At 36.8% G+C, this 144,179-nt stretch overlaps 6 protein-coding genes and 1 pseudogene across 9 annotated transcripts in view; 1 reads left to right on the top strand and 6 right to left on the bottom strand.

Moving 5' to 3' along the window:
- Positions 1-3,326, top strand: part of LOC132119498 (myosin-7-like) — a 19,799-nt gene extending 16,473 nt beyond the window's left edge. The window contains exons 35-40 of one of the 2 annotated variants that reach the window (XM_059529530.1): positions 698-901; positions 1,003-1,128; positions 1,207-1,377; positions 2,424-2,528; positions 2,651-2,746; positions 2,828-3,326. In XM_059529530.1, the coding sequence (XP_059385513.1) occupies positions 698-901; positions 1,003-1,128; positions 1,207-1,377; positions 2,424-2,528; positions 2,651-2,746; positions 2,828-2,995 (870 nt within the window). In that variant the 3' untranslated portion in view covers positions 2,996-3,326. The remainder of the gene's footprint in view (positions 1-697; positions 902-1,002; positions 1,129-1,206; positions 1,378-2,423; positions 2,529-2,650; positions 2,747-2,827) is intronic. The other variant, XM_059529531.1, reaches the window with a different exon arrangement.
- A 1,077-nt stretch (positions 3,327-4,403) lies between these two features.
- Positions 4,404-19,074, bottom strand: LOC132119497 (short transient receptor potential channel 4-associated protein-like). Its single transcript, XM_059529529.1, has 20 exons — positions 18,899-19,074; positions 16,133-16,261; positions 15,896-16,012; positions 15,412-15,466; positions 15,155-15,210; positions 14,931-15,059; positions 12,675-12,876; positions 12,269-12,457; positions 11,495-11,637; positions 11,282-11,413; positions 11,133-11,191; positions 10,939-11,040; positions 10,760-10,843; positions 10,585-10,675; positions 10,329-10,469; positions 10,091-10,202; positions 8,798-8,910; positions 8,502-8,708; positions 6,063-6,192; positions 4,404-5,913 (listed from the first exon to the last, which is right to left on the bottom strand). The coding sequence occupies exons 1-20, from the start codon at positions 19,022-19,024 to the stop codon at positions 5,900-5,902; spliced, it is 2,331 nt and encodes a 776-aa protein (XP_059385512.1). The 5' UTR covers positions 19,025-19,074; the 3' UTR covers positions 4,404-5,899.
- A 1,885-nt stretch (positions 19,075-20,959) lies between these two features.
- Positions 20,960-23,875, bottom strand: LOC132119050 (src-like-adapter 2). The gene is made up of 8 exons (XM_059528793.1): positions 23,739-23,875; positions 23,413-23,536; positions 23,154-23,259; positions 22,979-23,065; positions 22,543-22,646; positions 22,128-22,274; positions 21,864-21,993; positions 20,960-21,749 (listed from the first exon to the last, which is right to left on the bottom strand). Exons 2-8 carry the CDS (start codon positions 23,489-23,491, stop codon positions 21,632-21,634), a joined length of 771 nt encoding a protein of 256 aa, XP_059384776.1. The 5' UTR covers positions 23,492-23,536; positions 23,739-23,875; the 3' UTR covers positions 20,960-21,631.
- Positions 23,876-25,075: 1,200 nt separating this feature from the next.
- Positions 25,076-58,110, bottom strand: LOC132119496 (protein NDRG3-like; annotated as a pseudogene).
- Positions 58,111-58,952: 842 nt separating this feature from the next.
- On the bottom strand, positions 58,953-71,614 carry LOC132119495 (PHD finger protein 20-like). The gene is made up of 17 exons (XM_059529527.1): positions 71,452-71,614; positions 68,553-68,650; positions 68,284-68,455; positions 67,267-67,351; positions 67,084-67,160; positions 66,522-66,996; positions 63,996-64,052; positions 63,754-63,897; positions 63,608-63,658; positions 63,113-63,511; positions 62,889-62,987; positions 62,451-62,632; positions 61,921-62,020; positions 61,527-61,731; positions 61,062-61,434; positions 59,743-59,896; positions 58,953-59,628 (listed from the first exon to the last, which is right to left on the bottom strand). Exons 2-17 carry the CDS (start codon positions 68,633-68,635, stop codon positions 59,486-59,488), a joined length of 2,799 nt encoding a protein of 932 aa, XP_059385510.1. The 5' UTR covers positions 68,636-68,650; positions 71,452-71,614; the 3' UTR covers positions 58,953-59,485.
- A 1,952-nt stretch (positions 71,615-73,566) lies between these two features.
- LOC132119494 (rho GTPase-activating protein 39-like) lies at positions 73,567-112,543 on the bottom strand. Its single transcript, XM_059529526.1, has 10 exons — positions 112,364-112,543; positions 99,263-99,730; positions 80,821-82,117; positions 77,814-78,438; positions 77,103-77,195; positions 75,151-75,224; positions 74,872-75,071; positions 74,257-74,348; positions 73,971-74,140; positions 73,567-73,881 (listed from the first exon to the last, which is right to left on the bottom strand). Exons 1-10 carry the CDS (start codon positions 112,375-112,377, stop codon positions 73,687-73,689), a joined length of 3,228 nt encoding a protein of 1,075 aa, XP_059385509.1. The 5' UTR covers positions 112,378-112,543; the 3' UTR covers positions 73,567-73,686.
- A 703-nt stretch (positions 112,544-113,246) lies between these two features.
- On the bottom strand, positions 113,247-143,203 carry LOC132119493 (extracellular sulfatase Sulf-2-like). 3 transcript variants are annotated; one of them, XM_059529525.1, is made up of 22 exons: positions 143,044-143,203; positions 142,206-142,311; positions 122,882-123,118; positions 122,245-122,484; positions 121,018-121,169; positions 119,923-120,092; positions 118,976-119,126; positions 118,337-118,512; positions 118,117-118,245; positions 117,861-117,926; positions 117,491-117,614; positions 117,182-117,380; positions 116,757-117,000; positions 116,524-116,620; positions 116,323-116,417; positions 116,172-116,231; positions 115,873-116,042; positions 115,609-115,751; positions 115,389-115,497; positions 115,249-115,282; positions 114,634-114,687; positions 113,247-114,270 (listed from the first exon to the last, which is right to left on the bottom strand). In XM_059529525.1, the coding sequence occupies exons 3-22, from the start codon at positions 123,060-123,062 to the stop codon at positions 114,240-114,242; spliced, it is 2,625 nt and encodes an 874-aa protein (XP_059385508.1). In that variant the 5' UTR covers positions 123,063-123,118; positions 142,206-142,311; positions 143,044-143,203; the 3' UTR covers positions 113,247-114,239. The 3 variants fall into 3 exon arrangements, with proteins under 3 accessions (XP_059385508.1, XP_059385506.1, XP_059385507.1); XM_059529523.1 differs by lacking the exon at positions 142,206-142,311; XM_059529524.1 differs by lacking the exons at positions 142,206-142,311; positions 143,044-143,203 and adding an exon at positions 124,496-124,959.
- Between the last annotated feature and the right edge of the window lie 976 nt (positions 143,204-144,179).

The following is a 144,179-nucleotide window of genomic DNA, read 5'->3' as shown; positions in this document are numbered from 1 at the left end:
TTTGTGAAATCGCTTCTATTGTCCTCATTTGTAAGTCGCTTTGGATAAAAGCATCTACTAAATAACAAAATTTAAATATAATGTAAAAGGTAAATAACAAAACTAAACTGAAATATTAAAACAAGCCCCAAAACAACCACTGCATTTTTATCATGATCTAAAGATGCTGCATTCAAGAAACATGGTCAGTTTTTAATCTAAATTAGATTGTATAATTTCAAAATTTGAAGCAAAAACAGAATGGTTTGACTTCAATTTTGTGAAACTATATGTAAAAAAATATCTGCATGAAACAGAAACAGCAGACCAGATCTGAACGAGATGCAGATTCACACTCTGACAGCAGGTGTCACTTAAAGTTTCCGCTGTAAACAAAGCAGGGCTGCACTTATGAACTTTAATATGCATTATACAGAGGCAAGATGAAAAAAAAAAAAACCATCTAAACTTTTCTAAAGTTCCCCTCAGACATACATTCATATAAACTCCTAGCCCTTAGTGTCGCGATTTGTTTAACATCTCAACCGTTTTTAATCTTCACATATTTTAATCTCGTTTCAACCCACTCGCGTTTAATCGTTACATACCTAGTGGGAAATAAAAAACAGGTTTGGAATATTTTCATGTCACGATACATGCAAAATTACTTCAGCAAAGAGTCACCAACTCATTCCTAACAAACATATAAATTATAAAGGATCTTCAGATAGAGCTGGATGAGACCATTCACCAGAATGAAGAACTGAAAGAACAGGTTGCAGTTACTGACCGCAGGAACAACCTCTTGACTGCTGAGATGGAAGAACTGAGAAGCCAACTGGAGCAGAACGATCGTGCCCGCAAACTGGCCGAGTTTGAGCTCCTGGAAACCACGGAGAGGGTCAACCTACTGCATTCCCAGGTAATGGTCAGATGTCCCATGATCAAACAGAAGGCAGCTCTTCTGTGCACCGATGACAAATAATACATTGTAATTTTCCATAATTCTTTCTTCCTCTCCAGAACACATCACTGCTCAATCAAAAGAAAAAGTTGGAGAGTGATATCTCCACGTTGTCTAGTGAGGTGGATGATGCTGTGCAGGAGTGCCGAAATGCAGAAGAAAAAGCCAAAAAGGCAATCACTGATGTGAGTTTCTTGCTTAGAGAGGATGTTTTTGCTAAATGTTGAGCATAAGAAATCTAATATGATACTTTCGATATGCAGGCTGCCATGATGGCAGAAGAGCTAAAGAAAGAGCAGGACACCAGCGCTCACCTGGAACGCATGAAGAAGAACATGGAGCAGACCATTAAAGATCTGCAGATGCGTCTGGATGAGGCTGAGCAGATCGCTCTGAAAGGAGGCAAGAAGCAAATCCAGAAACTGGAAAGCAGGGTATGCAGGATGACATTTGTAATATATAACATAAGTAAATAAAATAATGCTGCTTGAAAAACCTGACTGAATATGGCGATGCCAAAAATCCTCAATTTGCCCGTGTCAATTAACCGGCAAAATACCGGAAAGGCTGTGATTCAGTTAAATAAATATATGCGCTGCGGGTTTAGTAGGTTATGGCTCTGTTCACAATAAATGCTGCTCCACACAAACAGTTTACATGCGCCAACCATCTCAATCTCCATCTTTGTGAGTCTTAATATCTTATAACGGATGGGAACAATGTGCACCATTCTATCAGATTTATAGGGTTAATCATTTTTGAACCTACGCCAACAAAGGACAATACATCATTATCTTTCTAAATATGTTACCTGTTCATCGTGACTTCAAAATAAAAGTTGAAACCCTCGCTCAGAGTTTGCATGTTTTAAAGTCCACATGTTCTTGTAAAAAAAAAAAAAAAAAAAAATTAAAATAGACAGTGGCTATAGTATTTCTATCCTAAAGAAGTTGCCAAATATTAAAGATCTAGTGGATATTTGAATTGAATGTTTTTAAGCAATATTAAAAAAAGGATTCAATCATGCTATAATGTGTAAAAACAGTTATCAGGCCGTTGACGCCCTCAGTAGGCATTTGATATAATACATAAAGTACATATATTATGATTACAGTGGGTATAGAAAATAATCACCCCCTTTAAAATAATCACATTTTGTTGCTTTGCAGCCTAAAATGAAGACAGGCACAATTTTTGTTTTATTCAGCTGTATTTAGTCAGTGTAACTTATAACTTATAAGTAAAACCATATGATGACTTGCATTTAATATTTATTTGGACCAATAATTAGCCTCATTGCTATCTGTATTTCAAGTCATTTTTAAGTCTATTGTTTGCTTAGGTCTATTTTTATTACCAAAAGAATAAATAAATTAAATAAAGATTACTCAATTAATCATCAGGATAATCGGCCGATTACTAAATTACCAAAATAATCATTACAGCCCTAAAATGAACTTTTACATTTGCTTTCCTTAAGGTGAGAGACCTGGAAAACGAGCTGGAATCTGAACAGAAAAAAAGCAATGAATTCCAGAAGGGAGTTCGCAAATTTGAGCGAAGGATCAAGGAGCTCACCTACCAGGTAAAAAAGTCCATCAGAGAGATGTGCAAATAGTTTTGATTGTACTTTGAGAATGCTTCATTAGCTTGAGCTGCACTATTCTGGAAGAATGAAGCCTGTGGCACCACCTGCTGTTTCTGCAGACTGAGGAGGACAGAAAGAACATGGCTCGCCTACAGGAGCTCATAGACAAGCTGCAGGCCAAAGTTAAGACCTACAAGAGACAAGCAGAGGAGGCGGTGAGTTTACAAGTAAAGCTTAACATGCTACACCTCGTGTACATTTAACATCACTGATGGTTCCTGCTTATTCTATTGTAGGAGGAACAAGCTAATACCAACCTGACCAAGTACAAGAAGATTCAGCATGAGCTGGATGATGCTGAGGAACGAGCCGAGACTGCAGAGTCTCAAGTGAATAAACTACGTACCCGGACCAGAGACCCGAGTAGCAAGGCATGTAGCTTAAGTCTTGAATATTGCATTTAAACTCCTTGGACTACATTCATTTTTTGTATTTCACATCAACACTATAGTGACTAAACTTATTAATCAGCTTTGTTTTGACCCATTTTAGCTTGCAGAGTGAAGAGGAAAGCCCTCTCATAAAGGATCAGAGCCCACAGCTGCAACAGTTCTGTGTGAGACTAAAATAAACATACGCCTAAAGCTATGAGTAAGACTGAAAAAAAGACTGTTTATTTAGACCATATAAATATGTATTACATATTGCCTTTATTTTAGGGATGTCAAATCAGTTAATCATGATTAATCACATCCACAATAAAAGTTTGTTTACATTATATATGTGTACTGTATACATCTATATATAAACACACATACATGTATACATTTAAGATTTACACGTATATATATAATACATATATTTCTTAAATATATCTGACTTTTTTATTTCTTTATTTTAGATTACTTTTGACCTAACTTGTTTATCATATTGATTTAAATAGGATAATCTTATACCATATTAAATATACCAAAAAGAAAACGGATTACATTTCTTGTTATAAACATAATGGTGCCCCAAACAATATATTACATCAAGGTTTCCCAAACTGGGGCTTGTGAATGAACTACAGGGGTTTCGCGAGTTTAATGAAAAGCTAATAATTAATAATTAAAGTAAAATTAAAATAACTCATTTTAAAATAATAAAAACACTTATTAAAAAAAAAAAAGAATGTCATGTGACCATTAATCAACGTCATGTCAACCAATGTATTACTTAATTAACTTGTTACCTTAAAATCTCAGTCGGGACTTCAAATAAATATATTAGGTGAAAGAGATTCAGCTGACAAAAAAAAAAGTTTAGGAATGCCTGGATTACGTGTAAATAAGAAATAACATGAATTTGCGTATTTAAATGTGTTTGAAAGACAAGCCTTCAATAGACAGTAATACAAGGTTAAACAACCTACTGAGTGACGAATCAAATCAAAATGTATGTGTTCATCAGTCGTTGATGCAATGATGAAATATTGGGAAGATGCTTCTTAAAATGTAAAAGATTTTTGTTAAAGCCTGTGTGGCTTCTCAATTATCTGTGGGGAATGTCCACAAAACTGTAAGACTTTCTGAATGTATATAAGTGGTAAGCTATTTTAGAAAGGAACATTTATAAGATGAAAAAGAGGAATTGCAAATAATTGTGAATTGTGTCAATATGTGATCATGCAATCCATAATGCAATTGTAGTCTGATTAAGAGTATTTTAAAAAATTAATCTAATTACAAGTACTTTATTTTTGTAATCTGATTATGTAAACCAGATTACTTGTAATCAGTTGTTACCCTGCTCTATGTATATATACATATATGTGTGTGTGTGTGTGTGTGTGCGCGTGTGTGTGTTGTATATGAACCATTTTCTTGCACATTTCATATTTGTAGATACTGAATTGTGGTTTATTTAAAGCATTAAGTTAATGGGCTTCACATGGTTATCACTTATGACTAAATCCATCCAGACAGAGCTACGTAAGAAAATTGTAGGGAATTGAACCAAACCCAACCCATGCGAGACACTGAACCAAGGCCTGTGGATAATGAAGAGGCATTCAGATCCTTTTGCGTTGATGTAGCAATCATTCAATTTAGTAAAAGCAAACATTCACAATACTGCTAACATAACATATACACATTCCTAGGGTCAAAGGAAGTGTCCAAAAATCTCTGCAGCATTCATTATACCTCTTTGTATGAAATAGTTTTGCCAACACAAAGCACTGTGACACAGTATAAGGAACCGATATATAGCACATGAAAGAACTTGCGAACATCCACAGGTAAAAGCGAAGCAACTCTCGTGAAACACATTTAGTCATTTATACAGAGGAGCTTTTGCATATAGTGTGAACTCGGGTGCAACAGAATAAAAGCTGCAGCATGCTTAAACTACAGGAGTGGGTTAGAAAACAACACCAATGAAACGAGGTAGTTGATTGGAAGTGTCTAGTTTAGCGCTTCTAGTCTAGCTCAGCTACCACATCCAGCACAAACCGACCGCAGCAGAGCAGCACCTTCACAGGTTCCCGGCCGCCAAAAGCCAGAGCCTTGTGTTTGAGAGCAACACAGATTGTCAACAGCTGATGCCTGGACTGTTAGATGATGATTTAGTGGTCTGCTACGAAACAAATGACAGACGGCCGCATGGAGGTCAAGGCTAGCTGGATATTAATGACCACGGTGTTAGAGAACCTGCATAGTTTAACACCTTCAGTGCCCACAATATATGAAGTGTTTCATTGTTAGAAATAAAACAAAAGTGGCGATACTCTTATTAAAAACGAATGAATACAAAAAATACACAAACTCAAAATCTCTTATTTCATATTTGCTTGATAAAACCTAACAAAAGGAGAGAAGTAATATGAAAAGAAAACAGGTGCATGATATTGTAAGAGAGCAAAATTACAAGAGAAATATGAGAAAATAAATAAGACCCATCCAGATTCAATTTCAGTTCTCCGTCATCTAAACTATAAAAAGATTTTGACATCATTCAGTTAAGCTTGAGAGTCGCTCACCACCTGACAGCTTGGCAAGGTATCATCCAAGCCACCGTTCATCAATCCAACACTTTCTGCTTTGCCTTTGTGAACCTAGATTACAGAGAAAATCTCCTTAAACGCTGACCATGCAGAGTTCTTAGATCAGCAGATCATCGATTGCCCTCATTCGAGGATCTTTCTAATCCAAGTCAGACATTTAGCCTAAATATTTTCGTCTTTGTATATTTCTCTATAAAAAGGCCCCAAACGATTTCACCAAAACAGTTTCAGATCAGAGGGTCAGCTCCAGATTGAGCTGTCCAGGTAATGCGTTCCCTCTCAGTGAATGATGGGATGGGCAATCCTTCGCAGGAAGTCCTTTTCACCCGCGTGGACCTGGAGATGAAAAAGTTGAACATGGGCACCGAGTAGAGAATGGACAGCTGACTGAGCCGTAGCATGCAGTCGGATGAGCTGGGAGGCTGTTCCGAATCGGAAAGGAACATACAAGTCCCTCCCCAAGTCAACACACACGAGTCAATCACCTAGAAGGTTCCGGTCTAGCTCCATGTAAGGCTCATCTATGTAGCTGATAATGGCACAGGGACAAGTCCTGTCCTCTCGGAGCAGTACTGACACGGTCTCCTTCCAAAAACTGAATGGAATACAGGAGCTCTGAAAGAAAGAGATGACTGAAAGTTAAATACTATCCTAAAGCAGGGTCTCCCAAACTGAAACTGGAGTTGTGGGTTGATGAAAAGCGAATAATTACACTGGATAAAAATTTAAATAAATAAATGTGCTGCATAATTAAATCAAAATCTAACTGAAATCACAATATAGCACAGTGCAATTATCAAATTAAATGCAGTTTGAAATTGAAGAATTTAAAGATAAATATTAGTACAACCCGAATTCCGGAAAAGTTGGGACGTTTTTTAAATTTTAATAAAATGAAAACTAAAAGACTTTCAAATCACATGAGCCAATATTTTATTCACAATAGAACATAGATAACATAGCAAATGTTTAAACTGAGAAAGTTTACAATTTTATGCACAAAATGAGCTCATTTCAATTTTGATTTCTGCTACAGGTCTCAAAATAGTTGGGACGGGGCATGTTTACCATGGTGTAGCATCTCCTTTTCTTTTCAAAACAGTTTGAAGACGTCTGGACATTGAGGCTATGAGTTGCTGGAGTTTTGCTGTTGGAATTTGGTCCCATTCTTGCCTTATATAGATTTCCAGCTGTTGAAGAGTTCGTGGTCATCTTTGACGTATTTTTCGTTTAATGATGCACCAAATGTTCTCTATAGGTGAAAGATCTGGACTGCAGGCAGGCCAGGTTAGCACCCGGACTCTTCTACGACGAAGCCATGCTGTTGTTATAGCTGCAGTATGTGGTTTTGCATTGTCCTGCTGAAATAAACAAGGCCTTCCCTGAAATAAACGTTGTTTGGAGGGAAGCATATGTTGCTCTAAAACCTTTACATACCTTTCAGCATTCACAGAGCCTTCCAAAACATGCAAGCTGCCCATACCGTATGCACTTATGCACCCCCATACCATCAGAGATGCTGGCTTTTGAACTGAACGCTGATAACATGCTGGAAGGTCTCCCTCCTCTTTAGCCCGGAGGACACGGCGTCCGTGATTTCCAACAAGAATGTCAAATTTGGACTCATCTGACCATAAAACACTATTCCACTTTGAAATAGTCCATTTTAAATGAGCCTTGGCCCACAGGACATGACGGCGCTTCTGGACTATGTTCACATATGGCTTCCTTTTTGCATGATAGAGCTTTAGTTGGCATCTGCTGATGGCACGGCGGATTGTGTTTACCGACAGTGGTTTCTGAAAGTATTCCTGGGCCCATTTAGTAATGTCATTGACACAATCATGCCGATGAGTGATGCAGTGTCGTCTGAGAGCCCGAAGACCACGGGCATCCAATAAAGGTCTCCGGCCTTGTCCCTTACGCACAGAGATTTCTCCAGTTTCTCTGAATCTTTTGATGATGTTATGCACTGTAGATGATGAGATTTACAAAGCCTTTGCAATTTGACGTTGAGGAACATTGTTTTTAAAGTTTTCCACAATTTTTTTACGCAGTCTTTCACAGATTGGAGAGCCTCTGCCCATCTTTACTTCTGAGAGACTCTGCTTCTCTAAGACAAAGCTTTTATAGCTAATCATGTTACAGACCTGATATCAATTAACTTAATTAATCACTAGATGTTCTCCCAGCTGAATCTTTTCAAAACTGCTTGCTTTTTTAGCCATTTGTTGCCCCCGTGCCAACTTTTTTGAGACCTGTAGCAGGCATTAAATTTTAAATGAGCTAATTAAGTGGATAAAAGTGTAAAATTTCTCAGTTTAAACATTTGCTACGTTATCTATGTTCTATTGTGAATAAAATATTTGCTCATGTGATTTGAAATTCCTTTAGTTTTCATTTTATTAAAATTTAAAAAACGTCCCAACTTTTCCGGAATTCGGGTTGTAACTTGCAGTGTAAAATAAAATCATTTTAATTATTAAACATTTATTTTACAGGATAATTAAAATGTAATTTACACGATAAATATTTAATCTATTATAATACTAATAATTTAAAAGTAAGTTTAAGATGTTCGAAGAGATCGAAGAGATTTCTGTCCCTCCATGACAGTCTATGCAACTACCTCACTGACGCTTTAAAAAGTTCATAAAAAGTTTGTAAAACTAATCAATGAATGCAAGTCTTACAAGTTTGGAATGACATGAGGGTGAGACACGACAGAATTTTCTTTTTTGGGTCAATTATCCCTTTAAGACTTTCTGTTTTGATTCAAGACCTTTTAAGGCCTTCATATGTGGAAGGCCAAAAACCTTTTGAGACCCACAGAAACCCAGTCCTACATATGAATAATAAAAAAACAAAGTACCTACATTAAACATCCAGAAAAATTCCATTCCATACAGTGAAATATAACTCACGTTCTCCAGGCAGGTGCTGTCCTTGTCCTTGTTGAGGTAGTGCTGCTGCCAAAAGCGCAGCAAGTTGTGAAAGTTGTTAAGCAGGCAGCCGGGATACTTCTCTGCATACTCCTTTTCCCGCAGTGCATTCAGGTAAAAAGGGAGCTTGCCTCTCCTCTGGGCCAGCATCAGAATCACCAGACTGGTGTTAAGACAACTCACATTCTCCTGGGACAGCAACCAGAAAAACATAGGATTACTTATCATGGAGGATTCAAATGAGAAAAACAGAGAGGAGATCTGCACTGTGATCTTGCCTGTGTGAGGGTTTGCACGTTGATGATGTTAACCAGCCTAAAAAGGAAGGTAAGTCTGTTCTCCACTCGAGCCATGTAGGACAGCAGACAGCACTCAGACAGCACTTCAACCACTGCAGAGGCACAAACACAGGCTAAAACAGACACTGCTATGTTTTTCAGAAGTCTGTCTAATTCCGATGAAGCAAATTACATGCTCTGTGAAAGATTGTTTATCAAATCGAAAATATTTTCATCTTCCCATCAGATTTTTTCAAAGATGTGAACATCTTTTAAAGTGATCCTACACGGCATTGTTGCAGAGCGATTTTGCTTGGGCACTTTAGCATTGAGAATGGGCAATACATTTCTATTCTGGATACTATCTTGTGTCTCACTCACCTGGTTGCCCCTTGATGACATCACTGCCCAGCAACATTGCTCAAAAAGTTCCCCCGTGTATCCTCAGCCCTACACTAACTATTAAGGCAGGGCGAAATATTGAATATTTATGTGAAGTGACTGGCAGTGTAAATATTGGGATGAATTTAATACACTTTTAATTTGACTATTAGGTTCCCTAAAGGCGGTCTCAGAATAAGAAAGCGAAGACTGTATTCGCCCTGGCTAGTTCAATTTGCCTCTGTAAATCAGATTCACTTAAACTGACGAAGTCTATTTAAATACATTTTAAATAATGTTTACATAATGTTTTAGTAAAACAAGTATTGTGATAAATCCTGCTGTTTGTTACTAGATCTTGTTATTTTAGCACAAAAAAATAAATCAATCTTCCTTGGTTTCAACTGTGAAAACTAGTGTAGAAGCATACTTTTTAAAAGCAACCATATTTAGAGAGCATTTTACTTCCTGCGATAAATATAATTGATTAACCTGGCATTTTTTAATATTTACAAATACATAGAAACTACAGATAAAACATCGGAGCTCTTTAAAGTCTCTAAAGCTGAATTTGATGGAAAATCTAATTTTATATTAACTTTTTATATATTTTAAACATTTTTTATATGTAATTTATTTCCTGCGATGGCAAAGCAGCCATTATTCCAGCCTTCAGTGTCACATGATCCTTCAGGAATCATTCTAATAGGCTGTTATGGTTTATTTCTTATTATCCATGTTGAACTCATTTGGGCTGCTTAATATTTCTGTGTAAAACATTTACACCAGATTTAGCTATTTAGGATGATTTTTTTTTTCTTACCGTCGCTTTTTATCAATTTATTATGAATGGTAGTGCTTTTTTTCCCAGCAATATCGCTAACAATCCAAGAGCATAACAGTTGAATTTACCTTTCACATCCTCTGTCTGGCTCTCAAACCGATCTAGAGAGAGGACGATACATCGCACAAGCATGTTGGAGTCCACCAGAGAGCTGTTGATCTGGGTGAGGAACACCTGGAACTGAAGGAGACACATTGCTTAACCATAACCAAGCACAATGCATTTAGCAGCTTTTATTTTATCTACTACAGCCTCTACAATAAACCAGAATTGTGTACGTGACCCTCTTCATGTGGTTGCTAGTACCTTTTCCTCTGTGTTGACGTATTTGTTAAATCTCTTGAAGGCATCAATGTTGAACTTCATAAGCTCCCCAAGCAGGTCAAAGTAGCTTTGCAGAACATCTCTGGACTTGCAGCCGCTGTCGATGATGCAGAAGAGGATGTGCTACAAATCAAAGACAGAATTAGACTATGAAGAAATTCTACAAGGACGGAGGATTCCACTACTCAAGTAAACACATTTTGACCAATGAGACACAAGCATGCATTTACGTTTTTACCTCCAGCAAGCCTCTCTTCAGCAGAAACATCTGGTCTGCATATGAGGTGGCCCCTCTGAGGAAGCTCTCAACAGCTCTGGCCTGCCAGAACCTTTAGAGAGAACAAATGTCATCATGACTTACGTGGCATTTTTAAAACACATTTAACCAAATCATGAAGGACCCAGCGTCCCACCTGAAGGAAGAGTCCGGCGGTTCTTTTTTCATAACTGTGAGGAGTCGCGTGAGAAGCCCTTTTTTACCATCACACACTAAACTCCTAAAAATCACAGACAAGATGCATTCTAATATTTCTCTTCTGTAAAAAAATCAGGTATATTAACATGTAAATTATCACTTCATTCTGAGAAATACCTGTCAGTGTTTACTAGAGCCTCCACCTCAGGGATGTTTGCCTTTAGGGAGATGGCACTCAACTCATTCAGCTCCTGAGCGTTCAAAAGTAGATACTTGTTCCTGAGAACAAAAAAATTACGAAATGAATGAATGGGTTCTTCTATCAATCCACAGGTATGTGGAACGACACTGAAACTCACAATCTAACTTACTCATGGTGGTCACTAAAGCTCTGCAGAAGCCTCAAGAACTGGATTTTAAATGAGATTTCCTGTGCAATAAATAACAGCATTACATGATGAATGAGAATTATGGGAAGTAGAAAACAGTTAATAAGTGAATGTGTTATCTTGAAGCTCACCGGGCTGCAATCACAGTTTTCGTTCTGTCCATGAACCACGTGATTAGAGGCGGTGTATTTCCTCCAGATGAGCTTCTCAAAAAGGTTATTGAGTCCAGGAATCAAACGAAACTCTGCCAGCATTTTATGCACCTAACATATGATGAACAAGGATGGGAATTACTATATCAATCAGCTTGAAGTAGATCCTTGACTGACATGAACTGCTCATACCTGGTTCCGCTGTCGGCCCATGAGTAGGACACACAGCACGTAAAGCACTTCCACCTTATACATGATCTCATGGACGATCTTCATGGACTGCGGCAAACGATGCCTCAGAGGGATGGTGGCCAGTGTACTCTCATCAGATGATTCTGTGAAGAAAAAAGTAACAATAATACATTTTTTAGAAAGAAATTCATTTAGCAAGGCTGCATTAAATTGATCAACAGTGACCGTTAAGACATTTATAATATTGCTAAATATTTCAAGTGTCAAATACGCCATTCTTTTGAGCTTGCTATTCATCAAAGATCCTGAAAAAATGATCATGGTTTCCAGAAAAAAATATATAATATATTTTAATATAATAATATATTTTATTATAATTATATAAAATAGCTGGTTACAACACTGATAGTAATAATAAATGCTTTACAGCAATAAATCAGCACAGAATGGTTTCTGAAGGATCATGTGACACTGAAAACTGGAGTAATGGCTGGTGAAAATTCAGCTTTGCCATTTCAGAAATAAACAATATTTCAAAATCTACTCAAATAGAAAACTTTTACTTTATTATTTCTCAAAATTATGGTTTTCACTTAATTTTTCATCAAATAAACAGAGCCTTTGTAGGAAACCTATTTAAAAACACATTCAAAATCTCAGTAAAATAGAAAGAAATGATCGGCATAATCATAACCAATCATTAAACTTCTCAAATAACATTTAATTTCTCATTAAATATTTATTTCTATTGTTGATGCTAATATACAGTTCTACCTGTGCTACTGTGCTCGGCTTCATCAGTTGCTATCTGCATGAGAGCGTCCAGCACTAGAGTGTTGTCGAGCCATGTGTACCATTCCTCCAGTTCCTGCAGAAAGTTTGACGTTCCAGTTGACTCTGACACCTTCCGTGTGGCCAACTTGCAGAGACGCTCAATAAAGCCGGGGATGTTCAGGAGTGTGACTGGAAAATATCACATTATGTTTTCATTATTCATGCCCTATTAACCCTCACCACATACATAAATAAACCCCTGCCAGAAGCACTCAAAATACACACTGGAAAGAAGCGGTCACTTCCTTTTAGCAATAAGCTTATTCTTCACAAACCCTGTGTCACCACTTTACCGCTCTTCGTGGCATCGGCTCTATGTGAGGTCACAATTCATAGTCCGACCTACCCTGGTTGACCTCGGCACGTGAGGGGCTGGTATTGCGTTTCTGCTGTGCGTTTTTAGCCAGGAGTGTGTGTTTGTCATCGTTCCCCACATCGGGCTCAGAGATGGTGACGGAGAGGATACGACAGAAGTTGGCGAGCTGCTGCTGGTCAAAGCTCTGAACCAGTCCTGACAGGTTCTGGATCCACTCCAGCTGAATCATTTCCTGTTATGAAACATCATTAAACACTGTCAGATTTTAGTGTTTACATCAGGGTTTCTGCAGGATTTTAAAGCTCAAATTTAAGACCTTTTTAAGACCTGCACAAATAAAATTAATACCATATGAGCGGGGTTGGGCAATGTCTATAGTACTATGTTAGACCGTAAAATGCATAATTTACAGTTCAAATGCAAGTTTTCACAAACACAAAATGTTTTATAAAAGGCTCAACTTTACATTTCAGCCTTTAAACCAAATTATCGATTTTCAATTAAATAATATAAATAAAGGTTATGCGATATTGAAAAAAATGATATCTCAATCATTTTCTGAGATTTTATCGATAACGGTAATTAGATAATATTTTGATATAGAGTTTGTTATTGTGCTGATATCTTATCTCTAATTGTGCTAACAGCTGACTCCTGAATTTTTTGATATTCTTCTTCTTCTGTGTGGTAAGTTCACACCAATAATAGAAATTAATCATTTCCAACTAGTTTTATAACCATTTTTATCTTTAAGCCATTTTTTCTAAAAGTGTCAATCTTTTATGTCAAATTCTTGCATTTGGGCTTGTACCAAGCAAATGAAATCAGTATGAACAAAATTGATCTTTGCAATGCAGAGAAAAACACAGAAACGGCATTAGAAGTGTCATTTAGATGCATTTACACTAGGGTGGCCATATGCGCCGTTCATACCGGACACGTACCAGCCAGGATTTTAATAATGCCTAAAATATCCAGGTTTTGGCTATTTCCACTGTGCAGGCTGATCGTTGTGTAACATTCATGAGAGCTATAAAGAGCAGAGCAGACGGCTCCTTATGCTTTCGAATCGCTTTCACGTGTTTGTTCGTTCGTTTGACTTGAAGCATTGTGGCCCACTTTGTTTTTTTTGGGATTTGTGCACAGCAACGCTTCAAGTCAAACAACCAAACATGTGCGCATATTTGCATCGCTTTGATCGTTCCCTCTAGATCTCACCTTCTCACACTCAGCCCCACGATTGGTCGATTATGTACAATACCTGCATATTATTGGTCAAACTGCTCTGGATATTTTAGGCAATATTAAAATCCTGTCCCTTATGAACGGCGCATATGGCCACCCTAATTTACACACTTTTATTTTACACACATTTTATTTTAAAAATGAAACGGTACCTTAAATGTGAAATTAAAACGAAATGCAAAACAGCATTGTGGCTGTGTTTGGAACGATTTTTGTTGAAGAAAAAGAGCAAACAAGAAATACAGTGTCTAAAACATAAGTCTCTTAATATTAACTCCTTGTTTACTGAACTGTTGTATAATATCAATATCACATTTGAAATCATGCGACTTTTGGAGAAAAAACATAACTCTTCGTGTGATATTAACTATATGAAATGATATATGTACATTTTCTGCCCCATATCTTGAAGTATGTGCTATTTCTAAATGCATTTTAATAGACTGATTCATGCAGTGAAAGAACGCACTATAAATGCGCACGCACGCGCACTAGTCTAACCTGCTAGACTTCATTACGTAACATATGCGCGCACTCTGTAGGCGTTTTGTTAGCTTTTTCACAATATACTGGATAATATAAAATCGCACATAGTTAAAGCAACAATTGCGATATTATTGCAGCTGAACAAAAAGCAGCAAAGCTCTGAACATTGAATGTGCAGCGCTCATGTTTATTTAATGAAATCATAACGTTAGCCTTTTGAAGTTTAATCGTAGCCAAATTTAAAACCTCTTGAAATCATAATTAAGACTTTCCTGTACAATTTTAAACTTTTTAAGGCCTTAAATTTGATACAACTAAATGTAAGACTTTTTTAAAGACCCTATTACATATCCAACATGTTTAGCGCCAATAATTATTAGGTGGGGGGTTTTTATATGCAAGACAAATATCTGTAATCTTCTCAATGGATTTAAAGCCTGCCCATAGTGTCAACATGATAAATCCAGGGGTGTTAAAATTTATTAACAGCTTTATAATACAATGTAACTAAGGAAATTAAGGTTTTAGTTGCAGCCAAATAACATTAGCACTGACCTTTTTGACTCCAAGAATATCCTCAATTAATGTAGCTGTTTGCAAAAAGGTCTTTTTATTTGTCATCAACGTGAAGAGAAATAATACAAAATCGTCCCTCGATGCCAAGCTTTTTGTGACTCCTTCCGTCTGCATAAAAACAAGTGCACGTATTGAAAACATCATGCGGATATTAGTCATTCTTGTGTTCAATTCATAAATGAGAAAGAGGGTGGAATACATACACATATGCAGCAATTGTACAGCACACTAAGGCAGTCCTTCACCAAGTCATCGTTCACTACAAATTTAAAAGAAAGAATCATTTTTTAAGAAAGATTGATTTTTTTATATTTGTTGCTGCAATAGTTTTTAAATAAGTACAGATAAAATAATTATTACCGTTTTTGTCATTTTATAAAAAAACATTTATATATTCAGAAATAAATAACTTTTATATAATTATTCTTAAAACTTCCATAAAACCTTCTAGTCAACTTACTCTTGGGTTTTTGTAGAGTAGTCAGAGAGGGTCTCATCAGAAGCTCCACTAGCAGCTAAGACGACAAACAATCAGTCATCATTCTGAATTCAGCTATGACTGCAACTAACATCTATGTTGATAAATAAAGGAATAAGACAATTATATATTCACCGGATAAACAAAAGTTTATTAATTTACTGTAAAATCATTTCCCCCCATTTCCTGCCCCACATTCAAGCCGAGATAGACTGATTAAGGTGAAACATCTGCAGAATACAGTCAAATAGACACTATCCTCATACTGATAGATAAAGCACAATCATATTATAATGTTTATATACAGTTTAAAAAACACATGCATGAAGGGAGTGGGTGTAAACTTTGTGAACAACAGCTGTTCCAGTTCTTTGGAGCTCTGCACCTACAGATTCTGAGAGTGTGTAAACAGAAGTGGAATTCTTGTTTCAAAAAAGGACATTTAGGAATTATAGAATACACTCACATCTACACCTCCAAACAGGTCAAAGGTGTATGTGTTGGGAAAGGTGGACTCCTGTGCCGTCTTTCTGTCCTCTGTCACAAAAGACATGGCCTCCATAGACAGCAGGGATGACAGTTCCTGAATCAGAACACCAAAGTGAGTATATAATGAAATAAGATTATATGGTGGCTTTAAAACTGTCTGTAAGATGTAAATAAATATACCACACTGAGAAAAGAAAATAGACAGAGATTTCACCTTCAGGACAACATGTGTGCGGGTGTAGTCACTGTTTAGGTGGCTGCTCTCGTACAGCTCTTGGAGCAAGACTGGAATCCCGTGCCATTTCGCCCTCTTATCTCTCTCCTGAAGAAGAGCCTCTGGGAGCTGGAAACAGAGTAAACACTTATTAGATTTGCATTTCCTTAAGAAACACCAGTTCATACAAGTCAGCAAAAGAACAGTGCTAGACCGGTGGTTTTCAAACCGGTCCTGCAAGCACCCCTAGCACCTCACATTTTGTATATCTCCCTAAATCTGTTACACACACACATAACCGGTCAAAAGTTTGGGATCAGAATGATTTAATTTTTTTTTTTTTTTTTTTTTTTTTTTTTACAGGAGTTTCTTATGCTCAAAAAGGCTGCATTTACTTGATCAAAAATACAGGATTAAAATGTAACATTGTGAAATATTATTATAATGTAAAATATAATTTTTCTATTAGGGCTGGACGAGTAATCGAAAAGTAATCAAAACCGAAATTCATAACCTCTAACCGACGTAATTTTCCCACGTCGGTTATTTCGGTTTTTTAATCCTGTTAACACTTCCCCGCTAAAAGCATACTACCGCGTGTGTAGCCACATGACTCTGCTCTCCATTCAGTGGCATAAGAGCAAAACACGGAGGTGAACGCCGGTTCAACACATAGTGATACCGCGCGAGCGGTGAGCCTTGCGTCTTTGTCAGTTGTATTTGTTTTATAGTTTGGACATTCAAGCGATTAGATGATCGGATGTGTATATATATATTTAAAATAGAAATATATTCTAACATTATACATTACAGTTCAAAGGTTTGGGTTCAAACAAAAGTTGTATTTCTTTTTTTTTTAATTGTTAAGAAGTGATAGCAAAGATTTATATTGTTAGAAAAGATTTATAATTTGAATAAATGCTGTTCTTTTAAATGTTTTATTTATCAAAGAAGCCTGAAATAAGTATCACAGGTTCCAAAAAAATATTTGGTAGCACAACTGTTGCCAACATTGATAATTCAGCTTTGCATCACAGAAATAAATTATATTTTAAAGGATATTAAAATAAGAACCATTATTTTATATTGTAATAACATCTTGCAAGATTACGTTTTTCTTTTTTTGATCAAATAAAGTCTTGAGCATAAAAACAATACATACAAATATATATATATATATATATATATATATATATATATATATATATATATATATATATATATATAACACACAAATACAAAAATACATTGACATAATTGCATGAATAAATAAACAATTGCTATATTTAAACTAAAATATAATATACCATATTAAAGCTAAATTGGCTATTAATAGCATTCATTTTTAAAGAATAAGCTGCCTTGCAAACTCAGTAATGAAATCCATTTGCATGTTTGACAACTAATGGCAATAATAAAATGCTATTACAATGAATTTACATGTGTATTACTTTGGATGCTGCAAAGTACCCTTCACACACACAGCACTTTTAATCAAATGCAAAAGACATGTAAATACATGCTATCTTAAGAATTCAATTTGGTAAAAGCTTTACAAGTTCATGTGACTCCAAAGTGCTCTACACAGAGGCTACCTATTCATTTAGTTAATTGAGAATTTAATGTTCATTTTATCAGTATTTATTATAGGTTGGCTAATCTCAGCTTCCTCCTATGGTACTTGACATTAGACACTGTGTATTATTTTCCACACACTGCTTATAAAGTGTAAAGCTACTTTTAAACTATCTTTTCATTTATTCAAAATACAAGAAGAGGTACTCAGAGGAACTCGTAACAGGCAAATTTACAAATAAATGTACAACACAAGGACAGTCTGTCTGGTTTAGGATACACTTTCTGCATCTCTGCTAGGCTATTAGACAGCAAAGATTATTCTTATAGGTCCTAACTTTAGTAAACCGTGCCAAACGAAGAGAAAGTGAAACCTGTGAAGTTTAAACTGAGTGAAGTTCCCAGGCTCAGATCATGTCCAACTCTATGGGACATCTTATATAATTCAAGCACTTTAAACTCGAAAATATCACTGACTGGTCCAGTAACCCAAACCTAATGAGTGGAATTAGCAGTTTAGGCTTGTGATGGAAAAAAAAAATGTAAGAGAAATTATATAAAAACACGATCTGGCGTCTAAGTATAATGTCACAAAGGGACACTGCAGAAAAAGACTATATGTGGCTATCAAACTCTATCATGCTGACTACATTGTCAGCATTTTAAGGCTTCAAAAGCCCCTATAATGGTAAAAATCCTGTCTTGGGAGGTAGCTAACTAACGTTAGTCTGTGAGCGACAGCCTGTGTTTACTTGAAGAAGCTGATCGATTATAAAAATGACATGTTTACAGATTGATTTGTGTGTGATTATAAGTAATTATATTACTAATTCATAATAATATCATTCCACGTGTCGGGTTTTAAATTGGATTGTATTTGGACTGTATTTAAAGCCTCGTTTAACCCAAATTATTATCGGACAGTCCAAGCCAACAACAACTTAAGTAACGTTACTTAGGTCAGTTGTCATACGCAGTTTGCGTGGTTTATTTTTAAGATAGATTTAGCATTTGACTTAACATGTATTAAAATAACATTAACACTTCTTCCAGATCAAAGTTAAGCTCCACTCCCGTCCGATTTATTTTGTTTGTTTTAACTTAAAGCAGGTTGATCGACGGTACGGAGCATAAACGCGGATCGCTGACTTTTGGCTTTTCTGTGACAGCAACACAAACTCTCTCGTTTACCTGTGTCCCTCTGCTAAAGCCTCGTCCCGCGATCTGACTCTGCCGTATTCTGTTGACAATATTCCTGTTTCGGTTCCGTTTCTTTCCACCCATCCAAGGGGACTCGGGCCCCAGTAGCGTCGCCATTACTTCGTCTTCCTGAAACGCTCCAAACAGGAAGTTAAAGTCGCTCTGCCTCCGAGGCTCACTCGTGTGTGTTGAGCGCCCTCGTGTGGACGAGGCTTAAACTACTCAATCTTTCTTTTTCCCTCGGCAAAGAATCATGAGTTTAATAATCCCACACTTCTGGATTTTTCCTCAGAATTGACAAACTCGCAATTGAAAAAAATCCGAAGTAGGATATAAACTTGCACTTAGCTTCAAATGGCGTCTTTGACGACAGTATTATATAAAATAATTTGCATTCTGATTCTGACATCCAAGATCACAATACATTCTTCTTTTATTCCATGAATTTTACACGTTTCCATCCACTTGTTACCAGTGTTTTTCTGCCACCGCAATGCGCGCGATTTATCATTATTGTAATTTAATAAATATGAGTAATCTCGGAATTGCAAGAAAAAAGTTATAATTTTGAAATATTAACTAAAAATTACTTTTTTTTAAATTATTTTATTCCATGGCTTGCATAGACTGCTACGCAGGGCTGTGCACAGACAATCTGAGGGACAGTGGCCCAAACCAAAAAAAGGGGCACTAAGGGGGTGGGTGCTTGTTAATACAAATGATCCATTTGTTACAAATATACAATTAAAAGAGTAGATGGCACACTCTGTAATAATTAACTTTATTGTAGATGTTTTGATTAGAGTGAGCTCTCCCTAACTCTCTGAGCCTGCTTCTGCCTCATCTTTAATAAAAGTAGGGGAGAGTGGGGTAAATTGAGCCAGTGGGTAAACTGACCCACCCCCTGTATCTTGGCAACTGGACATTTTTACTGTCATGTGACCATGTATTTTGGTACCACCCATAATTTCTGCCAGACTGGGAAAAGGAGAAACCCATGGGGGGAAGATTAGTGAGGTCTGGGTGGGAAATGTGCTATAATAATCCCACTCATTATAGACACTAAACACTTTAACAGTAATAGGCCTATGTATTGCTAAATGAATAATAAACAACTGATGATATGAACAAATGATAAACCTTATGAATGTTGTTGGCACGACTGAAAATGTAACTACAATATGAAATAGCATAGACGTTACCTACTTGTTCTACAGATCTCTGTTGTGTTATATGCTACTGTTTTGATACCGTTGATAACATTTCTGACGGTTAATATCATGATGTGTTTTTTGTTTTTGCATTTGCCTTACCGAATGTGGTATCCTGTCAGCAATAACATGTCTGTGGGCTCTTTTGATTACTATCAGTTTAGCATTGCCAGATATTGCTATGAAAACAAATAAAAAAAATATATATATATCTTTCCATCAGTAGTCACTAATGGCCAACAAACTGTCTGCTTTGTTTTTAGGAAGGCTAACTTTGGTGTTCAACATATTGTTTCAGAAACAATTAAATTGGTTTGTTCTATGTTGTTAAAGATAACTTTAAGAAAATAAATATGACTGTAAAAGGAAATTATTAAATTATTATTTATTTCACATGGGTTTGAATCAGATTTAGTCTGATTACTAGTAATAATTATTGGAATGTTTTTTGTCTACATATTCTGCCAACAAAAGCAAATTTGGTGTTATCTATATAAGATCTGATCAGGCACAATAATTAGATTAATTCTAAGAACATGGATATTCTGTACAACACTTTTAGAGGTCGAGGTCCACCCCCTTGTGCAAAACCCTGCTCTATGTTAAAACCATAAAACTGGCATTTTCTGACACCACAAAAAATAAATAAATAAATAAATAAAATAAAATGTAAAATATTTTTTTATATATAAAATTAAAACGGTACAGTAAATTTTCTTTACAGTAATTTTGAACTCTTTTTTTTATACTTTCAATTTGTATTGACCTGCCTTCTAAATAATCATACAGCATTTCATATTTTCAAACTTAATGTTAAAACTTAATGTTAAATGTTGCCTGTTTAAAAGGAAAGAAGCCAGCAAACTAGCATTTGTGACAAAAAATATTTTTCATTTTGAAGGATTGTATTTTACTTCGAATACAGGGTATTTAAAATAAATGACTGTAAATAAGAGTATACTTATACCTTTTCAAATAAAAGTATAAGTCATAATACAGAGGCAGCTACCTTATTTGCTACATATTTAAAGGGATTATATAAATTATTAAAATTGTTCTCTGTCATATAAATCACGATCACAATACATAAACATTTCAGTTGTCACGTGGATAAAAAAGGTGACCCCGTTTTGACAACGTTAATGACACATTATAAAAACTGCAGATTTAAAAAATATTGTTACATTAAATGCAAAAGTAAAATAAAAGCATTTAAATAATTATATTATACTTTGTTATTTTGTTTGTATTGCTACTTTGTTTTCTGTTGGGTCCTACTGAAAACTGAGGAATTTACTCTGTAGTTTCCCAAAGTTATTCATCCAACGACAGATACAAAACTACTATTACATAAAAAAACTTGATTAAAAAAATCCTCAAATAATTAAAAAAACATCATGAATCGTGCTCGACACTAGAAATGGACTGTGTTCAAAATGCCCACCACATACCCAAAACATCTTTAACTTAACTTCATCAGTCTCTCACAGGTCTGTTCTGTGTTGGATGTCACTCAGTCCTCACAGTCTGATGACTCTGTGACATAAAAATATGCTTTCATAGTCTCTCGTAATCCTTCACTGACAAGACTCTCCTGGTTAGTTCCATTTAGCTGCCTTTGAACCATCGACCTGATGATAAACATAAAAGTTATTTCTATGGTAATACAGAACAACTAATACAAGCATCCTACTACATTTTAGTAAAAGACTAGAAAGTGTGATCCAAATAAAAACTGAACTTACCTGGACAAATCTCTCCAGTTAAGGTTGGACCTCTGGATTGTTACAGGTGTGGGTCTGTGTGTTACAGCTGTGTTGGAGTCGTGAAGTAAGCAAGGTTCAGTCAGATGAAAGTACGTACCTCTAGAAGACCCTTTAAATGAACAAAATTGAACATTTGTTGTCTCTGATTAATGTTTTTATACTCATTAAAATGCAACAGGCTGTCTTTTAAAGATGGAATAGGACTAATATTGAGTTTAAAGCACCCTTGCCATTTGAGCTTACGTGAGTAATAGTCCACCAGCTGGGTGAGAGTGGAGAAGTAGTTGCTGTGGTGGATGTAGAACCAGCCATTGTGGAGCTGATGGATTCTGTAGTGCTTTACATTGTGCACATGGCCTCCATTTTGCCGCACTGAAAGTGAGTAGGAACCTAAAGGCAATGCATTTAAAGCAACTGTAAATAGTCTGTATATCTTGGACCCCCCTACAGTTAAATGAGTGGAATTCAGTGTGGGAAATATATCACTGTGGTAAATACAGTACACGTGCATTCGGTCTATCAGAAGTCAATATACCATCACAGTGATTTTGAAAATGATATTACAAGGTCAAAAAACATACAGTTGCTTTTAGAAATAGACATATTTTTTAATACAAAAGAGAGCAATAAATAAATGACTTTTGGAGCATGAACTAACCCGGGCATGACTGGCTTTCCCGAATTAGAAAACATCCAGAGTAGTTTGGAGGCAGCATAAGAAGTTGTTCTGCATTTTTCCTTGTGATCCTTTCAAAAAGCCACCTTTATTGATATAGACAAGTTATTAAAGGACATAATTATACAATTTCCTTAAACTCTTAATCAGAAGTGATCAGATTGTATGATATGATTAATTCACAACTTAGTTATGATGATGACAACACATAGCACACCCTCTCAGCTTATGTTTTTCTTTTTTTCACCATTTTTATTGATAGATATACAATGAGAAAAGTAAAGAGAGAGAGAGAGAGGATGCAGGCCGGACTAAAACTCAGGTCTCCCAAGAGCATAAAAAGTCTAAAATGCCTTAAGCATTCACTTATTTCCTTTTGTAACTTTACTAAATGAATTAATGTTTGAACATGACTGACCGATTATGCACTTTGCAAACGTAGGCGTGGGGAATGAAAAACTCTGTGCCAGTTGATGCAGAACGAACCGTCAGCATGTCATTATCTCTGTAACAGAAACGAACAGATTACAAACCCTGCATTCACTTTGGCAAATACTTACATAATTTTATCTCTAGAAGTAATCTTTACTTACTCTGATATAATGTTCAGTCTGTCTCCTAACAATATTGAGTGTTCATCAGACCTTTGAAGTGGAAAGTTACACAAGGCTACTGCCATGTGCATGTGATTTCCTGGTGCTAAAGTAAAACAGACACAAGTGAGGGGAATTTATACACAAACTAGATTTAAATGTGTTTGTCATTTGTGATAAATAAAAAATACAGAGTAACAGCTAATTGAGTAAAAGTGTCAAATAATAAAGAAGATTAATAGCATAATCATGCCCATACCTTCATCAGACATCAAGACAGGGTCCTCCAGTCGGTGAACAGCAGATGGATGCCAGAGTCTGCTTGTTAGACAGCCCATGTTTATTTTATGACCATGTCTGATAGATTTATGCACAGAAGCCCACTTCTGAAAAAACAAAACTGTACTTAAAAGTGTGTATAAGCTTCTTTACCTTTTACATACAAGCTTAACTAAAAAAACAGCACACACCATGTCCAAAACACAAATAAACATGAAAATATAATAATATGAAATTTCATAGAAGAAAAAAGGTATCTCTTTAACATTTAACCAGACAATAGCTACATAAAAATACTTACTGTACTGTTTCAACTGTGTGCAAATATGCTGAAGTTATAAGTTGACTTTCTTTGCCAACATTAGTGGGCCATATAAAAGAGCATCCACTAAAGCGATCCCATCATGAGTGCACAACGATGTTAATGCGATCTTCATCCTCCGGTGTGGGTGTGAATTGAACTCTGTTCTCTTGAGTAGGAGTTGTGGTGAAAAAACCAATATGCTCAAGAAATTTCCTGTGCTAATAGACTATACAAATCCTTAATCTTACTATAGTCAGAAATAAACTGCTGTAAAGGACAAGTGTGCAAGATGCAGTTCCTTCAGTAACAGTAAATTTCATAAAATGGATATAGATATGTAGACTGTACATTTATGTGAAAGCATGTCACATATATGTACCATATATATATATATCAATCATAAAGACAACTTTGTGTGTTGGGATAAATTTGAGTTTCTATAATTTTCTTGGCACTGTAATATGCATCTTTTATTATTTTAAGAGGTTGTAAAAATAGTCTAACCACAACCTGAGGAAAATGGTTGCTAGATGTGAGTAAAAAAAAAAAAGTACATTTGTGGTCGGAAACTTTGTGACTTGATGATGTTCCATCTCCTATACCGTTGAGAAGTGTTTCTCGAGTGATTCTGAAAATATTACTATTTTGAAAGCAAAAGCAAAGTTACAAACATTTAGTATTTATTAAAAAATAAGCCGGAAAGTTTTCATTTTCCATGATCTAACTTTATTTAGTAATTGCGAATCAGTGGACAGTGGACAGACATTATTTCATGATCATATTCATGTCTATGAAAGCTGTCATTACATGTGTACATCAATAAATGTTTTGATTAACAATAATAATGTTAAATAATGGTTAGGGAGTAAATGTACAAAAAAAACCATGATTTTATCTCATACCAAGGCCTTGCTACGTTGGCTTTGCATATTTAAAAGAGTGTTGTCCTAATGTAACTATAGATTTAAAAAAAATAAAGGAAAATAAAGATTGGTAGATTTTAATTTAAATAAAACAAAAGTCAGTTCTTATACATTCATAAGATGAACAAGAAAGTTAACTGGGATGTCAAATTAAACAATATCACAGTGTAGAAAGAAAAGAGCACAGGAAAAGTCACAGGTCACACCATCAAAGAAAAACTAAAATTTTAATGCATGTGTATAGTGAGAGTGGTAAAAAAAAAAAAAAAGGGAACCTTTTCACTCTAACAATCAAAAATGAGATGGAATGTAATGCTAACAAATATAAAAAATTCAAAGCCTGGTGGAAGACCCTTCATGTGTAAATATATATTAGTATTTCATTTTATCTGCTTTTATGACTTCAAATTTGGCTAGCGTATATTAACATGTAAATATTTAATAAGCATACCTTCAGTATTTCATACATTTCATTCAAGCCTCCCCTGCCTCACTTTTAAAGGGTTTGGAAACATGGGAATCTAGGACACAAATAACAAGCGGTTATAGGGGGAAAGGTCAGCAGACAGCAGCTTCTGAGGGCCGGGCTGCTTTAGCAGGAGACCTCCATAGTTTGTGTCCTGCTGTGGTTGTCCAGGACTCCAGAGTTGGGCCCGTCCAGAGGGCTGTTCAGGTTACGGTTGCGTGAGCCATCGGTGGAAGTGATGCTGGACGAGGAGGATCGGGATCGAGACAGACGGGTCATGCCAGCCGCTGGTACTGTGAGATGGGAGATAATATGGTCTTCAGTATAATTGGGGTTTGCAAGCAGAACGAAAGAACAAGCATCATGCAAGAGGAAACCAAACCGAGAATGTAATAGATAATCACAAGCTGATCTCGCGTCTGCCTACACAGAATATAAATGTGTACACAGAAGCATTTCTGACAAGATTTCGACCTAGCAAATGCAAAGTAGCGACACACACAAGATAAACTAAAAACAACAACAACAACAGATACCTTTTGGAAAAAAAGAATACATTAAAAAAAATGTATTATGTCAAATAAATAAATAATAAAATCAATAGAAAAAAAATAAATCCACATACAACCAACACTAAACCATACATATGGACATATCCACATACCGTAGTGGAAAATATACCAAAGTGTGTGTGTGTGTGTATATATATATATATATATATATATATATATATATATATAAATTTACATTTATGCATTTAGCAGACGCTTTTATCCAAAGCGAATTACAGTGCATTCAGGCTATCAATTTTTACCTATCATGTGTCTTATATATATATATATATATATATATATATATATTAAAAAAATAAAGAAAGAAAGAAAATAAATAAAAAAAGAAAATAAAACAAGGTCTACACAGCTAACAAAATCTTACAAAACTTTAGTAATTGTAGTGACAGACCGATATGTTGAAAGGCCATGTAATTTTTGCCATCTGTAACAGTGGTACTGAATTACTTTAGTTTAGTTTAAAAACAGCTTTTAAAATGGAAAATAGACATTTTATGATTTTAACCGGTCTTATTGAAATTGTTTAAACATAAAATATTTTTGACAAAAAATAAAAGTGTGTATTAACCACCCTGCTTTCTAGATATGAGCTTAGGCCACTGAAAAACTCATATCGGTCCAGCACTAAATATTACCATGGCAAATATCTACATGCAAATAAGTCTAAACACAATCACAGAAGTGAACCATGCAAGCATGTAGACAGCAGTCATCAGTTAGATCACTTCCTGGGTACCTGATTCAATGCCCAGATGGCTGAGCAAAACATGAGGAACTGTTTGCAAAAGTTGAAGGGACACAGAGAGAACAAGAAGATGTCTGTTCAACACAGATTCTGGTACGAAAAAGTGAATTATTTCATGGAAAAGCTTTCAGTATTTCTGAAAACAGGCCAGATACTTTTCAGGGATTGAAGTTTGAAAATGTAACCTTGCAAGTTATGACCTCAACCCTGCAAATTGCCACTGAACATCTGGCATGTGGTTACAGCTTAAATCGCAAATCTTTTTCTACCTTGACACTTAACCACCTGAGCCTTATGCTGCATTCATGGCTCTTCACCTACAGAGGGCATCAAAAAGCAAAAAACATGCTCTTATATATCCTCAGATGATTATAAATATTTTTGGCACCTAAGCTAATTAAAGAGGTCAGATTAATTTTACTTGAGATTTGCAATGAAGTCCTTATTAAGATCTTTATAACCATTATCAAGCTTCACTCTAACTTCCAGTCATCTGTTCATTGTCTGGGACCACCCCCTAGTGGGGGTCATGATGAACTTCAATTTATTTACTTAAAAAAAAATTAGATTTCTCATGGCGTGACCCCTTTAAAAACTCTCTAGAGCTTTGATGGCTTAACTTAAAAGTCTGGGATGAATGTTACATGCAGTATGCTCTTGAAAAGCCACTGTTGGTCCCACTCCTGTCATGATGTAAAATCCTGCCTGATTGGAACAAGGAATAAACAACAGTGCAGAAATAAAACAGCAAGAATCTTTGGAGAGGGAGGTACAGGGTCAGAGAGAGGGTGACATCTTTTCACACAGAGCGCTGGCAGCACATCGAGCGCTTTACTGGAGCGGCAAAACCTGTCAACAAATATGTGAGGAGGGCTCATTCAGAGAGCATTGTGATGTGGCGCACGTCTGTAGTTTGGAAGGCAAACTAATCAAAACACAGTGTGTGGGAAGACTTGCTGAGTTGTGTGCGGTAAAAAAAGAAAGAAGAACCAAAGACAGACTCCCTGAGCCGGATTTGTCTTAATAAAAGATGTCCATTAGTCACAGTGTTGTGCTGAATTGCTAATTAGCATAGCCCAGCATCTGAGAAACGCAGATAAACAAATAGCATGCTTATAGAGAAAGCTGACCCAGATTGCGCTGCAGATTAAACAAACATCTGAAGTCAGAGTCACATGACAAAATGTCAAACGTTGAGGTAAACTGATAAAAATACTCACTGTATCCCATTCCCTGTACAAAGTATTTGAAGGCTTCGGACAGCTTTCCAGGCTGTTTGGAGATTAGAGGTCATTATTACATTATACATATGTTGGTGAAGATAATAGTTAGGGTATAGTTGTTTAATGCAATGTTTAATATCAAGAAATAATGATGGAAGAAAACTAACCTGAACAACCTGAGGCAGACCGCCACAATCAGCCATCTGACACAGAGAGAGAATAAAAATAATGTATAGGGTGAATAGAGCTACAAATAACACTGTAAAGAACGTGCAGTTCACAGTCTACCATTTCAGGAGAGCTGAAAGTTTCAAGAGTTAAATGCTGAAGTTAGGATTTAGCAAAATATCCATGTCATCTTACCTTCAGCAAAGTGGTCTTTGTTGGATTTAACCTAGAGTTGCATTCAACCTGTAAAATAAAATATTCAACAGACCAAATATAGTTAAGGGCAGAGCAACAAAGAAAAAAAAAACTGACCTCGTATTTGGAAACTTACCACAGCCTCCACAGCAGGGGACGTGTCTCCAACCACCAGCAGAGAAGGGCATCTGTACAGGACCAAGCAGTCGTTAAAAACAGTACACTATGACATGATGTGATATCAATTGAAAATAAATGAAAACAAAAATCCTTACGTCAGTGTCTTCACTGTATTCTCATTGAGACCGGCAATTGGCCTCTCAATTCCAAGGTCTTGACGCCTATTAAAAACAATCATCTAATTTAAAAGGTTTGCCAGCACAGGTAACATAACCAATATAGACTATATTTTAATGAAATGTCACTCACGCATTGTATGAGCCACAGAAGAGGGCCAGGTTGTCCTGGTTGATGTCCTGGGCAATGTGCAGGCGGTACGTCTGAATCAGTTCTTGGTTGTCAGTCAGCTCCTCCTAATTTTTCAGAATAACAAATGAAAAACATTGTGTTAAATGAGAAACAAAAGCCAACTGGCTCTCATGGTGCTCACAAAGCATTATGGTATGGACTGATATACAGTCAAAGGAGTTTACTCACAGTGCTGAAGTGATGAGCCATCACAATGTCCACGAGATTGCTAGTCCACCCAGTGAGCTAGAAGGCAATCAGAATAATATTGTTGTAGGGGTTAATATCATAAACTGTGTTTTTTTAATTATATTTATATTTTTTATTATATTATATATTATAATTACATTATATTTATTATATTAAAATACTGTATATTAAGCTATAGAATTACAGAATCATTATGTTTGTTCAAATTGTTTACTGACCTTAGAAGCAGCCCAGTCTATCCAGCCCTCAGCGCAGGGGTCCACATTGATCAAAACCAGCCCCTCCACTAGAGACGGCTGATTCAGCTGCAGACAGAGCAAAGGATTTAGTCTTTAATGAAGATGACATGTGGAGAGTGGTTTAAAAATGCATGTAGTCATGGCAGAAGAGGAGCTTTTAGCAGCAGGACTCAAAGCATCTCCCTTCAGCACCCAACTGCTGCTGCTATGACTAAACTAGAAAAGAGAAGGTATGTATTATGGGTTGTATTGCATAAAAATAAATGTTGAATATATTAGGCATGTGAATGTGTCAGGGATATTAGACTTTGATCAATAGCTTCATATGCTTGAATCTGCAGTGCATGCAGTATAATAACTGTCCTGCATCACAGCCTCTGGGGACAATGCAGTTTTGCAGCACTATTTTGACTCCGCTCTAAAAGGGCAGGTGGGGATGGTATAAAAATATGTGATACAGCTGTTTTGATATAGACCTTGCACACGCAGTTAAGCTTTTTCTGGAAAATTTTGCAGTTATTTAATTGCAATTAGATTTTAGGTAGTTGCATTATAGATGTAAGATTTGTAAAACAAACTGTTGTTTTTGTCATTTAAATCAATTATTATTATATAAACACAAATTTTACTGAAAATATTTAATAAAAAAAAAAGTATATGCAATATTTTGCAATGGACTGGTGAAGATGTTGCAGGAAAAGTACAATTTTAACTAAACATGACAGAGCAGAAAAAAATCCTTCTTGCTGAGCCATGCAGAGGTACTTAATTTGCAAATTGTAACATTACAATCCAAAGAGAGTTTAAAATACCTCTGTTGATAGAGTTTACTAATAATGTATCTCCGGTAGTTATTATTTCTTCTAAGCTAATGCCAAATGGGTTAAACTGTTGGCATCCATGTTCCTTGTTTACTGAAGACGCCAAAATGTTCCTATGGTTATGCTGATGGGTTTGGGGTGGAATTCAGGATTCTGTACACACACAGAATGCTAATTTAGGGGATTCAGTCCCGTAATAAAGAAAGGAAGAATGAGTAAGTGACAAAGAGAGTCACACAAACAGACAAGGTTTTAAGACAAAAAAAAAATCAAAGTTAAGCGAAAAGAAAAGCTGTAAACTGTCAGAGAACTCACAGCAAAGCAGGTTAAGATGTACGCTCCTGCTCCCACGCCAATGCCAATCACACTGTTCACCCTGCAAACAGACACACACACATCCTGTGTCACCTTCAACAACTGCAGTATTTCAACAGAGAAATACAGTCGTGGCCAAAAGTTTTGAGAATTACATAAATATTGGAAATTGGAAAAGTTGCTGCTTAAGTTTTTATAATAGCAATTTGCATATACTCCAGAATGTCATGAAGAGTGATCAGATGAATTGCATAGTCCTTCTTTGTCATGAAAATTAACTTAATCCCAAAAAAACCTTTCCACTGCATTTCATTGCTGTCATTAAAGGACCTGCTGAGATCATTTCAGTAATCGTCTTGTTAACTCAGGTGAGAATGTTGACGAGCACAAGGCTGGAGATCATTATGTCAGGCTGATTGGGTTAGAATGGCAGACTTGACATGTTAAAAGGAGGGTGATGCTTGAAATCATTGTTCTTCCATTGTTAACCATGGTGACCTGCAAAGAAACGGGTGCAGCCATCATTGCGTTGCATAAAAATGGCTTCACAGGCAAGGATATTGTGGCTACTAAGATAAAGAAGGCTTCAGGGTGTCTAAGAAAGTCCAGCAAGCGCCAGGATCGTGTCCTAAAGAGGATTCAGCTGCGGGATCGGAGTGCCACCAGTGCAGAGCTTGCTCAGGAATGGCAGCGGGCAGGTGTGAGCGCTTCTGCACGCACAGTGAGGCCAAGACTTTTGGAAGATGTCCTGGTGTCAAGAAGGGCAGCAAAGAAGCCACTTCTCTCCAAAAAAAACATCAGGGACAGATTGATCTTCTGCAGAAAGTATAGTGAATGGACTGCTGAGGACTGGGGCAAAGTCATATTCTCCGATGAAGCCCCTTTCCGATTGTTTGGGGCATCTGGAAAAAGGCTTGTCCGGAGAAGAAAAGGTGAGCGCTACCATCAGTCCTGTGTCATGCCAACAGTAAAGCATCCTGACACCATTCATGTGTGGGGTTGCTTCTCATCCAAGGGAGTGGGCTCACTCACAATTCTGCCCAAAACCACAGCCATGAATAAAGAATGGTACCAAAACACCCTCCAACAGCAACTTCTTCCAACAACAGTTTGGTGAAGAACAATGCATTTTCCAGCACGATGGAGCACCGTGCCATAAGGCAAAAGTGATAACTAAGTTGCTCGGGGACCAGAATGTTGAAATTTTGGGTCCATGGCCTGGAAACTCCCCAGATCTTAATCCCATTGAGAACTTGTGGTCAATCCTCAAGAGGCGGGTGGACAAACAAAAACCCACTAAATCTGACAAACTCCAAGAAGTGATTATGAAAGAATGGGTTGCTATCAGTCAGGATTTGGCCCAGAAGTTAATTGAGAGCATGCCCAGTCGAATTGCAGAGGTCCTGAAAAAGAAGGGCCAACACTGCAATGATGACTCTTTGCATAAATGTCATGTAATTGTATGAAGTGCTTGTAATTATATTTCAGTACATCACAGAAACAACTGAAACAAAGATCTAAAAGCAGTTTCGCAGCAAACTTTTTGAAAACTAATATTTATGTAATTCTCAAAACTTTTGGCCACGACTGTATTGTAATTCACTCAATCCATGACAAAATGCCATTGTGTGCAGTTCTGCCAGGATGAGTCCTACAGATACAGTGATGTCCTGCACACCACAGGTTCACACACAGATCTCACTGACTGATGTGGTAGAATGTAATTTACTACTAATGAACCGGCTTGACTTAAAGTAACTCACTTCAGCTGAGTCAGGACTGAGGGTAACATCTCTGCCAGCTCATCCATGGTGGGGTATTGGTACCTGAAGATCAACAGAAAAACTGATTGAAGGGAATTTTGACAGTGACTGCATATATATATATATAGTAAGCATTAAACAGTATGTCCAAATGCACAGTTTTCATAAAACTATAGGTGAAATGGATGACTTAATACTTTCAGTCAGATTCTAGGCACATCTAATGGACGATTATTATCCCATGAGGCCACAGGAGTGGATTTGTGAATGGCAGTGAAGCAACACAACTGACACTGGTTGGTCACATGACAATGACAACATGGTGAATGTAGTACACTGCATTTATTATACAAACATTTATACTATATAGTGCTTTTCAACAGTGGCAAATTTATAACATTCGAAAGAAGTACCTACTCAGAGTATGCAATTTCAGACTATGTTTAATGGCAATATTGCCTCATTGGCTGTGGAGATGTACTACTCACCCTGTGGGAAAGGGAGGTGCTCCCTCCTGCTGGCCAGGGGCGTCCACATGCACAACTGCAAAGTGCTGAGTGATCTCCATCATGTCCTCAAAGTTAAACAGTGTGTTGAAGCAGGACTTGTCTGAAAACCAACCAAACAACGTCATCATCCAGATCATATTCATGACGAGTATAAAATTGATCTGATTTTTTCACATACGGTTGAGGCCGATGTCATGGTAGGTCAGAATGACGGGACGGTTGCCCTTAGGGCTTCCTCTCACAGTCACATGGAGCACACCGTGGGGCGTCTCAATGTCATGCTCCTGGAACAAAGAACAAGAGTTCAAATACACAGATACAGACAATAAAATCTCTCCTTAAAACCTCCTCAAGCTGCCAGGAAATGCAACGGAGTGAGTGAAGTGTTGGGGCTGCTGCTTTCAGGAAGCATGTATTTGTGTATTAAGTGATATCTCCTATGACGAGGCTCAGGCAGACGGCTGTAGGATCAATAAAAAGATCTAGTGGGAAGGCAACTAGTTCATTTCACTCATCACCACCCAAATCTGTTCAGGAAGTAATCCAAAATCTATAATACATCCTTACAAGAGCCCAATTAGTGCAGTAATAATGTAGTTTTTTTTATCCTGCCATTAGATATAAATGCAATCATATACACTCACATACACTACCATTTAAAAGTTTGGGCTCTGTAAAGATTGGTTTTTAAAAAGAAATACTACTTTTAATAAGCAAGGATGCATTAAAATAAATTTCTATTTAAAAAATATATCATAATCAAAGTTTACAGAAAAAAATTATATCACATCACAGTTTCCACCAAAATTTGTAAGCAGCTCAACCTTTTTTATTATTATTATTATTATTATTTTTTTTTATTATTGATAATAATAAGAAATGTTACCTGAGCACCAAATCAGCACATTAAAAATGATTTCTGAAGGATCATCTGACACTGAAGACTGGAGTAATGATGCTGAAAATGTAGCCTTACCATCACAGGAATAAATGATATTTTAAAATATACATAAAAAGCAAACAGTTATCTTAAATTGTAATATCATTCATAGTCTCACTTTCACTGTATTTTAATTTTTTCAATAAATGCAGCCTTTGGTGAGCATAAGGGTCTTATTTCAAAAACATTAATCTTACTGACACCAAACTTTTAAAATGGTAACATATGTGACCAGATGACCTCTAAACAGAAACGCCTTCCTTTGATAAAATCAATAAAGCTACTGATGTGTATAACAGCCGGATGCTTATGAAGTCATCACAGGGAGCGGATGCAGAACTGTGGAGAGTTACAATACCATCATCCTGACCAAATGACTTTGCAGAACTGTAACAGACTGCAGCCCTCATGAGTTTCAACGGTCCATTCGCTGAACTTTCTGAGTCATATTTTACAAAAAAATAAAAATCTAAAAATCTAAATTGCTGAAATTACACAAGGATACTGGCTGTTTTTTTTTTTTTTTTTTTTTTTTTTTTTTTTTTAGGTAAGTAGCAAGTAAACTAGAAGATGTATATCAAAATTTGTATGGACAGAAATTCTCATTAAAGTCTAAACATTTTCTGCCATTTTTACAGTGTCGCTCTATTATTTTTAATAATATATTTATAATAACCCCACCCCTAAATGAAATGTAGAAACAATGGGTGGTCCTGGAAAAATATATATATATACACACTTAAGGGAGCACTTGTGTGTGTGTGTGTATATATGTGTGTGAGAGAGAATTGTGCACATCACAGCTTCCTCTGCACCAATAATGGAATGAGTCACAGCAGAGGGACACACAGAGATGAGATTAGAAAAAATAGCTTCTATTCTGAAGGAGCACTGGCTATTCTTTGCAAATATGATTGGGTTGATTATAATACCTTACTTGCTCATTTCTTTACTTGCATGTTACAGATCTTGTGAATGATTAATCTAAGCATATGTTTAAAAAAAAAAAAAAAAAAATTTCATAACCAGATCTTATGGTAAAAAGGGCAGACTTCTCCAATCATTAGAAGCTTGCATTCAGATCAAGTCCTGGATCTATATTTGTTTCTTTTTCAAAATCTGTTTTACAGATATATTAATCATTATATGGAAGAGAATCTCTGCCGCCACTTCTGTTTCATCACAACTTTAAACAATGACAAAATTTCACAGACACACATAAAATGAACTGTCCTTCACTTACAGGAAGGCAAACCAAAAATATTGATGACTCATCCTGCTCTACACAAATTTTGTCCAATCAGATGCTCTCTAGAGACTGTCCTTCTCTGTTCTTATTACCACCTGCAACTGTAAGTAATAAATTAAATTCATGTATTTGATATAACTAAAAGCTGGGATTTATTAAATATATCCCAATATGCTTAAATAGCAAATATGGGAAAAATAAAACAGTGTCACATGATTTAATGGGGTCTTTAATATAATACTTGCATCTCCACATGGAAAGATAAAAATGGGCATTTGTTTTTTCATTATTGAGTATTGCATCCTGTAAGGCATTCTGACTAAATGAATGTCTGGTGTTTGCCTTTAAAATCAGTTGCACTGGAACGAATCCACACATTTTTAGCTCTCGAGGACATGAACGATCAAGGCCAAAGAGTGGGTGAGTATGAAATGTAACATTTTTAAAAAAGTCTCCTGTTCACTCTGACAAACAAACTCTCAATCTTCCAGACACATACACACACAATTAAACTCTGCATGTGGGTCTAGATAGTGTGGGAGAGTCTGGAAAGAGGAGCAGAATAGAAATGAGCCCGAAAAAGAAGACTAATTCAAACAGACAAACAGTGATTGAACATTGTGATCCCTAGGCCAACAATCAGCTGTAGAAGGTGATCTTAAATCTTAAAAATGCTCATTACAAACCATAAATGCACTAAAATATGATCTGATATCAAACATGTGCATCATCTTCCTCTCTGTGCTCTTCAAAAGAGAAAATCGGACTAGGAAGCACTGACACAGCATAGTCATTCTGGTGAAAATCAAACATGATGTTGGTTGGAATAGTTAAAAAGCCTGGTGAAATTCTTGGTATTTTCACCTGGGTAAAGAGGTTTACTACTCCCAGACAGTGTTAAACCAACCACTGACATTGAAGGGGACACATGTCGCCCAATATTTATTATTATTGGACTAATATGGGTTTTTAAATTGTTGATTCTTAAATAATTCCATTTAGTACCTCTGTATCCTGAATGTGTTACATCATTGGGTGCAGACGTTCAAAAATAAGAAAAATGAAAATCAAAGCAGCTTTCTCTTGGAAAACAGAGTCTAGGCCAAGGTGAATGAATAAATGAATGAATGAATACAAGCCAACACTCTCATTCTTTGCCCCCTCCACCCTTGCTCCCTAGCCAATAGCATCAATCATACACCACAAGCTTGAAAGCCATTACACAGCACAAACTTGATGGCAGATCACTATTACACACACACACACACACACAGATCCTAATAAACACTATCCATTAAAGAAACACACACAGTAAATACTCACTACCACACCCTGCCAGTAATGCTTGTTTTTAAGTGCTCCAAATGTCCTTGTTTTGCATGACCTATCAAGACTGCTTGATGATCATTTTTCAGACAATTCCTCGACTGAAACTATATATAATTTCAGTGTATGTCATATACATTTTAAGTCCCTGAACTAGAGTTCTCTGTAACTAACAGTTTAGTCTAAGAGACCGGTTTAATCTGTGGTAGGTAAACAAGCCAAGAGGCACATGACTTGCATGACTAATGCAAGAAAACAGACATCCCTCGTTGGAAAGAATCACATATACTGGCACGCTCATCAACCACAACATGCATCCACATGCAAACCTTTCTGCAAGAATATCAATGCTAAAATATTCAGAAATCAGGATTCAGGATTCAGTCTTGGCTGTCAGCTGTAGCGGCCACACACACTCCCTTACACGCACACACACACACACACACACACACACACTCACCACTGCATCTCCAGTGCACGCATTCTGCTCGACATCCAGAACGGTTGACATGTTTCCACACACGAGACAGTGACAGCTTCAGAGAGGAGACAGGAAGAGAAGGGAGGATCCACGAGAGAAACACTGTGGCTGAGTGGCTGAAGGAGGGATGGAGGAGAATGGACAGGGAGAGCAGTAGCTAGGCAGAGATCCAAGAGGGAGGGGAGAGAGAGGGAGATAAATGAAGAGAGGAGGTATGTTTTGAGAGAGATTTGAGATGCAGAGTGAGGAGAAAGAAAGAGGTGACTGCAGTTTGTGCTGGGGAGGCAGTGCATGCTCAAAGAGCCCTGCTCTGATTGGACAAGAGGGTGTCAGGTGGGCGGGAGGTGGCAGGAGCAGGGATGAGATGGGTGGGGCAGACAGAGAGAGGACCAGGATGGAATGATGCTCTCCACTGCACTTTATTATTGGTTTTTGACACTGGTTCACTTCTCAGATTCAACAAGAGAAGAGATGCAGAGAGATTTGACCTTGCATATCAATTGTTCTGGACTAAACATATTGATTAATGATTATATTAATTATATTTATTCATGGTAGTGGTTCTCAACTGGTTTCGACCTCAGGGCAGATCTGATTTTCTGAAGTGGAGCAAACAATTAAAACAACAACAACTGATTATCATAGAACTATAGAAAATGCCCTTACAATTTATTTATATTTCTTTGACCTTTTGCATACAATCATTTTCAAGATTTTCCAGGATGTCAGTCTTGGAATGTAACACATGGTTTTCGGTTATCTTCTAACTAGCTGTATATCAAAACAACATCTAAGGAATGTCCCTGATTAGACAGCTAAGCAAATGTGTGCTAAACACACACAAACATGTGCACTATGTATTTAAATGCATATGTGCAATTCATTTACACTTGTGGCCCATTTAAACATTGTGAATCACCAGTTAAAAATCACTGATTTACAAAAGAAAAAAAAACAGGTCAAATGAGCGATCAAACCAGTGTAACAGCAAGAACTAAACCTAATATCAGTTTCCTTGCATTTAGCAATAAATACCCAAGGCTGCAGAAGAACACAGTTTGTCCTCACTGAAGGAATGATGACATGCAGCAGATCTGTGACCCAGCAGAAGTGCAGTGTGGTCTCATCTGTGCGATCTCTCTTTATGGATCTTGGTATCTGACAGGTTATTGATCTGCCTTGCCTCCATTTACCAGTAGATGAGGCTGAAACATTTGTTTTTCATACAATAAGCCTCTTTATCATTCCTCAGGGACCACCATGGCAAAAGAATTGAGCATTCGTGGACTGGAGTACAACACTGCGTTATAAAGGTAGAGTTTATTTGTGTATCAGATGTTTAGCTAAAATGCATTATTTGGTTAAGTGAGACTGCACAACACAACAGATGGCATAAAATACACACTGCTCTTGCCATCTATTTTAAACCAAAAAAATCATACATCAAATATACAGCAAAAGTACCCAAAGGTTAAGAAGTAACACGGTTTTATGACTTATTGATGTATCTGCAGCTACAGTAATAAATTAGATTGTATTAGTCACTCTTTCCATCATTGAGCAGTCTTGTGGAGTGTGTTGTACCCGAGTGACCTTCAGCCAAGTATGTGCACATCAAACGGCAAAATGGACAGACACAGCCTTTGAAGGCCCGTCAAGATTAACTACCAAGAAACTTAAAAAAAAACAGCAACATATCATTTATAACTGAAACAAAATGGACACAGTAAGGGAGAGAGGTCAATATGATTGTAGACATCTGGGCTACATTTTTACATCACTATTTGATAGCTGAGACTGATAGAAGGTCACTAAGAACTGGGGATCAGAGATTAAATAATGTTCCTTTCTCCTGGAAAGAGGTCTGTTGCTATTTCAGATTATTTTGAATATTGTCTAATAAGTTAATGACACTGTATTGGAGTCAAGGATATGACTTTGCCTACTCTGTGCTTCTGATGCCCTCTATGGGATGAAATCGTCTCTGAAAAATGATAAACCCCTCGTGATGACTTGCAGTATTCACACAGATGCTTTAGCTATAGCTTTAACCTTTAACTACTGGCTAAGAACTAAAGGAAAAAGATGTGCAATTATCACAGTTTATTTGCTATAGTTTATAAAATTGTATTGTAGTTAAACTTTGTCAGAACAAATTCATCTTGATAAAGTCAGATAACGCAAATTAAACATGCTCTGGTCAAAGTGTTTGAATGCATTTTGGTCCCACATTTATATAAATTTTACTGGTAGTCCACTGTAAGAATAATTTTGGAGTATAATATGTCACATTTTAATTTATTTTGCAATCCTCACTTACATAAATGAACTATAGTGTCCTGCACCCACTAGTAAAAAAAATATAAAAAATTATATCTGGTGTCTGAATAATGTTTGGTTTGACTATATATATATATATATATGTGCATATATAAATTACATTTATTTTAAATGTCTTAATTGTCTCTAGCCAACCAGAATAAATAAATAAAATAAGGATAAACCTATATATACAGCATAAACAAATCTAAAATACATGTATATAAATTTCAAAACCATAAAAATTCACAAAATAAATAATTTCTTACAAATTTTCCAAAAATTATTTTGTGCTTATCATAGATCATCACAGTTTTAACATATTACAATATATATTGTTTTGATTGATTCATTTTCTACAGATTTAGACTGAAAGTTTGTAACATATAAATATATAAGCTTTACAAAACAGTCATTTAAGTAACCGTAACTAAACAATGAAGGCAATGCAGTTTTAACAAAAAACCTATCAAAGAAAAAAGTTGCAATGTTGACACTTTTGACAAAATTGTAACGGTAAAAAAAAAATAATAATAAAAAAATGATTATTTGTCTCCTTTTAAATTTGTTCAATACACTGCACATAAGCAATGGCAAATCATTTATGCCATTAAAATGAGAACAGACTATTTGATTTTTATTTCCTGGCTTTTGGCACTTTAGAAGATGGATAGTGAGAGAGATAACACTGCATTTCCTCTCTTTTCACCAGCAGAGAGCAGTCACACCTAAAACGAGAGCTTCCTCACACACAGGTGCAGGTTCTGCAGCATCAGTGCTTGTGTGAGATTGGATTGGCTGGCCTGGTGTCAGACCATCACTAGACTAACACTTAATGTGTGTGAGCTCCTGTACAGAGGCTTGCTGAGTAAGGAATACTAAAGTCACTCTATAATATAGAGCAGGTCATGCCTGAGTCTCAGCATGCTCACTGCAGGCACTATATATAGCTCATCTGAGACCCCTGCACTGAAAGAGGAGGATGTGATTCACAAAGAATGCTTTTCTAATTGCTAAAGAGACATTAAAAACACATCAGATACGAACTTACAAATTATGTATATATCTTACATTTTTCCAATATGGCAACCACCTTCATATCATCCATTACATAACAGAATGGATTATGATCAATGTGGATAATCCTGATATGTTTTACAGGTAGATTCCAGTGTACCTTCTCAAATTACAACAATATCGTGATCATCTTATTTTTATTAAATGGATTGATTTCCACAAAAAAATAAAATAAAATCAGAGTCCTTGAGAGAAAAAAGGTAGAACACATAGTAGCATCAAATCACAGATTCTCAAACTGAGGTTTGTTTCAACATCGGATGTTTTTCCCAAAATAACGCCTTTGATACTCAAATTTACATAAAAATGTATATTAAAAGGTTCAACAAACTAAAATAGTCATAAATCACAAAACCTGTTTTAGCGCACACAAACCTCTAATGAACATCCAAGAATAACTCATTTTATCTCATCCACCAAAGAAATTCTTAAATGAAGTCTTATCTTACCTGACAGTCAAAGTCTTGGAAGTTTTGAGTGTTCTGTAGGAGAAAGAGGTGACATTTGATTATTCTACACTCATTAACTTACATAAAAATGTCTAACAATATTACATTTTGATCATATCATCAATTATTCTCTGTCCAGCTTCTGCTGCTCTTTATATTGACGCCACTAGGTGGAGTAAGAGGTCAGTGAGTCTCCAGTTCAATCATTTAAAGCAGGGGTGTCCAAACCAGGACCGAGTTTGGATACCCCTGATTCAAAGGAATGGTTCAACAATATATCTATCATAATTTACTTGTTGTCATGTCATATTTATTTAGTGGAAAGCAGAAAATTAAGACTTGGAGTTTTTGCATAAGATGCATGGAAGGTTTTTATTATACTTTTATGGTGCATTTTTGCTGTTTTATGGAGCTTGACAGCCGGTCATTACGAACTGCTGCTGTGTGGCAAGAACTGCATAACTCTTTTTTATTTCAAGAAAATAAATAAATACTCCGGTTTTGAAACAACATGTACATGATAAAGTCCAACATTATTTTTAAATAATTGACCCAACTGCAATTGTAATGGAATTATAATTTTGTACTAATATTGTTTGTTTTTGTCATTTTTAGTAGTTTCATATATATATATATATATATATATATATATATATATATATATATATATATGTGTGTGTGTGTGTGTGTGTGTGCATAGTTTTAAACCATTTTTCAGTTCATTTTCAGGTTTAAGTTTTAATTTCAGTTTTGTCTTTAAATTGTCTAAATATTATCTCAGAATATTATAAAACTAGAAATTACAAATACTTTCTATTAAGTCTATCCAACATTAGTTTTCTGTTAGATGTATAAACCAGAAGGAAAACATCAAATAAAATCTAAAATAAAAGAAACATTTCCAACCAGTTTTTCAAAAGAAACATTAATGTGTTTCATTCACTTCATTCATTATCATTAGTTCCAAGGGAGATGAAGCTACCCATAAAAAGTTTGTCCCTCGACTCGTGAATTATACTGGCAGTGTTACTCAACGCTAATGAGTTTATGACATTTACATTTCTATTTTTAGTTTCTGAAATGGATGTTCTGTGGCAAAGAAGGATGGCAAGATTTAAACTGACAAACCCTGCGGATGTCTTGATGCTAATTCTTGCCCTCAGGGGCTGCAGGAAGAAAAATAATTATTATGGTGAAGACAGAAATTTCTTTAAATGTGCCGAATTGTTTTGCACCTCAACCCCATTAATCCTTTTTTTTCTATTCCTGATCTTTCAATTTTGTTCTTCCACTTTTTCTCTCTGTTGAAACCATTTCACTAATATTCTACCCCATCCACCCTTTTTCCATCTCCATTTGTTTTCTCTTGCCACAGTTCATGAATTATTCAGTTTGATGAAGTGAAGACAGACACGGGGTAGATAGGAACTCTGCTTCAGTCAGAAGAAAACAGAGACCTTGAACAAGGAGACGTGTGTGGGAGTGTTTTCACGTGGTATAGATGTGTAACACGAGTCGTGAGACTTGACGTGTGCATGAGCATCACTATGGTTTATGCTGTGTAACTAATGATGAGCTCTGCCTTGTCTATAGGCTTTTTATTGTGTTAGATCCCGCTCCTCATACATTTATGTGCATAAACATCAACAATGGTCAAAGATCTAGCTGCAAATTTTGCTGATTTAAACTAAATATCTAGCTGACTTACAAGAAATATTTAAGAATTCTAACAATTGATTTTGTAAAAACTGAAGATTGGATTGGAAACTGCAAAAAAAAAAAAAATTGCAATAGAGTTACATTATAGCAGATTTCAAGCTACTGTTTATTTTATTATTTTGGTCAGCTTATTAAAAATGTGTATCAATAGTTACATTTTTTTATCTTGGTAATTATTCATGTATATACTTGGGTCAGTACTTTAAAGAATATATATTTTTAATTGTTTACATGACCAAATCTAAATTTCCATAATTTGATGTCTGTACTATTATTCAAAAATGTTTACAAAAAATAATAATAATAAAAAAAATTGTACTACTACAATAAAACGTGCTCCTTTTTACTTCCAGGGTATGTAAAAACTGGGCATTTATAAGATAAAAGAGGTGCTTGTGACACAAATTAGACCAAAATATAACTATATGACTATAGCTTGTTCATGATTGTGTATATGTAGATATTGATACTGTGTGTGTCTGCACACCAGACGGATGTTTCTGACAGGTTTATCTCACCTTGTTGGTCAGCAGAGGCTTGATCTCAGTCAGCTGAACGTCTTGTAGCTCATCCATCTCGGTGTCTGTTTGCACTAAAAAAAGAAAAATACACACATCATTTATTACTGTAAATAAAAATCAATGTGTACACTGTTTGAGTTGAATGGAATCTAGTCTAATAAAGTCTAAAATTCTCACATTGTGTCACTTTTGAAGCAGACCTCACCAAGTCAATACAGAGGCCTTGTATTGAATTTCTGCTAATAGAACACACTTTGCAACGTACTTAGCAGAGTTCTAATCATTTCCTCAAGTGTAAGTGTAGTCACCCTTTTATTTTTAATTAACCTGGAAGACCTTAGATCGGGTATTAGCCCACGACAGCCTTTAAATCACACACACACAAACACACGCACACACACACGTTTGTTTTTGTGAAAAGTGGGGACATCCCATAGGCGTAATGGTTTTTGTACTGTACAAACTGTATATTCTATGGCCCTACACCAACCCTACACCTAAACCTAACACTCACAGGAAACTTTGTGCATTTTCACTTTCTCAAAAAACTCATTCTGTATGATTTATAAGCGTTTTGAAAAATGGGGACATGGGTTATGTCCTCATAAGTCACCCTCTCCTTGTAATACCTGTGTCATACACATGTCATTACAGAGTTGTGTCCTGATAGGTCTCAAAAACAAGAGCACACACACACACACACACAGTAATAAAAGCTCAGCGCCAAAGGAAATGTCTCTACAATTAAATGTGCTCTTTTTAGTTGCCTTGGGAACAGGGATGTTTTGATGAAAGGGTACAGTCTGCTAGAAAATATATAAAGTTACATGATTCTGGTCTGCGATTAATATTCTGAAGGCCGAGAGGCAAGCGAACACGCACAATGTAATTAAAACATCAGTTTCTATTCATCATTCTTTCAGCAAAATCGCTAATTGTATTCATTATAAGGACTGAGTCAGTAATTAGCATTTAAGTGGCTAAGCAAATTAAGCCCCACTTTATATTTTTTCAATGTCTATCCAAGGAGAGACCAACAGAAATATGATGTATATGAAAATGTATTCAAATTTTCAGTTTGAATTCGAACAGGACAAAATACTGACCTGCTGAGATGCTAAAAAAATGTGTCAAACAGGCTGTTGCAACTGTTATACATTTAACAGATTGATACATGGGGATCACCATCAGACGTGATCTGATGACATGCAGTTTATGGATTTACATTTTTTTTTTATTTAAGATTCAGTCTGTAGATTTTCTTATTTTCGAAAAAATTAAAAATAGTCTCTTATGCTCACCACAGCAGCTGATGTAAAAACAGTAACATTATGAAATATTATTACACTTTTATGTCACACTTCTATGTTCTCTTCAGTGTCACACGATCCTAAAGAAATCACTCTAACACACCGATTTGGTGTTCAAGAAACATTATTATCAATGTTGAAAACGGTCTAATATTCTTATGAAAAAGGTGATACATTTTTATTAGGATTCTTTGATGAATAGAAAGCTAAAAATAACAGCATTTCAAAAATAAATCTTATAAATGTCTTTACTATCACCTGTGATCATTTAAATATGTCCTTGCTAAATTACAGTAGGCCTATTTAATAACTAAAAAAATTAGAACACAGGATCAGAACAGAAGTGTATGCAAGTATTTCCAATCTGTCAACGTTTTTCATCATCAAACACCTTTTTGCTTTCAGTACTTCATTGTAATTTGATCTTTGGTTTGACAAACGAGTTTTTAAAAGTACAAATACCCATGTTTTCAAATAAAGTGTGCTCATAAAAAGTTGCATGTACAATAATGAGCAAAGTCCAGTTCAAAGTCCTTATTCCAAAAGGTCAGTGCCTTTCATCAATAAAATACCAGAGCAGCACTGAAAACAAACTTCATTACGTAAAAAGCGAGAAAACTACTAGCACATATTAAGGGGCATTTACGCGACAACATTTTCAGCCAAAAAGGGAACCATTTATGAGTTTTGCCTGTTCGTTTACACGACAGCAATGTTTTGGGGACTGAAAATGCATATTTTTGAAAAACGTTTTCTAAGTGCACGTTTTTGAAAATGCCATCGTTATCGTTTCTGTGTAAACACCCAAAACGTGAATCTTTGAAAACAGTGATGTCATGAGTGTGCATAGTGCATGTTAGGTATGTAGACATGCACGGTACGTGTCGATTTTAAAGGCAAGCACGAACAAACATACACAGTAATGGCAGAGTACACGGTACTGTTGTTGCTATTTAAGAGTTCTTCAGCAAAGTGTGGATTTACTTCACCAATATTACAACCAACAGCGGAGAAGCATATATAACATATAATCGTCACTTCCCCACAGGTGCTGTTTACTAACAAGGTGACAGCGCCAACTACTGGCCTGGCATACATAATACAGCATTTTTGTCCGTTTTCGCTGATTTGTGTGAACGCGAATGATTTTGAAAATGTTGTTGTGTATATGTGAAACTTTTAAAAAATGCAAGGGAAAAACTTTTCAGTTTTTGACTACACCATTGTCGTGTAAACGTAGCCTAAGAAGTGAAAGCTTAGGAGTTGCAATCTCCTCCGCAATCCCAGCAGCAAATCCAGATGAAGGACATTAAATAATATCTAGACAAGCACTGACATAAAAAGAAAACAACTACTGTTCAGCATGCCTGTAAAGATTTGCCGTATTCCCCTCAACTTCCGCTCATGGTCCACAAATTTAGGCTGAGGGCAAAGGCCAAACTGCAATCATGACATCTGATTGCAATTCCAACATGGAGCTGAAAGACTTGGCTGTAATTATCAAACAGATTCATACATTTATTGAAAATACTGCCAAGATTAATGTCAAGATTTCATATCAACCAGATAGGACTTGCTTCACTAAGCCAAATTAACTTCCTCACCACACTATCAACTGCAATCAATGTCATCTTCAGTTTTCACCCACTCTAGTTGAGCATTCAGTGAAGTGTAAAACTGTTGCCATAGAGACAAAAGGACTGATGTTTATTTTCAGAGAGGGCTCCCAAAGGGACGAGAAGGAGTCATGAAGACTCAGAACAGCAGACCGAGGCATTAGCTGAGACTCAAAGATACCACAGTCCTTCATTTATTTTATTCCTCACATTACATCAGGTTTTTCCGAGTATAAATGTAAAATCTACTGTGGGAAAAACCCACAGCTAAAATCCTTTTTCACCATCTTCCCATGTGTATTGCATAACTATGCCGTCCAAAGAAATGTGACTCATGTAAAAACACTTCCCAGGGTTCCTGTCTATTATTTCACTGAGATCTACACAGCTGCCAAAAACACACACACACACACAGATAAGAGCATCCCTGAATCAATTGCATGATAAATCATCTACAAAAATCAACTTTTAGCCACGACAAGCTAAATCAAGTAATTATTTTTTATTACCTGTATTTAAATTTTCTTTGAACGTTTCACTATAATATTGCTGGAAACATGTTCACAAGTCACGCTCCACATACCCTGTTAATCAGTCACATATGGATAAGGAGGCCTGCTAACATACTTCAGCCCACACACACACAACCTTGCATACCCTTGAGGGGCTTTCCCATTCATCTCTGTTAATTCTTAAATTAATTTCATGAAGAAGTGCATCTGGATTATTTTAAATAGCCAACAGTATGCCACAAGTCAATATGAGCATTTTTCGCAACGCATATTTTCCCAAATATGTTATTTCTGAGTAAATGCATTATTTAATGATACTGATATTGTATTTTGTTTTGATACAACATTCACCAATAAATCATTCACAATAAGACCAAGAATGTGTTTTAATAAATAAACATGGCCAATTTGTATTTAATACTGATTGCATATAACCTGGAATATAAGATTTGACATTTTTATATACTAAGTATATATTATATTATAATTTTCTTTTTCCTTGTACAGATGTCTTTTCATGGTGATTTATTCGGGTCTATCCCTGGGAGGATGTCTACAAATTTTGCCCCCACATATTTGATAACCTCTTACACACACACACACACACACACCTACTAAGTGAAATAAAAGAGGAGCTGGCTCGAATGCCGTCAGCAAACACTGCTGAAAGATCGATGGCCATTACAAAGCACTCCTACTCTTGTCTGTCCATCCATCCCTCTCACTCTCTCTCCCACTCCATTTTCCACCTTGAAGCTATAAACAGCCCATGAGTCAAAAGTAACAAGTGAGGTCAGTAAGGAGTGTCCACAGATGTGGACAGATGGTCTATGTCCTGCCTGCTGCATGGGTTAAGTTCTGTCCAGTTCGTGTCACACAACTAATTTTAATAAACGTATTAATTCAAGAAACTTTGGTGAATCATTTATCGACAGGAATATCCAACATTCTGGAGAGCCACAGTATTCACACACAAAAACAATCTGTTTTGTAAAAATAATATCATTCGAGATCTGTTGAAAATCAGTGTGAAGATGGATGACAGCTGGACAGCACAGGCTTTGAGACACCGTATGGGCCTTTGGCTTTCCTTATCTTCTGTTTCTTGAGGACTTTGCACACATCATCTTCACAGATCTTAAGTGCAGGTTGAGAAGCAGTGGAAGGGAGGGAGGGGAGGCGGTCAGAGCGGGTGTGGGGTGTGAGATCAGGCTTTTCAAAACTGCAGTAAAACGCATTCAAATCATTGGCTAAAAGTTTATTCTCAACAGTGCTGGGGGATGAGGTCTTGTAGCTGGTGATGGCTATTTAACCTTTTTTTAAGTGGAAGGCATCAACCTTAGACCATTTCCATGTATGCTCACCTGTTGAATTGAAACTAGTCCAATCATGTCCTCTCAATCTCCTTGCTCTTTGCTGACAGAGTGGGAAGCTGAGGAACACAATCTATGACTAGGGTTAGAATGGAATACTAGAAATACTGAAATATTACATGATGCAATGATAAAGGTTTAAACTTACACATTGTTGAATAAGGTAGTTTCATCAAGCTGCATGTTTACTGAATTATGTCAACATTAAATTATGTCATCAACTGATAGATATTGATAGGTTCAATATATTTTAAATATTCAATTATTCATTTAATTAATTAATGTATAGATATTTTCTAGCCCTCCAATATGTCATTTTAGACACAGTAATACATTACATAGTACCTTTATTCATAACCGTTATAAGTATTACACAATAATGGTTCATAGGTGGCATCAAAAGTACATTTGAGAAATAGCTTATCTTTCCTTTGAGAACAAACCGAGATGTGAGTTGGAAAGGTTATTTTAATATAATTTTGTATAACAATATCTTTTGGCACTTAAATCAAATAATGATTCATGAAGAATTAGAAATCAGAGCTGAAATTTTTTTTAATAAAATAAGGAAAAAACTCAAACAACAAGCACCAAGCTTTTCAAATGACAACAACAAATATTAATAACATAATATAACATATATATGATTAAATAAGATGAAACTAATTTTATAATAACAATAATAAAAAAGATCAAATTAATGCATAAAATATTGATATTAAAACTTTTATTAACGTAATTGTTAAATTAATTATATGTATTATATGATGTAATACATAGAATGTAGGGCTGCAACTAACGATTATTTTGATAATCGATTAATCTGTCGATTATTTTTACGATTAATCAGTTTATGTACTTATATTTTAGTTTTTTCCATTTTTTCCCCAAGTAAATTATTAATAAATGGTCTTTATCCTTCAGCATAGATTTTTAAGAGATTTTAACCATTTTGCACTGTCATATCCTCATCAAAAATATACCTGGAGTTGTTTTATTGTGTTAGTAATCCTTTGTCGAACTCTTCTGCAATCAGAACACTGACCCATACTCTAGCAAATTACACAAGGAGATTTAAAATAATGTTTTCACCATGGCAGTCCTTAGAGCTCCTAAAGTAGTTTAACATCCCGAACAAAGCTTATTAAGGAATCTTTCAGAACATATTTTCACGAAGAATAAGGATAAAACAGAATAATATTGCAGTGCATTGTATTTTATTATTTACTGGGAAACAGCTTTATAGCTTTTGCTGTGAAATTGTAAACAATCCTTTCGAATAAAGTGCCAGTGGCATGAAACCTGAATGGAACTCACAATTTAAAGTAAAATCCATCAGAAGGTTGTCCAGAAAAAAAAATTGGACAGTCACACACAAAAAAATCTGTGTGAAAAAGAGAAATGAATACTTAGAAAAAAAGTGCATTTCAAATATCTTTAAACATTTACCTCTCTCATTCAGTCATAATTAGGCTGCACGACTGAATTTTGAACTGGTAAACGACAAACAGTTAGCTTTAAATGTTAACTGTTAAAAAGCAATGTTATCAGCTTTTACGACTAAACATTTGCAAACAACATTGTACTGGAGAATCTGCACAAATGAAAGTCTTAGGGGCCGTTCACATATCGCGCCTAAAAACGCGTGGAAAACGCTAGGCGCGCCGCTTTCTCCTTTTTTCCAAAGCGCTCGTGCAGTTGCGCCCCTGAGGCGTCTGCCTTTGCTAAGCAACCATGACGTGCTCTCTCCTTGAAGACGCGGAAATTTCAGCAAAGGATAAATGGATTTGCAGCTCAAAAAAATCGCTTGCAGTAGCTCTGCTACTAAATTTATTTCAAAATGGAAATCCATATACAACTATGATCAGCTGTTCCTTTCATCTTGACTGAGATTTTAACGTTGTTACGGGAAAGGATGAAGCTGATTGGTTAGTTCTTGTCACATGACCCGCGATGCGCTTGCAGCATTCTGAAAAGTTGAGATGTTTTTAACTCGATGCGGTGCTGGAAATAACGAACTTGAGCGCGCAAAAGACGCGATATGTGAACGTCCCCTTAAACAGTTCAGTAGTGCAGAGTTTACAGGTTACTCTTCTTTTTTGAAGGCTCAAAGTAGAGTACTCCCAGTCTCCCACATCCCGCTAAATGCTGCAGAGACGCTGTTCGGGAAGCACGTGACATAAAACGAGGCCAGCTATTGGCTATTCGCTACTTCTCCTGCTGTACTGGCTGAGTAAAACCACCGGTGGCTCATTACTGCCACACTTTGGTCACCGCAGATTTGAAATATGCACAAAATGAGCCGCTTACGGCAAATAAAAATTATTTAGCAACGAATCGATGACTAAATTAGTTGACAACTATTTTAATAATCGATTTTTATCGATTAAATCGATTCGTTGTTTCAGCTATAATAGAATGTTTCAGAAAAGTCACTGCTAAATAAATATTCCAAAGACAAGCTGCATGTTCCCATTCCCTCCTTTTTCTTTCTGCTTTGGTCTCCATCTCAGCGGCTCCCCCATCTTGAACTGAATTAAGTGAAATCCCTCAACTAAGCAGTTGTGTAAGTGATAGCGGAACGTGTACAGTCCATTATTAAAGCTTTTGTTGTGGCAGAGTGCAGCCAATTCACTAGACTTTCTGCCAAAATAAGACTTCCGTCTCTCTCTCTCTTTTCATACACTAAGGCTGAGGGACACCCTGCATGCTGATGCACACTGTCACAGACTTACAGCATCACATCCATCATAATTTGGCTTTTGCCTTATTATTGCCTTGATTATTTTATCAAAATAAGTAAACTAAAAATAGATAACGAACTAAAAAAAATTAAATGCTAAAAGTAAATTCAGGCTTTATAACATTATAAGATTAGGTTTGAAAAATTGATATTCATTTTGAAATTTTCTTTAAAAAAAACATTTAGCTTTAAAAAAAAAAACTAAGGTTGAAGGTAACCTAAATGTAAAAATTTAGGAAATGAACATTCGCAATTAAATATACAGGTGCATCTCAAAAAATTAGAATGTCATGGATGTCATGAATGTCAAATTTATTTCAGTAATTCAAACTTATGTATTAAATAAATTCAATGCACACAGACTGAAGTTGTTTAAGTCTTTGGTTTTTTTAACTGGTAAGAACCACATTATCATCTTCAGGAAATACACTGTATTTCAATGTTGTTTTTTAATCCTTTCCCCACCTAAACTAAGAGACTAAGAGAGAGTTAGAGAACATTAAAAAAACTATACAGGGGCTTAACAGGTTCTTTATACGGTTTTAGGTGCCCTTGAGCAAGGCACCGAACCCCCAACTGCTCACCGGCGCCGTAGCATAAAAATGGCTGCCCACTGCTCCGGGTGTGTGTTTACAGTGTGTGTGTGTGTTCACTGCTCTGTGTGTGTGCACTTCGGATGGGTTAAATGCAGAGCACAAATTCTGGGTATGGGTCACTATAGCACCTCAACCACCCCAAAGAACTGCTGAAGAACCCAATTTTGTGTTTGTGTACAATTTAGAAAGATAAAAATCAGTCGATAAACAATGCTACAGATAAACTGTGTAGACAAAGTCTTTGCAAGCGCCTAGACAAAAATACTTTTTTTAAAGTCTTCTTAGGCACCATGAATTCATACGGTTAGCATGTTTATTACAGTATGGTTTTTTTTATAGACAGCATGTATAGACCTACCCTAGCAAAAGATATAATTTTTTGGTATGTTTATTGTGGGGCATCATATGTGGCATCAAAACAATTCTACCACGGAACGCATCTCTGCAGACGGTCTGCTTTTGAGTTCACAAATTCATCACATAACAGAGCAGGCACGATGCAGCAGATACACAAAGGCTTTGAAGTAAAGAGATGTGGAAACTGTGGTCTCTGTTTGTGTACTGAAAGCATGAGGATTTAAAATGGGTTAAATTACAGAGTGAGACTAAATGTTAAGGTTCACAATATGTTAAGGGGCGTAACATTTCTGTCACACGCTTGAGGTATTCGGCTTATCACAATGCACTTGATAGCTGGCCAATCAGAGCACACCTCACTTTTCAGACCGCTAAAGCCTGGTTCACACGGCAGGATAATTAGGCCGATTTTAGCCCCGATTCACCCCTTCCGACAATCTTAAGGATGCTCCGATTATCGTTAAATAATCTGATCAGATATTCCTGCCGTGTGTGGTGTGTTAAGACTGCTCTCCTCTGCTCGGAAGGACGTCGGGACCGCTCCGATCTCAAATCGGGGATATCCAACATGTTGGATTAATTTGGCCCGATTTCTTCTCGTGTGTGGTGTCCCCCGAGGACAAACGATCACGCAGCCTGTGGACTGTAGCCAATCAGAAAGCGAGGTGACGAGGCGGCGAGGAAGTACCGGGAAACAAAATCAAAACAGCCGGCCGCATGGCGCACCAGAAAGTCCGGTGGACGTCGGAGATGGAGGACCAACTCGTCGACCTGTGGCAACACCTTGAATGTTTGTCTCCACTTCTTTGACCATCGCCTTTTCTTGTTTTTCTTATGTTTTTTTTTAGGTTAAAAACAAAGCACAAACTATGGCCACTGCATCCTCTTCGTCCGCCATGATTGTTTACTCTGAAGTCACGTTTGATCTCGAGGGATTTTGCAAGATTTCCCGTCTGACCTGGGAATGCTCGGGAGTCAAATCGGTTCGTTTGTGATGTGTTGATTTTGCCGTGTGGCTGCACACCACACACTGTACGACCAAAACTGTTAGACACGTGATTTTTTATCGCCGTGTGTGGGGTCTCTCAGGTTTGAAAAATCGGCCGACAATTTTAAAATCGTCCCGTGTGAACCAGGCTTAAGCCTTGTAAAAATCAGCGCGTTTCAGAAGGCGGGGCATAGAGAAACAAGAAAAAAATGTACATTATGTGGAAAATAATATGTTTTTTGAATCTTAAAGCGCATAAACATTTAACAAATAATGTTCTTTTTAGCAGCATCATATGACCCCTTTAATTTTTAATTCAGTTCTAAAATATATATTAAGCAAATATATATCTTTTACATTCTATATATTTAATTTACCTTCTTTCAAATGAAAAAAAGAAAAAAAAGACCTTCTTTCATAAAGGAAATAATAAATAATTGACAGTAACCCTTATAAGGGTGCCAGATTCCCCAAAGATGCACGAAGCAAGGCATGGGTTGTGTTAGATGGATGTCAACAAATTAATCTGCTTTGGTAAATGACAGAAACTACATTTCCCACTTGTCCAGCCAAGATGTGAGCTGACTTTCAGCAACAGCTCACAGAGCCATAAATAAAATCTAAACGTGTGGCATGTGGAGCCTGGGTTAAATGTATTTAAGAGAACCTGCATTAGCACAGTCTAAAATTAAAATCCTGTCTTCAGCAAGGCTGGGAAAATGCTCTGAGAACCAAATTAGATTTTCATCTGAACAACATTATATGACTCTTAACTTCTACTTTAAATATATCTATTAGCTCAATGAAGAATGTATTTTACTTTGGTAATTGGACATACATGTTGGAAAATTATCTGAATGTATAGTTTAGATTCTAAATATGCAAACCGATGGTAACCAAGGTAAATGTTCATATTTCATGACAATAAATGACACAAAAAAAGTAGCGTGGGATATTTGTACATCAAGAGTTGATTGGGCCATGAAAAGTGGGAGCCAGATACTAATTTGAAGGCTGATGTTTGGATAATATACACTATTGTTCAGAAGCTTGGGGTCGTAGTTTGAGGGTGTGTCATCATAGTATGTAATCAAGTAGGAGTGTTCTGAACAACTTATGTCTGTCCAACAATTACGAGATAGTTTTTTTGGTGTAAAAAACGGCATCTGGTGTTTTATTATTATTTTATTATAGACATGACTGTGTTCGGCTACAGTGCAGTGGTGCAACCTTTGATGCAATGGAAATAGTTCTAAATATAATGTTATAATAGTTATAGTAAAAACGCAGTTAAAGTTTTTGAGGCAATTCCATATGTAATGCTAATTTCATATGCAAAGCTGATAGCCAATCATAGCAGTGGGCATTTACAGCAGACATGCCCCTTCCAGCAGTGTTCAAATGAGAAAGCTAAATTCATGATGGAAAATTTATTGATAAAAAAAAATACCAGTATTGTAAGTGCACCACAGGAAGTACTACCATTTTCCCTTTAATGCGTGATTGATAAAAAAATAATGTATTCATTAATTTTAAAAAAATCTTACTGACTCTTAACTTCTGAATAGTAGTACTTATACTGTTAATCATTAATAAACCAATAAGAATTTCAGGGTAAAAAAAGCCAAAGAGACACTAAACTTTCTCATGCAGGCTCATGTAAAAAAAAAAAAATTGTAAGAGCAGAACTAGTACTGCTGTGCTTAGAAAAGGATTGTTATGTATTTTGCTTTCAAGAGCCTTAACTCCTTAGGGATCCAGTACAAACTACTTTTAAGGATTAAAATTCAAGAACAGCATGAAGGTACACTGAGCAAATAAAATAAAAAAAGACCCTCTACTGTGATCTGAAAAAGTGCTAGGTCAGTCTGAAATCTGATGATCAGTTTGATGGAATAGACTGAGACATCTCAGCAGGCCGGCCTGATATTGAGCCATCAGGCAGAAGCACAGCTGTCAAGGTGAAAATGGGAGGAGAAACAGTAGGAGACAGAAAAAACATGGCACAAAACCAAAGACACAGGTTTTAGTGGTCTGGCTACAGTCCAGAACAACCACATGAAACCCACACAGCTCATACAACAGGCCACAACAAATGATCTTTAATGCTAATAAGACAAAGAACTGGAAGAACTGGTGAAATTTATTAAAAGAGCTTAGCAATCCAACACAGGAATGATTCGTTTTTGTAGGTCAGATATTAGATGGGTGTAAGCTGATTAACAAAGTGCACATCTGAAAATATAAACGAATCAAGTGCACCACGTAGCAACAGCAGGATCTACAAATTAAGGTCACAAGGAAGTCACAAATCTTCAGACATTCATGCTAACCACAGCCACCCTATACTATACGTTTGTTTGCGAGCTGCCGTTCTCTCTTCACTAGACTTCTCTTGAAGGAATACTCCACTTAAAAAAGAGAGAGTTGAGTTTAGTTATTAGTTGAGTTATGCAATCACAGTGATCTGATCAAGCAGATCGGATCATCAGTCAATCAGAACACGGCGGGTTTACACTTGGCAACATCAACTGACTTTTCTATCTGGATAACCGATTGGATCTGCCTTTCCCACGCAATATTTAAATAAGTCTGCAGAGAATGGTCTGAAGTCAATATGAAGTAGTAGGTTTTCTTTTGGAAAACATTTTCAGTCGCAGGACATTTTACAAATCAAATATAAGTGTAAGAGTCTAACCAGCGCTCCACACGGGTGTTCTCCGTCTCTCTTCGGACAGTTCGCGAGAGAGGGGGTGGCGTTTGTGTGACGTCCATCTGTGAATGCAGACATAATGGCTGGATTTGGTTTACATTACACTGAGATCCAATCACAATGTGTCCTTGACTCTGGATCAGGACACGCTGATTGGATAACATTACGATCAGAAGTGCGTTTACACTTGTCTTTTCAATGTGTACTGTATGTGGACAACATCCGGATACAGGTCGCATGTTAATGCCAAGTGCAAACGCAGCCTTTGTGTAGTTGCAGAGTTCCTGGGACTATTTTCAGGTGCTGCGTAATATCACTTGTGCCTGCTGCACCAATGGTACGGCAGCAAAGTTCCTTGATTGATCTTAGTACATTATGTAACTACAGAAGAGTGAAGTTTTAAACAGAAAAAAATACAGAAACTATTTGGTCATTTTTGAGGGAGATGTTAATGGTCTAATCAGATTCAATGATCTATGCTAAGCTAAGCTAAAAGTGCTACCCCCAGACCTGGAGATCGGCTGAATGGATTCAAAAACAGTAAAACTCAACTGTTTAACTCTAGGGGAGCTAGAAAATTAGCCTATTTTTTTTTTTTTTTTTTAAAGTGGAGTGTTTCCTTATGGAAAGAGACTCAAATTAGAACAAACGCTCCAGAGCATTAAATTTGCCATTCACTATGCAGCAATTAGGCTACACTATGCAAACAACCAACTAGTTTTTCAGTAAACAGTCCAGTCGGTAAGGTAAAATACAATTAAAAACTGGTAACAGTATAATTTCAATGAAAACAGTACCAAAGTTTTACAATCCTATACACTACTGTTTAAATGTTTGGGGATGGTAAAAATTTTTAATCCTTTTGAAAGGAAAAGTCTTTTATACTCACCAAGGCTGCTAAGGCTGCTTTTATTTAATCAAAAATACATTAAAATAGTAACATTGTTATTACGATAAAAATTTTTTTAACTGTTTTTAATATATTTAAAAATTAAATTTTCTCATGTGAAGGCAAAGCTAAATTTTCAGCAGCTATTACTCCCATAACATTGTTGTCGAAACCGTGATATTTATTTATCTATTTATATTCACGATTCACTGTTGAATAGAAGTTTCAAACGAACAGCATTTATTTGAAATAGACATATTTTTTGGTAAAATCACAAGTGTCTTTAATGTCACTTTTGATTTTACCGCATCTTTATTCTTTACTAAATAAACATTTTTATTTATTTAAAAACAATCTTACACTTTAAACTTTTGAGCTTTAGTATAAATACCACAGTTTATGAAATAATCAGAAATCATCCTGCATCATGATATATTCAAAACTTCCATGAAACAGATATACTTCACAAAATATCTTAGATATTAGATAAACCCAGCTAAATTTAATTGGAAAAATTATGTTTGGTATCATCATCGGAATTCAAATAGCTCATTAAGGACTACAGACTGTGCTTTCGGTCTTGCACATGAAGTGAGGGACAGTCTGGAGGAGCATCTTGGAATCTGTCCACATCACACAACCAACAGCCTGGCAGTCTCCTGTGATACTGCTCCACCTGCAGCAGGTGCTTTACAGAGGATGCTATGAGGACTGCAGAGGAACATTCGTAATGTCGCAATGCACGTAATGTTTAGTTTACTTAAGAGATATTTCACTAAAAATGCAACATGTTCTTAAGATTAATAACCTTTTTTCCCATTCATCAATAGTTTTTACTGATCACAAACCCCAAAAAAGGACAAAACAGACCATTAAATGACACAATACTAGCCTTATGCATTAAATACCAAGTCTTCTAAAGCTAGATGAAGTTTGTACGGCAAAGTGCTGCATAAAGATTCTTCAAAAAGATCCATGACACATTAGAATGGCGAGTTCGAGAAAAAGTGCCTTCCCTTATCTCTGTAAAGCACAGGCCATAGACTACCCATTTGCACTCATGCTAGTCCACAGACCTGATTAGCAGGGTTATTGAGATTGTGAGCACACTCAATTGAACTGAAGCATAGCTTAATTAAAGCTCGCTGCTCCAAAGAGATCCAGGATTTCCTGACATCTCCACATGCCATCCTACAGGAACACACTAACTCTCTCTCTCGCTCTACATATAAAAGAATATTCTTCTCTATAGGGAAGTTAAAATGTTAACATCTCAGCAATAGGAAACACATCGATTACACATTTTAAAAATAAGGAAAAAGAAAAAAAAATGAATTTAAAGAGTAATTAAAGTAAAACGAGCTAATGCATTCACTGTGCCTGTTTTTGTACCAGTTTAATTGGATTTCTATCTCAAACAGCAGTATACAGATCTGTTATGGCTTTGAATTGAAAACAACTGATTAAAACATACTGTGTATTACAATAAACACTGTATCAGTGTATGTATGACAAACAGATTTCAGCTAAGAAGACTGTGAGGGGGTCTCTATTGTGTCCTGTGTTGAAGATAACAACAGGTTAGTGTTGTTTGTTTGTCGTGTCAACAGTGTGTAGTGCACTATCACATTGTCTGAGTGTGTTAAACCGCACACCTGTGAGAACATGGAGTTCACATCCTCAGCACTGCGACCTTCCAATGAGCAGGTGACCGAGGACAATGTCATTTGTGTCATGCCGGAAGTTGTGTCGTATATAATTGAAACTATCCCAAAAATCCATCACTTTACACTGTTTTTGATATGTAGGCGTCATATGACAAGAGTTAATCAATTGAGAAATACTTACATTTTATACATACATAAAGGTTTAAATTAAGAAACAGGACTATCACGAATCAAAGTTAGACCGACGTAAATAATTTAGCAACATAAATTCAGATGCACTTCAACAGCAACACATTCTTTCACTGAAACTGCGGGTAGACAAAGACAAATCCAATTCAAAAGACTGAATGTAGGATGCAGCTGGCCCTCTTTATCTACGAAAACTATGAAACATCTGCAGCGACGTAAAGACTAAAAATGCACTGAATTAAAAACCATCACATCTAAAGTTTGGGTTTTTTTGGCGACAAGATTCAACATCTTCAGTGTCTGATGTGTGAGATAAGTGGATGAAAAAAAATCGATCATTAATAAATCACAATGTGCGTGAGTCTTATTCAGCGGCTGTTGTAATGGAAATCGATGTTTTTGTGGCTCCTCGCTGTTTAGAAGCATGGAGCCATTTTAAAATGAATTGCATTGGTCGCTGTAAAGAAAATAACAACACCATCACTCTAAATTATGTCACATAATTCCCGTCGGTCTCATTCACATTCCTATAACAAACTGTACTATTTTAGTTCTAAAATGAGACATTTAACTCACCTACCAGTCGGATGTACAATACTTGGATCTGAGCAAGGAAAATCCTCCACAAAGATGTAGAAGTGAACGGAGGCTGGTGGAAGCAAAAGGAGGGCTCGCAGTCTCTGCCAGCCGTGCTTTGATGTCACTCGGTGGGCGGGGTTTTCTGGGCTCCCGCGTTACACTCAGCGCGCTCGGAAGACCCCCTCATAAAGCCATTCATCGCCCTCGTGAGGTTGGCTATGATAACCACGTCACGACTTTATCTACAGTTACGTTTTTTTCTTTGGTTCCGCAATGTGTTTTTTTCTTCTTCTTCTAAATATATATATTTTTTTTCTGCAGCTGAAGTTCCTGCCACAAAGATAAATCCCTTGTGCGTTTAAACATACTTGACAATAAAGCTCATTCTGATTCTAATTCAAAATAAAATCACATAGCAGACCAGGTATACACATACTGTATACATACAACGTGCTTTAATTAATTAAGTTAAAATTAAGTGTATCTATTTTGAATAGCCGGAACACATGTTAAACAATCAGTCTTCATCATAATGCAGTATGAAGGGGGAATACTGTTTTCCAGTCACCCAGTTTACGAAAGACATAAGGTACGCACATAATGACAGAATTTTATTATATTCATTGTATGCTCATTAAGATGATAGCCAGTATGCATAATGAGTAATTAGATTTGCAGTACTGAAATGCATTCAGAATGAAAAATTTTGTATTTCCAAGCTGGAATAAAGTTTTTCCTTCTAGACATACAGTCATGTGGTTCAGTCTTTGTTAATATATTAAAGATTTTATGGCTAATCCATAAGGAAGTGGCAATACTGATCACATTTGCTGCATTTAGGGTTAAAGTAATAGTAAACTACAGAGGATGAAATTATGTAATTATATTCACAGTTGTTTTAAAAATAAATATGCAATATTAAAAGAAAAAACCCATTTGAACATTCTAAGCATGAGATACTTTAAAAAACAATTTAGAACAGAAACAACAGTTTCATTGTGTACATTTTATTTCACACCCAACCTGTTAAATACATGTTAAAGGTTACTATCCTTTTAAAGAGCACAGGATGGGTCCTTTTTGACTATTCAAGTAGGCTTTTAGCTGAAACATAACTTTGAATAACTCAATTTCTCTGCAAAGGAAAAAATATGTATTGCTTTATGACTAAGTCTAAAAATAATAGAAATCACTGCATGATGTGCTTTGTTAAATGACAAAGCCAAGTCTAGTAAACCTTTTAGCAAACATACTTAAAATGTTTTTTGTTGTATGTTCCCTTTTGTTGAAACAGAAATGAAGAAAATTAAATCACATTTGTTGAAAAATGATAAGTGAGGTGAAAAAGTTTTGCAACATTCTCTTGATTTCACATTTAAGAATCACAGGCTTTGTTACAAACAGCATTTCTGTTTCACATGTTCTCAGTCTATTCTTTTGGCTCTTCAGTCTGTGAAGGTATAGGAATGTGTCAATCTGAGGTAACCCTGTGATGATAGTGAAACATTCCTTGGTGCACTCATGTGGCACAAGTCCGAGCAATCTGCTGCACCTTTTCCATTTCATTCAGCAGCTGTTTGATGCTGTGCTTGAGTTCAGGCAGATGGTCCAGTGGCTCTGGAGGCTCCAACTCACCCGTGCAGTCCAGCCAGTTTTCAAGCACTGAAAAAAGAATCAATATAGAATCACAGCATACATGAAACATTCTCATAATACAAATCAGCCCATAAAAAACAGCAAAACACAAATCCAGCCCTCTGAAGCAATCTGGCACACCATCAAGCTCCCTTTCGATGAAGTCCATCCTTTGAGTAACCTCTTCTTGGACAGTCTCAATATGCTCCAGCAGGCTGATCTTCCACTGCTGCTGCTGAGCTCCGCCCTTAACCCCACCTCCATCAGCATCCGCCTCACACTTCTCTCCTAGATCCTTCAATCAAACAAAGTAACATCCAGGGCCACACAACATAAAACAGTTAGTCTACTCCATACTGCAAAACCATTCAAAAGTTCGGGGTTGATAAGATTTTTGCTTGTAAGATTTTTTAAAAAGTTTTATGCTCTGCATTAATTTAATCTACAATACAGTAAAGACCGTAATATTGTGAAATATTATTACAATTTACAATAAATGTCTAATATTTTTCAAAATGGAATTTATTCCTGCTGAATTTTCAGCATCATTATTCCAGTGTCACATGATCCTTCAGAAATCAATTATAACATGCAGATTTGGTGCTCAAGAAAATATCTTATTACTGTTCATGTTGAAAACAGGTTTGCTGCTAACTATTGTGGAAACCATGATACATTTTTTTAGGATTCTTTGATGAACGAGCATTTTTATTAAAGAGACATTTTCTTAACATTATTAATATCTGTACTGTCACTTTTGAATTTAATATATGTTTGCTGTCTTTAGTGGTACTTTTAATCAATTTAATGTAGCCCTGCTGAATAAAAGTAGTAATTTCTATAAAATGTGTCTGTTCACAAGTTTGGGTTCAAAAGTCTGTTCATGTTAAAAGTCATCTGTAAATCATTAAAGGAATAGTTTACCTCGTAAAAAAATCTCAATGACGATCGGTCATTTCGTTTTGACATCAAAACTGCTCTAAGTGGGCCATGTTTTAATCAATGAATATCAGTCATCGCAAACAACTCTAGATTTTATATATAAATTGACTATTTTTACGATACTTTTATTGTACTTTTTTCATCATTTTGGAGCTTGACAACAACTCATATACCCATTCTCTTTCACCATATGGAAAAATGGCACATTCTTCAACATTTATATTCAAATTAGTTTTAGATATACTACTCCTTTAAATATGTCAGCTCACTTAAGAACCAGAACTTTTGATTTGACCATGATAATTGTTCGCCACCCCTGTATTACATGACTATCACTGAATATAGGTCCTGGAGAGCCACAGGCCTGCCTATAGCTTTCTAGTCACCCTTAGACCTTAATTGGCTTGCTCAGGTGTGTTTAATTAGGGTTGGAGCTGAACTCTGGAGGACTGTGGCTCACCAGGATCAACACTGGCCAACCCTGATGTAATATTAACCTCATTTGATGTGGCCCTCACCATGCTGTGGTTGCACAGCTGAGTACTGCATGTCTTCAGTAGTGCTGGTTGGATCTCTCCATTACAGTGTTGGTCATTCTTCAGCACTGTCTCAGTGTTTTGCAACCGGTCTTCCAGCACCGACTCAACCCGTGTCTTCAGCACCAGCCTCGGCTCCAATACCTGGTACAGTGTTTGTGGCTTTTGGTAGCTATGCTCACTGCTAATATAGTCCTGAAAGGTTGAAGTCAAGGGCTCTTTACGTTGAATGGCATCCAAGGATGCTGATGCAGAAACTGTTTTTGTGTCTGGATGAGCCATGGTTTTCATCCTGGATTTCTCTGTCATTTTCCATGGCTGACGCCACAACTTGAGGTCTGGATGACTTTGGCTCCTGCAGTGAATTGGTATAACACCGTTTTCATGAGGCTTTTCAAACAAAATTTGTGTTATGGGTTCAAACAGAGATAAAGCTGGATCACTCACTGTAGCACACTAATTTTGAGCTGCAGGCCATTGAGGACTTCCACCACATGCTGAACGTCCCCTAACAGCTGATGAGTGGCTGCAATCTTCTTCCCGTTCTTATGGGAGTAGTTCTCCAGGAAAGAGAGGCCATACATGTGGCCGGTGCTAAGCCAGTCCCTGTCATACCAGTACCGTAGACGCGGTCTCTGACCTCTGATCTGCCCTGGATACACAGAAACAAACACACTTGTAAGCCTAAATTAAACTAAAAATAGCACAATATGCCATAATATAGATTTCCCAGCATAGGAAATAGGAATTGACATAAAGCTGAGTCAGTGCCACTCATCCTAAGGTCTACATTTAAGGTTCCCTCCAGAAAACAACACTAAAATTAACAACACTTCCAAACCTGGGGAATCCCGGCAAATGAAGCAAGCGTATCGCTCTGGAACATTCTCTTCCAGAAGGCCCATACAGGTTCCATGCTGCCAGTACAGGCACTCTTCACACTGAGGAGTGAGAGAAAACAATGAACATGATGGTTGTTAATTAATAGTGACATTTTTACAGCTAAATCTTCTACTGACATATAAATTACTTTTCTAAAGTTTTGGTTGGGTAAATTTTTTCTCTTGTGCTTACCGATGATCAAAAATAATAACTGTAATATTATTGCAATTTAAACAGTTTTCCATTTTAATATATTTTATAATTTAAAATGTATTCAAAATGTTATTTATTCCTGTGATTGCAAAGATTAATTTTCAGCAGCCATTACTCCAGTCTTCAGTGTTACATGACCCTTCAGAAATCATCTGAATATTCTGATTCGGTGGTCGAGAAACATTTCCTGTTATTGTCAGTGTTGTGCTGCTTAATATGTTTGTGTGGAATCCAAGATACATTTTTTTTCAGGATTCTTTGATTTTGAATGGTCACCTGTAACATGAAGTCATTTTCCTCTTCCACTTCACACACACAACGGATAGTTTCCTGACTTCCTGTAGTCGAGGCAGAGGAGCTACAGCTGAGAGGTGAGGCAATGACATCCAAATCTGCCCCCATTTCATTTTCACTCCATCCACAGCTGTCAGAGGACCAATCAGAAATGCTATCCTCATCTGGAAACATATGACAAAGGGGGGGATCAATTAGATATTAAAATGACACTGACTCATAAACTTAAGATCATATCAAATTGCAAAAAAAATAAATAAAATAAAAAACATTTAGAGTGAGATGGAGACTTCAATTAATTACATTTAACGTATATTTATAATTTACTGTAACTAATAGATTTCAGACATGTAGTTACGGTGGTTGTGCACAAAAATAAAAGATACATCATCACTCAGAAAACATGCTGAATTTCTTCACCTGATGTGGTTTTTCTCATTTTTTTATTTTCCTTTAACTTAATTCGCTGAAAGTCTCTAGTCTGTTTCTCTTTTAGCTTGTCATGTTCCTTCACACCTTCTACAAGGAAAGAAACCAAAGCTCAGTTAGACCATGTCATGTTTTGGAGGAAACACTAACAATAACACGGTAAATCCCACATGTTTTCTGTGAAATACTATATAAAGTTGATCCATCAGCCATACCCATTTCCATAAACCTCCTCTCTCTTTCCTTGTTGAAGTATCTTTGCATGTTTCTGTCTAGCTGATTCTCTCTGGCCTTGTACTTTAGTGATGGCCACCGTTGGTAATTCTGTGCACTGGCAACAGAGTGTCTCTTCAGAGACATCTGCGCACACTCATGTGATGGAATGCACCTCTTCTTAGAGCTCTCCTGATTATTAAGTGTGGTGTGTTTGTCCATTGCCCTGGTCTGGTCCTGTTCTATCAGACGATCATCTCCATGGTAGTACTTCATATGATAGTGCAGGAGTTTTGCTTTCCGGAAAGACTTTGTACAGCCAGGAATGCTACATTTACATGGATTATGGTCCAAGTTGATAGAGAGCACCGGTGGAGGCTGGTTTCTGATGACTCTGTATACTGAGATAATTAGATGGTACATTTACGGTCAATAATTCAAGATAATTGTGATGAATCATGATTCTGTGAATTTGATTAGTATAGATCATTACTCACATGGCTCTCTGCTGAAACGGTTGGGGTTGTGAAAAGCTTGTTTTCTAACTGCTACAATAAAAAAATAAATCCCCTGATCATAAAGAATAAGGTGCTATTTGAGCAAACACATACAGGTTGTACAGATGTGGTGGGTGGGATCTTACTTGTAGGCTTAAACGTTTCTGATTGGCACTGAGCCTTAGGTACTGCTGTTCCATTGGATGATGGTGTTAGATCTAAGGGGTCTAGTTCTTTTTCTTGACTGGTGGATGCACATGTGGACTTGGAATCTTTATGAAAATGTTTTCCTGGAAGAAAGAAATGAATAATGAGGGAATCTACCATTATGGCACCAGTAAACATTTTTCACATAACACATTTTTTACATTTGATGTAACAGTCAAACCTGAATCAGTCTTGATTTTTTTGGAGCTCCTTCGTGCCATTGATAGTCTCCTTTTCCCTAGAAAATGTACAATTAAATAAAAATTTTACATCTATCATGACAAGCACTCAACACAATGTCAAGTAAAATAAACCCTATTATTATTATTATTATAACTTAATTGCATGTAAAAAAAAATATTTATTTTTTAATAAAAATTGATTGCAACTAAAAATGCGATTAAAGAAGCTGAATGGGTTAGAATGGCAGACTTGACATGTTAAAAGGAGAGTGATGCTTGAAATCATTGTTCTTCCATTGTTAACCATGGTGACCTGCAAAGAAACGCGTGCAGCCATCATTGCGTTGCATAAAAATGGCTTCACAGGCAAGGATATTGTGGCTACTAAGATTGCACCTAAATCAACAATTTATAGGATCATCAAGAACTTCAAGGAAAGAGGTTCAATTCTTGTAAAGAAGGCTTCAGAGCATCCAAGAAAGTCCAGCAAGCGCCAGGATCGTCTCCTAAAGAGGATTCAGCTGCGGGATCGGAGTGCCACCAGTGCAGAGCTTGCTCAGGAATGGCAGCAGGCAGGTGTGAGCGCATCTGCATGCACAGTGAGGCCAAGACTTTTGGAAGATGTCCTGGTGTCAAGAAGGGCAGCAAAGAAGCCACTTCTCTCCAAAAAAAACATCAGGGACAGATTGATCTTCTGCAGAAAGTACAGTGAATGGACTGCTGAGGACCGGGGCAAAGTCATATTCTCCGATGAAGCCCCTTTCCGATTGTTTGGGGCATCTGGAAAAAGGCTTGTCCGGAGAAGAAAAGGTGAGCGCTACCATCAGTCCTGTGTCATGCCAACAGTAAAGCATCCTGACACCATTCATGTGTGGGGTTGCTTCTCATCCAAGGGAGTGGGCTCACTCACAATTCTGCCCCAAAACACAGCCATGAATAAAGAATGGTACCAAAACACCCTCCAACAGCAACTTCTTCCAACAATCCAACAACAGTTTGGCACCGTGCCATAAGGCAAAAGTGATAACTAAGTGGCTTGGGACCAGAATGTTGAAATTTTGGGTCCATGGCCTGGAAACTCCCCAGATCTTAATCCCATTGAGAACTTGTGGTCAATCCTCAAGAGGCGGGTGGACAAACAAAAACCCACTAATTCTGACAAACTCCAAGAAGTGATTATGAAAGAATGGGTTGCTATCAGTCAGGATTTGGCCCAGAAGTTGATTGAGAGCATGTCCAGTCGAATTGCAGAGGTCCTGAAAAAAAAGGGCCAACACTGCAAATACTGACTCTTTGCATAAATGTCATGTAATTGTTGATAAAAGCCTTTGAAACGTATGAAGTGCTTGTAATTATATTTCAGTACATCACAAAAAACAACTGAAACAAAGATCTAAAAGCAGTTTAGCAGCAAACTTTTTGAAAACGAATATTTATGTAATTCTCAAAACTTTTGGCCACGACTGTACAACTGTAACTCTTAATATCTTCATTTTCAAATGTTAAACATGGATGATTGCTTGTATTTTGGTGGAAAACAGCAGGGGGCCCTTAAAGCTTGTTACAAGTCATTATAGGTTTGGGAAGATGCAAATGCATGTTATATGCGACCCAAACTCAGAACAGATGAGTGTGTGCGGAGCAGCATTTACTGTGCACTGAGCCACTCTGAGACCCTGAAAACACTGAATCATGAGCTGCTCCTGTGCTAGGGTGGGGTAAAAAAATAGATTTTTCGATTTATCGTTTTTTAAAATGACGTCGATTCGATATCGATTCTCAAAAGCCGTGAATCGATTTTTTCCGATATTCATTTCAGCAAACATTTAAAAGATTTGATTAATGTGACTCTTTATATTCAGGCCCGGTTCTGCTGGGGTGCTTTTTTGAACGAAATCAAAGGCACCCTCAGTTAAAGCTGTATCAGTTTTTTGCAGTTATAGATTTCTAAGCCAAATAAAAGCTAGAAAATAGAGAAAAATTAAAGTTGCCTATACACCACCAGTCAAAAGTTTTTGAACAGTAAGCTCTGTCTCTTCTGAAGTCTCTTCTGTTCACCAAGTCTGAATTTATTTGATCCAAAGTACAGCAAAACAGTAACATTTTGAAATATTTTTACTAGGCTATTTAAAATAACTGTTTTCTATTTTAATATATTTTAAAATGTAATTTTTTTTTTACATTATTACTCCAGTCACACGATCCTTCAGAAATCTTTCTGCTATTTTGATTCGCAGCGCAAAAAACATTTATTATTATTATTATTATGTCATTGAAAACAGCAGAGTAGAATTTTTTCAGGTTTCTTTGATAAATAGAAAGTTCAGAAGAACAGCATTTATCTGAAATAAACAATCTTTTGTAACATTAAATTTAAATCAATTTAAAGCATCCTTGTTAAATAAAAGTATTAATTTCTATAATTTATTTTCAAAAAATAATAATTACATTGACTCTAAGCTTTTGAATGGTCAAATCAACCTACAAAACAGTTGCATTCAGTCAAAAAATCACTTTGTACGTACTTCTTATGCGCTGCTTCTGTGCTTTTCGGTCATGAGGAAGACACTGTCCTTTGATTTCCTCCTTTTTTTGTTCCACCTGGACTTCTGCTTCCTCTGTCTCATTTCTCTTCACCATCGCCTCATTAAAGTTCATACCGGAGTCAAACACCGCAGAGTCCTCCATCTTCACTGCAGCCTCCTCAGTCCCCGAGACCTTCTTCAGAAATGACTTACTGTAATTGTGCTGCCCTACTTGCTCCAAGATGCTTATATTTTCCACTTTAAGGCATGTGCGATTTCCATTGATTTTCTTCTTTTCACCTTCTTCTCTATCCAAATCTGAGATCTCATCTTCCTCTTTTTTAGGAACACAGTCAGTTTGTCCTGCTGCTTGTTTAGCATCGCTGACTCCATTCTCCTCCTGCATGTTCGTGTCCTTTTCTGTCTTTTTTAACATGGGCGTCTCTCCATTTTTAGCAGTTAGTTTCTTTGTTCTCTGTTTGTGAGAATGAGAGAATGAATCAAGGGAGAGAAGGCCTAACTGAGTACTGAAATAGAGGTGCAACGCAAATGCAAAATAAACCTCTTTGGTGAAGGGTTTCACGTGGATTCCTTTGACTGTTTGGATGACACCATCATAGAACTTGACAGTGTAGGATGCTGCAGGATAATTCGAATTACATATGAAAACATAACATTTCAATTTGAGTAAGAATCTGTTCATGTGACACACCCGTTTCATGCAATGAATACAGCAACAGCTTACCATCTTTATTGACAGCCAAGACTTTTGCAGGATAAAATCGACAATCAGACCAGCTGGCAAGAACTTTGTCATTCACATGAAATCCCTGCAAAAGAGCATGAATGAAAACAGAATCAATTCATTTGCTTTATCAGTGGCCTTAAATTGTGGCTAAACTGTTGAGAATTTAGGGTCAGAGTATCTGATTTCTAGGCATACCAGGCAGTGTACGCTCTTCTGTATCAGCGGTGCCACAAGGATACTTTTTTACGTATATTTACACTTTGATTTGAAAGAAAACAGCGCATCCTTGTGGAGTGGCTTACTCAGAAGAGCTGCCTGCATTCAGCTCATAATCTCCAAAATGGTGCTACAGTGATGTGGAGAGAAACAGAGGAGAGGAATTGTTGAATAAAGTCGTTACTTCTTGTTTTCTTTGTGTACAAAAAGTATTCTCATCGCTTCATAATGTTACGGCTGAACCACTGATGGCAGATGGACTATTCTAAAGATGTCTTTCATGCTCTTCTGGACTTTGACAGTGTAACTTACTTGGCAGTCTATGGGACAGTCACAAGCCTCCCGGTTTTCATCCAAAATATCTTAAATTGTGTTCTGAAGACGAACAGCTTTTACAGGTTTGGAACGACATGGGGGTAAGTGACTAATGACAAAATTGTCCTTTTTGGGGTGGAGTATCCCTTTAAGCTGTACAACTGTTTTCAGAATTGAAGATAATAATAAGAAATGCTTATTGAGCAGCAAATCAGCACATTAGAAAAATGTCTAAAGAATCATGTGATTGTATTTCATGTGCAATATTTTACAATATATTAGAATAGAAAAGAGTTATTTAAACTGTAATATTATTTCACTATACATACACATACATATATTTGCTTGTGTGATCCACACAGTTATAATCAGCTGAAATGACAGCATTACTTTCACATCTCAGTAAATGGATTTATACATGGGGCTGATCCTAGATTAGCTTTCATATACTGGGATTTTTAAGGAGCACAGTCTGTGACTCACAGGGATAAAACTGTCTTCCTGCCGTCCCTCTCTCCTCAGCTGAATCCTCTCCACAGGTCTCAGGTACGGACTGGCCCAGTCAAACCACTCATCATAGCGATGGCTCCACTGGCGATAGTGGATTAAGATCTTCTCATTCTCATAGTCAATCTTCTCAATGTTGGCAGTATACCTGGCAGTGAAATGACACACAAGACAGCTTGCTGTAAAACCGAGTGCGGCAAAGGCTTAGAAAAAAATAAGTGTTTTTTTAAAAGAATAGCACTTGCCAGTTCTTCAGACTGTCCCGTGCTTCAAGAGCAGTGCCCACCTCAAACTTAATTCCTCGTCTGTTAGGAGGCATTTTGCTCATGATGCTAGCAACTACCTAATATGAAAAAAATAATTCAAGTTTACATCAAGTTCCCACACAGTGGTCATTACCTCACATTAGATCGGTCTCATTACTGCTTTTACAAGTAGACCTTTTGAGAGCTAGCATGAAAGAAAAGAGCAAACTAACTCAAAAATCTAGTAAAATTGCAACACTTTAAAGAAATCTATATTTTACCTCATACATTTATTAATTTGTTTTTAAATCATAATGGTAATAATAACTAACTACTAATAACAATAAGTGACACTCACTGAACTTTTGACTATTACAGCAACAGTTTTGGAAGGAAAACATTACTTTTAACTATTAATTGTCACAGCTTGTTAAAATTACACAATCAAGGTCACTGGTTACTGAGACTATTGCAGTGTTCTGGAACAAGTTTACTAATTTAGCAAGTAAGTGTATGACCAGTAATAAAAATCTTTCTGTTGGCCTTCCAAGATGTCGATTTTATTTCTTCATCAAATTTTGTCACAGGAGTAAGCATTATGGATAGACGACACAAATTTCAGCTGGAAGCAATGGTTTGAAAAAAAATAAAAAATAAAAAAACATCTTAATGATGGGGTTGTTTCTGACAAACACAGACATTTAACATGGATCGGAGTCGTGTGGATTATTGTGATGCACCCATGCACATTGGTGAGCAAGTAAAGCACTTCTCCAAATCTGTTACAGTGAGGAAATTAAACCTATCTATATATTTTGGAGGACCTGAGGAAAAGTAAATTTTCCGCAAACTTGAAAACTTTTCCTCTAATGGTCAACATTTTTCTATATTATTCAGACAGTAGACCCCATTCCGTAAATCATTCATAAACTATTTCAAATCATTTTTATAAACAGTGGACTAAAAATAAATTACGTTAAGTATCTTTTAAGCTTTGGAGCTTTGTCTTGAGAAAAATCATGTCAGATTCAGCTTGAGGTTCACAGTATAACACACATTTTTTTCTTTTACATGCTACAAGTCTACATTACCACTATTACTATTAAAATACTTTAAAATGGTTAATTATTGAATAATTAGATAATAATAACTGAGTGAATAATTGTAATGATTCACTATTAAGTTCCGTATCAATTACAAATTATCATTACTTACCTATAAGGCCCTAAATGGTTTAGCTCCTGCATACCTAACTAGCCTTCTACCACGCTACAACCCATCACGCTTCCTAAGGTCTCAAAACGCTGGACTTTTGGTAGTTCCTAGGATAGCAAAGTCCACTAAAGGAGGTAGAGCTTTTTCACATTTGGCTCCCAAACTCTGGAATAGCCTTCCTGATAATGTTCGGGGTTCAGACACACTCTCTCTGTTTAAATCTAGATTAAAAACGCATCTCTTTCGCCAAGCATTCGAATAATGTATCTTAAATTGTGAGTATAGTTGTATCTGATCAAATGTGCATTCTTATTCTTCAGTTTGGGTTAAACTAATTAATTTGACTTTGTTGGAACAGCAGCTATGCTAATGATGTCTCTATTTGTTTCTATGTTTTGCCACAGGATTTACACAAGCTCCAGTCTGCATCCAGAACACCTGAGAAGAGATGATGCTGACCCTCAGAGGACCCCAGATGATGCTAACCTTGAATCAACAAACAGAACTAACAAATATTGCTTCAAGTGTGACTGCATCATATTATAATGATTAATTATTAATAATATTAATAATGTTCATCATCCGGCTGACTACGACATGTATACATTTTTCTACAAATCCTGTCATACGTGCACAAACTGACAGTCACCACTTACAAGCTATTACTAAATATTGTAGAAACATAATTTTCTGTTAAGTTGCTTTTTAACTATTTGTATTGTAAAAAGCGCTATACAAATAAACTTGAATTTGTAAAACTATAAGCAGTTGTTACAACAAAAATCAAGAAATAACATTTAGAATAATTTAAAATCATAATTTCTGTTGTTGTCCCCCCCCCTCCCCCCTCCCTTCCAAAGCAATAGCAAAATCTTTCCCATAAAAACCATGCTGATCTACAGCATTTCACTATACAGTGTAGGTGCAAAGAATCCAGGTCATGGCATCATGCCACTTAACACTGCAAACAACGGACGTAACTTAATCAATAGCCTACTTAGCTAAGCCTCTTATTTCTACATAACTTTAACGTTTAAGTTCAAATTCAACATTCCTTTTGCATAAAAATAAAACGTTGACTTTTTTTTAGGAATGGATCTATCTAAATAATTTACAATTTAAATTATTGTAACTAAATAAATTATATAAATCATACTATTATACATTACAAAACACTATAAACATATTTACTTAACTTATTTACTCTTGCAAGAGTAGTCATAAGTGAGAGCAATTAACTGTGATTTTATTAGGTGCCCCCAAATGCCTAACAATGACATTGGAAACAATAGAGATGCCAGATATTCCAACATTACACTACTGTTTATTATCCTAGATCAACGATTTCTGCCTGTCTATAGCCAAAAGCAGACAGAGAACATCATTTAAGACTATCTGAAATCCTACAGGATCAATATTTCATCTTAGTGAAAACGTGAGCAGACATCAACTCCCTGAGTGATCCACACCCTCCAGGAGAATAATGACATGGATAGTATCGCCAGTGCCACTCCCACTAATGCAAGCTGGAAATCACAACATGCTTCTACCAGTGCACCGTTACACTATCAAATCTGTAACTGAATATTCAATTCTCTAAAACAGCATCTTTAAGCATTCCGCATTCGAACAAAGTCTTGCTATTGCGTAAACAGAATTATAAAATGCTATAAGCATCGGTTACCTGCTGTGTTATCCGTCTATTTAATTATAAAAGCGCGTCGTGCATATATTAAAGTCTCTTTTATTCTAACCACGTTGGACGCGAGATGCACGCACTTACTATTTTCCAATGTGTTCCACACACAGACTACCGGTATGAACAATACCGCAACCGCGCATGCGTCAGCGGCTGAAGCCGAGGAGTAGCTTTATTGTGGGGTACAGGCGTTGCTTAAATACAACACCTTTCAAAAGTAACAGGTCATTGAGTAGTTTTTTATTTTTATTTTATTCAGCAAGGATGCATTAAATTGATTCAAATAAGCAATGAAGACTTTTTTTTTTTAATGTTTTTTTAAGATTTGTATTTCAAATAAATACTGTTCTTTGGACATTTCCATTCATCTGAGATGAAAGAAAAAAGTTATTAGTTTCCACAGTTTAACCTGCACAACTGTTTTGGACAAAGAAAAAAAATCCTACTGTTAGCCTACTTGAGAAGCAATTAAGCATATTAATGCGATTTCTTTTTTCTTTTCTTTTTTTAACAAACATTAATGTACAAACAACTTGGCCAAATCAATACATCTTCACATTACAATGTACAGAATAGAATAGGTGCATCTACATAATATTAGTGCGATTTCTAAAGGGACGTTATAGTGAAGTAATGGCCGCTGAAAATTCAGCTTTGAAAACAAAGGAATACATTACATTTATACATATATACAATTTTAACTAAAATAGAAAGTTATTTATAATTTCACAATTATAGATTTTTTTTTAAAAAATTTTAGGTCAAATAAATGAATCCTTGGTGAGCAAAAGAGGCTTCTTTCAAAAACATAAAACATTTTATGGACCCTAAACTTTTGAACAGTAGTGTATTTATATAATGTAACATAATCTAGGTAAAACATATATAGCTTAATTTGTATTTAAAAGAGTAATACTACAATATTTTCTTCACCACTAAAATATATAACAAATAAATGTAACATGTCTTTATGAAACTTTATTATATTCCTCAACATCCATTTCACAAAAAAAAAAAAAAAATACAAACACAATCCAAAGGTTGTACAGAATATTTTGCTCAATCGCAATCAGCCAATTGCATAAAATACTAAATACAAAAGTGTTTATATTTTCTTCATCTATTTGCCACCAACTCACCACCACTCACATACATTTATACGTAACATCAAGCAGCACTATTTATAAAGCTTTATTTACATACAAAGAACATGATTACACAAAAGGGTTTCTGTGTCATAGACCTTATTTACTCTTTTTCAAGATTTTAATTCTTCAAATGCTATTTTACAGGCATCATATAATGGCATTTAATTCCATTCCATTATCACCTAATATATTTAATCAATTTATAAACTCACACAAAAGTAGTCTACCTAAATGGTATGAACGAGGCTGCGGGAGATGGGAGCTGAAAATGTACCATTTCAAGACTCTGGACAATTTAGCATGAATAACATTCCTGACTCGGGGAATAATAAAAGCTTTTACAAAACAGTACACATAAAACATCAAATCATAAAATAAAATAGAAAACTTTCACTTATCAAAATAATGTTCTTTAAATAGAGTAGGAAAAAAATCACACCCTATCTAATAAAACCTATTCTTCTCTTTTAAATAAAGCTTTCAGATCAAACTAAGAACAAATATAACGCTCATACATGTGTCCTGTACATAACACATGATCTTTTTAAAAAAATACACAAATACACAAAGATACTGCCAGATAACAAACATCATAAAGTGGTTTCTTTCTGCCTGTCACTGACTTACTATACAAAACAAGCAAACAGCATTTGAGTGCTCACAAAGCAATGCATCCATGCAAGTTACTTTTAATCTTGACCCTTGCAATGCACATTAATGTATGTAAACCATTAACATGAAGATTAGCATTTTTTGTTCATGCATTTCTTGAACATGCAAAGAACTTGGGATAAAGGCATGAAATTTCTGCCATGTCACCATTAATTAATTTCAAATTCAACAGTCTTTATATCAACAACGTGGACAAAACACACCTAACTAACAAAAGAAACAGTGAAACAGTTTTTGAGTTTTTTCACTCAAAATGAAAAAACACGCACACAAACAGTTATCCTTAAAAGTCTACTTTTGTTTAGATTTTGCCCACAATGTCATTTTTGTGACTGTGTTTGTGAGAAGGTTGGTTGTGTATTACTGATTCATGTTCTGCTAATAAGAAATAAGAAGAACTTTAAACAATGCCCTCTATGAACCCTGTTTCCAGATGTACAATGAGCATTCGCAAGAAAGACATCTCTTTGCGGGTGTTCTCAAATATGACACGGGGGTCGTCTGACTGGCACCGAAGGCAGTTAGGAGCCATTACCATAGAAAGGTTGTTCACATCCATTTTAGTTACTGCAACATTTGCAGGCTGAGCAAAAACCTGAGGAAGACATGGGATATGCATCAGAGCAGTGCAATAAGTTAAGTACATTTGCTGCATATTGTGTGTTTGTTGAGTGTTGTGAATACCTGTAGGAAGTGGATGAAGTAGCACAGCACCAGTCGGTTGAGCTCAGGCAGTGACTGCACCACCCTGATGGCTGCCGCAGGATCATCGTAGTTACTGACACACTGCTTGTAGAAGCTCATGGGAATGAGAGGCTCCTCCAGCTCACGGTACCACAGCTTCATTAGAGAGGCTGAGGAAAAACAGTGGTATAGATGTTTAACTATTTTTGGTACGATAATGAAATGCCCGTAGATTTTTTCTTTGACTATGTAATATTCTTATAAATGGATGAGAACAGTTACTCACCAGGAACATTGGGGTCTGACAGATTTTCAGGAATCCTCCATTGGTCCACCTGAAGCTTCAGTGCATTGACTTCATCAATGTCACCAGGAACCCTGCGGGAGATGACTGTTTTGTTACACTCAAGGACCACCAGAGGGAGACAGCACACCATAATTATGCATGCACAAGTGACTGAGCTAGAAAACACTGTATGCCCCAATGTCTTGCAGAGTTTGAAATGACATTTCACAGTCTAACTGTTTTTATTGTATTTTTTTGACCAAATTAATACATAATCACTCTTTCAAAAACATTATGAAAACTCCTACAAAGTTTTGAACATTATAATTGAATCAGTTAGCATGTTGATATTTGACCCTATGAGCTGCATAAGCCAAAAAGCTACAGTTCAGTGTTTTGTCAAGTCACACTGCTTCTCCTTAGTAGGCTACAAAAAGCAATTGTCACTGGAAAAGCTAAACTATTAGGAAACAACTGTTTGAATGTCACATTACCAAAAAATTTACTTAAGTAGCTTCGCAACTTTAAATTATGTATTTGTCAGCACACTCATATAGTAAAATATAGCCTGTTCTTTTATTCTGTCTAATTATCTGGAATGTGAGCAGGTCTTACCTGAATATGCCCTCAGTCTGTGCTCCACCCAGAGCTAGCACATACTGAGACAGCTGCACTTGCACCCACGGCAACTTCCTGTCTGGGAAGAGTTCACTCTGCCGCTCCATCACTTCCTCTAGAGAGCTGCCGAACAGTGAAGGGGTTATGATGGCACGCCGACTGTGGTCCACTTCCTCCAAACTAGGCTTACGAAGACCCTAATGGGAAAACAGTAAAAATATCTTTCTCTTTCTTAAATGTGTGTTTCTCCAAACAGTGGATTTGATCAAAACTCACTTTTTTCCCTCCAGTGACTGCCACTTTCTGGAGCTTCCGGTAACAGTACTTGGCATATGTGCTGACGGGAAGAGCTAGAGGCAAAAAGACATGAGTGATTACTACTATTCTTAGACGCAGGGCCTGGATACCGATTTACATCTGATGCGTCAAAACCTGTATTACAAGGTAAAGACTGACATCTGAGTAATTTTTCTTTGTCTGGAACATGGCTAAATTGCTCCATTACAGTCGTGGAATAAACAATCATGGAATCACAGCAGAACATGCGGAGTGAAGCAAAAGGAGTCAATTGTTTTAAAAAATGAATGAAAAATGAAGATTCAGTTTTATCTGAAGTGTAGAGGAGGAAATCCAGCCAGCACATTCTGTTAGTACTGACTCAACATGTGAACTAGAGGAGACTAAATAAACAGACAGAGGGCTTTTCTACTAGGCTGCGTTTCATCAGTGTGCTGTGACTGTCTTGTCCTTCTGTTATGTAAGAGACAAGGACATAGGACTATAAAATTAGACATTGCAGAACATTTTCCACTAGTTGGAATAAATCATATCCCCAGAAATAATTTAACGTCAGATTGTAAAACAAACTCCAGGAGAGTTGTAGAATCACTGGGATTTATTGTACATCCAGCAATGCTGAATTTACAGCAGCCTATGTTCAGCATTTTAGAGAAACCACAGCCGTTCTCTACAGAATTCCTCTGGTTTCAGGAAAGCCTCATAACTCCAAAGTAAAATCCATAGGGGGCATTTCTAATACAGGCTTTGAGAATCTTAACTAAAGGAACCAGATGGTAAAAAATCTGTGCGGCGATAAAAAGCATCTTTTCTGGAATGTGCCCCAAATTCGACACCTCTTCAGATTTATGGCAAACAGGTGATAGGCATCCATGTTGATACAACCTCTTGTTAATTTCCATGCACCAGACTGTGATTATGTCTAATAAGAGGTATTGCATCATACATTTGCGCTTGTTCTCTTTTTTTCCCTGGATTCCTGAACCTAAACAGTTCATTTACAGGGTAAACATACAGAATCTGCCACATTCATACATGCAGATTTAATTCTTATAATTTACATGACTGAATAAGCGCTGGTGGTCCAGCTTTGAAACAACAGCTTTCCCTCATTTGAAATGAAAGGCAACAATAAAGCGAAGGAAAGCCAGAGGAAACAACAATCTTTTCAGAGGCCACAAATGAGACCACACAGATCTTTGTGGTGACTCCCTATGTCAGAGAGATGAGTAAATTCCAGTTTAACAATGGCCTTCATCAGGGCTTCCAACTTAACATCCCAATAAATCCCTCAGCTGGGCTGGCTCTACACTCAGACCAGACCTAACCTCAGGAATCCCCCATGGTGACTCACACCCAGTTGCAACACTCTCTGTGAAGTCAACCTACTCATCTGGACATCTGCCCATCAGATCCAACTTAATGACTCAAAAACATTGCAGGCCAGGGCTGACATATGAGCCATATCCTGCTCCTTCAAGTGGCCAGTGGCTGGTGCTGGTCTAATGGGCTTGTGATTACAGTAGAGACGGCTCATGAGTAGGTCTGCATCAGCGGCTGTGAGTCACTCTTATGCCATGCCTGCAGTGAGACCCAGTGTAAGGGATCCTTACTGTGGTCAATGCCACGGCTACATTTAGTCAAAAATCTGATGAAATCATCAAGACCACTCATTGTGGTAACAGTCATAAGGTCAAAGTAACACCATATGAAGCATAAAAGCACTCTCTTTTACTGATAAGCACACGTGATGTGTCCTGCCCTAAAGGGCTAATTAAAATAGTTTTATTGACACGGCAAATAACTGATTCCACTAATGCAACTACAAATGAAAAGTACTCAATATATCTCTACAGAGGCCTGCATACCAACATCTGATCTCATACAAAGTGTCTAAGTAATCATCCATAGTTAAAGATGAACTACAGTACCTTCTGTTTCCTCCTCTGAGTTCTGTTTCCTCTTCTTCCTTGACTTAGAGTTCTTCTTCTTAATATCCTGCTGGTCCAAAATGTTCTGGGTTACTGCAATGGAAACACACAAAACAAAACAACCCATTAAATAACCCATACATTTAGTGCTGTCATAATTAAAATTAAAAAAAAGAAAAACAATTAATTATATGTATAGACACAATTGTTATGAAATATGTTTACGTTTTAATATATTTTAAAATATAATTTATTGCTATGAATTTTCAGAATAATTTCTCCAGTCTTTTGTGTGACATGATTCTTTAGAAATCATTCTGATGCTGATTTATTGTTAAACATTTTTATTATTATTATTATTATCAGTTTTGAAAACAGTTGCACTAAATATTTTTGTGGAAATGATAAATTTTCTCAGGATGAATAGAAATTTATTCTTTTGTAACTTTTTATAAATCTTTTGTAACATTATAAGTGTCTTTACTGCTACGTTTGATCAATTTAATATATATAATCATTATTAAATCATTATCTCTACATAAGCAATAATAAAGATAATTCCAAGACATTAAATTATTGTGGAAAACAACTAAAGCAACGCAAAAAGTATTTTTAAATCATCAATTTATTTTTTATTTCTATATCATTGAACAAAAGTCTATTATTAGACCTTAGTGTACGTGTTTTTAAATAATTAACTGACAAACTCACTTTTCTTGTCACTGGCTGGCTCCATGTGTCGCTGAATGTAGCCTTCCAGATAGCAGCAGAACTTGGGTGAAGGAGCAAAAAAGGCAAGGCACACAGCCATGAGCTCCCAGCCTGCTGCCAGGCTGCGTGGGCTGGTGTTGCCTGTGGTCTGCCTCACGAGCTGGACGTAGAGCTCGTCCCTCAGTCCCTGCATGCCCCAGCACTTAGTGACAATGAGGAGAGCTGCATGGCGCCGGTCCAGCCGTGAGGGTCTGTCTCCCATGTACGCCTGGACGAGCTTAAACACCTCGCAGGCTTCTTTGCGTACAGTGCGCTCGTTGGTCATCAGCATGGGCTTCTTGATGGAGCCTCGGTTCCAGGACAGCATGTTGGCGATGGAAACTCGGCGGCGGAACAGTCCCTGAGTGTGCATGTTCAGGTGCTTGCTGGCCCAATCAGCCATGTTGGCATCTGGGGGTGGGGGTTGACGGAGGGTGGCGTAGGAAATCTGGTAAGCCCTACCATCACTTGCCTGCAAATTGGTATCGCTGGCTACATGGCGATGAGGGCCAAGTGAGCCTGTTCTGCCATCTACCATACCTTTCTTTCTACTATCCAACTGAACCGTTGGCTCCAGAGCTCCCGCCTATAGAAGAGAAGAAACAGGGTGTTCATAAAACAGTTCATAAAACATATTTTTACACAGATGCTTTGTTCATCTGCTTTTCACAGAACTTAACTGATTTTGACTTTCAGTTCTTCTCTGCAATAACTGCAGGATCGGCATTTAAACTCATAAATGAACACAAAAACACAATAAACTCCATCAAACGCAACAAATAAAGAATTCCCATCGACAATAGATGAAGTTATGACCAATAACTGATATAAAAATTCCTACAGTAAGTCATTTCTCCTTCTTTGTCTCTAAAAAAATAATGCAAATCCAGCAATGGCCTCATTTTGATCCCTAGAGGAATTTTGTCCTTTAAGGAGGTCCCTTATGCAGGCATTGCCTCTCTCGCTGTACTCAACATTGTATTCCTGTTACAAAAACCAGGCACAACATGAGTGCCAACTTCACTTTTATACCTTATATAACATTTTGAGGACACTGTGGGTAAAAATGACATAATTCATAAGTTTCATATGGTCTTTATTAAACTCATTGATCATTGTTATTTTAGCATTATTTAAATACAGTTTGTTTCAGTAATTTTGTGGCATGCTTTTGTCATATTTAATAGATGTTCTTTTTTAATATATGCATTTAGTTTTCCAACTATTCAATTTTAGTGAAGTTCTTAAATTTTGACTTATTTTAATTGAAATAGTTGCAAAGGCAACATTTCTAAATGTTTTAACTATGTAAAGCTAACAATTATATTTTATTTTATTTAGGCTCAATTTAAATTAACAAAAATATATTGTATATTACATGAAGTACATATATTCACCTTCATCTGCCAATAATTTGGGGAATTAGCACATTGAAATGCCAGTGTGGTGAAATGGCTTATACACCAGGGAATGAGGTGACCTATGATGTCATCAGCTTATGGAACAATCCCCAGCAGGTACCAAACCCCTATCGGCTTCACTCTAGACACACAATTGGTCTGTAAAGTGACCACGCCTGTCCAGGACCCAACTGTCCCGTCTGTGTCAGCAATGCTACCATATGGGCCACAGTAGCCATCCTTCCTGCTCAACAGGCATCGTGTTTTGCAGCTCCGCTACGTTCTGGCATTTCACCCATTACCATGGCAGCCCACTGCTGTATTCACATCAGAGGATGGTGGGAAGGGAAGAGGAGGGCGCAACGAGAGTAGGTATCATCACCTCTTTTTAAATAGGTCATGAAAACATTTTCAACGATCAGCACCTGTAAGTCTCAAAGCTTTAAAATGATCCCTTTAATGTTTCCAGAGCTGATTAGATCAGAACCCAAGTAATCAATTCTTGAAGGCATTTCAGAAAGTACAGAACTCTTGGCGCCTAGCTGTTGAACAATGTAGATAGAATTCATAACTGAGGGAGGACAGATTACAGCTTTCCTATGGGTCAGAGCGGCAGTGACCGCTCTTTGAGTGATCATTGCCCTTAACTAGAATCATGTGCAGACGGGGAATTGCCTCTAACTTGCTGACTGCAATGTTGAATACCCAAGAGAAAGATGTTGTTGCCTCATTACGCTTTATGATTTAGACTGAAATAACTACAAGACTGATATTTTACATCACTATTATGCTATAATGGGTGACATAATAATCTGTTTCTAATAAAGACCATGGGGAAAAATATCAGACAGGCATGAAAAACTTCAACCATACCAAGCTCTCTCCCAACAGTCCCACATGGAGATTAAACAAATATGACGTCTGGGTTTTAATGATGCTGAAACTCAAGATCTGTGGAAAATACACTGTGGCAAAAGTTCATACACATATTTTATACAGGACTGCAAATCTCTCTAAAATAACAAGGTAAAAGTTACTCCCCTGGGGGACTTGTGTGCTCATGAGCTCATTGTAAGTTAGTGATAGTTTACCAGAAGGTCGCCTTTAAAATTTTACAATAAGATTTAATTTGTTAACATTAGTTAAGGTATTTAATTCATAAATATACCATTGTTCATTATCAAGTCATGTTCTTTCCTAATTAAATGGACAGTTCACTCAAAATGCAACTTATGTTATAATTTAATCACCCTCGTGTCATTGCAAACCTGTGTGATTTTACTTCTTCTGAGCAACACAAAAGTAGATAGTTTTGTCCATATAGTGTCACTGTTGTTTTAGACCCCATTTTATTGCATTGTTTAGACAAACAGTTCTTCAAAATATCTTTTTTGTGAGTAAAAAAAATATTTTCAGTTAGGGTGGACTACCACTACAACCAAGATTTAAAAATGCGGTAAAATTATTGTTGATTCATGATACTCTACTAATTTTCATGACTTGAACCTCACTGTAAGGTGTTAACAAGCCATTTCTACTAAAGGAATAAAAAAAAATGTATGTAGTACCTGTGAAGGGGGTCCGGCAGTCTCAGGTGAGGACAAAGTTACACTCTTTTCAAGCATGTCCACCTTTTCATAAGTCCTCTTCTGTCGTCCCGGAATCTCCAGAGGTATGAAGGCCATACTGTGATGGTTACTTCTTATGCTTAGTGACCTGCTACAAGATGCAATGTCCTCTCTGGAGGAGCACCGTCCCACACTGTGTGTGCATTGGGAGAAAGAACTTTCCAACATCTCAGAGTCCAGACTAGCTTTGGTCTCCCTCATGGTATTTGAGCGACTAACAACCTCCCTCATCTCTTCTATCAGACGCTCGTTCAGGGCTGTGAGTTCCCCAGTGCTGCCCACAGACCCGGGTCGGCCCTGGGCCCCGGTACCTATCCTCCTCCTGCTTTTCCTCCGCAGACTGGGAGATGGGCCAGTTGAATAACCTGAGTCTTGGTAGCTAATGGCGGGAGGTGGTGGTGTTGAATAGTCCTGAGATCCATGGCTGCCCTGCCGGCTGTGGTGAACTTCCATGTTTCTGAGAACACTTGCTTCTAGGATCCTCCATGACTGCATCTTCTCCTGGCTGGCGGGCTCCTTTTGAAGCCCCCTTGTTGGGAGGAGCAGAGATTCAGGTGCTGAGGTCGGAGATGGGCTGGAAGAGGGGACTGGTGAGGTGGAAAGAAGCTCTTGTTTGGGGTCTACATTCACCATGTGCTTGATACAATCCAAGCCTGCTGGACTATAGTCGGATGGGTTTCTCTTGTGTCTGGAGCTGGTGTGAGATTGACCCGGGTGCTGGAGAAGTTTGACCTTCTGGAGACTGTGTCTAGAAGGGCCGTTATGTAGGTGAGCACCTTCAACCTCCATATCTGCTGCAGGTTCGTCGTAAATGGGGTAATCAAATAATGGATCATCGTAGAGGCAAGCGGTTGCTCCATACTGAGGAGATACTGGCCTAGATGAGTTAGACTGTGGCTGGAGAGATGCTGTTGAGTCCCCAGAGGTCACCAGGCAGAAGCTGCCATTGCTCACCTTCCTCAAGTGGTGGGCCTGCCTCGTGTCTGATGCTATTTTTCCTCCTGGTGTGGTTTTGTAAGCCTGTGGTGACAGCATGTAGCCTGAAACAGATTTGACACTGCCAGTATTCAGTGTGCAGGCACTATGGTCACTGGTTTTACTCTGAGGAAGATGAAGGGAAGCAGCTCCGCTGGTTCCTCTTGTCTGGCTTCTGCCAATGCTGCTGACCTTTACCAACATGGCAGCTTTGGATCCAGGAGAGGGCTGCCACCTCTGAGATGATTCTCTTTGCTCTTCCCTGTTGTAAAAAGTAAAAGAAATGCATTTTAGTTTGTCAATATAAACAAAGGCAAAAATATAGAAAGAATTTGTAAAACCCAAGAAAATGAGGCAAAGCCAACATAAATATACAGAAGCAGTAGAAAAAAATAAGCTAATCTATGATGCCAAAACCAATCATCTTTATGACGCCTTTAATGAGTCCAAATCTGCAATCTTCATCATCGCCTTTATTATCCAGACAGCTAAAGCTAAATTCTCAGCAATTTAGGGAAACTAAGGGTCTGTTAAAAGTATAAAATGTCTATTCAAACGCCCATAATGCCATTGTCAGGAAAACAAAACCATGATTGGTCAACTGAAATAGATTTTAAAGCCCAACATTGTTGGAGTTTAAAACGGTTTTGTGGTGAAAATGAATGTGGTTCCTTTAATTGTTCTTGTTCAAGAGTTTAGAGTTTAGTATAGAGTCACTATACTAATCTGCTGTTGCTTGTAATCCCAACAATGTCCACAGCTTTAGTAGTCCTAGACAGTGATTTATACTAAAGCAAACTAAAAGCACTATTACCAGCACAACATTTCCAGACAAATGCTCCACATTGGTTAATTTACTCATTAACCTCCAAAATGAAACAATATACATTTTTAGATTAGTTTTCTGCCAAATATTAGAAAATATATAGTGAAAACTCATTAAAACCTGCTTATAGGCGACCTCCTCTGGGGATTTCTAATGAGTCACTTCTCAAATGAACTTCCTCTTACACCTTTACACTCTATGAACACACACACACACACAAAAAACAGATCTACCCTATCAAACTCAGAAAGACAATAGAAGTGGTAAGAGAGCCGATCAGACTGGAAGCAAACACTTTTACAACCACTGCAGTGACTATGGTAATCAATTGTTGCATTTTGAAAAAAAGGAATATTGCTGTGAGGGAAGCACTTCCCCTTTCTTCCATCAGCTGAGGCAATTTCTTCCATTAGAATTGTTCTCTTTTCTTCTCACACAATTTCTCACACATCTGAAGATAAACAACCGTTTGAAATGACAGGCAGGTAGGTACAGCATATATGAAGACTGGAAGTCAGCCATCTGGCAGAGCCCCAAGGCCATTGTAAAGACTGTGTGACATGACAACACGACAATCAACAATGTTCAAAGTCTGTCACACTGATAGAAAGACTTGACACTTGATTCACACAGAGTGTGAGTGTTAAGATGGTGTTGGTTTTCTCAAGGTGGTGACGGTGGGGACATTGCTGTAGGAATGTTACCAAAAGAGAAGACTGTAAACATGTAGCTGCTCTCTTTCCTATGAAATTCAGCCATTTGCCTTTTGGCATGGCATAATGACATAACATCTTCACAAGATCACTTTAACAAGCAAGAGTGATAGCTATGATTTTAAGTTGCTTAAATGTTGGTAATGCAACACAAAAAACTATCAGTAATGTAGATTCGGGTCTCCAGGATGTGACACTGAACATCCAGAAGAGATGTTTATGTAAGGCCCACAGATTCAATGTGCTGTTGTTTTACGAGTATGGCCGATGTGAGCAAGCAGGCAGCTCAATTTCCTGCCATGAGGAATGACTGTTAAAAGAGTTCAAAGGACAAACTACACAGCACAAAGAGAAATACTAATTCAGATATACATTTAGCACCAACTTTACTGCTGCACTTTTGAAAAGCTCCTCAGAAATGCGAACAACCATTTAACGTACACTACTCTTCAAGCGTTTGGGATAGGAACGATTTTGTTTCCTAGGCTGCATATTTGATCAAAAACACAGTCTAAAAATCAGTAATATTGTGAAATAATATTGCAATTTAAAATAACTATTTTGTATTGTAATATATATTAAAATGTATTCATGTGATGCAAAGCTGAATTTTCAGCAACTATTACTCCACGCTGCATTGTTGCACGATCCTTCAGAAATCATTTTAATATGCTGATTTGGTGCTCAAGAAATTAAATCCATTTTTATTTTTATATCGCTTTTCATGATACATATTTCAAAGCATCTTTTCAAGCGGAAGAAACATTTCTTTTTATCATAATCATCATCAATGATGTTGTGCTTCTCATAATTTTGTGGAAATCATAATACATTTGTTACTATTTCCTGATGAACAGTTAAAAAAAGACAGCATTTATCAGTAAAACAAATCTTTTAAGACTTTGTACATTCACTTTACCATTACCTGGCAATAATTACAGTACATTATTTAGCTTACAGAGACAAGGGCAGAGACATCAGGAAAACTCAAAACTGGTTAAAACAACAGTAAGTTTATACATTGCCTTGAATCCTTTGGGTGAAACTAGCACATATAGATACCAACCTCTGACATTAAACTGACATACAGCACATGCACAGGTGAGTCAAAAAACATATATGTGGTCTATCAATACAGTTGACAGAGAGGCCCGAGACAAATTCTGATACTTACCCACAATGAGAATTTTCCAACAGCTCAAGCTATTTTTAGACATCTGAACATGTCCTATGTCGGCAGATACATAGAAACAGACTAAATAACTAAATTCTGTCTCATTTTTTCATTGTTTGCTTTCTAAAAAACAACCAAATCTACAGGATATTTCTTTTTACTTTCCCCTAAATGAAATGAATAAAAAAAATACAGCAACCAAGACTTCTTGTACATGACGCTAAAGTACGGCACCAGCACATGACGTGTTGTTGACAGAGGTGGGTAGAGTACCCAAAAACTGTACTCAAGTAAAAGTAAAAGTACTTCTAGAAATATTTACTCAAGTAAAAGTAAAAGTACTAGTCTTGAATAGTTACTTGAGTAAGAGTAAAAGAGTATCGGATAAAAAATCTACTCAAGTAGTTAGTTACTAGTTACTTTGGGTCATATATACTGATCCTATTTTTATTTAGATATATAGATAAAATGTATGTAATGTATGTGTGCGTGTATAAATGTATATATTTCATCAGCCTTTACTCCAATTTATGTAATTTATTATAAAACCCTATCTGTTTACTTAAGTAACAGATATAGGTGTCATGCCATAACATATTTTTAATACGACTGACTTTATATTAAATGTGAATTTAACATTGAAAGTTAATGTGATATAAATATTACTACTAATCTTTCATTGTTCAGAAAGAGAGCAAATAACATTTACATTATTAAAGATCATTTTCACTGACAGTCTAGATTTCAATCACTCTCAGAAACTCCCATTAAAATCACTGAAACTGTTAACACTGTGAAATCAATATCTTAATTAAAGATTCGTACACACATCTGCACTTTGTTGTTTCTGCGAGAGAATTCGCCAGAAAGAGGTATTCAGTCAGGAGCGAGTGAAGGAAGCACCGGCATTTTAGCGATGACTCATCGGAACACCTCTGATTGGCCAATGCTTTAATAAGCTCAAAAGAATCATGTGTGATTTGTTATAATGCGCAGCGCTGTATAAACGCATCTATCTCTGGCTAGCGCCAGCAAGCAATCACAGATCTGAATTTAGCAGCTGATAATATGACTCGCTGAACGTACTTGCACCAGTGTGATTGTATTAAAATTAATAAAATCTTAATCGGCTATTTTTTGTCTTTTGGAAGCTGCATTCAACTTGACTCCCCTCTGTTATAAGCCACACACGTACAACAAACTAATGTCACAGTGGTATCGTGTACTGTAATCGAATGTAGCCCAAGTTATTACCTGTTAAACAGTAGACAGCACACGCGGTGTTCATCTAATAAGGATCTCCATCGCTAGCAAATAATAGCCTTTGCAGATTTCAATTCAGTGCAGTTCCAGCCACGTTTTCAACGCTCTTTCTGTTCTTAAACGTTACAACTCCGAGTGAACCACTTCAGACGCTCAGCGCGTGCGGCAGGGAACTGAACGACTCATTCAAACTTATTCATGAACCAATTCACTCGTTTGCCAATTGGTTTGATCAAGCCTTTGAACAGAATTGACTCAAAAGAATGAATCATTCGCGAATGGGCATCGCTCATTGCCCAGAGAAAAGTAGACGGCGCGTTTGGAATAAACTGAAGCATTATTTACATTACATTTAATCATTTAGCAGACGCTTTTATCCAAAGCGACTTACAAATGAGAACAACAGAAGCAGTCAGGTCAACAAGAGAACAACAACAGTATACAAGTGCCATGACAAGTCTCAGTTAGTCTAGTATAGAACGCATAGGTAGGTTTTTTTTTTTTTTTTTTTTAATTAAAAGACAAGAAAAGGAAAAGTGCTAGTGTTAGTTGGTTAAGTGCAGGCGAAAAAGATGAGTCTTTAGCTGTTTCTTGAAAATGAGTAAAGACTCAGCTGTACGAATTGAGATTGGGAGGTCATTCCACCAGCTGGGGACAGTCCAGGAAAAGGTCCTTGAGAGTGATTTTGAACTTCTTTGGGATGGTACCACAAGGCGTCGATCACTTGCAGAGCGCAAACTTCTGGAGGGCACATAAGATTTAACCAATGAGTTTAGGTAAGTTGGTGCCGTGCCAGTGGTCGTCTTGTAGGCTAGCATCAGTACCTTGAATTTGATGCGAGCAGCTACTGGTAGCCAGTGTAACCTGATGAGGAGCGGAGTAACGTGAGCTTTCTTTGGCTCATTGAAGACAACCCTCGCTGCTGCATTCTGGATAAATTGCAGAGGCTTGACAGTACATGCAGGAAGGCCCGCCAGGAGAGCATTACAATAGTCCAGTCTGGAGAGAACAAGAGCTTGGACAAGAAGTTGGGTTGCTTGCTCTGACAGGAAGGGTCTAATCTTCCTAATGTTGTATAAGGCAAACCTGCAGGACCGGGTAGTTGTAGCAATGTGGTCTGTGAAGCTTAACTGATGATCCATCACAACTCCTAGGATTATAACATTTATTGCATTAAGATAAAGTAACGAGAGGAGCGTCGCCCACAGTAACGAAGTAAAAGTACAGATTTTTCCCAAAAAATTTACTCAAGTAAGAGTATAAAGTACCCATCTTTAAATATACTCCGAAAAGTATTCGTTACCCCAAAAAATTACTCAAGTAAATGTAACGAAGTAAATGTAACTCGTTACTACCCACCTCTGGTTGTTGACTGTATTTATACATACCAAAAAAAAGTACTGTGTGACCATGAATGTGCCAAAGAACAAAAACTAGTAAAAAGAGAGAGGAGGAGAGAAACAGAGAGAGTGAGATTAGTCATGGGAGGCTCCTTTGGTTGGAATTCCTTCCCCTTATCACTCAAAGGCGTCGGGATTGTTTAAATAGCAGAACAATGTGTGGTTGTCAAGCACCATGGCAATGTTTTTCTTACTGTAACATTCTATAATAAGATGCTTGTGGTTAAGGAATGTGGCTGCTACCAAAAAGACTGAACAAAAGACAAATAGACCAAAATATTTATTTATCACAAAAAAAAATGTCTTTACAAAAGTTAAGATAATTCAGCATTTTTCTTTGGTAAGATTATTTAGATCTTATTGATTATTTATTCATTAAACCTAATTCCAAATGCACATTATGACAATTCACAGATGACACAGTTCAAGCTAACATTTTATTACAGTCATGAAGAAAAAGGAGGCCAGCAAAACTACAAAGCGAGTTAAAATACTGTTAAGTCACTTTAATTTTGTAATTTAGTTTGGCAGTGAGGAAAATAAGGTTAACTAGTTAGGGAGGTTCAGTTTGTCCCAGGCCGTCTGGTGTCTAATAGTCCAAGCACCATGCCAGAGATTAATGTTTCGCAGGGTGAAATGTGCCTAACCTCATAATTTTTTTGAATGCATTGGACTTTCCATCAGTAGCGGAAACCATATCAAGACAATGTGTCCAAAACTCTTCCCCATCTAAAGAGGAAAACTGAGATAATGGGCTATTTTCATTGTACGGACAGGAAGAGGAAATGTGGCCTATAGCAAAAGCCTGAAACATGACTCAGAGTTGACAATCATCTTCTCAACAGATGTGAAAGACTAAGCAACATAAACATACACTCACATACACTGCCATTCAAAAGTAATGCTTTTGATTTCTGTAACATTAGAAATGTCTTCTCTTTCCCTTTTGATCAATTGAATGCATCCTTGCTGATCCATGCTTTTGAACAGTAGTGTACATGTATTAGAAATAAGATTATTTCCATTTCTCATGTATTAATTCATCAAAATGATTCATTTGACTCAGACTCAGACTTGTTCAATGAAGCAAACCTGAGGTCTTCTGGGGTCTGGAGGACTCAGCTGTTCGTGGACAGCTGAACACCTCTCATTACTGAGCCAGTGAGTCTAGCTTCTTCACATTCCGGACACGTGACCAACCCATCCTCTCCTTCCACACCCTGCTCTCAAAAGATGTGAGAACAACTTAAGCACATAATTCCAATTATTAAGAGCAAAAAAAAAAAAACCAGACCACTAATATTGTGGGAATTGCTAGGGTGGGAATTGCTAATTTACTCTTTTTATTAAATAATAAAATTATTTTTGACCACAGCAAGACTGTCTCAATCATTTATATTGTATGTTTCACACCAAGCTATACACTTGCCTCTCTGTAACCCCTGGAAAAAGCAGTCAAAGTGGGGCCGGCTCTGCATATGGACAATGAGATGGCTCTGGAATCTCAGCACTAATCTACATCTGTTGATATGAAATCAGATAGCAAAGGAATTCACTGCTCTGGTTACAGCCATGAAAATGCCTCTTCTCTCACAAACAGTCAACCTACTGAACAGAGCATGAGGCCCACAAGAGTGTGGCCAGAACATTTGGAAATTAGTTACAAATACTTATCTTAATTAGAGTTCATTTTAGTTATGGTTAAGAATGAGTTGAGAGTCACATTTCTGGTCAACTAAATGAATATACAGAATTATAAATGTAAAAAAATATATAATTTCAGCAAACACTACAAAATCAAAAGGGTCCTTCTGGTTTAGAGAAGCACTAGCCCTGCACCAGGCTTTCTGAGTTTTTTTTGTGTTTAAAGTGGAGCCAGCGGATCAAGACAGCAGTCTGTTCTCAATGTATTTTAAGCAACACCAAAGGCACGACTAAAATAAAACAAAAGACAGTCGAAATTGCTCTACTTTCATAGACAATCTGTGTTAGGCCACTAATCTAGTTCTCAGAGTAAAGGACTGAGGTAAGACACAAAACGTGTGTGACATGGACTGCAAAGATTTAACAGAGCCTGACCAAGGATCTGAGCTTTGGTTTGTCTTTAATGAATCTCTTTACAGCTCAATGTTTATGACCATAAGATGTAGCGATACTCCCTTAGGATATTAATGGTGACCTTTCCACTCCAAACATGAGCGATATCCTATAAAAAGCCTAAAAAACACATTTGAAATGTCTTTTTCAATCTCAGCTCTTTATTAAATCCCAGACATTCTTTACATCAAATAAACCTTGTGAGCATGACACAAGTGAAAGCATGATCTAAGATCTGTTTGAACTCCTTCAAAGTACAGTCTGTTAAATTATTTGTCCTCAAAGAGAAGATTGTATTAGGCTGGGTGTTAATTTAATGTCTTCGATCCCACTCCAATTCATGCTGTGGGAAACAGCTAGTCTTCAGAGAATTGAGGTTTTAACTAAAACCCTTGTCTTCCTATAGCAGCCACTCGGCCTGGGGTCTGCCTGCAGGACAAAAGAATTTCGTGACCCCTTCACAACGTCCCCAGGTCATCCCTGGGTTCTGTTACACCATTGCATCACACAGCAAAGGAAGCACAGAGGTGTCCTCTAATCTCTGATCTTCTTGTCATGGTGACCTACTAAACGGCTAAATGCTAGATAACACAGACACTGTTGAACAAACTCTTGTGATCTCTAGTGCAGATGTGGAAAAACTAAGCCTTCCTGTTTCTCCACACTTAATAACTTTTACAGAAACACCCCCATCCCATCCAACCATCCATCATTTAAACAGGATCACATTGAATGTGTGTGCCAGATTGTAAGTGTTTGTTTACAGGGATTGGTTAGCATGTTTACAGAGTTCTTTCTGACTAGCGTCAAGCTCTGCTTGCCTGTACTATGAGGCCATCCTGAAAAATATTTTTATTTGCAGTAACAGTAATTTTTTTTTAAAAAAGGGTCGGTAGGTTGGTCTACATTTTTTTTTTCAAGTTTCAATGTAAAAAAAAAAAGTCAATTTTTGTGATGGTGATGACGTCGGTATGAATTTAAACAAATTAGCATATCGTGACGTCACTGACTGGGTCTTCAACCCGTGCCTTCAGGCGCATCATTGCAAACCTCATTTTAATGCAGGCTATATAGACTACAAACAAATTTAAATCTTTGTCAAAAACATGTTTATTGCATGAATTTCAGGTGAGAAAAAAAATGAGGTACTGTTTCACTTGCATCCACCGCTATCTATCAATGCAACCTACAAATGAGAGAACGTTTACTTTGCTTTCTTGGGTTGTCCCTTTTTGGGAAAAAAATCCTGTTTGATTTAAGTGATGAGTGTTCATTGAATCGATTGTAAAATCGATTTTGCATGTCTAAAGTTTTATACGGCAAATAACACCAAATATAGGTAAATCCACGGACAACAGGCAGGAGGAATGTAAAGATTCAATATATTGGTAAGACCACTATTTCTGATGATTTATTGGCGTGAAGTTATGTGCAAAATGTCAAACAGGAGTGCAACATTTTCGAAAAACAATAAGCAGAGTGGACTGCCATAATTCAAAACATTTACTGCAGGCTTCAACATGGCTGTGTTTACGATTAAATTTCAACAACAACCAAGAAAATCGCATAGAAGATTTACTTAGGCTATCAAAAAAAATATTTTTTCGAATATTCGTCGAATTTAAAATAAAAATCCACATTCGAATTCGCATATGAATTTTAGGTGTGCATTAAGGAAGCTGCCTTATGAGCCCCGGTACGTGTTCCATTCCATCTGGCCACGCGCACAGCTGTGTCTACACAACTTTTAAAGGCGGACGAGCTCGACACGCAGGATCTGCTTTCTCATCTTTCACCTCGTGTACGCGCACGAGATGCGATGACAATATATGTGTCATTGCATTATAAGGTTATGTTAGCCTATCCAGTTGAAGCCACTTAAAAAAAAAAAAAAATCAATGTGGAGAAGATCTTGTTTACATCAAAACTGAAACCAAGCCATTCACACAGAACCCATATTTCGCGCATCTCATGTTTTTAAATGAAATTATGTATCCTGTGTGACTGGTTTTCCGCCCTTTTTATTTATTTAACAATGCATGCATACATGATGCTGTTTTGTTTATAATTCTTTAAGCAACTTAATTAATAATAATTGGTTCATAAACATTATTTTAAATATTATGTTTTTTTCACAGTCATGTATTCTAATGCTTTGAATAAACATGCAGTAAACATGCTCGATGTGCTATCTTGAGCCTCAGAAGAGAAGCAGAAAGCTTTTTTTCACCCTAACTGAAATTATGCATTTAAAATTCGCTGTTATTATTTGCTGTTATGCGTGTGTGTCCGAAGCTGCAGTTGCTGTGTGACGCCTGTTCAAAAAAAATAAATAAATAAAATACCTGGACGCGCTCCGAGAAAAGGTCGTTAAAATCATTTTCTTATTTTCGTTTTCGAAACTTGTGTTGGTTGATTCGTGCTTGATTCGTGCAATAGATTTTCGAACATAAAGTGACAGTTGGTCACGGTTTTAGACTAGAGAGGAGAAGGGATGGGAAAAGATCCGGGCACAGTTTTTCCAGAACTTCGTGCCAAGTTAAAGCGGTGTCGAGCTGTTTTAATGATTTTTTTTAGATCTATTATGGTGCCCGAACACGTATGACTTTGAACAGTGACCGCGAACATTTAGTTTACTGCAGCCGCAGCCATCATTACCAAGCGCGAACCGTTGACTCTGACAGTGAGTGAGAGTATGAGACGAAGCGAACACACAGGCCACAGTGTGACATCCGTGTAAACACAGATGACATCAAGGGTTTTTTTTAAATTAAAGAAGATAGCCTTCATTTGTATGTAGGCCAAGGCAATTTATATATTTACAATACTTACTTAAATATAATTAATAGTATTTTATTGCGTTTGTATTAGTTGTTTGAAGAGTAAAAAAATAATTGGTTGGTCTTAACGCAAATTTACAATCGGCAAGTCGGTCGGACTAAAAGCAAAAAATAAATAAAAAATTGAGTCGGTGCTAAATTGACAGGGTCGGTCGGGTTACGGCAAACAAGAATATTTTTAAGGATGGCCTGACTGAGTCCTGGATGGGCAGTGTGATGACTACCAGATTTAGGACTTTGTTCATCAATCAGGGGAAGCTGCTTGTACCACACACACCATGATAACACAGATGGTGCTGTTTGGATCATTGTCAGGCTGATATTTTATGACCACTCCCTAGCTTTTCTTTTTAGATGGACAAACAACGGAAATCATTACTGGAGACTCCTTCCCCTTGAGGCATGAAACAATAACAAAGAACGTGTCACAACAAATCAATAATAATTATAGAGCAATTCAGCAAGATTAGGCTACCTTGCTTTATTCTGGCATGTGCAAACTCAGACAGTCAGAGGCAAAATAGCCTCTTCCTATAGGTGGAATAAACATAAACATAGATCATAGATTCTAAATTGAATCCTTCACTAGCCAGAACTAAACGCCTGTATTAAGATTTCTGCAATTTAGCTAGTGCTAGTTGATACAGTTATATGTAAATACTTTTCAGCAGAGAAAACATAATTTAAGGCAAACTTCCACTGTAACCAAATGTATAATGAAAAACTCTTTTCTATTTTAATGTATATCAAAATATAATTTATTTCTGAATAAATTAGAGCAGCCATTACTCCAGTCTCAAATATCAAATGATCCTTCAGAAATCACAGTAATATGCAAATTTGCTCCACAAGAAACTTTTTTTGATTATTATCAGTGTTAAAACTTTTGTCCTGCTTACTATATTTGTGGAACTGGTTACATATTTTTTTAGGGAATATTTAAGGAATTGTTCAAAAGAATTCATTTGAAATACCCTTTCATCCTTGCTGAATAGTGTTAATTTCTTTCTAACATAAAAATCTATTGAACAATAGTGTATATCATGAATATTCAATGCATCTCCCAGCCCTACACACAACCCACTAAAGTTATTTGAAAACAACTATGATATTATCATACTGCTAAATTAGGCAAAATGCACTCAAAAAGCTACAGTTATGGTCTCTGAATCTCTCACACACAGCTATCCATTGTTTTGGGGACATTGTATGACCTTTTAAAAAATGTGAGTCATCTGTAAGGAGGCTTTAGACATGTGGGGTTCCCAAGAGAGACGTGCTGTTGCTTGAGAGGTCTGAAACACATTGGAGGCCAGGAGGTGGGAGATGAGTGGTTTGTTGCCCTTCTCGGTTTACCTAAAGGTCAAACATTTGTTGCACTACTAGTTTTACAAAAAAGGTTAAAAATGTTGGGCCTCCCAGAAACAGCAGTCATGCGTGTCTAAAGTGAATAAAGAGGACAGTTCCTCATAGCACTCTCTACTCACCAAGTAGCTTGAATCATAAAAGACGAGACTAAAATGTATATAAAAAATGTAAACTATAACAAAATCTTTTTATTTTCATCTGAAAAATAAATGTGACAAAATATTATTTTGTACTGCTGTACATGCTTCTATTACGCAGGCTTTCATGTGTGCCGTTGCCAATGCCAGATATGAAGAGTTCAAATAGAGTTTAGAGTTTCTCTGACCCGTTTCAGTGCATGTCTCTTTAAATGATAATGAGCTACTGCTCACCCCACCCCTCTCTTCTGTAGGGCGTTGACACAAGAATGTGAATATATCCATATATGTCTTATTCAAATAGCAATCTATCTACGTTAAAACCGGTTGCAGATCGAAGCAGATCACTGGATGACACAGTTTAAGACTCAGACAGCTCATAATGAACTAGCTCTGTGAGACACACCAGAAACCTAAATACAAAAAAAGTGAAAATTTCATCCAATATCCCCTTTTACTCTTTTTCCATGAGTGGATTTGAAAAAAATGACAGCGCTGCTTAACATTTCCCTGAAATAGAAAGAACCACTGTATACACTGGATAATGTATACCATGGGCACAAGAGCGCTTTTCTTTGCAGGAAAAAGGGAAAGTCCAGTCATGTTTGAACCATAAAAAATGAATGAAAGAAAAGAATGAATGGCCAAATGATTGTAGTTTGGTAAAGCATATGGCACTGAAATAACAGAAGCACAGCCAGTGTCAGGTGAAATAGAGCTGGCATGGCTGGAATCTGGTTATGAAGGTGGTTTGATGCTTCTGGGAACTCTCATTAAACCATCCATAATATGGGTTATGAGGAAATATTAACTTTTCACATTTGGCAGCAATTTATCTAAATGACTGCCTTACAATTACAAGATAAACACAATGGATGCAGCAACAAAAGCTAAAGGAATATTCTGGGTTCAGTACAAGTTAAACTCAATCGAAACATTTGTGACATTATGCTGATTACTGAACAAATACATTTCCACTTTTACCTATTTTACTTTTTATTTTTACTTTTTTTAAGCTAAAAATCAGGGTTATGGTGAGGCACTTACAATAGAAGTGAATGGGACCTGGGTTAGTTAACATGGGGTGGGCAGTCTTCCCAAAATATCATATCACAATCTTTTCACACAAAATCACGATCTACAAACTGAATCACGATCTACGATCTGAATCATAGTATCCATAGTATCCAATGTACTATGTTCTAAAATTTAAAACACTGCATCAATGTATGAATCAAATATACATTAATTTTTATTAAAGTTACAAAAGTGATTCAGTCAAGAGCAGTGAGTGATTTTCTCTGTCTTTTATTGGTTGATTAACATTAAACGGTTAGTTCACCCAAAAATGAAAATTAGCCCATAAATTACTAGGGTTGGGTATCGATTGGGTTTTATTCGATACTGGTGCCATTTTGATACTTTTAAAACGGTACCGGTGCCTGAACCGATACTTCTATAAAAATAAATAAATAAATAAAAAAGCCTAAAAAGGATAAAATTAAAGAACATTACAAAGATTTAAAATAAATCCATAGCATTCACACGCTCCTTGGAATTTTTTTTTATTAAAATATAAAAAAAAATTTCACAATCTGGGTCATTATTTAATACAACACCACACACAATGTTTCTACTGTATCTCTGTCAATCACTCTGATATTTAGTTAAAATGAGTGCTGTCTGTCCCTGTCTTTAATCAGTTCTGTGAATGACTGTATGCTCATTATTTATAAAGTAGCAACAATGTAATTTGTACAGTCTTAGGCACATTAGTATTTTCAACCCATAAAAGGGTTTTAAGCCAGTTATTTATATATTTTGCTGTATTGTGTCAGTAGGAAATATCAGTTTACATTTCCAAACATTCATTTTGCCATTAATTTTAATAATATTCTAGTGAGATTGTTGAATGCATTGTTGTCTGACAACAGACTGCCTAAGACTAAGACATTTGCACAGTAGTAGTAGCCATATGCGCCGTTCATACGGGGACACGTCCCGGCCAGGATTTTAATATTGCCTAAAACATCCAGAGCAGTTTGACCAATAACATGCAGGTATTGTACATAATCAACCTTTTGTAAACTGTATTTATGACAAAGAACTGCACAGATACAGATATTCTAACAATCTATCGATGAACACACAGCGTGTGTCCTGTGTTTGTGTTTGAGTCTGCTCACGCTCCTCCGCGAAGTTTGTGGATTAAAGAGCGCGCTGAAAGACGGGGAGGAGACCGTTCTGACGCCGGTTTCATATAACATTTAAGGGGACTGACTCTGAGGCGATCGCAAATTTGTGTACGATTTATGAAGCCCCGCTAAAAAAGCATAGTGACGCCCATGCTTCGTGTGTACATTCGGATCGCTCAGGCATTTAAAAGGCACCGAAATGAGGCACCGAAATCAGCGTGCTGATTCGGTTCGGTGCATACCGGTTCCATAGGTACCGGTGCCATCTTGGTACCGGGTTTGGGTACCCAGCCCTATAAAACAATAATAAAATAACAGGAGAGTTTCAAAGTGGCTTATTGGTAGTGTGTAGTGTTGTCAAAAGACCCGGTAAAATGTCACGGTACCAGGTTTCTGTAAGTACCGGTGGTACCGAGGACCCGTTCAAACCCAGTTCTGGATGCATACAGCGCTATGATTTCCGCGAAGCAGAAAACGCGGACGGAATCTCAAAATCCAGTCATGAAAATGAAACTTACATTTTAATATGGACAGTCAAGGAATTTGTCAAAGTTAGCATAAATTAATCAAATCAAATCTCCATATGGACCAGTATCTGTAAATGTTAAGCCGCAAAAGTTGGTTGAAATCTGCATCCTGCATGTTCTGCGTGCATGTCTCTGTGTGAATGAATGAATGGTTTGTTTACTACATAGACTGAAGTGCATGACGCTTGCAATAATGAGGACATAAATACACAAACAACATCACCAGAACTGTTCTGAGTCACTTCACAAGCATTCTACCGTTTCATTTGAGTAAAACCAGTGTCAATTTAAAGGTATTCACGGAAAACCGTCAAAACAGCCTCTACACTGCGAGTAAATCACTCGCATATGTGAATAAATTTTACTCAGGGCGACTAAATTATGTCTATTGTTAGCCATTGGCTAATAAATTCTTAGATTTTATTCACCAGTGTGTGTGTGTTCGAGGCTATTATAAGATTGGAGTTCTCACTCCATCAAGCGATCTGTTCTTTTCAATTCATCTCAATGGATGCACAGTACACCAGTATTTGCCTCTTTTACTGTCAATGGTATTTGCCGAACTGTAAACTCTGTGTGAAGGAGCACGACTCGCCGTCGCTTTGCTGATAGCTCTGTTTCTCACACATGCAAAGAGAGAGAGAACGAGAGTCTTACCACTCTGAATCGACATGCTACATGTAAACTATATTCTTTGTTGTCTTCTCCTGTCAAAATAATGGAGTTCATTTAGAATTATTCATATTTTCGAACAAGCAGAACATATGCCGGTTTCTCCGGTAGTGGGCGGAGCTAAGGCGCAAATGGCAATTTCATTGGCTGGCGCTCATCTATTACCGTCCCAGCTCATCAATCCATAGTGCATGGTATATTGTTAGTATGGTAGTAGAATTAGTAGTATTATTATCTTTTAATAATAATTATTATGATCTTGTGACGAGTGGGCCGGGGCCGAGAGACGTGGGAACAGGAGCGAGGCCGGTGGAGTGATTGGAAATGAGCGACACCTGCTCGACCCACCGGTCTCGAGTCCCACGGAGGAGATGGAGGGATATAAAACCGGAGCGGCGACGACGACGGAGTGACGGACGAGAGAGGACCAGGCCTGGGTTTTATTTTGTATTTGGTTTTTATTTGTGCGTGTCAGTCATCCGTGAGGGGCTGACGTGCTGTTTTGTCTTTATTTTGTCATTAAAGTTTAATTTGATTGTCCGCCGGTTCCCGCCTCCTTCTTCCCGATGATTGTGAAGGTGTTGCTCATTTCCCAATCACTCCACCGGCCTCGCTCCTGTTCCCACGTCTCTCGGCCCCGCCCCACTCGTCACAGATCTATTACCATTTTTTTTTTTTTACAGAAACCCTCAATGAACAAAAATATCTTAAGCATCACCACCAGTCTTAAGTTCAGATAAATGACAAATATGCATTCATTACAATACTTACTTGTTTACTGGTTTTCATAATTATTATACTTGTAGAAGAACTTTAAACACAATTGTAAATAAGTATAAAGAATGGCATTGGTTTTATTTTTAGTGATAAAAAGTTATTTTTTTTTTAATTAGCATATTTTTGTGTTTTGCTTTGGTACCGAAATTGGTACCGAGAACCGTGGATTTTCACTGGTATCGGTACCGAATACTGAAATTTTGGTACCGTGACAACACTAGTAGTGTGCAAACTTTTTTCCTACCACATGACAAGCTCACATGGTTGTCAGCATTAAAATGGATAATTGCTGCTTTTTGCTGTGCAATTTATTTTTGTGATAAAAATAATAGTAAGTTTTTGTCAGTTATTTTACCTTCGGATTGAGTTCTGCTCATTCGAAATCCAATACAGATAAAGTAGCACTGTAACATTAAATTTTTTTGAATGGATTATTAATAGATTGTTTGCAAATAAGTGTTGTAGTACTTGTTTAAATCATGCGTTCAACTGAAAATATTCAGTATAGGGAACAAGGAACAAACTAATTCCTTGAGAACTACTACCTATTTCCGTCATCATAGCCTTCACATTTATTCAGATTTGTGTGATCCTTCTCTATCAAGCTAAGTAAATATGTTTAACATGTGAATTCTTGCTGAGTCGTTGGCATGAATTGTACTGGTGATGGAGCAGTGGTGGACCACTCTTGGAGCGAGGGAATACCATGAAGCTCCGACTTTTAAAATATCCTCTCCATTATAAAAAAATCACACCACTCCACTCCACGCTCCGCTCGCTCACGTACTCTCATTGCGAGTAACTGTCATGTCATGACAGATCTATTTCATCTAGGCAGTCATTGCTATAGTATTAACATTAATATGAGAACAGAAAAGATCACGATCTCTAAGACTCACTTGGAAAGTAGACAGACGTCTTCAAGACTGATCACAATATAAAATTGTGATCACCCACCTCTAATTTAACATGATTTTAGTGTAAAATAAATGCTTAAACTTTTCAATGATACAACTTTGCTGGCATGATAAAATATAACAATAAATAAATAAAATAAAATAATAAAATAAAACAAAAAGCCTAAACTCTACAACAACTGCAAAAATGATTTAAACAACTTTATAGATCAAACAAAATATACAAGTCTTAACAGAAGAATTAACATAAGAATTTAACATAAGTAATCTAACAAAAAAATTTTTTTTACAAAAAAGGGATGTTTTTAAAAAATTACGTTTTTTTATGCTGCCAGCTAACTGTAACTTTTACTAAACCCAGAAGGTTCCTTTAGTGTCATGGAACATCAAAATGATACTACAGCTGTTGAAGAAAACTGGTCTCTAGTTAAGGCCAGTTATTTCTGAGGAACCATAACAACTAGTCTCAAGATAACATGCAGAGGGAGCCCAGAGGCCTACCTGAGTGTGTCTTTGCTGCTGTCTATGCTGTGGATGTCTGGTTTCTGTCGGTTGTCCATTTCTTGTTGTTTAGGCTCTTTGCCTGCACATTCTGGCTCTTTAGTGTAGGGCTCCATTGGTGGTAGAGGGGTGCGTCTATCTTGACTCCCTGCGGACTGATTCCCATGTTGCCGTTCCCTAGTACCCTCATCAGCCTTGCGCTCAGATGCAGTGCTGCGTTTCATGGCCTGGAGCTGAGACAGAGGGACGATATCTGCACTCTGAGGTCTATGCCACACAGTCATGCGGCCAGCAGAGTTGTAGTAGTAAAACCTGCCACTCTGGGGGTCAAAAAGCTCCCACCACTGGTTTCCATCAGCCTGGCGGATGGGCACATCGGTGGGCGGGTCCCAGCCACACTCTCCCGTCGCCAGATTTACGTACATGCGCTCTTGTGAACGGGGCTCAAGGATTTCCACCCAATCAGCACTGAGGAGAGAGAGAGCATTATCACCATTTAAATCACATTTAATTTTAGTACTTTTTGTCATAATATTGAACCTGATTGTTCTCCAAACAAAATATGATATATTGGAATCATAGTAAATCAAATCAACTCAACAAAATGGCACAGCTGCACTGTTATAAATTACAGGCCAGGCTTCATGATCAATCTCTTAATTGTAATCTGATGGATGTGTTATCAAGGGAATTAGGCCAAAGCCCCAGAGAGTTTCGCCATGAGTGAGAGTGCATGCTCAGAAATGCTAGCTCAGCACACCCATAATCCTATCTGCAGACACAGCCAAGGAAAAAAGTACTTTTACTTCACACTTCTCAGTCATTTTCAATCTGGAAACTGCTTTTAGCAAGAGTGCCATCAAAGCTGGTGTTTGGCAGAGATGAGGACTGTTTGAAAGTCTTTTTACCACAAAAAATTTGATGTGCATTGTCTCGGTTTATAACATCAGCATAATAAAAGATGTGATTGCAAAACAAGCAGGAAAAAAGGCATTACATGCAATTTTTTATGTCATAACATGTACATTTATATATTATTTACAATTAATATTTTTGGTCACAAAAAACATTTGTCAACATTTGTCAACATTTGCCCAGCTTCCACGCCACAAGTGTGCTCCTTCTCTCTTGCCACGTGCCCTCTATACCACTGGTCGGACAGTGAACAGTGTGCTTGTGTTGTAGGGCTGTCAACGAATATTCTAAATTCGAATATGTATTCGAATAGTTTTAAAAAAACGAATTTCGAAGGTGAAAATTAATATTCGAATAAAAAAAAATGTGGAAAAAAAGGCCCGCGGTAGTAGAGGCGTGGTTGTCTGCTTTGCGAGTGGGCGCGCTAGCGCGCCTGAGGGTTCAGGGACAGGTCACAGCCTCACAGGAGTCGCACTGTCTGGCACAGCATCACTGCTGAAAGTTGACGCGTCTTCATGGAAGATGACAGCAAGTGCAGAGCCCAACTCGACCGTAGCAGGGAAAATGAGGTAAAATTGTTGACCCGCGAGATTGTTGTATGAAAGCTATTTAAGATACAGTTAGCATACCATTCGACAACTAGCAACATGAGGTCACATCTCAAAAATGTGCACCCAAATGAGCATGGCATAATGTGTGGAACTCCAGCTAAACAGTCACGTCTTGACACCTAACGTTACTTTGCATCGCTCGCCGCAAGCACTTTGTCTGCAACATCACAAGAGGCCATAACGAAAAAAAATAATTTCGTTCAATTGTAAGGACATGATCAGTAAAGACCGATCAGTATTGCGGATGGGGCACGCTTCGGGGATTTCTATCAAGCAATGGATCCGAGGTTTGATTATTTATCGTTTCATGTCAAGGAAAAGTTCCATGTTTACCACAGCACAGCTCGCTCGGAGCATTCAATGTCAGTTCTATATGCTGTAAAACTTCAATTAATATTAATAATATTTGTTTCAATCACTGAATGAAGCCTGCTATATTTGGGACAACAGTCGCGACCTTAAATTGCTTGCACAAAAATTGGTTTGTTCATTTAAACCATTATGCGCAGAGAACGTGAGGGTGAGAGAGCGTGAGGTCTGCAGTCTTGGCCATTAGTTGATTTCCTTGTTTTTGTGTAGGTAATACGTTGTCATATATGTTTAAACTTAAATAGACTATATACAAGTAGTTATGTCTCTTTGTATTATTTTTGCCTGTTATTGACGTAATGCGTGTCATTGACAACATGCACAACCAGATGTTCGAATAGTTCAAATATTCGTGTATTTTTTAGAGGGAATATTCGAACGTCATTTTTGAGCAATTTTGACAGCCCTATTGTGTTGTCATGTCCATATGTCCATTTGTTCCCTGGGCTTCAACCCAAGCTGTGGCTCATGATCAGAAATAGTCAGCGGACCTGTTCAAAGGTGCTTTGAATGTAACACAATAGCAATCCAACTCTCTTTATCACTCTGGTTTTTACATGTGAAAAAAAAACAGCAAGTACAAAATCTGTTAATATATCATTATCATACCATTGCAGCAAAACAAATGTAAATATACAGAGGCCATGAGAGACTGATATAGCTGGTTCCAGCCAGGTAAACTGGGAAATGCAAACCAAAGCAACAGACCTGACTGAGTCTCAACAGAGACAAGCTGAGAAACCATCTGTCTCAAATATAATAATCATTTCATTATACCGTCATTAACACCATTAAATATTTGAGCCTTGTGCAGGTGTACACTGAGCTCAGAAAAAGTGCATGTCAGACCAGCGTGCGAATGAAACATTTAACTGGCAAGGCTTTAATAGCAGATGCAAATAATGTACTTTTGTGACTGCGAATAAGTGCAGTATCCTGTGAGAGTGACTCTACCACTGAGTTAACACTGATGTGAATGCATGTGGCGTTGTACAGTATACTGAGATAGAGGCGCCAGAACTGCAACTGATGCACTGTAGCACAATACTACGATATTTCTTCAAAAGCAGATAGTGGAGACATTTTTATCATCCACAATTAAAAATAGTCATATCGCACACTCCTACTACCAGATCAAGAGCTTTATGGGTGGTTTAAGGGCAGTTAAACTTGAGGCCTTTGTGTGCTGAACTCCACCCACATTTTTCTCAATCTAGAGAGGCTTTAGGTTTCTGCAGAAGAATCCTCATAACTAAATTCCTCCTCATCAAACTCAAATGTTGGGTATTATATTATCAAGAAAACAGATTTGCGTACATGTATTTGCGTACAAAACAAAAAAAGGAAAGAATGTGAAAAGTTGCATAAGAAAGCATTAGGGTTGACTAAGACCTCTGTAAAAAAAAGCAGACAGGCATGTGGTAGAGTGGTTTCATTGGGGTATTTATTGGGTAAATACGCAAGTACATTTGAAAGAGCTGAGTTTTTTTTTTACATGCATAGAAAAAAAAATCCATCCTTTAAAAAAAATTTTCTCACAACATATAATCAAAACTCTAGAATTAATAATAGAATAATTAATGATTGTTACATTATGAAAAATCATTTTGTGTCACAAATAAGCAGGTATTCCGTTACCTTCCTGTCTGTAATAAATGTATCAAATAAAAAAAATCTTAAATCTTAAACTCTTAACCACACCAAAAATAGACATCAAGAGAATGTGGTTGTTAAGCCTAGTTCTGTATGGCCAAATATTTTTCAGAAAGTGACTAATAATATGTCAAATTATTTCCTAAAACATAAAACAAATTATTTGTAAAATTTCTGAAGGCTAAAAACCCGAATCATTGTTTAAAAAAAGCTGTAAACTGGCTGGTCTCCAAACACTGAAAAACAACATTATGGACTAAATCCATTGTTCTAAAACAAGGCCAAATGCCATTTTTATTCAGTGCTTTTTCTAGGAGCTCAATTTTGAAATTCCACCTTAGGTAATTCTGATTTAGACTAACCAAGACCATTCTTAAAGTATGAAAATAATGCAACAAATTTAACAATTCCCTGTGCCAAAGTCTTTTAGCTGCCATTTATTCAAAGTTGAACGCCAGGCCAAACAATAACATGCTATTTTAAGTTTGACACTTGACAAGCATTGGTCACGCCAAGCCAAAGTGTTTAAAAAACAACCTGTCTTTAACTTAACCTTTTTAGAACTCTAGCTAGCTGTAAGTGCTAAACACAGACACTTTATCTTCAAATAAACTCTTCCTGTGAGGATTATTTACAAAAAAAAAGAACATCGTTAGAATAACAGGTGAAAGGGGGTTGAGGTGACGTAATGCCATTCAGTATGGTGGAATGGCATGCAAATTGTGTGACAGGTGGAGTTACGTAACTACATGAGTCAAGGTGTGGTTTTAAAAAAAAAAAATAATTGTTTGATATACTAAATCTTCCGAATTGTTTTAACCTTAAATCAATGTTCACCTCTTAAATTATTTCAAACATATGGCCTACAACTAATTTAACTTATTATATTTAGCATATTTGTTGCATTTGAATACAGAAAACATGCTGTTACTCTCAAACACACACACATAAGCAAACAATAGCCGTAGTTCCACAAACAAAACACACATGGAAGGACACTGCCCTGCCCTTGAAATAGTGGAGAGCATGCACACGTTCATTCAAACAAAAAACTAACTGCTGCACCTGTCAGAGCAATTCTGTGGTTATGTGAGGTAACAGAACTTATTCAAGTGATACTAGGAAAAGTTGGACGCACGAACTGTACTGTAAGGTGGATGAAAATGGATGGATACTATTCTTCAATCCCTTCTGTTACATGCAAATTCTTCATTTATCGCGTGCTACTGAAGACAGGGTTTAGTTCCTGGGCTGTGTGGTTGATATACAGCAGTGAATGAAGGCACAGGCTGGTTTGGCTCATCTTAAAGAGCAGACTTAGGACTGCATCAGCAGAGGTCATGGTACAGCTGCTCCCGTCTGTTTCACTTTTATTCTGCCTGGCTGTACAGACCTATACTGGTTTCATTTATCTCAGGGGGTAACTTGTCAGGACTGATATAGCTGGCATTTTGTTGACAGATTGGTTACAGAAATGGTTCTGATAAATGGCAAAAAAGCCAGAAAAAGAAGAGAATAATAATGTTAAATAGACATGGTTAGACCATACAGAACAGGACAGGCTACATCAGCCACTTAGGTATGGTCAGAGTCTTATAGAACAGAACCTCAGCATTATATTAAGGTGGTCTTTTATGTGCTGTCAATTTAAGCTAGTGTTAAAAACAACAACAGAAACAATCCTATGACAGCTGTCTGTAAAGCTGCTTATTGAGATTTTAAAATAAGTAATGGCATGTATTTAAATGATTTATATGACATATTTAAGGTTTTATTTAATTCCAAATTATAGTATTTGGATTTCATAAAATGGTCTGTTGTCGGAGTGGATTTCAATGGTCAAGTACACACTGCAGCTAAACACAGATGTCACTCCGGTTGATTATTTACAGAAGTGATAATTGCATTACAAATTTACATTAAAAAAAAGTTATATTTCAAATGTCAAAATTTTTAAATTCAGGTAGTGACAACCTAATTTTATAACATCCACAGAGCGTGTAATGATCAGAACCAAACAACTAGTTTGTAATGTAGTGATACAGTCTCTTTTGAACATTGACAGCTTTGTCAAGAGATGCGGTGTTACAGATACAGATCACAGATAAAGGTATGACTCATCTACATTTCTATTTTATGATCACGAGATGCCAAAACACTCCTTAGTTATGCAAAAAAATATAATTTTCTTACTTGTTTTCCATTACAAATATCTAAACATGGTCGTATGAGAAAAAAAAATTCGCATATTTTCTAAATGCTTATTTATGTATGAATATATGTATTTATGTATCTTAATCTATTTAAAAAAAAACAACAAAAAAAACAAGACAAAATAATGATTAAGCACAAAAAATAAATAAAAAATGTATGCATGCAGTGTAAATGTGGAAATCGTGTAGCTAATGTCTCTTGCCTTTCCTGAGATGATCATAGCTAAAGCGGACAGAACTCAAGTGTTGCGTTTCAGCGAAGGAGGGCATCAAACCATCTAGCCAAACTGTACTAAGTCAGTATCATATACATGACAATACATGACAATTCCCCCATTACTAATGGATAATGGGCACATGACAATGGAGAGCATTGTTAGCTCAACCATCAGCCTCTATTCATTTGGAACAACCCCCTTTACAATTAAAGCTCTCACGGCACTAATGGCCAATCAGAATATGAGTTGTGCCTTAGCGGGGGGGTGTGGCTTTGGGTAAGGATAAGGGGATGATGCACTGCCTGTAGGTGCTATATGGCTTTTTTTTGTCCACACTGCTGGCGAACTACTCCCTGTCTCAGTGGACACTGCTGCCGGAAAACTTATACTCCAGGCAGGATGTCTGTAACTCCCAAACAGCAACTGTGTTAGCAAAACAATAAATCCTCTTTCTAGAGGGGACAAATCTGACAAGCCCACTGATTGCAGGCATGCACACATGACGCCAAAGGCCTTATTCAGGACAAACGAGCACACTGACAGCAACAGTGAGACATGAATGGACATGTGTGAGGGGGTAAGACACACTGAAGTTAGCAGCATAGATGCACGCTCAAATAGATACACGCTTGTCTACAACCAGCTGTCAACGTCAGTATTAATACTACTTTCGAATGAACATCTCATTCTTAAATACAGAGACAACTGTAAAGATTCAGTAAGATAAAAAGAGATTAACTGTTCCCTGAGCTGACCATTCCTGCTGTACACAATGACTTTATCATAACAGGTCCGGTAAGTGTCATACAGAAAAGTTAAACTCTACCATCTGCTCTAGTGATTAAAAATATCAAATTCAAGGCATCAAATTTGCTCTGTTTCGACGGCAATGCAGGGGGACTGGGTGGGAGGAGGGTCAGAGGTCACCTAACCACCTCAAAGGACAATGTTGTCAAAGCAAGCTCCTAGGAGATGGGAATGGCAGCCCTGAATGCCCAACTGATTGAGTTGTTAGTATGGAGGTCCAAGTAAGGACAAGAAAAATAATAATGCTTTCTGCATACAAGCCTGAATTTTGCATATTAGTAAACTAATGGTGCAAATTCAGATGTTAAGGTGGGGTCATTATCAGATGTATTTTACTTTCTCTTAACGATCTGCACATATTTCTCTCCTGATTCAGGCAAGATGGTTTTTACTGGAGAAAGCAATATTATAGATGTTTTGAAGTCATAATAATGTCACAACAATGGATTTATTTATTACACACACAGCTTTTCGATTCACACAAAGATAACTGATGGACCGTAGTCATGTGGATTACTTGTTTATTATTGAGATGCTTTTTATCAGCTGTCTGAACTCTGATCCAGAAGACAACTTTTCACTGCAGCGGATCCATTGGTGAACAAGTGATGTGATCTTTTAAAACATTTTTGTGCACATCCTTTCAAAATTGCACCTTCAATATTGATGCATTATCAATGTCTTTGCCAGAGCAATAAAACCGAACTGTGACATAGATTGCAGTTGAAATTCACTCACTGTATTACCACAAAAACCACAAAACTATTTGTGATGCACTGATTCACAGTATATCAACAGTACAAAAGAACAGCATCCTTATCTGACAAAAAAAAAAAAAAAATGGAATAGAAAAGCAAATCAATGGCCCGTGCAGCACACCCTGCAGGCAAAGCGCTGGAGACAGGCCATTGGGTACTTGTTAAAACACTGGGGCTAAACTGCTGTAACAATGCTACGTCCTCCCTTTGTCTGCACACTATTGTGTACCAGACATGCAAACGGGGAAAAAAATCCTATTGTGAGATCCCATTCTGGATCAAAGATAAACCTCAGCTTGTCAAAACATACATTTACACTCACTAGCTGGAACTGAAAAACTGGAACAGACCACAAAAGTGCCAATTTACTCCTATCAACAGTCTCTAATCATATTAGAGTTCCTAGATGTATATCAGAGTAGTGCAAAAATACAACACCATCTGAAGCATTTTACACAAGCTTCAAACTTCAGCCATATAGAGGCACGGTAATGTCAAAAGCATCAAGTGTCCAATGTCATGCCCATGTTCACCTTCTGAACGGGGAACTTGGAAAGAGAAACAAAGTTTAAATCAATATTTAAAAATTTTTATAAAAATTTTTCAATATTTAAATTTTCGGCCGAAAATGGCCCAAAAGAGCATTTTCGGTTTTCGGCCGAAAGACTTTTATCACCGATACAACACGGCCGAAATGTTGTGATGTTGACGCAAACAGAAACCGTGACCTGCACGTGCACCTGCATAGCGCAGACCACGAGCTCCCCGCGACATTCACTTCACACCAGTGAGAACATTCTCTCTCTTCTTATTCCTTTATTCGCAGCACTAAAGCGTCTCCTAACAAAGAGATTGAGACGGACCACGAAGTGAAAACAAAGAAAAGTAGTCTTATAGAGTCTGTTAGCACACGTCTCACTGAGATCTTTTCGGATCCTCTGCACTTCATCGCGAATGTGCTTGATCCGCGTTATAAAGATCATTACTTGGATGCGGAAATAAGGCAGCGCGCACGAGAAATGATCCAGGCCGCGCTGGATGCGGAGAACCCGCGTGGAGACGGAGAAGCGCCAAGCGCAGGAGACAGATCAGAGCGCAAAAAAAAAAAAGACTCGTCTCTGGGCATTCACCCTCGTTGTCTGATATTTTCAGTGAAATTCTGCAAGAAAGTGCCTCAAATAATAATACATTGGCTATTGTTCTAGTTCTTAGGCTACTATATATGTGACATTTTATTTACAGTAGCCTATATATATATATATATATATATATATATATATATATATATATATATGCATACACACACACACACACACACACACACACACACACACATATATACATATACATATATACATATACATATATACATATACATACATAATATCAGATTGTAGCCATATTTCTGCTAGATTTTCTGCTAGATTTCTGCTTTAATTTGATAAAAATGTTTATTTATGCCCTGGCCCTATTTAAATACACTCTCTCAAATATTTCTCAAATGTCAGGCAGATGACAAGCTCAACTGCTCAACAGCTAGATGGTTATCTGTCTGAAGTCCCCATCCCCAGAAGTGATAACAGTCTTGCCTACTGGAGAAGTAATGCACTTTCTAGTCCTACAGAGAACAATTTCAAATGCACTTGACCTAAATGCACTTTGTTTTTATGAGAGAACAGTTCATTTTAAAACCTTTCTGTAGGCCTGTACATTACTATTTAATATTCACATGAGTGGGATACATTTTTAGTTTTAATTTTATTTTATACTGTGCATTGTTGCAATGTGCTTGATAAATATTTGCATAATTTGTAATTATGTATTTTTATGTTTTTTATAATTTATGTAATTGTAATTATCTTTGAAACTTTAATATTAATTTATGCAATTGCAATGTCTTAATTTTAGTAAAGTTAGTACATGGTCATAGCAATAAATGCAATGGAATAATTGGCATAATTTCTTTCGGTGTTTCGGTTTCGGTTTTCGGCCTTGGTTTTCTCTTTTTCGGTTTTCGGTTTCGGCCAAGAATTTTCATTTCGGTGCATCACTACTTGGTAGTGTTTTACATCAAACAGCTGAGTCTTTCAGCCACCTCTTTTCATCTATTTACACTTCAGCATCTGTGTCATAATCAAGCTCAGGGTGAAGAAATAGTCTACATTTGAATTTAATTAATTTGTACATCTGTAACCCTGCACTAAGCAGATGCTCTGTGTTTTTCTGACATAGCAGCACCAGCAAACACAACATGTGTCCCCAGCTTACATTATGTGACTTCAATGCTTCTAACCACAGTCAAGGTTTTGTGGGATATCAAAGAGGGTTCGGGTGGTTTCCTGTAACCATCAGCTGAAATTAAGCACTTCTGAATACAACACTTGTGAATTAGACAAGATTCTCTGTACAACTATCTCATACACCACTGATTTTTGAGTACTGGCACAAAATTATAAAAACATATAATTTACAAAGAAATTATTTTGATTAACATGTTTGAACTTGCATTTTTTTCACAAAACATGCAGGTCAACACCATCAGATTGGAAAGAATAAGCCATTATGCCACACACATATTTTTCATACTATTTGTCTATCAAAGGGAGTAGCCATCTGGTGTCATGTGCCACTGATTACTCTGACAATGATGGACATTATCTAAAAAAATGTTGACGCAAACAGAAACCGTGACCTGCACGTGCACCTGCATAGCGCAGACCACGAGCTCCCCGCGACATTCACTTCACACCAGTGAGAACATTCTCTCTCTTCTTATTCCTTTATTCGCAGCACTAAAGCGTCTCCTAACAAAGAGATTGAGACGGACCACGAAGTGAAAACAAAGAAAAGTAGTCTTATAGAGTCTGTTAGCACACGTCTCACTGAGATCTTTTCGGATCCTCTGCACTTCATCGCGAATGTGCTTGATCCGCGTTATAAAGATCATTACTTGGATGCGGAAATAAGGCAGCGCGCACGAGAAATGATCCAGGCCGCGCTGGATGCGGAGAACCCGCGTGGAGACGGAGAAGCGCCAAGCGCAGGAGACAGATCAGAGCGCAAAAAAAAAAAAGACTCGTCTCTGGGCATTCACCCTCGTTGTCTGATATTTTCAGTGAAATTCTGCAAGAAAGTGCCTCAAATAATAATACATTGGCTATTGTTCTAGTTCTTAGGCTACTATATATGTGACATTTTATTTACAGTAGCCTATATATATATATATATATATATATATATATATATATATATATATGCATACACACACACACACACACACACACACACACACACACATATATACATATACATATATACATATACATATATACATATACATACATAATATCAGATTGTAGCCATATTTCTGCTAGATTTTCTGCTAGATTTCTGCTTTAATTTGATAAAAATGTTTATTTATGCCCTGGCCCTATTTAAATACACTCTCTCAAATATTTCTCAAATGTCAGGCAGATGACAAGCTCAACTGCTCAACAGCTAGATGGTTATCTGTCTGAAGTCCCCATCCCCAGAAGTGATAACAGTCTTGCCTACTGGAGAAGTAATGCACTTTCTAGTCCTACAGAGAACAATTTCAAATGCACTTGACCTAAATGCACTTTGTTTTTATGAGAGAACAGTTCATTTTAAAACCTTTCTGTAGGCCTGTACATTACTATTTAATATTCACATGAGTGGGATACATTTTTAGTTTTAATTTTATTTTATACTGTGCATTGTTGCAATGTGCTTGATAAATATTTGCATAATTTGTAATTATGTATTTTTATGTTTTTTATAATTTATGTAATTGTAATTATCTTTGAAACTTTAATATTAATTTATGCAATTGCAATGTCTTAATTTTAGTAAAGTTAGTACATGGTCATAGCAATAAATGCAATGGAATAATTGGCATAATTTCTTTCGGTGTTTCGGTTTCGGTTTTCGGCCTTGGTTTTCTCTTTTTCGGTTTTCGGTTTCGGCCAAGAATTTTCATTTCGGTGCATCACTACTTGGTAGTGTTTTACATCAAACAGCTGAGTCTTTCAGCCACCTCTTTTCATCTATTTACACTTCAGCATCTGTGTCATAATCAAGCTCAGGGTGAAGAAATAGTCTACATTTGAATTTAATTAATTTGTACATCTGTAACCCTGCACTAAGCAGATGCTCTGTGTTTTTCTGACATAGCAGCACCAGCAAACACAACATGTGTCCCCAGCTTACATTATGTGACTTCAATGCTTCTAACCACAGTCAAGGTTTTGTGGGATATCAAAGAGGGTTCGGGTGGTTTCCTGTAACCATCAGCTGAAATTAAGCACTTCTGAATACAACACTTGTGAATTAGACAAGATTCTCTGTACAACTATCTCATACACCACTGATTTTTGAGTACTGGCACAAAATTATAAAAACATATAATTTACAAAGAAATTATTTTGATTAACATGTTTGAACTTGCATTTTTTTCACAAAACATGCAGGTCAACACCATCAGATTGGAAAGAATAAGCCATTATGCCACACACATATTTTTCATACTATTTGTCTATCAAAGGGAGTAGCCATCTGGTGTCATGTGCCACTGATTACTCTGACAATGATGGACATTATCTAAAAAATACCCTAATAGAATATATATATATATATATATTTACCAAAATTGTAAATATCATGGTTGTAACAGAAAAATAAACACAATAAACTTAAACTATTTAATAAAACACATGATAGATGTCACCAGAGACTGTATGATATTAGTGAACTCAAAGCATAAGGACTGTCTTAAATTAGTAACATTTTCTAATAATCCATTTATTTTCTCCATATTTCTTATGATGGTCTATAAAGATCATTGCTCACCAGAGCCTGTGTGATGTTATTGAACTCAAAGCAAGTGAAATATGAAAAGCCTTTAATACTTCCTAAATTATTTAAATACTTGACATGTTGACCAAAAGTAAGCACATAGTTGTGATACCTTAAAAGGCTAAAAATATGGTCTGATTAAATCAAAAACGGAAAGGTTTCTATTTTAAAACTAATGACAGGTCAAGTAGTGAAACCTGTTTTATTGAATGTCAGTGAACAGCGCTGTAGTTTATCTTTTTCTAGTATCAGATGAGATCAGTCTGAGATTACAGTAAGAGAAATACTCGTCCAAAGAGCCAATGATCGGCGAGCTTCTGTGAGCGAGCTATGTTTACAGTGAAGTCAGTTCAATTCAAATCAAATACATATGGTCGAAACAGTTGGCCTCCAGCAGTGATGCTTGCTGATTAATAACACACAGCAAACAGACCAAAATAACACACAAGACCCTCGTGAGTCGTGGGGAAATCATCAATTCATTCACACAATCTCCATATTTTCAGTCATACTGACTTATCAGCGATTTATATAGCAAATTAAGTATTTGAAGTTTTCTGTTAAGTAATTCATTTACAGAGTTCAAACTAACTAGGTGAGCGGCTAACGTCGAAGAGACACTGCGCTAATCCCTCGTGTCAAAACTTGCTACATTATCAACCAAAAAAAGATTGAAGTTTACCTTGTCCCGGCCATTCTCCTCACATTGTACGGTTAAACCAAAAAGTATAAAAGGACAGGGTAAAGACAGTAAAACTGTATCCCCTAGTTCTGTCGGACGTCCTGCGCGAGGGCTTCGTGATGCGTTCAGAGTTCAGAAAGCTCGGCTTTCCGACCGCGCTCGTGCTGCTGCTGAGAGTGTCTCGACGTGGGCAACTCTCTCTCACTCTCTCTCTCTCTCTCTCTCTCTCTCTCTCTCTCTCTCTCTCTCTCTCTCTCTCTCTCTCTCTCTTTCTCTCTCTCTCTCTCTCTCTCCACCCCCTACACACACAGACAAGCCACTCCGGTATGCTGCACACTGAGCAAATGTAACACCCAAAAAGTTTAGTAAAACAAACACCATGTTTTGGTGGTGAATTGTACTACAAGGGTCTTGCAGGTGGAGTTGGATTCATATGTTTGATTGCCTGAAGGGATTTATATCGAGTTTTTCAATAAGCGCCATCCGCTGGCGAACTAGGCAACATACTGTGAACGAGGAGCACAAACTTAAATATCCTCAGTAATGTTTATACACTGCTGAAAATACACAATATTATGTGTGATGGTTTAGGTTTAAGTTGCCTGTTTTAAGATAAACCAACTAAGACCAGTTGGTTTTGGTTTTGTTTGGTATTATAGGCTATCCACCTATAATCTACTTAAATAGAGACCTGCTCCCACAGAAATCTCTTTATAAGTAAAAATAAGTCAGAAAATGTACAATACTGCTGAAAATAGCAGCATTAAACAGTACAAAACAGTTTTAGACTGGTTTTAGTTATTTTTTCTTAATTTCTGTTTAAGTTGTTGTTTTTAAGTTTTTGTGTTTTTTTCCAAGAAGAAAAAATCTATGGGGAATATAAAAAGTACACATGGGGTTTTAACACTTTATTCACCAAATACTACACCTTCATTGTTTTCCAAATTTCAAGGCAAAGGAAAACAGGAAAAAGGAAGGAATTGGTTTCTGATGACAACTACATATATATTTGAAATTGCATTACTATAATAACACAACATTACTCAAACACTGTTTAGTTGGTTATCAATTAGTGCATTCAGATAAACATAAACATTTGTTAAACTGAGGGTGCTCTCCTTTCACGAAAAGAAACTCTCGTATGCTCAGTCTGGTAAACATATTCTAATATTTACATTAATTGCACATACATTCAAATACATATTGTACTATGCAGCATTCAGTTCCAAGTGTTAATTTACAGAAGCACCATGTTTCAAAAAGCAACATTTCCATAAAGAGAATCACATTGACATTAACATCATTATAGCACAGCATGTGTAAAGTACTATGACGTTTCCTTGGGATTTTCACTTTGAGAGTAATATTACAATATCCACAGCAGCAGAGAAGTCAGAGCACACCAGCCCTGTGTTTAACACATTATCAGAGTCCCACAGTCTTACAGGAATGATAAAGAAGTAGTGTGTTTATTGAAAAACTGATTACAGGTTCATATCTTTATGATGAGCCATGTGAGCTTTCTTTTCTTTTAAGAGCAGTGAAGGTGATCGATCTTAGCCACAAAATATTATGTGCTTGATTGGACATAGATTTGTTCATTAAGAAAAAAATCCACACCAGAAGTCCATTATGATAAAAAAAAAAAAAAAATCCATGATGGAAGTTTTTCATTAAAAAGTTCACAAAAAATGTGGATCAACAAATGTGAATTGAAAAGGTAATGAACTGCACTGAGAGAGAAAATGAGATCTGATTCCACACTTCATTATAGCTGGACATTGGCAGAGTTTACTTTGCTTTTCTCGGGTCAGGAGTTCATCGGTTCACATTCCTCACCTCTGCGCATCCTTCACAGTGGATAGTAGAGACAGATCTAACCTACCCATCCTTCCCAAATTTGGCCCCTGAGTAAACAGACAATAACAAATCTTAGTTCTGATATCAGAACTTCAGGTTTGAGCAGAATATGAACATCATAAAGCAAAAGAATGTTAAGTATAATGAGGACAATGTGTAATTATGGCAGTGGGACACTCTGTACCACTCTGTACTCTAACACACTTTTTTATCAGTAATGAAGGATTCGTTATCACGTATGCATCTAAAGGAATGTCAGGAGAATTGAAAAGCTGCTCATGCAGCGCGGGACAGTATGAACATACACTGTATGACAGAGGGAAGAGGGCTACTGAGGATTAATTCTGATAACTGGCTGGCTCAATTATAGTAAGCAGAAGGTGTGTAAAAAAAAAAAAAAAAAAACTTACATTGATTTGGAGGACGGTTTCTTCACTTTTGGCCTCTTTCGACGATGAAGAGGCCTGAAGCATGTGGAGCGCACACACAGCACCCCATGCCAGCAAAAACACATATAACAAAGATAAAAAAAAATGGACAATATAAATGAACTAGAAACTAATGAAATATTATTGCAATTTAAAAATAACTGTTCTATTTTAATATATTAATACAATTAATTTATATCTGTGATGGCAAAGATGAATTTTCAGCAGCAATTACTCCAGTCTGCCGTGTCATATGATCCTTCAGAAATCATTCTAACATGGTGATTTGTTGTTCAAGGGACATTTCTTAATTTTATCAATGCAAAAAAACTGTTGAGCTGCTCAATATTTATTTTTAGAGATCATGATATTTTGCTGAATAGAAAGTGCTTTATTTTATTTATGAAACAGAAATCTTTCGTAGCATTATAATTGACTTTACTGACACTTTTGATCAATTTAATGCTCACTTGCTGAATACATGCATACTTTCTTTAAAAATCTTACATCTTATCCCTTTAGAACGGTTGAATACACAAACACATATTAATAATAATATTTTTTAATTAGCCATTAAAAACAGGAATGAAGCCATACCTGTAATCGTACAAAGAGTTTCTTTCTTTACCACCTAACAGAAATAACGATGTGTCATTGGGTAACAGATTGTATGTTTATAGATATTATGTTGAAATGCAACATCAATGGCAAAACATTCATCACTTGGCATGACTCACCTGTCTCCTGATTGCATTCTTTGTGACCTTTGCAGCTGCGCAGTTTCATGAGCTGCTGGTGCATGTGATTCACTGCATCACGATCAACTGTGCTCACGGCATTTATCAGCTGCACACAGCAAATAACAACATTGGAAAGGACGGGGGTCCCCATGATTACTTTTCGATAAAAAAAAAAAAAGTGTAAAAAAGATTTTATAAATGCTTTTGTAAGACCTACCTGATAAGGGTCTGTGTTCAGGTCAAAATACTCTAGGAAGCCAGTGGCAAACTCACAAAACAGGAAGTTGTGTGTCTCATTGATAGTCCTCAGACACCAGTAAGTGTTATTGTTGGCACTGGTGCAAGCACAAAATGGCCCCACTGACAACACAAAAAGATAATATAAGTGAAGTTACATCATTATTTAATTAAGCAAACATATTTAATAAGTTTTTGTGTGAAATATAAAAAAACTACTGTGAAACGCTATGCTATGCAGTACTTGTCCAGAAGGGAGCGGTCTGCCAGTGCTGGTTATCATGGGTGAAGCAGGTGAGGCCAGGCATGCTGCAAGTGTCATTATTACGGAGGCGCTTCAGGAGCTTCCTGAGCTTCTTCCTGTGTTTCTGCTCTTTCATCGGCCATTGTTTTTTATCTTTGGAGGTCATTTTACTAGTTTAAAAGAGCAGATATCTTCAGTATAAACTGTAATCAACTGTCAACTATGTTAGATTGTAACATTAGTGATAAGGCGTTAAGGTGTCTTCCTACAGTTTATGACCAATGATGAATGAAACCTACTTGACAGAATGCATCCGGCCTGATTTGAGTTTGAACCGTGCCCTATTGTCGTATTGATACCTTTAAGAAAACGTTACATGATTATGTCAATTTTGTGAAACGAAAGCATGGAAAATGAAAATACTTTTATGAAGTAAGAGTGGAGGCTTACATGTTTTGGTTGCATTCACACTGTTTTGGTCGAACCTGCTTTAGATGTATTTTGACCTCTCTGAGGTTCTTTATTTTGGTCTGCAGTGTCTCAATCTATTTGAAGAGCAAAAAGTGGTTTAAAGTAAAATCTAAGAATTAACCTTTCACATGGCTGAATGTTTTTATTCATATCATCTAAGAAACAACTTTATAATCTTACCTCATGCTCAATGTGTAGTTTGTGATCTTTCCATGCTTGTAGAGATTTATATAATCCACCATCACACCTGACTGTGTCGTTCATCAGTATTGAGCATCTGTGCAAAAAAAAAAGAATGTTATTTTTTCAGTTGTCCATCTCATTCATAGAAACCACAGGTTTCAAAAAAGTAAGTTATTAGAGTTCCACTGATAGGTGTTATCATTCTCAGTAACCGACTGTCTGAGTTGTACCTGTAGGTGACTTTAAGAGCAGCAGGTGGTGTGAGCGGGTTTAAGTTGTTGTCAGTGGGTCCCATTCCGCTATATTCTACATTTTCTTCATACACTGCCTGCTTTCTTCCTAGCATGAGGCTAGAGTTTAGGTTGAGGGGCTGGTAGCCTTTCTCCAGGTCCAGAGTGTACACATTTGAGTCCAAGGGATAAGGGACAGAGCGAGCCCAACGATTACGTGGCAAACTCTTCTTGGTCTTCAACTCTGGAATTAACATTTAAATATTGCTTATAGAATTTCTAAAAAAAAACATTTTTTTTACATATATTATTATTGTAATTATTTTACCAGTAATCCTACCAATATTTTTTGGGATATTTTTTATGAAAATAATCAACCACTAGGGGGAGACATTTGCACAGTGTGAAACAATAAAATATCTCACTCTTTTTAGTGAGTGCCTTCCTCCTCTTGACCGGTACAGTGGGCTCACAATCACAGTGATATGATGCGGAACGAGCTCCATTGATCTGTCCCCTGTTGGCAGCCATCAGGCCCAAAGCACGAGGTGCATAGAGGCCCGCCATCCCTTTACACTTATACAGCCTCGGCATGCCAGTGTGATCCTCAATACACTGCCATTTCTGCACAGAGGAGGAGTGGTTAGTTAGAAAGGACTAGACAGGTGAACAGCAGGGAAATCACTGGAAATAATCAAGTGAATTTGCAGTGGTAATTGAAAGTGAATATTTACCTGCCCTGGTTGCTCACAGGGCGTCTGGTACTCAGCTCTTTGACACAGGTCTCTGACACGCTGATACTTTGGCAGCGCATTCTGTTCCACCTCTTTGCCATCTGCTAGCTTATGCAGAGGCTTCCTGTAGATCAGAAAGAGATCACATCAGGTTGCCACCCAAAAACAACAAAGAATTAGATACAGCTCTTATTCAAAACATGCAGATGTGTCCGATGTCAGTGTGCCATCTGGTCCCTCTCTAATGGAGTCGTGTCTGATCAATTTCTGGGGTTAAAAATCTTTTTTGGAGCGATATAGTGTAAGAGTTTGTGATACGGCATTCAATTAAAAATGCATGGGTTCATCTGGCCTGATCAAATGTACTCACCCCCTCTCTACCAGGAACGAATCCCGCCACACTTTTGCCTTCTTGTAGGAATGAAACCTGGTAAAACTGAAAGAATATGAAGACGAGTTCAATTCAGTTATAAGCTGCTCTACAGAAGACAACAGCGCTGTTATTCAGCTAAAGTCAGTTCAGTGTTGATTCAGCTCATTTCAATAAGTGTCGATGTTCATGCATCAAATATAAAAATAAAATCAGAAGACGATAGTGTCATTATCCAGCACAATTCAATAAGTACCTGTTGACCGGTCTTTCTTTTTCTAACAGCTTGAGGATGGACTTGCCATCCATGTCCAAGGGAATATCCACTCCGGCCATGTCCAGTAAGGAAGGTGCAAGGTCAATGTTCAGGACTATGTGAGTATTACTGCAGGAGATCACAAAGAACACAAATAATCAGCAATGTGTTATTTTTAGCATTTCTCAGTAAAGTTGTGAGCTTAACATATTCGACTCACATGGCACCCGCATCCACATTAGGCCCTCTCAGATAGAAGGGGATTCGAATGTCAAATTCATAAGGCATCGATTTGCCCTTGACCAACCCAAACTGACCAATGTGATAGCCATGATCAGACATGTAAATAATGTAGGTGTTATCCAGCTCCCCGGTTTCCACCAACATATTGTAAACCTGTGGGGGAAAAAATGTTGATCAGATTTTTTTAAAGAAGAAAAAGTGAGTTCTGAGTATGCATTTATTTGATTTAAAAAACTATTGTAAAAACTAAAATAACTGTTTTCTAAATTAATATATTCTAAAACACTATTCCTGTGATAATTTAATGACTCACTCAAAAAGACTAGCTATCAATTCTAGTTCCTGAATAAATCAGTGTTTTTGAACAAATTATTCAAATGATTCACTCATTCAGTCATTTGCAGTCAGCTACAAGTGTAATGATGTAAAACTATAGAATTTGCACTACTATTGAAAAATATGCGCTGATAATGGACAGACTGATGGAGTGATAAAAACATCCCAGTAGTGGCAGCACTCTCAGAACACCACACTGCCAATCAAATACAAGAAATGGAACTATTTTTTCTATTAAATATAATTAATGTGCTATATTGTGAGGTTAGCATGATCTGACCTTCTCAACGCTGTCATCCACTGAAAGCAGGGTCTGCAGCCTCCTTCTCTGCAACATATTGGTGAACTGCATGTGCACAGGCTTCATGGCTCCCGTGTACCGCAGAATCCAGTGCTTGTCTGGATTTGGGGCATGGTTGTAACTTGGGGTTCTGTGTGGGACATTTTTCAGAATTGTTAAAACCTGTTTTCTGTACCACTGGAAGATATTACAAATGTTTTATACACGTTACAGTCCAGGAATAAAACTTAACATCATATCCAAAGGGAATTTGCCATCTTTTGGTGTGCACTGTTGTTTGTGAATATAGACTTGCATAAAGTTGCAATGCAAAGCTAAAAATTATCATAAAAATGGGTAGTAAAATAACAGCAAACTTGTAATTGGGCATGTGTTTCAAAAAATGTGTATGCTAATTTAGAACAACATATAGGAGAATTGCAGAGTAATGAAACGCTAACCACAAATCAAACAAAAATAACAGTACATGCACCAGTCATGGAGATTATACCTCTAATGGAATGTACGAATGAACACCGATGCAACAAATAAATCATGATATTATACTAATAGCACTGTATATCTCTCTTGAGCCTATATAGCCTAATAAACGCATTAGCTGGAGGCGCTACGGAAACAGTTAATGTACAGAGAATATATAATCAAACCTGTGTTCCTGCAATAAACCAAGAGCAAATAAGTCATAGGAGTTGGTTCATTAAAAGTAGCTACTGCGAAATGAGAATAGTGGCTACAGAACTATACAGTGAGCATTATGTAGGTGGTCATATCTCAAACGGCAGAGAATATTTAAGAATATTTGATGAAGTGCTTAAAGACTGAAAAATGTAGATTTATGAGACCACGTAAAGCTGTTCATGCAGTCTGACAATTCTCTCAGTAGGTGTGTGAGGGAAAGAAAGGTGAAGAGAAATAGAAATTTTTACATGTGTTGAGATGCATTGAGGAAGGCGCTGCTGTACTGAGGAGCTGCATCCTCTGGCCCATGCGGGGCAGCGTGGCTCAGGACCATCATTACAGGCCTGTGTGGGTATATCTTCTTTGACATACGAAAGTAGTTGATGCTGTCATTTGTGATTACATCAGTGAGATAGTCCTGCAAAATAAATAACATTAGTCTCTTATGCTTAACAAAAGTGAATTTACTTATATATATTATAGTTTTTATTTGTATACATTTTAAAATGCAATTTATTCCTGTGATGGCCATTACTCCAGTCTTCAGTGTCACATGATCATACAGAAATGTCACATGATCATTCTAGCATGTTGATCTGGTGTTCAAGAAACGCCCATGTTACTAATGTAACCTCGGTTCCCCGAGACAAGGAAAACGAGATTTGCATCGCTGATGCTTATGGGGAAACTCTTCTTTACTCTGATACTGAAGCCTGATATGTTGACATTTGTGTAGCTGCAGGCTGAGCTTCTTACTTCTTCTTTTAGGCTTCTTGCTTGCAGAGTCAGTGAGGAGATGATCTTAGTCAATGAAGGATTAAAATTCTGATCTAATGGTGCTAAGAGCCGACTTATATAGTGGTCAGCTCCACCCCTTGTGGAGTGTTGAAGCACCATTGGTTCGTGAAGCTACATGAACAAATCAGGCTTCAGTATCAGAGTAGACAGGAATATCCCCAAGTGTCAGTGACACAACGGGAGAGACTGTTCGAAAGGGAACATTTATTAACATTATCAGTATAGAAAGCATACTGCTTAATATTTTTGTGGAAATATTTTTTCCAGGATTCTTTGATGAATAGAAAGATCCAAAGAGCAGTGTTTAAACACAACAAGAACATAGCCAATATCTTAAATATCTAATATTGTTTGCCAATATGGTACTAATACATTGCGCAACCCCAAATATGTTGGGTAAATACTGTGAATGATCTCAGCAGATCTGAAAGTAAATACACTCTACTGCAAAATATATATATATATATATATATATATATATATATATATATATATATATATATATTGTGTTCAGTCATGCTCTTTGAAAATAGACAGGAGACAACCTTTGGATAGTTGGTGCCATGCTTTTCTCGGATACCGTTCCGGCACAGTGTGTAGTTGTAGAAACGAGAGTTCTTCACCAGTGCAACCCATTCTCTCCAACCAGGAGGCACATAAGAGCCATTGTACTCATTCAGGTACTTGCCAAAGAAGGCTGTAACAGAAAGCATTTATTTTGAGATAAAAAAAAATGTCAGGCAGGAATAGTTCACCCAAAACTTTTAATTTGCTGAGAATGTGCTCACCCTCAGACCAAGTCAGAACAGTATTGGAGAAACTTTACATCACTTGCTCACCAGTGGATCCTCTGTAATGAATGGGTGCTGTCAGAGTTCAAACAGTTGCTAAAAACAGCAATCCACTCAAAGTAATCCAGTCGACTCAATTAGCATCCTCAATTCCTTAATTTGAATAAACATCTTGTGAAATGAAAAGCTATGTTTTTGTAATAAACTAATCTACCATGAAGACATTTTTAACTTCAAACTGTTGCTTCTGGCTAAAATATGAGTCCTATATCCAAAATACAGCTTTCTCCAGTGAAAATGTCATCTTGTCTGAATCAGAAAAAAATGCACTGATCAAGCAGTGATAACAAGTGTAAACAATGCAAAACATTTCTAAGCAAATAGGTATTTTTCACTGGGGAAGGCGTTATTACGAATTATGGTATTTTGGTCAGAAGCAATGTTTAAAATTAAAATGCCGCACCTTTTTGTTTGACAAGATATTTGATGGAGCTAAATTATGTGGATTACTTTCGTATTATTGTGATATTTTTAATCAGCTGTTTGGGCTTTTATTCTGATGGCACCCATTCACTACAGGTGATCCAATGCTGAGCAACTGATGTAATGTTAAAGTTCTCCACATCTGCTCTGATGAAGAAACAAACTCATCTGCATCTTGGATGGCCTGAGGGTGAGTAAAATTCCAGCAAATGTTATTTTTTGGTTTTAAATTTGATCCTCAAATCTGGCTTGCGAGATCCACTGTCCAGCAGAGTTTAGCTCTAACCCTAATCAAACACACCTGAGTTTGCTAATAAATGTCTTCAGGATAATTAAAAAATCATAGGTAGGTTTGTTTATTTAGGGTTGGAGCTAAACCCTGCTGGAAAGTGGATCTCGCAAGTCAGAATTGAGGATCATTGCTTTAACTGGAAGCAGTTTGTGAACATAGCTTAGTGTTGTAAAAATACTGCACACAAATACATGCTGTCTACTAACCTGTCCTGTAGCCTGAATTGTTGAGGTGGACAGCAAAAGTGTGCGGTTCATGGTGAGCTTGCCAGGATGGTGATGAGCAGTTCTCGTTGTTGGTGTAGGTATGGTGGTTGTGCACATATTTCCCAGTCAGGATGGAAGATCGAGAAGGGCAGCACATTGGAGTGGTGGCAAACGCATTGGAGAAGTGAGTGCCGCCCTGCATCATTATGCGCTTTGTTTTGTTCATGGCCTGCATTGAGCCTTTAGGGAAAAACGGGGAATATATGTAGATTCGAAAAAGAGATCCAGATTGTTTTAAGTAACAGATGCTTGACCATAAATTTCCTCCCTAAAAGGGTTTGAATGAAAAGCCTGAACAAAGACCAGCAGCAAGGCCATTATGTTGCCACCTTAGTGATTAAAGTGCCAAAAAACGAGTAGAAAAACATGTTTGGCACAGAGAACCTCAGTAGTTGGCTAATGTTACTGGACTGAATGTGTAAGATGCCCTTCTGCTAAGAAAATAATAAAATTATATGATAATGAATTGTGAATCATACTCCGTATAAACTCATACATGATGTCACAGTATGCACATACTCACAAGAAACACAAAAACATACCCACACACAAAGAGAAACACAAATGGGCAACGCACCGAGTTCAATGTCCTGGTCATCAGTAAGAATGAGAATGATGTTTGGAAGAACATTTCGGCGATCCCTCTGAAGACGAGACCTCAGTCTCTTGCCAGATAGGTACATGGTTCCATCCGAGGGGTAAAGGAAAGTCAGGATGAAGACAAAGAGAAGTGTGGCCAGTCTCCACCCAACTGCCATAACTTTAACCTGTCTTCCACCTCCCACACTTGTTAGAAAGATGGTTTCTTCTCAGCCTGGAGAACAAAATAAGTGTAAGTGGAATTTTCATAGGGACCATATCAATTTTTTTTTTACCTATATATATATATATATATATCCGTCTTTTTAAGCTAAATTAGGAGCTCTCTGAGAGGATTCTTAGAAGCTTTAAGAATATGGGCCCTGATAGCATTGACTCAAACAGGAATTTACTGACAGTGGCACATACACACAAACTCCTTCTCAAATGACCCTTCACTTCTACTCCTTTGGGGTTTTGGTCACCACTGGCAGAGTAACTGAGGAGCTTGTCCATATAAATGATCTTATTTATGATCCTTGGCATTAATTAATCATTAATGATGCATAGAGACCGACTCATTCCCGAAGTGTAACGATCAGCTCGGTTGAACACATGGTGTGGGTGCTAATGACAGCAGGCTACAGGCCAAAAGGAGTCAGAGAGAGGGTGAATGATATGAGCCAAAGGTTAGAAGAGGAAAGGGTCATTCTTAGAAAAGACAGTTGGGTGTTAATGGATTGGAAAAGGGAGGGTATGTGATATCTGATTAGTCTTGGAAATGTGTAGATACATGCTTAGACTGACCACACAGCCAGAGCTGGGGGAGTTTTTAATGCATAAGAAAATGCTTAAGGACTATAATTAAGTATATGGATTTGGAATTGCTTCAGGATTTTACGCTGGACTCTTTATCATACCAGAGAAAAGGAAAAATCCCAAAAATAATAATATGATAACATGATAAAAGCTGAAAAAATGACAGTGGTAAAAAATTTTATTTACACTTGGCTAAACACATGAAAGTACAATAAATCTTTCATGTGAATATAACTGCTGCCATATTCATGACGCGTTTCCAATTATGACCAGCATTTATGATTCACTGAAACTAAAGAGAAACATTTTTACTGTGAAAGCAGCACTACACATATAACAAGATGTAAATTGCAGTCAATTTGCCAAATCGGTACAAGTGCAAAACACCTCTAACATGCCAGAATTACTTGATTAAACCCACAGCAGTTGTTCTTTGTCCTCTGAGCAGGTCGACCAACAAGTCTGATAACTGATAATCAAATACAATACAAGGATTTTGTAGCTTCTTTACACAGCATTAACCCACCACACCACCAACTGTGATGAGTTACATTCAAGGAAACATGAGCTAAGATAGGAATTACTTTGTTTAGGAAACCACAGGAAACCTATCTCCCACAGCGTCAACATCTGAAAAACAAATCCACAGGGAAGCATCCCTCTCCTGAAGCTCCATGCTAGCTTATTTTCTTCAAGTTCAGAACACACAGGCTGTAACAGCAGAAATATGAACACAACTTGGTGATTTCCAGAGGTTAAAATTATCCCCACCTTCTCAGTCTCATAATCTTACCTCAGAGCGATCAAGGCCAAGCGTGCTGTAGATCCAGACACCCTGCAGTCTTCAGGGCAGAGGTGACCACACAAAGTTCACCCTCCAAACTAGAAGCCAAAACTTTCTGCAATAAATGCCTTGAGGGTCTCCCACTGCTCATCCCTGGACCTTCACATCTTAAATTATCCAAGGGGATTTTTTCATATATCTTACAGCTTTTAGTCCTGCATCTATGCTCTTCTTGTCACTCGTTCTCTTTCCATTTCTCCCACCATCTCCTCTCATACCCTCACAAACACTCATACAGCTGCATTCAGTCCATGTTAAATCCCGTTCTCTTCTCCGTCATTGTTCTCTCTCAGGGGAATGGATGAGGTCTGACCTTGGGGGTCTCCTGTTTTGAATTCTCTTGGCTGCTCTGTTCACCCCAGGCCCCCTCCTCTCCTCCTCCTCCCTCCCCAGGACTCATTGCTGGCAATTGATAAAAACAACAGCTTGAGAAAACAGTTAAATCTTAAATAGCTCTAGCTGGACAAACAAGAGATGTTTTCATCCTTAAAAGGAATGCTAACATTGTTAATTGTGACATACTGATTGCTACAGATTCTTTAAACACTAGCTTGGTGATGGGAGAGATATGTTTCAAGCAATCTCGTGTGATTTTAGAGGCTCTTCATTACCGCCACACCAGTGAGAATAATTTATGACCAGGGGCTTGAGGTAAAATGGTGCCAGTATCAGATGTACTGTATCTGATGTACCGTTCTGCATGCCAGCTTGTCCTTTAGTGCAAAGCTCCTCTTATTGCTGCTGTCAGCATTTTGTCAGCTTGTATTGCAAATTGGGATGACATGATATGGCAAACCTAGGCATATAATGAATTCCGGAGAAAAAAAAGTAAACAATCTGGACCTCAGAAAACCAGTTTTAAATTTCATATCAAATCTCATTCAAATGTAGGGAAAAATATGCAATGAAATTTCTTAGTTTTGAGCTAGTTATGAAATGTATTATTAAAATTATTATTCAAAAATATTGCCTTGAAAAAAAAAAAAACTAAATAAATAAATATATATATATATACTTATTACAAAATATATTCTTGAAAAACAAGTTATGTTATTTTTTTCTTGCCCCATGTTTCTTAGTAAAACTATTTTTACAAGTAAAACTATTTTATATGGCATAAAAAACAATATATTTTATAGACTATATTTTTTCTGGTAATAAATATAAAGATTAATATTAACAATTATATTTATTTTTGCAGTGTTGCTTACGTTACATATAATTCTTTTCAACTGTCTATAGAACATTTAAGACATTTTTTTTCTTTTGATTTGATATGACTTTTTTGTGTAAGTTTTACAAACAGGCTGGTTTCTATAACAAATGTCAAAAAAATTAGACCAAAAGAAAAGTATCTCTGTAGGAATGCAAGCACTACTGACAGACAAATAAACAAACTTTTTTTTTTTTTTTTTTACAGATTGTCTTGAACAACAGAAACCGCAAAGAGCCATTAGACACAGGTGAAATAGGGTGCACTTGACCCGACTTTCATGCCCTGGGCCTCTCAAGTACCGCCATCAGTCTACTTCCTGCCCTCATAACTATGCTGGCATGGCTTGGGGAATGTGCATCCACCCTCCGATTCAGTATGCAAACTTTATAAAGTCTCCTTGAATTTGCCAACAGCAGTTGGCATTCAGATGCAAATGTTCTGACAAGCCTCTTTCATGGAGAAGACCTTTATCTGCCAGCTAGTTTAAAGTCAGGTGGGGACATGTGGATTCTCCAGTTGAATACTGTACATCAGGCGCTTTTTGTGGTAGACTGTGGCCAAACGGTCTTGCTTCGTATTTGGTCAACATCAGTATCCATCATTCCCTACTTGTTTGGAATGGAACATATAGGCCATGGCACCTACAACAATTGATTTGTGAGTTTTAATGATGCTGTGAGCAGTTGCAGAGGGGCATTTTCATTGGGCAAATATTGAACATACAATTATCATAAGCAAATGGTGTTTTCTGCCTTGATAAGCAGTATGATAGCTGAAAAGCTGCATGTCAGCACTGTGTGAACACAATAGGCTTATATCTAAACTAATTAGATGGGTCAGAAGTGAACACCTCATGTCCTGTAATCGTCATTGACGTATAACCCTCTGAGACACATCACATGATATGCTGACAAGAGCAAATGAGACAGCAACTGACCAAGTGAGAAACAATAAAGCATTGTTTTACACGTTACTGACTGAAAATGGCTGAAGTACTTAATATTACCTATAACAGGTACAAGTATAATACCTTATAGGTAAAGCACTTAAAATTACCTAATATAGCCAAAAAATAAAGCCACAAAATGTGAACAATATGAAAGTTAACATGATTTTGGCATGAAAGTGTTTATTAAACTTTTTTCTGCTCCAAAAATTTGCCCAAAATTTGGTGGTGATCAACATTATGCCACAAATGCTGTCATTCATATTTTGAATCTAGAATATGAATTTAATAGATGTTCTGTATAAGCACATAAAATATTTTAAAATGTATTATTTAAATCTAGCTTCCTCCAACTACTTTGAACTGATATCTGACTGAGTTTATAAAGAGCCTTTTTTTTATTTTACTTCGAACAACAGCAAAGAAAGGTCAGAGTAACACTTAATGATCATAATCATCTGCTTGTTAGCGTACTGATGGGCTAGTAATGCAAAGATGAAAAGCCATGTTTTAGTGCTTCCTCTGAAGACTAATGACATCAATACAATTTTCAAACAAGAACAAATGGAGGAAAAAGAAGCAAGACAGCAAATGCGTCAAATAATTAAATGTGTGCACTGTTGCTACTATGAGGTTAAAAATCACAGTTAACTAGACAGGAACTCTAGGTACTGGGTACTACTTATTGCATGGTCTCAATGGTGACTGATTAACAAATGAAATGTGTGGTACTCCTGCCATCAGGAGCAGAGGAATCCAGGAATCCCGCCCTCCGTATCCATCGGCAACCATATGGCATTCACTAGGCAAGCGTAGTGGTCCTGATCTCTGTAGCCAATGGGGGATATATGCGGGGGTCACCCTTGTGTTTAAGGCCACTTTACCGCCCTCTGTTTGTCCTGTGACAGAAGGACAGAGGGGCCACATCGAAGATGGAAACCTGGGATTCAGAACCTATTTTAGACCATAAAACATGGGGAATGTTAAAACAAAGCTTGAGCACTGGCCCCACTCATCCTATTCTGTCAAAAGTAAGAGTGAGAAAGAAACATGGGGGGTGAATGAACTACTGGTTACTTGATTTATATATTCTAATGCAGACAGAGAAGTGGTACCTCAGATCCTTAAGGGTAGAGAAACTGAGAGCAGGACCATGCTGCTCATCAAAATGTGCATCCCATTAAAACCACAAGCATAAATCTATACATGATAAAACCCAGAATAGCATATCCAAGGGCATTACATTAATTTTTATGTTTTCATCGATGTAACATCTACTGTGTGTCTGAAGTGAAATATTTGTTTGTTTGTGTCCAACAATTCGTATCAGTTTTCCACACAATCTGCTTTCTGCCACACTACAGGATGCTAGTTCACATCATTCATTTTCTTCTAATTACTTTCAATTTTTCTTGTCTCTTCTAAATGACTTGGGGGAGAGGATAAGGGTAATGACCCTGATTTAATGATGATTACAGAAAATAATGGTTTCTTATTTCAGTAAGCTGGCTCAGTGGTGAATAAAAAGAAACACATGAATCTTCACGGTCACACAGCAAATGTGTGAGTGACCCAGCCAGAAACAACATGCATCCCTTCCCCAAAAATCAACGTTGTAGATCCTTATTGAAAACTGCTGCAAAAATAAGCAGTCAAAATTCTTTAATTAATTAACATTTAAATTGTTTTAATAGAAGAATGGAGTCCAACAAGCAGGAATGCATGCATTTAAATTACATATAAAATAAAATTCTATGGCACTGATGATGATGTGGATCAAAAACATTTTGTATTTGCACTGCGCATTTGCAATTTATTGGTCTCTGAATAAAGCATTTTGTAATAAAGTTTTCTAGGATCATATGTGTGAGCTTCTTGTTGGGCTTGATTAAAATTTTAATGTGTGTGAGCCTCTTGTTTGACTTGGTTATAATTTGAATGTAATTTTAAGGTATTTTTCATGTACAAACTTTTACTCAAGCATGGATGTTTCGCTGCTTTTCCGTCGGTCATCCATTTTAGAAGAGAGTGAAAACTAAAAACGAAACTTTATTTTGAAATCAGTTAAAACACTTTGCACAATTCGAAGTATTGGTGTTCTGTTTTTGTATTTCAAACTAACTGGTTGATCAAAAGATTCAATGACTCACTCATGGTCGATTATTTAGTTCCTGAATGAATCACCCCTTTGAACAAATCGGTTGAATGAAAGAGTCACTTTTCATCATCTGTCGGCATAACAATGTAATGTAAATAAAATAAAATACTGAAATTAAATACAAACTGCTTTTTCAAAGAATATTTTTGGACAATTAAAATGAAACAGACTCTATTGGAATTGTATTGGAATTAATAATGAAATAAAACTAAAAACAAAAACTAGGTACATTTTCAAACCATAATAACCCCGAGTGCATCCATTCGCTAACACTATCTTCAATATTGCTCTCACAAAAGAGCACTTCCAGCTCACAGCAGAAAGCGTAATTATCACATCTAATGCCTCTGACCCCTGTGGATTCCTGCACATGAACGTTAGACAAGGCAAGTTTATTTATATTGCACATTTCATACACAAAGGTAATTCAGAGTGCTTACTATAAAAGGAAGTAAAATAATTATGAATTAAAAACTTTTAAAATTATTTAAAAAATGATTTAAAATGAAGTTAAAAGCTTAAGATTATTAAAATGATTATACATAAAATACAGTGCATCAAATCGGACGCAGCACAGTGCTCATTCAATAAATGCACAGCTAAACAGATGAGTTTTGTTTCTGGATTGAATTTTTTTTTTTTTTGACATTATTCAGGGATTTTCTCATCTTCGTTGGAGATTGTACCTAGGGATGTGAGGCTGGCTGATGTTTTTTTTCCTTTTCTGACTTTCCTCATCCGAATCCTCTTCTACTTCTCCCTTCCTTTTCTTTGTGGTTAGATAAGCAGGCTTAGTGGTAGACCCTCCAAAATCTATGTTACAGGCCTCATTGCCAAAAACACACAAGGGCTTTAAGAACAGCAGGAATGGATGGGAACTTGAAAAGAGGAATTAGACAAGGTCCGATTCCCAGCACACTGACCCGAGTCTTCATATATAAGAACTCAGCTATTCAGATATAAATGGCTCTGATTGTCTATACAGGAAAAGAAACAGTTAATTAGCCATGAAACAGTTATGTGGACCTTGACATGTTTTGGATACTGTAAGGCATTAATAAGTTAACTTTTCCTTAACAGTAAAAGACCAGCACATTAAAACAATGTTTAAGCAATAAAAATCACTAAAAGTGAAATAAAACTAATTGAACAATCTTTAACTAAATTATAATTTTTTATCACATTTTATTTGTTCTGTATTTAAATGTTTCTAAAATTCAGATTGTGTGTAAACAAAAAAAATCATGCTCTATTTTGGTCACAACCAAGGCATAACCAATGTCTCCAGTGGCATACCAGCAAATCTCACAGCTAAAACACTATACATCTCTCTTTCTTTTTTTTCAGTATTTCTCTATTTTCATATTTGAAATGTTTATTTGATATGCCATTGCAGCTTCTGATTATTAAAGTACTAAAGATGTTTTCCTGGACAGTTCTCATCATTATCATTCGTTTCAGTCTTGCTGAATATGGACATAATGTGTAATCCATATCAAAAGCAGTCTCTCACACTCATATAACCATAAACACACACATTTAACAGAAATAAATCCACCCACTAACACACACAAGTGCCAAATTGCTAAAACAGCTGGTGAAAGTTGTTCAGTCTCATTTCCGTTACATTGTCTTCTAATTGTGCATTCATATCTTTAATAATCAACAACCTCTAACAACCCATGATTTCCTCAGAATTGAACCTCCTGTCAATCATATAATTATAGAAATGCCCTTTCTGCTTTGTATTGGTTTCTTAAGAATTTATGTTAATTTGATACACACAGAAATATTTCAGCCAAAATTTAAGATTTATGTAATTTTATTACATAACAAATTCCCATTTATATTTTTTTCATAATTTTAACACAAATCTACCAAATAAACTTTATACGATTTATTTTCATTAGGATAATAAAACCTATTTATTTTAAATGCATAATCCTCAGGGTTTATGTAATTAGTTTATGTAAAGTGTAATTATTCTTAATTAATAATAAAAAGTTTATTTATTTAAAATACATAAAGTTTATTGTATAAATTGCATAATAATTAAGAGAACTAAATCAGGATAATTAAAAAAGTTAAATAACATTTATTTGAATCATGTTTAATGTATGCTTATATACTAAACCAAATTAAACAATGCATCACATTTATGCAATTGTTTCCCCATCTTATAATAAAAAATAGAATTAGACAAACACAAAAACAACTCTATTAGGTTATTTGTGAACTTACCCACTGTGCAAAGTTACGTCCAGTGGACGTCTTTTTATGTCTTTGCAGACGTTGAAAAGACGTCCACTGAGGAGCCAGAATGAAAGTTTTTATGACGTCTTTTGTCGACGTCTTCTGTACGTCCAATTTAGACGTTCACAGAACCTCCTTACAAGGTTAAAAACTAGTTCAAAAGTGGCCAGCGGAAATATTTCAACATCATTTAAGGTTCATTTAGACATCATTTATACTGTTTCTGGACCAAATCAACACTCTCAGGATGCATTAGATTTAGACTCATGTTATTTCAATGTAATTTCCAGACACTGTGTTTGCCCTAAAATCAAGAAAATAAAATAATCTTCATGAAATAATGAAATAACTGATGATTGAGACATTAAATCTCTGAAGATCTCAGCAGAGGAGGATCAATTTACATCATTTACATCAACATCATTTGACGTCACCATTGTGGTGGACAGTGTTTGGTTTAGTTGGGATCTTGGTCCTCATACTTCTTGTGTTAGCTTATCTTTGGCTGTTGTAACTGTGTGTTATAAAACACTTTTATTGTGGCAGAGAGCAGTGAGCTCAAGTGCTAACATCTTTCTTTTAATGTTGATTAAACTATAGCACAATAAGTTATTAATGTTTTGTTGCAACTATGTATTTATTTTCATGGACAGACACTTTGTAGAAATAAAGAATGTACTTATTTTTAAGAAACACATCATGTAGTCACACACAGACATCAAGATTGTGGATATGCATCACATCAATGGTGACAATTAAAACTAAAAAGTCTGGAAAATAAGGATGAGTTTGTGCTATGAAGCAGTTTTGTTTGTTTTGATTGTCACCATTGTTGTGATGCATATGCTAAATCTAGAAGTCTGTGTGTGTGAGTACATAATGCTTTTGCTCAAAATATTTCAAACACATGCATGTTTTCCAACTTCAAAATAAGTATTTTGGTCTTGGTGCCTGTACTGCAGAGTTAAAAGGTTTAGGAGATATATACAAACAAAACAACACTTATTTCATGACCTCAGATACTTGTAATGTGATGACTTTATCATCACCAACAAAGAGCTGATAACACCTGAGCTCTCTTAAATTTGTCTTTCTTTGCTACAACAACAGTGTTTCACAAACACACAGTTATAACAGCCAGAGACAAGCTAACACAAGAAGAATGAGGACCAAGATCCCAACTAAACCAAACACTGTCCACCACAATGGTGACTTCAAATGAATCAAATATCAACATTTAAACCTCTGTTAATTCTCAATAAGAGCTTCTCTAGATGTCTGACAGAAATAAAGTCAATCTAATGATTCCATGTTTGTGGAGATGTTTGATCCTCCTCTGCTGAGATCTTCAGAGATTTAATGTCTTTGATTTGCAGTTGATTTTACCACATGCTCAGTCGTCAGTTATTTCATTATTTCATGAAGATTATTTTATTTTCTTGATTTTAGGACAAACACAGTGTCTGGAAATTATATTGAAATAACATCTAAATCTAATGCATCCTGAGAGTGTTGATTTGGTCCAGAAACAGTATAAATGATGTCTAAATGAACCTTAAATGATGTTGAAATATTTCCGCTGACCACTTTTGAACTAGTTTTTAACCTTGTAAGGAGGTTCTGTGAACGTCTAAATTGGACGTACAGAAGACGTCGAAAAAAGACGTCATAAAAACTTTAATTCTGGCTCCTCAGTGGACGTCTTTTCAACGTCTGCAAAGACATAAAAAGACGTCCACTGGACGTAACTTTGCACAGTGGGTAAGTTCACAAATAACCTAATAGAGTTGTTTTTGTGTTTGTCTAATTCTATTTTTTATTATAAGATGGGGAAACAATTGCATAAATGTGATGCATTGTTTAATTTGGTTTAGTATATAAGCATACATTAAACATGATTCAAATAAATGTTATTTAACTTTTTTAATTATCCTGATTTAGTTCTCTTAATTATTATGCAATTTATACAATAAACTTTATGTATTTTAAATAAATAAACTTTTTATTATTAATTAAGAATAATTACACTTTACATAAACTAATTACATAAACCCTGAGGATTATGCATTTAAAATAAATAGGTTTTATTATCCTAATGAAAATAAATCGTATAAAGTTTATTTGGTAGATTTGTGTTAAAATTATGAAAAAAATATAAATGGGAATTTGTTATGTAATAAAATTACATAAATCTTAAATTTTGGGTGAAATATTTATGTGAGTGTAATGCCTTCATCCACCAATAGGACTATTATTAGCTCATAACACATTTTACCATATTTAAATCCAACAATTTACCTTTAGAATCAGCAATAACTAAAGTCGTGACTTTTGCCAAGTATGGTAACCCATACTCAGAATTGGTGCTCTGCATTTAACCCATCCAAGTGCACACACACAGCAGTGAGTAGTGAACACACCCCCAGAGCAGTGGGCAGCTATATATCCAGCACCCGGGGAGCAACTAGGGGTTCAGTGCCTTGCTCAAGGGCACTTCAGCCATGGGTATTGAGGGTGGAAGAAAACACTGTTTATTCACTTCCTCCCACCTACAACTCATGCCAGCACCGAGACTCGAACCTGCGACCTTCAGGTTACATGTCCAACTCTCTAACCATTAGGTCACAGCTGCCTCTTTAACTAAATAAATAAATGCATCTTTGATCACAGAATAAAGGCCAACTGTTCCATTATTTCCAGTCATTCCAATAGCTCTAACTGTTAAGCCACAGATCAGACATGAGAATTAACAGCTTGTCAGCAATATGCATAAAGCTTGTCAAGGTAACAATAAAGTTACCTGCTATCACAGCTGTTTAAAGTATCTTCTTGATGTCACCATACCTTGGACCCTAAAACCCCATCTAATGCCAATTCACAAGAATCAATGATATGGCATGCAGGCCAAAACATAGAAAACATAGGATCCCTGTTGTTTAAACAGTATATCAACAGAACATGGCACTAGCAATATCAAGTTCATTTTCAGAGAATATCACTGAATGCATAACATGTATACCTTTAATGCAATGAAAACAAACAAACAAACAAAAAACACATCTGCCAGTGAATGAAAATGGAACTTGGTTAGAAAAAAAAATATGCAGTTTGCCAAGGTAGTATCACACAGTTCCCACATACTGTATATACATTTAGCTAATACATTACCTAATCATTATATGGTGGCATCTGGTTACAATAGCCACTTTTCCCCTCCATTTGTTAACTGGCCATTTATGAGGCATCACTAAAGCTCATTTCGTTAATGACGCTGTCATTGGGGCCAATGTATGCGTCTTTTATCCTGTGGCGATACTGGACCCTCTCAACTGCCCCTTTGATGATCGTAATCTGTAATCCATAAAAAAGACTATTACCATTCCCACAATTTCCACTGCTTTTCCCCTCCATTTACTTCCCTGCCAATTACAATGGTTGTTACATTCACAAACAGACCAGCGGAGGTGGTTACCACCACTGATTGAGAGGTTCACATAGAATCTGCTTGAGGGAGGAAAGGGCTACACAAAGCTAACCCAACCTCTAAAAAACAGGCCGTAAATTGTAATAGTGAATGACTCTGCAGACACACAGTCTTGGCTTCGACATTACGGTGAATGGACATCAATAAAGGTGTTACAGCCCAATTATTTAATGACCCTGAATGCTCATGAGCTGATATGTTCTGCAGTTCTGTTTCCAACATGGATGATACCATAAATAAAGCAGGCTTAAAACAGAGAATACAAATAAAATAAACAAGATTGAATTTTAAAATCAAAGAAAGGTAAGGGGAGTTGTTCTGTCATATCCCCCTGTCGCTAATCTCTATCTAAACCTATTAAAGTAATTAGCAAAGCAGCGGGAGAGTAGTTCAATTTGATAACTCTCAAAGGAAGAGGGTAATTATCAGGGTTTATGCAATTTTGCCAGAAGAGAAAGAGAGACAGTTAGACTGTTCCTCTGATGACAGCCAAAAAGTGTGGTGAGACAAAGTGCGTATGATTTCCCACTGACCTGCCAGGCTATACCCACTCATACAAATAGGAGGTTTTTCAGTCATTCCCATACACACTGGGATGCATGTGGTGTACTTTTGTGTGTGGGATGTCCGTTGGCACAATCTATGTAGCTTCATTTGGGTGCCTTTTTTAAAAAGCAGGCACATCGGCCAATGTTGACAAAACTGGGTATCTCCTGCTGTCTGCTTGCTTTGTGTGCACAGAGTGGAAAGAATCAATTATCCCAGCACACAGCTCACTGTTTTAATATCTGACTCCTAATTAGTTTGCAGGGGGATCTCCCTGGGTTTCATAGATCAGGGTTTTCAATACACTTCTATTCAAATGTTTGGGTCAGTATACAATAGCTGGATTACAATAGCTTTGTGTGAGGCGCAGAGCAGAATTTTAAGTTGTTAATAACTGAAAATATTATATTTAGGTCACCTGACCAAACCCGGAAAACAGGTCTTATCACTTCTGCTTGTTGGAGACCATGTTGAAAGTCGTAATAAATAATAGCGATATCTACGGACTTTTAAGAAGAAAGCTGTTTTTATTGTTGACAGGATTTTTTTTATTTTTTTTTTACATAAATGTTAGTGAAAAGAATAAAAAAAAAAACGTTTAGATATCATTCCGCATTTGTGATGGACATTGGTTATGATAATCTTTTTGTATCTATTTTGAGGGCATCTTGAGTAAAACTGCTTCTTATTTAACGAAGCATATGCAAAACGCTTGAACCGGAAGCAGCGAGACCGGTTTAACAGAATATGGAAGTCAGTGCGGGTTCTGGTGTTAAAGGTTCCTGCTGAGGATGGAGATGAAGATCGCTTAATAAAGGCTTGAGTTGAAGTCTGTTCCTCAGAGTCGTATGGATTTTGTAATTATGTTGCAATATTTGGTGTATTTTATGATTCTGTTGTCAGTCACAGCTTGCTGGAGAAGACACCTTGTGTGTCCCATGGCAAACAAAGTAACGATTGCATAAATGTAATTAATTTGAAGGTTTTATAGTGTTATCTTGTTTAATATTATGTATTCTTCTAAATGCGTTGGCAGGACAGAACAGAAGGAAAATGTTTTTACATATTAAGTAAATGAGTAAACTTAATTTAGTAATGCAAAACATGATGCCATTTATATGACAACTGAATACAACAAATTAAACGATAAACTCTCGATTGCAATATTCACTTGTAAGTCTGTAAAGTTGTTCATGCGTAAATAATTTACTTTTTAGGTGTAGTCAATATATCAGTATTGTACATTTAAATGCTTAAATATGTCAGTATTGTGAGTTTCAGTGTTTGTGCAAATGTACGTTTTGTAGAACCACATTTTACGTACGAATTCTAATGATATCCATTCTTATCGACTCCATAAGAATAAATACACTCCCATGAGCCACTCGAAATCCCCTTTAAAACTTTTAGTCAGCCAGTACTTGCGCCCATTATGTAAAAAGCAAGGTTTTATGGGGATAGACTTTTTTTTTTTTACACAACGTGCATGAATGAGAAACTTCAAAGGCTTGTGTATTTTACAAAAATGATATATATTTCACTGTTTTAATGAAAAGTTCTTCCTTTTTTTCCAGGTGGCAGTATCTCTGAAGTCAAATTAAAAAAAGAGCCTGAAAGGGGATGAGAGGTGACATTTACACACTTTCTTTTGAAGTATACAATCATGCCTCAGACAGAATGACTGAATATCTGCTTCCTGTAATATCACCAAGCAAAAGCCCCTATAGTACACAAACTGTTAATCCAAGCCTGTAATCCAAATCTGCTGATGGACAGCTACGTCGATTCTTACAATTCATTAACATTGCGCTAAACCTCTAGGGTGTGATCTGTCAATGCTCCACCTCAAGTTCAACACTACAGATGCTGTTGTAATTATGTATACAGCATTAGTATTTGGTTTGGTCTTGATTATGTCAAGAGGCCAGGTCTCTTACTTCACACTGTCGTGAAGACATGGGATCACAGGATCCTGAGCCACTGATCATCCCTGTGTCCCTCTGTCTAGGTGGCCATTAGTGACGCTGACATTTAATATATATGACTACTCAAAATGAGGTGATTGGCAGAGAGGCTCTGAATGTGGATTCTTATGAGGGCTGTGCACTGCTAACTGTGTAATGGGCTGTTTGTTCGACTCACTACAGGATACATGGCACGATAAAAACGAATAGGTCCCGTTCTATTTCTGTTCTGGGGCTATGCAGAAACCAGGGAACAATCCAGTCCCAAATCAGGCTTAACCACGCTGCCACCCACAACCAATTATAGTGAAAGTAACTCTATGGAGACAGGAGGATGCAAGTCTTATTAAGCACTTTCTCATACAAGTACATATAGGACACTATTCACTGAGTTAAACTAGAATGTTGTCTGCTATATTTCAGAGTAGGTAGATTAATAACTGATTGCAATACAATTAATAACATAAGCTTTATCTAAAATTTAAATTTCTGAACCATTGAGCCGATGATTGAACTTTAAACTTGAGTGTTTTACATCGGTGTCTGGGACAGACTCTTACTTTGAAAAAAAAAAACACCCATAGCCATGTCAGTTGTTATCCAAGTCATCCAATATGGCTCATTTCAAGTACATGTTTCCCTCAGATATGCATCTCTGTCTTTTCAAAGATTCCATTTACCATGATTCTGAAAATTAGGCTGCATTTTACTCACACCCGAGGCATCATTCATGCTTCATTCCAAAAGAAGTTAAATAAAAAGTGCCCATCCATAAAATAATTTTAAAAAGTATCTCATAGGTCTCCGGAGGATGAACAAAGGCCTCTTGTAGCAAATTTATGCATTTTTATACGAAAAATATCCATATTCAAATTATAATCACTTTAACCTAGCTTGCGCCAACAGTTATACACAGAAGCAGTTCCGGGAGCATGACGTATGGGGTCAGCATCGAATGATTTAATATGTAGCCTATATGCTTTGTGAGCATAAATTCACAGTTGACACTAAGTGTGATGTAAAATGCCCTTTAGTCCATGTTCCAAATTTTTGTTTTGTGAAAAACAAACATCGAATTTTATCTCCAAGCGTTCATCTAAATTTACAGCTACCACAGGCTAATGTGATTTGATTTCTACCAGAGAAGAAGAAAAAAGAAACTTCTGGAAAGAGACAGATAAACTTGCTATCTAAACTAATTGTCCTCATTCAAACATTCAAGGTAAGTTTCAGGCCAGAAAAACTCTGGTGCATGTAAGAGTAGCCAGCTAATCTCCTTTCTTTAGTGAGTTGAGAAAATCCAATTTCAGAAATCTATAATTCCATAAAAGTTGATAAGCAGCCACAAAGCTTGCTGAGCTCCTGAGGGAGTGAGAGATAGATACGCCATGTGAGAGAAAGCCAGAGAGAGTAATGGGTAGATGTGAGCTGAGGTCTGAGCGAGAACCTATAAAACACAGTTGGGAGAACCCTGAGGGAGAGTGACTGAGGAGAACGTCAAGAATAAGGAAAATAAATGATATTTTAAAAATGGGCAAAAAGACACATCTTTACATGAAGAGTATATGAAGAATGTTTCAAAAACAGTACTCAATGAATTTCCATAGCATCACTCAGAAAGTTCTCTGTTCTTATACAGATTCTCTGTATGGCTATAAGTACTTCAGATCACTTTAGGGTCACTGTCATTTCCTTTCTTGTGCAGTTCACCATAAATCCCAATGACTGTCACAAATGTCTCCCAGGGTATGTTATTAAACCTCTGCATCTTAGCCCGAATGCTGGAGCCCCATATGGAACCTTCCCAAGTACTTCCTAATCACACCGCCGCTATTTTCCCTCCACTGCTTTCCTATTCCATCTAAAACCAAGCTTAAAACACTTAAAGATAGTGGACAGCCTACATCCAGTCCACACTGACACAAGGACCTCATAAAAGAAAGGTTTCTTGTATATTTTTTAGCATACATTGTGTAAAAAAAATTATTTTTCTAAGTTATATAAAAAGGATTATTAGTTTTACAATAAACTTTACAATACGTTTCCAATACTTTTTCAGTTTTTCTACTTCAAAATTTCTTGTGTTACTTGACATTCTTTGTAATTGTAAAATTTACTAGCAATTTCTGAGTGCAAACTGTTTCAATGTAGATCCTACATCATTTTTGTGTAGGTGTACTAGCTTGTTGATCACAATGTTCTTATTTGTGATGATACTTGACTTTTAGGATAATAGTTTGGATAGTTTATTTGTCCATAAATTGAAAGTCAGTGGGGTCCAATGTTCTTCTAAACCCGAGTGACGTCCAATTCATGGATAAAAACAACTGGAACGTTCTTCACAACATCTTTTGTTATCTGAAGAAAAAGAAATACATACAGGTTTTAATCGACTTTTGGGGTAAACTCTCTCTTTCAATGTAGATCTACAAGGGTGCCCGAACCCTAAACTCCTACATTCATGTACAATATACTAATTTCACCAATGAGCCAGTTACTGTTGTTGTGACAGATGTTTATGTTATATAAGATAAGAAACTGATTCGACCACTGAATGTTCATGGCTGATGGGAGAGGTCTACAGTGGGAGGAGTCTGAGTGATGAGTAATGAGACTATAGGTATAGTCCTATAGCAATGCCATATTGTCATTCAGAAAGCAATTGAAAACATTCACAAGTTATCTGATTATAGGGGGTAAGCACACATTTTATTTTGACTAAAATATTAATACAAAAAAAAAACTTTTTGATTACAAATTCTTATTCTGATCTAAGATTGATGCTCTCCATATCCTTGGCTGGATGTAATTAGAGATCCTGGCTGGACACCTGCCGTATCTTGGCACAACTCTGTAATAATGCATGCACATCACTCTCTGCCAAAGAGGGCACCGCCAGAGGTGCTGTACTCCAAATCACTCATCAGAGACTTCCAGTCAGCATTAACATTTATAACGGTGAGCACCAGGCTCAAATTATACTTTAGATTCATATCAGGCTTTGTTTTGCTCTCAGCAGCTCATGAAAATGAGATGTTGTGTCTCACATAGACACGCTCAGGGCCGTTTCGGATTTGGCTAATGTGACTCTTTGATTAAAAAAAAATAAAAATCAATTGGATGTTTTGGGGTGTGGTGGATGGTTTTTCATGAGATATGTTGAGAAAAATGATGACAAAAATATATGTATTTTTTACACATCATATCAAACCTTGGGATAATATGGGATAATATACAAGTAGATAAATAATATGTGCGTAGTGTTGTTCACTGCTTACCATCCATCATTTTATTTAAATCTTTCACTTATTGATCTACTGAGCTCATTTGACCACAACATCTAACTCAGTTCTCAAACACAGTGTGCAGTTAAAGGAATAGTTTACCCAAAAATTAAATTTATGCCATTAATAACTCACCCTCATGTCGTTCCAAACCCGTAAGACCTCCGTTCATCTTCGGAACATAGGTTAAGATATTTTAGATTTAGTCCGAGAGCTTTCTGTCCCTCCATTGAAACTGTGTGCATGGTATATTGTCCATGTCCAGAAACGTAATAAAACATCATCAAAGTAGACCATGTTACATCAGAGGGTCAGTTAGAATTTTTTGAAGCATCGAAAATTCATTTTGGTCCAAAAATAACAAAAACTACGACTTTATTCAGCATTGTCTTCTCTTCCAGGTCTGTTGTGAGCACGTTCAAGTGTAGTGATATCCAGTTCGCGAATCATTCGATTTAACCGGTTCTTCTTGAACCAGTTCACCGAATCGAACTGAATCGTTTGAAACGGTTCACATCTCCAATACGCATTTATCCACAAATGACTTAAGCTGTTAACTTGTTTAATGTGGCTGACACTCCATCTAAGTTAAAACAAACCAATATCCCGGAGTAATTCATGTACTCAAACAGTACACTGACTGAACTGATGTGAAGAGAGAAGGGAGTGTCAGCCACATTAAAAAAGTTCAAAACTTAAGTCATTTGTGGATTAATGCTTACTGGAGACGCGAACTGTTTCAAACGATTCAGTTCGATTTGGTGAACTGGTTCAAGAAGAACTGGTTAAATAAAATAATTTGTTCGCGAACTGGATATCACTACACTTGAACACGCTCACAAAAGACACGGAAGAGAAGACAATCCTGAATAAAGTCGTAGTTTTTGTTATTTTTGGACCAAAATGTATTTTCGATGCTTCAACAAATTCTAACTGACCCTCTGATGTCACATGGACTACTTTGAAGATGTTTTTATTACCTTTCTGGGCATGGACAGTAGACTGTACACACATTTTTAATGTATAGATAAAAAGCTCTCATACTAAATCTAAAATATCTTAAACTGTGTTCCGAAGATGAACGGAGGTCTTACGGGTTTGGAACGACATGAGGGTGAGTCATCAATGACATAATTTTTATTTTTGGGTGAACTATCCCTTTAAGTATTAAATTTTGTACTTACACTAGATGTAAAAAGTGCCAATAAAACTCGACGTCTCAGCCTTGAAAAAAAGTAAATGATTTATACTGAACTGTATCAGTTTTCAAATCTGTTGATTAAAAGCTCATACTTTGCTAACACACTCATGACAGCTGATGGTGAAATCATATGATGTGTTACTTGGATCATATGCAAACATAACTTTAATAGGTTTTTCCAATCACAATACAATCATGGTTGGGTTAGGGATTTGGCTAAGAGTGGGTCTTCATGGTAATAGAAGGTTTCTAACTTTAAATTGGATAAAACCATCACAACAAATGAGAACCCTGTTGAGGTTGGGATGGACATTTGCAAATGAACCCTAAATAGCTCCCACCCAGGAATTGGAAAATTTAGATCCAATTCCTTTTTTTGTGTTTTCAGACAGAGGTTCCAGACTCCCCAATGAGCAGTTTCACTCAGCTCTGAAGTTACTGCTGATCTACTTTGTAAAATATTTGAAAAATGTAAGAATAGGCTTTGTGTAAGGGGTCCAAAATGATTATAAATAATTATAATTTAATCTGAATAAGAATTTTTTTTTAAATTATTACTGCAATATTTCTAGGTCATTAATCAAAGAAGCAGATATGTGACACTGACCATGTGAACTCATTTGCATGGGTTTGATGCACTAAACGTCACAGGACCTGGTCCACAGTTCTGGTTCAGACAGCAGGAGAGGAAAAGGAGGCCAGTTGTTATTGGGCTGAGCAGAGACAGAGTGCACATTAAATAATGGATGACTAAAGCACAGATCTCTCAGCCCCCATCACCTTTGTCATTAACTCATAGCCTCACATAACAAACACAAGAGCACGCTCACTGAGGCATATTTTTCCCAGTGAATCCCTAGCACTACAAACATCACTTGTTCCCAGAGACCTGCTTGACTCAGAGAGCAGTTCTTCAATAAACAAAAATGCAATGTGAATCATGTAGCATTTTAAAGGGGTAACGACAGTCTCTTGTTAAAGTCCTTAAAAGGGCCAAAAAAATCAAACACAAACCTCGTAAGCACCAGTTCAGTCAGACTACGAGTATGAGGGACAAATGTTTGAAATATGAAAAACTATAAGAACTATAGAGACACTAACATAAAGAGTCTGAGAAGATTAGAGAAAACAACCCTAAAAAGGTTTAATAAATGGAAAGAATTTCAAGAATCACAACAGGCAACTATCTGATTCTCTCAATGACAATGATTTTAAGATCAATTTAGGCATTTTATTAGCATTTAATAAAAATTCATACAAAATATCAGTAAGTAAGTAATTTCAGATATACAGTGAATTGCAGATTTTTTGCTTATTACAATCTGGAAGGCTTGGAAAATTATAATCTGCTTTAACAATGGAGGAACATATCTGTACATTCATTACTCTTATCAGTCTGACAGAGGTAGTGGTGCAAAGCAATAACTGGAGATAAATGCATATACCTCACTGATGCCAACCTCTGAATCCTTCCTGAAGAAAAGTGCAGCTACAGGAGGCGTTAAAGACAGGGATGATCCGTCACCTGTTCGGTCTTCGCCAGACCACCTCTGACTGGACTCCCCCTCTGCAAGCCGTACAAGTGGGCTCTCTCATAACCGGTCCCCTGAAATAGACATATGGAGAGGTGTAAGGAAAGAGGCGTGGTTCCATAGCAGATAAATAAAAGAGGGCGGGAGGGAAAGAAGTCTCTTGTGGTCTCTCTTTCCCTCTCTCACACGGTTCCTCTTCCCCTCATGCATATTAACATGTCCCTGTTTCCCCTTATTCTCCCACACACATGGGGGAAACTCTATCACTCGCTCTCTCTCTCTTTTGCTCTCCTCAAACTCCTTTTTCCACTCTTTCTGGGCTCTCTGAGCTGGTATTCATCTGGCAGCAGTGTGACTGAATCAGGGCAGCTCTGGCCATCTGTTGGAGCTTCGGAGTTTCACCTATTCACATGGGTTCTAAAGCTGCGGGTCTGGCAGTGAAGAGAGAAAAGAAGGGGTGGGGATAAGGGATCAATCTTAGAGCAGGAGTACAGAGACAGTATTTATTGGACTGGCAACTATCAGAAGCACTGGAGAGCAGAGAGCTGTTAACAGGGGCACAAACAAACTGCAAAGTGCTCCATGAAACAACAGCCAAAAAAAAAAAAAAAATTGTCTCACAATTAGATGCATATAGATGAACTGAGAGGGATGAAAAATATATTATTTAAATACATAAATGATACAAAAATGTATATTTATTTAAATAAATAAATATTTAAATTGAATTAAAATTAAACTTTTCATCCAAAGTGGCTTTTTTTTCATACAGGAGTCAACAATTTGCACTATTGCTGAGTTAAAATCAAGTAAAACAGAGTAAATAGAGTACATGCTGAAGTTAAAAAAGAAGAAAAGTTGAGTTAAAGGTTCATTTATAGAAAGTGTTTTGGGTAAGCGCTTACAGAAGAGGTCTGACTACATTGGAAGGGGTGTGGCTTCAATAATTAAGTAAGCATTAAATTATATTCCAAACATTTTGTTATCTATATGTAATATATTCATATATATTCAATATATTATATTCATTAACAGTATTATTGTGTGAC

Source organism: Carassius carassius, chromosome 38, assembly GCF_963082965.1.
Source record: "Carassius carassius chromosome 38, fCarCar2.1, whole genome shotgun sequence".
Classification (NCBI taxonomy): domain Eukaryota; kingdom Metazoa; phylum Chordata; class Actinopteri; order Cypriniformes; family Cyprinidae; genus Carassius; species Carassius carassius.
The sequence above is the reverse complement of the archived record's forward strand: the minus strand, read 5'-3'. Positions and strand labels throughout refer to the sequence as shown.

Excerpts from the sequence above, each read along its gene's own strand:
- LOC132119497 (XM_059529529.1), bottom strand. The coding sequence starts at position 19,024 with ATGGCGACGCTACTGGGGCCCGAGTCCCCTTGGATGGGTGGAAAGAAA. Across the intron at positions 15,467-15,895 it reads ACCTGTTTGGAGGTGTAGAT|CTGCTAGTGGAGCTTCTGAT; the intron begins GTGAGTGTATTC and ends TTGTCGTCTTAG. Across the intron at positions 10,844-10,938 it reads GCTCTAGTAAACACTGACAG|GAGTTTAGTGTGTGATGGTA; the intron begins GTATTTCTCAGA and ends TGTGATTTTTAG.
- LOC132119495 (XM_059529527.1), bottom strand. The coding sequence starts at position 68,635 with ATGAGCAAAATGCCTCCTAACAGACGAGGAATTAAGTTTGAGGTGGGC. Across the intron at positions 63,659-63,753 it reads AGAAACGTTTAAGCCTACAA|CAGTTAGAAAACAAGCTTTT; the intron begins GTAAGATCCCAC and ends TTTTTATTGTAG. Across the intron at positions 62,633-62,888 it reads AATGAGAAAAACCACATCAG|ATGAGGATAGCATTTCTGAT; the intron begins GTGAAGAAATTC and ends ATATGTTTCCAG.
- LOC132119493 (XM_059529525.1), bottom strand. The coding sequence starts at position 123,062 with ATGGCAGTTGGGTGGAGACTGGCCACACTTCTCTTTGTCTTCATCCTG. Across the intron at positions 119,127-119,922 it reads CTCAATGCATCTCAACACAT|AACCCCAAGTTACAACCATG; the intron begins GTAAAAATTTCT and ends TGTCCCACACAG. Across the intron at positions 115,752-115,872 it reads GACCGCTCCCTTCTGGACAA|TGGGGCCATTTTGTGCTTGC; the intron begins GTACTGCATAGC and ends TTGTGTTGTCAG.
- LOC132119494 (XM_059529526.1), bottom strand. Across the intron at positions 77,196-77,813 it reads GCCAGCCAGTGACAAGAAAA|TAACCCAGAACATTTTGGAC; the intron begins GTGAGTTTGTCA and ends TTTCCATTGCAG. Across the intron at positions 74,349-74,871 it reads CAGACTGAGGGCATATTCAG|GGTTCCTGGTGACATTGATG; the intron begins GTAAGACCTGCT and ends CATCTCCCGCAG.
- LOC132119050 (XM_059528793.1), bottom strand. The coding sequence starts at position 23,491 with ATGGGCTGTCTAACAAGCAGACTCTGGCATCCATCTGCTGTTCACCGA. Across the intron at positions 23,260-23,412 it reads TGTCTTGATGTCTGATGAAG|CACCAGGAAATCACATGCAC; the intron begins GTATGGGCATGA and ends GTTTTACTTTAG. Across the intron at positions 23,066-23,153 it reads AGACTGAACATTATATCAGA|AGATAATGACATGCTGACGG; the intron begins GTAAGTAAAGAT and ends TTTCTGTTACAG.